The sequence below is a fragment of the Cupressus sempervirens genome, chromosome 11, assembly GCF_028749045.1.
Source record: "Cupressus sempervirens isolate cs-2001-9-10 chromosome 11, ASM2874904v1, whole genome shotgun sequence".
Lineage (NCBI taxonomy): Eukaryota > Viridiplantae > Streptophyta > Pinopsida > Cupressales > Cupressaceae > Cupressus > Cupressus sempervirens.
The window spans coordinates 335,556,770-335,700,948 of NC_143128.1; the positions used below are offsets into that span (position 1 = coordinate 335,556,770).

At 35.0% G+C, this 144,179-nt stretch overlaps 1 protein-coding gene across 1 annotated transcript; it reads right to left on the reverse strand.

The window, feature by feature from the left end:
- Positions 1–36,746: 36,746 nt before the first annotated feature.
- LOC149529453 (DDT domain-containing protein PTM-like) lies at positions 36,747–76,362 on the reverse strand. The gene is made up of 9 exons (XM_089810992.1): positions 74,806–76,362; positions 65,325–66,095; positions 63,171–64,392; positions 62,263–62,878; positions 62,037–62,161; positions 61,420–61,877; positions 55,970–55,998; positions 38,912–39,559; positions 36,747–38,583 (listed from the first exon to the last, which is right to left on the reverse strand). Exons 1-9 carry the CDS (start codon positions 76,206–76,208, stop codon positions 37,361–37,363), a joined length of 6,495 nt encoding a protein of 2,164 aa, XP_089667118.1. The 5' UTR covers positions 76,209–76,362; the 3' UTR covers positions 36,747–37,360.
- Between the last annotated feature and the right edge of the window lie 67,817 nt (positions 76,363–144,179).

A 144,179-nucleotide genomic window follows, 5' to 3' on the forward strand; every position in this document is an offset into this window, starting at 1 on the left:
TTAGCTTATTATTCTAGTATAGTATAAGTAATATTTTCTATTAGAATAGTGTAATATATTAATATATAATTATGATATATTTATTTATATAAATACTAGATATATTCCTTAAAAAAAATTGTTATAGTATACAGTATATTAGTAATAATATATATATAATTATATGTTTAGCCTATATAGATATGTTAACTAATATAAGGTTAATATGTGATTATATATATCTTAATATTATAACATATTAGTTATATAGAATCCTTACCATACTATTATTATGTAATAGGTAATCAATAATATAATTATCTATTATAATATCATAAATATATGATATAATATTAATCATAAACTTTTAAAAACTAAGAATATAAATATCCATATAATAATAATTAATATATGCTTATGATTCTAATAAGACTTATATATAAACTAATATAATTATTAGAATTATATTATAGTCATAATAGCATATGACTATTATTGCATACCATTCAATTAATATTAATAATATTAAGGATATATTATATTATTAGTTTAGATTAACGCATATAATAATACTAGATATAATATTTTATATGTCTACTATACCCTTTATAATATATTATATAACAATGCAAAATTAAGGCCATAGTGTATATAACTTATATATGTGATTGATAATATATTAATACTATATTATAATTATAGTATGAATATTATATAGCATCATATTATATCTCATTTATATATATTATATATTATTAATTATTTTATTAACTTGACATATCAATATATTGTTTGATAGATACCTAACATTATTATTATGCAACAATTCATCACTCCATTACAACAATTCATCACTCCAACCAACAATTCATCACTCCATTGTGATCAATCTTGTCGCTATGCAATCTTGCCACTCTTTTTGAATTTGAATTTTGAATTTTTAATGATGGTGAGCCCTAAGTCTCCAGATCCACCACCATGCCCAGACCTGTAACTCATGCTTGTGGTGTGCAGGGACTTGGAGGACTTGCAAGATGGTTGTGGTTCCACTAGGGTTAACGAGTTGACTTATGTTGACACTGTTGCTTTGGGTAGTGGAAGCCCTACTGGTTGTCCACTAGAGGGTGGCTAGAAGCTGGATGATAGATCATTGTTGGGGTGGAGGAATGTGCTTGTTGGCACCTCAACGGCTATTTTCCCAATGGAGAATCCCAAGATTACCCGTGGCTACGAGGGTCCTTTGATTTCCCTCCCTAATAGTGTGGTGGAAAATGTAACCTCAGGCCTCAAACTTTGTGTTGTTGGTAGATTTGTTGCATTTTGTCCCACTATTGAAATGGTATGTAAGTGGGTGAGTCAAAAATGGAAGGTCAAAGGGAGCGTAAGTGTTTTTGCTATGCCTAGTGGTCTCTTTTGTTTCAAATTTACCATTGAGGAAGATTTCAACTTCATTCTTTCTAGCTCTTGGTATTATGGGAAACACTATCTTGCCTAAACAAGATGGCATCCAGGCTTTGATCCTAGCGTGGAGTTGAAAAAACTTGCCCCAGTTTGGGTTAGGTTACCTAGACTTCCCCTAGAATTTTGGGATGAGAACATCTTAAGGTAGGTAGGGAATTCTTTTGGTCATTTTGTCACGGCTGATAAGTGACTATGCAAAAAACATGACTGGTTTAAGCAAGGTTCTATGTGAATGTAGCCCTGAATAGAGTTCTCCCCACTATAGTCATGTTGAGAACTAAATTGAGTGAAAAAATTTAGCCTATAGAATATGAGAATGTTGGCCTATTCTACCAAAGATGTGGGCGGTTTGGACACCTTATCGTGGATTATAAAGCCCAAATGCAAAAAGACAAACAAAAAGACGGCTCTCCAGGGATTGTTATTGAGTCCCTGGGTGAACCTTTAGAAATACTAGAAAAAATGGTGGAGACTCCTCCTAAGGCTACTCCCACTAAGCCTCCCACTCTAGAAAAAAGTTCGGACTCTTGGGGGGGGAGTAGTTTTGGAAGACAAGATGAACTTGGAGGAATACCCTTTCAGAAGGGATTTAGAAGAATTATTGTGCTCACCTAAGGAGGGGCCTATAGCTAGTGGATTATTGGAGGAGGGTGAAGTAGATGTGTCCCACTCATTCCCAAGATCCCCAACAACCCAGATAGGTGACAGCCACTAGGAAATTCTATCCACAGGCTGTGACATTATGGAAAAGTTTGTACCCCTTTGAGGTAGGTTAAAGCTTCCTCAGCAAAGATTGCGGAAAAAGTACTAGAAAGTATTGAGAAGGTGGAAATAGAGCTTATCCCTACCTCACCTTAGGAGGAGGATAATGGGGAATGGGAGGTCCAGAAGAAGAAGAGGAGGGGAGGGGGGAAAAATAGATGTTGGTACTTCTAGGACAGCAGGAAGACTATCTAGCAGAGCAACTAAGACAAAGCAAACAGCTAGGGATGTGGCCAGTGGTAAGCAACTTACACTAGAGATAGTTACTAGAGGTAAGAAATGAAATTCCTTTCTTGGAATTTAGGGGGTTAAACAATCCCCTGAAGTAATATGCTCTGAAACAATATATTTTTCAAGAAAAAGTTGATTGTGTCTTAATACAGGAGACTAAAATGTCTTGTGCTAGTTTTGATAAAATAGCTAGTTATATTTGGTTGGGGGCAAGGTATTTACATATGGATGTTGATGGAGCTTAGAGGGGTATTGCCACTATGTGGAATCTAAACTCTATGAAGGGTATTGAGGTCTAGAAGGAAAAAAAAATTATCATTACTAATTTCCAGTCTAGTAGCCAAAGTTGGGGGTTGATCAATATCTATGCCTCTAATAGCAGACTTGGGAGGAAGGATACGTATGATAAACTGGATGGGATTGAAAAAACTATAAAGGGTGAGCAATTGATGTGTATAGGAGACTTTAATACCCCCCTTTACCATTCAGAGAAGCTAGGTGGTAACAGAGAATGCCTAAAAATTTTGCAAGATCTCAATGACTTCATGAATAGGTTGGACTTTATGGATGTGGAGTTGAGAGGAAACCTGTATACTTGGACTAATAATAGGAAAGGAGAGGACCTTATTCAGGTTAAGTTGGATAGATTATTGGTGTCAGGGAACTAGAATAGATTGGGAAACTCCCACCTTGAGAACCTCACTAGAACTATTTTAGACCACTCCCCTATATTATTCCATTGGGAGGATGATTTTAAGGGTGGACAAAAATCTTTTAGATATGAAATTATGTGGCAATCTCATCCAAAATTCAAAGAGAGAGTTCAGGATTGGTGGAATATAAGGATAGATGGTACCATGATGTATAGACTTACTCAAAAATTGGATAATATTATGAGGAATGTCAAGGTCTGGGCTAAGACTTCATTTGGTGACTTATTCAAAGTTATAGGTGAAGTGGAGGAAAATCTCAAAAAACTCCAAGGAGAAATTACAAAAGGGATCAACCCGAAAAGTGCAACTCAGGAAGAGGAGGAGTATAGAAAAAAGTGGAAGGATATCCTACTGAGGGAGGAAATTTTTTGGAAACAAAGATCAAGAATTCAATGGCTTAAGGAAGGGGATAAGAACACTACTTTCTTTCAGAAGTCAACCTCAAACCATAAAAGAAGAAACACAATCAATAGGCTAAATGATGAAGGAGGAAGGGTCTTAAAAGAGCAGGAGGAGATGGGAAGACATGTGGTGGAACACTTTAGTAAAGCTTTTGTTAAAGACAACTTTGTAGGGAACCCGATTATTAGAAGAAGCTTGATTAATTCAGTCCCACAAATTCTTGGTGTGGAGGAGAATAACCAGATACTTGGCAATATCACTGAGGAGGAGGTGAAAAGTGTAGTATTTTCTATGAAAGCTTATAAGGCTCAGGGTCAGGATGGATTTCCTCTAACATTTTTCAAGCATTTCTGGGAGGTTGTTAAATCGAAATTGATTTGGGCCACTAGGGATTTTTTCAGAACATGAAAGATGCTAAGGAGCATCAACTAAACCCTTATTGTTTTAGTTCCTAAAATCCCTACTCCTTTGAGCTTGCTTGACTTTAGACCAATAAGCTTATGTAATACTATTTATAAGATCTTTGCCAAAGTATTGTTGAATAGAATTAAGCCTTTCTTGGAAAAAATTATTGGTAGCCCTCAGAAAGGATTTGTCCTAGGAAGATAGATATTGGATGCAGCTATAACCACACATGAGGTTATTCATTCTATGGAGAAAAATAGAAAATTGGGGATGGCATTTAAATTGGATATTTCCAATGCTTATGATAAGGTCAATTGGGACTTCCTTTAGGATGTATTGGAAAGAGTGGGATTTTATAATAAGATTATAAACTTGATCATGATGATGGTTGGCTCAATGCAATATTCTGTCCTACTTAATGGTTCCCCCCGGGGCAACTTTGCTATAGAGAAAGGGTTAAGATAGGGTGATCCACTTTCCCCTTACCTCTTTATAATGATCGTTGAAGTCTTAGGGAGGTTATTCTATGAATTAGCGAGTACGGGTTGTGTCAAAGGGGTTAAACCTACTACTACTATTGAAATTGAGGTCATTCAGTAGTTTCTTGATGACACTTTCCTATTTGGAGAATCTTCAATAATGGAGGTAGAAGCTTGGAAGATGATATTACATAATTATGAAGAAATTTCAGGTTAGCAAGTGAATTACCACAAGAGTAAGATTTATTTCTTTAATATTGAAGCCTCATTACAAAGGAGGATAAGAAAAATTCTAGAATGCCAATCTGCTAGCCTCTCTGATACTTATCTTGGATTACCACTTACTGCTAAGGAAGTGACTAATGACTTCTGGAATACAATAGTGGAGAGAATTTAGAGGAAGCTTGTAGGGTGGAAAGGGAAGATATTAAGCAATGCTAGAAAATTACAACTGCTCTTTGCTACTCTTTAGGGAATCCCTATTCACTTCTTATCCATTTTCAAAATTAATCAAATTATGGCAGAGAAAATTGAGAGAATACAAACAAATTTCCTTTGGTCAGGGATAGAGGAGAAAAATAAATTGAGCTTAGTTAATTGGGAGGAGGTGTGTAAACCAAAGAGTAAGGAGAGGTTGGGTGTAAGAAGGCTTCAAGACCTTAACAAAGCTCTCCTTACGAAAGTTGGTTGGAGACTGGATGAAGAGAATACGGATTGGGGCAATATCATGAAAGCTAAATATCTATCTAATACCTCCTTTAAGTGGAATCTATTTAGTAATGACCTTCCAGGAGGTTCAAAAATCGAGTAGAATATTCTTTAAAATAGAAGTTTATTAAGAGAAGGTTTGAGGTGGATTTTGGGGAATGGGTTTAATATCAAATTTTGGGAAGACAGGTGGATGGGTGGGAAATCGTTGGTCTTCAATAAATTTAGAAGATTAATGGAATTTCTTAAAGAAGATGTTAGGGGGGAAAGTTGGAGACTATATTGATCAGGGGAGGAGGTGGAAGAAGCTTTATAAGGAAGATTACTCCCAAGAGGATATTCTTCTCCTTAAGGAATTGGAAGAGTTGATAAAGGAACAAAGACTCCCCTTACTACCTCAGGAGGACACTACAACTTGGGACTTAACTCCAAGTGGTAACTTCACTATCAAATCAGCATACACATTCATGTTTATTAAGGACCCCTACCCAACATTGTGGCATAAGGTATGGATTACTAACCTTATTCCTAAAATTAATTTCTTTTGGTGGACGGCTCAACATGGTAAAATCTTAACTTTGGACAACTTGAAAAGAAGGGGTTTTTATATAACAAATCATTGTTGTCATTGTAAAGAAAAGGAAGAAAGTATCTCCCACCTCTTCTTAACATGCCAGTATGCTTTAGGGATTTGGACTAAGGTCTAGGAAAGATTTGGCTTGGATTGGGTTATGAAAAATAATCTGGGATAGTTTGTGGAGAATTGGTGTTGTCCCTTTTATCACCCTAGATTAGTTTTTATATGGAAAATTGTTCGACCATATGTTGGTTGGCACATATGGAAAGAAAGAAATAACAGATTATTTAGGGAGGAGAGTAAACTGGAGGAAGTGGTTTTTGGAATTATGGACAAATTGTTGAAGGAAAATTTAAGAGTGGCTAAATGTAAAATGCCAAAGGAGGAACCAGTTAGACATGAAGGCTTAGTTGCTAAAAGATGGGGTTGTCATGAGGATTTTTTCCTCTTTGATAACTCAAAAATGACAATGAGACAATAGATGAGATGGAGACCCCCCACCCTATCGTAGTATAAACCAAACTTCAATGGTGCTATTAAAGGAGGTTTAGGAGCGGTGGGAGGAGTGTTGCGAGATAGGAATGGTGACGTGTTGTTGGTGTATGCAGGAAAGGTGGGAAATGGAAGCAATAACTTGACTGAGGCCATGGTGTTGTTAAGGGGCCTTCAACTGACAAGAGAAATGAAAATTAAGGAGCTAACCATTGAGGGGGACTCCAAGTTAATCATTGACTTGGTTAATGGAGTGGCTAGACCAGGATGGAACATTCAAAACACCATTATAGACATCAAGCAAGTCTTGAATGGAATGGAAAGTGTCCACCTGCAACACATCTATAGGGAAGGTAATAAGGTGGTAGACATGGTGGCTACCATGTGGTTTAATGTTATGGCAATCACATGCTGGAGGAATTGGGTTGATCTCAATGAAGATATCAAGTTGTTGATAATCAAGGAAAGAGACGAGAATAATATATGATAATGACTATAAATTTTAAAAGTAGGGCCAAATTTGGCAACATGGTGATAATGTTTGCTAAATTTAACGATGGCTTCTTGGAAATAAAAGGAAGACGTGACCATACAAATGGTAATCAAAGTGATTATGAATTAAGAGAGATGTCATTTCACAATTATGGTAACCCATTGTGAGTTTCAAATTACTTCCCAATTGGAAGTATGAAAGATATCATTAATCAAGCTGTCAAAAAATGTTGAGGTGCGAAAGTTATGATTTTATACATTCACAAATCCCATAATTATCTCGCATGGGATTTTGGAGCTTTTCAAGCATAGGTCTGAAAATTTTATTTGCTTGTTGTTAAAGGGTTTAAGGTGGAGAATATTGCAGAGAGATTGTAATTGAGAAAGTTCAGATGCGTATTACTGAAGAAATAGAGCCAGAAATTGGTGAAATAGAGATGGATGGGGACTTCAATAGGCTAGAACTCACAAAAATGGAGAATTTTAAAGATAGGATGGCCACCTAGGTTCTTCTGAAGGAAGGGGATTTTTTTCCCTACATGCAGTCAATGGCGGGGTATGATGAGAACTGTGCGCTCCAGTTTGTTAATGGATGGAATGAAAGAAAGGTCACCATTAATGGAATCACCTTCCAAGTCACTGAGGGAGTGATTGCCATGGTGACTGGCCTCTCAATTAAAGGGAAAAAATGGAGAAAGTTAACAAAAATTTTTGATGAGGCCAGTATGAATAGCTTCTTTGCAGAAGATGAGGAGCCGATTCATTACAAAGGAGGGTTTAAAAGAGACAAGTTGCCCGCCCCATGGGATGATGTGTGCCTAGTCCTTATGAGATATTTGACATTGGAGGGAAATTTCAGTGTCTACTATTACTATCATTTCCCTTTGTTAAATCATTTTAGGAATAGGGATTTCTTTTCTATCCCTTTTTATCTTTTGCATTCTCTTGAGGATATGTTTGTTGATGTTTGCAAAAAAAGGAGTAAAGGTTTAAATTTTACCATAATTCATCAACATTTAATCTTCTACCTCTATCAATTTCACCTCACCTTGTGCCTCCCTAGGGTGGTGGTGGTGGATAACCAATGCCATCGCAAGAATTCACCACCAAGCTCAAGTATCGGCACTAAAATTCACACTCCCCAACCCTCCCCTAGTAGGGAAAACAAGCAAAAGAAAAAATCTAATATAACAGTGGAACAAAAGGGAAACAAGAAGATAAAAATTGAAAAACCAGTTGAGGTTGATGGAGAGGATTCGGAGGAGGAGACAAGGGGTAAGGCTAGGAGGAGATCTGGTAGGCTTGCACAATCTCAGGCTAGGTGAAAATAGAAATCAATCAGAGATCCGACTGAGGAGGTTGAGGAAGATAGTTCTAAAAATAATAATGAAGGAAGGGAGGAGGAAGATATTTCCAACTCCAAGAAGGATGATGGAAAGGAGGAGGGAGAGAAAATTTTTAATTCGAGGGATAATTCGATTGATAATACTCAGACCCAAGCGTCTGCTAGTAATGTTGTGAATACAAAGATCACCCATGTGTCTGCCAGTTTTTCCCTCAAACTCATTACCTTTTGTGAAGAGATCAGCAAGATGGTCACCTCCCCCATAACTATTTCCTCCCCATTTAAGGATAATTCTAATTTTTCCTCTAACCCAAGGGTTTTGCAGGATGATATCCAAGTATAGAAAGCCAAGGAGGAAGCACTAAAGGTGGAAGCGGAGACTAAGGAAGGGACTAAGGTGCTGCAAGACCGGTATGCTAATCTGGAAAGGAGGGTTAAAACTTTTGAGGAAGGTTTTTTTACCTTCTCCAAATTTGGCCTCAAGGTCACACATGTTGTGGCTACCACCCTCCAGTTGCTGGCATAGGAAAAGGAGGACATGGGTATGGATATGGAGGACCACAAGTTGCTCTTCAAGTTTCTTGCTGATGACTGGGCCCGGAACTTGCTGGATGTGAAAGGGAAGGGGAAAAAAAATAATTATGTTTCTTAGTTTACTGGGATCCTTGGATCCAAGACTTTTTATGTCTTACTGTTGGTTAAGGTTTTGCTGGTATACAGCTGTTACTAAGACTCGGGTTGGCCTATTATGCTAATTTTGGTTATGTTGAACTTTTGTAGTTTGCTAGCTATCTCTATTTGGTTTTAGCTTAGTTTCTCTTAAACTCTGTTGGTTTTTTGCAAACATTTGGAACTATGTTAATGTTTAGTTAGTATTTTGTCTGCTGGTGGTTTTTGATGGTAATGTGCAGGTTACCAGCTTTTTTCTTGTATGGACCGACCCCCTTGTTTTGGTCACTTTTAATTTCAAAAACATTATTATATATGCTCCAATTTTAATATTAAGATTAATATAAGTATCGTTATCACTATATAGATATTTAAAATAATATAAGTGTTGTAAAAAATACGATAATTATTAGACATAGTTTAGAATATTTGAAACTTAATTATATAGGTATAGTCAATATAATACATAATAATTATATATTGTATTGATTTATAATTTATAAATACTTAACCTTCATAAACTATTAGCATAGTAGATATTAAATTTAGGAGTATACAAATATATTATAATATTTATAAATATTATTACTAATTGACCATATGAAGAGTGTCATATAATATACTATATACAAAGATATATAACCTATGTACTCCTAGTATTCTAACTATATGTTAACACTAACATTATATCTTACATCTTTTTCTCATCAAAATCACCTTGACATCCACATGTTATAGTTCAATCCACTTTCTCAACCCTCCTATGTGCTTTAAGTGATGAGGAATACTATTTTTTTGAGTTACAATGGGTTTAATACACATCAGTTGGCCCATCTACTACAAATTTAGTTTGATATATCCATCTACAAAAGAAACTAACTTCTTTTCCTTGGGAAGTAAAGTCAAATCCTAATTGTTGTTTTGAATCAACGAAACATATTCATCATCTATAGACATATCTCACTCAAGTATACCAGATTCCTCTCTTTAAATGTCACAGGATCACAATCTGAAGCAAAGATGGCTTGTGGCTCCGCTAAAAATCTGCACTATCATTTGTTGAATCCTATACCCCAATATCTACCCCTTGTAGAGTATGATGTATAGGTGATGAAAATAATACACCACTAAAACAATCCCAAAACTATACAAAGATGTGACATTATCATTATCATTGTTAAAGGAAGTAGAGATAGAACTGTGTTGTGAATCATTAGTACTATAATCAAGATATGAAGAGTTAATATCAAGTTGAGTACTGTCAAGTATAGTTTCAAGAGGTGTTTCTTAAAACTTAACCTTTCTTTCAATAAAATAAACTCATGTGTGGTAATGTGCAGTAGATGATAGCCTTTTACACCATATGGATATCCAATGGAGATGTAAAGTTGGGATTGTGGATCCATAGTCTTGCATTGTTCTTTTAGAATGTGTGCCATAGTTGGAGACCCAAAGAATTTAAAATTCTCAATTGTGGGTTTCCATCCTTCCCAAGTTTTAAAAGGAGAAATGTCCTTCAAGGCTTTATGAGGATCTCAATTGTGAATGTAACATGTGCAATTGATTTTTTCAAGTCAATATGATGGTGTGACATCCTTAGAATGAACCATACAATTTTCCATTTGTTTTAATATGTTGAGAAAAACTATTTTATATGTATAGGGAATATGGAACTATTTTTTGTATATTCATCCCCTATTCTATGCAAAACTTGTCAAAACAATTTTTGATATACTCTCATCCATTGTTTGTTATAAGAACTTTGATGCCTTTTCCTAATTGTTTCTCAACTAGAGCTTTAAAGTCTTGAAAAGATTCAAATACATGTGATTTTTTCTTAAGGAAGTAGACCCATGTGAATCTTAAGAAATCAACAATGGAAGTAAGAACATATCAAGGATCTGTAAAAGATGGATGGGGAAAAGACTCTGTAACATCACTATGAACAAGTTCTAGGACTTTTTTTTTCCTCCATGCTTTTTCTTTAATGAATTTTTCTTCTAGATATTTTCTAAGTTCACAACCTTCACAAAGTCCTTTAGAAATCATAACCTTTGGTAAGATCTTAACCATTTTTTGTTGACATAGTTATTCAAGTTAACTATAGTTAAGGTGGCCAAACCACTCATGCCATAGTTTACTAACATCATCTGAATGAGTTAGTAGTTCCTTTGGAGAAAATATTTGGAAAAGTTTGAGAAGGTATACAATTTGTATTTATGATGATACTTCCCTATTACTACCAATTTGTTTCTTTGCCCATATTTTATATGATCGTCGATCTTTAGTGGCACACTTAGTGATGTTCTTGGAACATGTCAGAACCTAAATATGGGTTTGTAAGCCTCCAAAAATATCATGTCATATGTTCCTCATGATTTGCAACCGGGCCTATCTTGTTGTAATATACTCCTATTCTTTGGGAATATTCTTGATCGTGAAGCTAACTTGTGTGGCATGATGCCTATATATTATAATTGTTGTATCTCTAGAGGAAAAGGGATTAATTGATTAATAATAAAATATTGTCTATATTAAGAATTGAAAGCAAGAAACAATTTATGTGCCTAGCATGTGAGAAGGAAAATTGTCAAAAATATGTAGATCTGTGTATATGTAATGACGATTGATCTTTGTTGGTTCTCCCTAGATTGTTGTTTCTATTGTGTTTACTCTTTCTCCATGATTGGACTTAATCTCCTTGAGGTCTCTCTGTTAGAATATATAGTCTACCACTATTATTGAGAGTAGGGGTGAATCAGCTATCCAACTCTTATTACAATTATCAACCTTATTAATCCTTAACCATATGAGCAACATTATCAGTAACCAAAACAAGATACTCGTGCACAATAACACTAGATATGTTAACTAGGGATGCCCTTGACTAGAGGAAAAACCTCGATGGGGATGGTACCCACAAAATAATGTACTAATATAAATATTCCTTATTAAAGGATGGACCCTATTAGGAATCTATGGGAAAAAATTAGTACATATCAGTCCTTTTTATGAGGCTTTGAATCACTGTTAGGAGATCCCAACCCTATTAGGAGTTGTAGAAGGTAGATGGACCCACTATCCAAATAGCTTTAGGGCAAGTCCAGTGAACCCACTAGCTAAATGATCACTGTATTATTACTTGCAGAATAATAGAATTAAATTTTACTTCTCCTTCCTCTTCCTCTATCCTCTCAACTAAAATTCTTCTCCTCTAATCTTGATGCCAGATCACCAACTTCATATCCAATAATCCCTTGGATTGGTTACTCACATTTAGCAAACACTCTGCTCTTGTTTGCACTTCTTTAATCACTTCCACACACAATTTCACATCTTAACCAAGGAAAATATTTTCCTTTATACCATGTCCTCAAAATGACTCCTTGAGTTAGCCTTGAAGCTTTCCCAATTAATTATAATAGGACCACATTAAGATAATTAAATATTTCACAACTACACAACACTATTGGCTCATAATCTTTACAACTTCTCACATGTACAACTCCAGACATTGCACAACTATTGATATCATAATCAGACTATCCTCTGTCACTTTCTAACCTTGCATAACCTAATTCTATCTCTACTAGGAGATAAAATTAATTCATCAAGCACAATCTTTTAGGTACTTTGTTCTATACTACTCTCTATAAATCTCTCATATCTTTTGCATGACTTCAAGTTACTTCACATGAACTTACCCTCATCATCAAGACATAGTGTAAAATATTTTCTTAACCATGCTTCACCTTAAAATCAATTCTCTCTTCATATGACCATGATCTATATCTACTACTCTAATAGTCTTCATAGAAACTATACTATGTTGTCATCAATGACAAACACAATCATGAATGCAGTATGTCAATCATACCACATGCTTACCAATGCTTAGCATACTCCCCCAAAGGAATACCATTAGCATTCATGCTAACAATCTCCCCCTTTGGCATTGATGAAAACATAGATGAAAAGCATTTAAGTTCCAAGAGTACCAATAAACACTCTATTGTTATTGGTGTTGCTCTCATCTTTTCAAATCCTCTTCATCAATCAAATCTATAATCCTTTAGAACACTTTTATGTTTTACATCTTTAAATATTGGCATCAGTTTCTCACACACAAAATAGCTCTCAGCTTCTCCCCCATTCAATGTTACTTCTCATTGCCATAATAGATCTCAATCTCTTCCCTATACATAAATATGTACTTATCTTCCCCTTTGGCATTAATAACTCTTCATGATGTATATCTCCCTGATATTCCTTCTTGTTTACATGAATCTTTCTAAATTTCCCTGATAAAGATATGCTCATCTCTCCCATTAGGAATTCTTTTATACACCTCCCTCATTGGTATATATAGGGATGTTTTTCATGTACACATCTCCCCCAATGACATCAATTACAAAGGCCTCATAATGTCAATCATCTGCTCCAAATACACTATTCAAGACCAATTACCAAGAGTCTTGAATGACTCAACTCATTTAAAATACTCCCCCATACAGGAAGCATCAACATTCAGTCCAGTCAAAAAATAGTATTATGTACCATTGGATTGATGTGATCTCTACATCATCTATTCTAAAGTAGGCAGGATCATAACCCCAAGCATGCCTCTCAAGTAATCAAATGTATCTTTAGGAAAGGGATTCATAAATATATCTACAATCTAATCTTTAGTAGTAACATACTCTAATCTGATCTCTTTCTCAGCAACCTTCTCTCTCAAGAGATGATACTTAATAGATATATGCTTAGTCTTAGAATGAAATACTAGATTCTTAAACATACTTAGTGTACTTGTGTCATCACAATATATGATAACAAGTTTTGAAAATTCTATCTCAATATCCTTCAGCATCTGTTTCATCCACATGACTTGATTACAATTTTTTGTTGCTGCTACATACTTTGCTTCATCTGTACTCTGTGAAATATAATCTTGTTTTTTGCTTAGCCAAGAAAGTAGCCTTCCTCCTAAGACAATGCTCCACCATTGGTGCTTTTTTTGTCATCCATATTGCTTACCCAATCTACATCAGTATAAGAACATAAAGTGAAATCACTTGATCTTTAATACCATATCCCATCATCAGATGTTTGCTTCAAATATTTGAATATCCTCTTTATTGTTGCATAATGATACTCCTTAGGATCAGTTTGAAATCTAGCTACAATCCCAATTGCATTTGTTATATCTGGTCTAGTGTGAGTCAGATATTACAAACCTCCAACCATTGACATGTACTTCTTTTGCTCAACTGTAGGTGTCTCATCTTTGCTAGATAACTTGTGACCAATTATCATTGGTGTACCAACAGGCTTACAACTTTCCAAGCCAAATATTTTCAACAAGTCTTTCAAATACTTAGCTTTTGATATGAAAATTTTGTCATTGTTTTGCACAATCTACAAACCTAGAAAGAACTTTAGCTTTCCTATCATACTCATTTCAAATGCACTCTTTGTTTCTTTAGAAAACTTGTCACTTTCTTCATCATTGCCTCCAAATATTATGTCATTAACAAATATCACTATTATTAGCAAACCATTCTCAATTTCTTTCAAATACAAGTTACTATCTGACATAATTTTAGCAAATCCAAGTTTTGTCAAGTAATTGTCCAATCTTGCATACCCGATTTTAGGTGCTTTCTTTAGACCATATAGAGATTTCTTCAATTTTCATACCATATTCTTATCTTTTTTCAAAGGAAATCCTTTAGGTTATTCAAAGTATACCTCTTCTTCAAGTTCTCCATTTAGAAAGGCTGATTTGACATCCATCTGATACACTTTGAACTTCTTATTTGTTGCATAAGCAAAAAACATTCTCATTGCTTCCATTCTAGCTATAGGGGCATATGTTTCCTCATAATCTATTCCTTCTTGTTGTGAATAACCTTTGCATACTAGTATAGCTTTGTTTCTCACAACTTCACCTTGTTCACTCATGTTGTTTCTAAAAATCCATTTAGTTCCTATAGCATTCTTGTCCTTAGGCCATGGAACCAATTCTCATCTCTCATTCTTCACAATTTGATCTAGTTCTTCCTTTATTGTTTGAATCATATGATCATCTTTGCATGCCTCATCTGCACTCTTAGGTTTACGTTGAGAAATTAGACATAATTCCTCATTCACTCTATTTCTTGGCATTACTCCTTTGTCTTTACTTCCAATTATCTATTATGTAGGGTGATTCTTCATCAAGTTCTTGTTAGGTATAGGAGTTTCTATCTCAACTCTTATCTCTTCTCTTGATTCATATCTTTATTCACCTCTTTGCTCAAAAATTTGCACATCATTTTACAATTCATTATTAGTCTCAAAGAACACTCCTACATTTTCTCTAAAAATTCTAGGATTTTCTTCTTCATCATCACAATTGTAATCCATCATCCTTTCTTTAACTCCAAAATTTTTATCAACTTTTATATTTACACACTCAAAAATTATCTTATATCTATGATTAGAACATGTGTAAGCTTTTATTGTCAATCAATAACCAAGGAACGTTCCTTCTTCACTTCTTGGATCAAACTTACCATCATCATCATCTCTCTTTGTGTAACATTTTCTTCCAAAAATTCTGAAATATTTTACTAAGGGTGTATGACCAAACCATAATTCATAAGGAATCTTATTTGTATCTCTTCTAATCCATACTTTGTTCATGGTGTATGTTGTTATATTGACTGCCTCTCTCCAAAATGTCTTGGATACATCATTCTCAAACATAATTTCTCTTGTTGCCTCCAATAATGATTTGTTTCTCCTTTCTACTATCTCATTCTACTTAGGGGTCTTTGGTGATGATAATTGTCTCTTAATCCCACTTTTTTTACAAAACATGTTAAACTCTCTAGAAGTAAACTCTCCACCTCTATCTGATCTCAAACATTTAATCTTAACACCAAATTCATTCTCAACTCTACTCTTAAATATCTTGAACTTCTCAAATGCTTCAGATTTCTCTTTAAGAAATTCTACCCACATCATTCTAGTGAAATCATCAACAAAAATCATAAAGTACCTTTCTCCATAGAATCATCTTATCCTGTTAGGGCCACTCAAATTTGTATGAACAATCTCCATCTTCTCTATGGTAGTAAACTTCTTGCTAGGAAATGATACCTTCTTCTGCTTAGCCATGATACACTCTTTACAAACAACATTAGTAGGCTTGATGATCTTAGGTAAATATCTTACAGCAAATATAGTACTAGCCTTTACAATATTATCAAAATCTATATGACAAAACCTTCTATGCCATAACCAATTGTTATCCACTTTTGAAACCAAATATGTCATCTCAGTAGGATTCAATTGAAACACATTACCTCTAGATCTTGTAACTATTCCAATCAGCTTACAATCCTTATCTTTGATAATACATGTCTTCTCTATGAATCGCAACTGATAGCCTTTATCCATCAATTTTCCAACACTCAACAAGTTATGCTTTAAACCATCAACAAAGTAAACATCATCGATGTTAGTCTTTCCATCAAGAGTAATAGATTCTATCCCTGTGATGTGATAGGTCACATTGTTACCAACTCTAACAATACCTCCATCATGATTTCTAAATTTAACAAATGTGTTCGTATCACTAGTCATATGATGTGAACATCCATTGTCTATTATCCAATCAAATTTTTTTTCAACTTGGGAAACTAGAGCCTTCTCTTCTTTGATTTCTTTATCAAGTTCATCTTCTTTTATGGCTATAAATCCTATCTCATCATCACTTTCGCTTTGAATTCTTTCCTTAGATTCATCATCTTCATTTGCATACAAACAATCTCTAGGTCTTCTAGGCTTTAAAAAATTCTTATACTTTTTCTCTCTTTTAGGACACTTATATGAATAATGACCAAATTCATTGCAAGTCCAACATTTAAATATCATCTTACCATCAATTTCTCTTCTTACAATTAGGGCTATACCTTCTTCAATCTTTTTGTCTTCTTCAGATCTGGTTCTATTGTTGCTAGCAAAATCTCCATGGGTGCTTGCACTTCTGGATAAGCATGGACAAACACTTAAAGCACTAAAAAAATTCTCCACTCTTGTCAATTCTCTAGACTATTTCAAACTTTCTTTTGTTGCTTCCAACCTTCTAAACAAACTTTTTGTGGTAAACTTCTCAATATAGGGTATCAGTAGTTCAATCATCTATGCTACTTGCTTGAATGGTGGTTTCAATTTTTTCAAAATATTCCAAATAATCTCATCTTCTTCCTTGGATCTACCACGTGATTTGATTCCTACAACAATATCAAGTATCCTACCAACATAGCTTCTCAAAAATCCATCTTCTAACATTTTTGTATCTTGAAACAAGCATATCCAATTCTATAATCTTACTCTTTTAGTATGTTTATGTCCTTCAAAAGTAGATTCTAAAGATTTCCAAATATTATGGTATGTTTCTAGTGACTTTACCTAATTGAATACATTTTTAGGAAGAGGTATCAATAGGGCTTATCTAGATTGCATACTACACATAAATAGATCTCTCTCTACTTCACTGCATTCCTCAAGCTTGTGTTCTTCCACAATAGTTTTGTTATCCTTTGTCAAAATCCAATAACCTGGACCCATACATAGCATATGAGTCTTCATCTTTTCTTTCCAGTTGTCATAGATAATCCCATCAAATTTAGGACTATCCTTTTTGAAGTGACTCGTCATCGATCTCCCAAAGCTATTAAGATTTCTCTTCAAGGACCTAAAGCTCTAATACCAATTATTAGAATATATAGTCCACCAATATAACTGAGAGGGGGGAGGTGAATTAGTTATCCAACTATTATTACAATTATAAACCTTATCAATCCTTAATCATATGAGCAATATAATCAGTAACCAAAACAAGATACTCATACACAATAACACTAGATATGTTAACTTTGGAAACCCTTGATTAGAGGGAAAACCCCGGTGGGGATGGTACCCACAAAATGATGTACTAATATAAATATCCCATGTTAGAGGATGGACCCTATTACGAGTCTATGAAATACATTCAATATATATTAGTCTCTGTAAGGAGATTTTGAATCCCTATTAGGAGATCCCAACCATGTTAGGACTTGTAGAAGGCATATGGAGCCACTATCCAAATAGATTCAAGGGTAAGACAATGAACCCACTATCCAAATGATCTCTGTATTATTCCTTGTAGAATAATAGAATTGAACTATACTTCTTCTTCCTCTTCCTCTATCCTATCAACCAGACTTCCTCTTCTAATCTCAATACCAGATCACCAACTTCACATCCAATAATCCCTTGGATCACTTGCTCATATTTACCAAACACTATGCTTTTGTTTGCACTTATTTAATCACTTCCACACATAATTTCACATTTTAACCAATGAAAATACTTTCCTCTATACCATCTACTAGAAATGATTCCTTGAGTCAGCCTCGAAGCTTTCCCAATTAATTATAATAGGACCATGTTAAGATAATTAAATATCTCACAACTACACAACACTATCGGCTCACAATATTTGCAACTTCTCACACGTGTGACTCCATACTTTACACACTTGCTGACATCATAATCAGATTATCCTCTATCACTATCTAACCTCACATAACCTTATTCTATCTTTTTTAGGAGATAAAATTCATTCATCAAGAACTTCTTTTTAGGTACTCTATCTCTATACTTCTCTCTATAAATCTTGCATATCTTCTGCATGACTTTGACTTACTTCACGCGCACTTAATCTTGTCATTGGGACACAATGTAGAACATCTCCTTAATTGTGCTTCATCTAAACATCAATTCACTATCTATACAACCACAATATTTGTCTTCTAGTCTTCACAGAAACCATGCTATGTTGTCATCAGTGATAAACATAGTCACGAATGCAACATCTCAATCATGTCGCATGTTCACCAATGCTTATGATACTCCCTTAAAATAATATCATCACCATTTATGCTAACATTCTCTAGTCAAGGACTATGTCTAGTGTATCAAAGTGAGGTTTGTGCTCCTTGTGAACTTTTGTGATGAATCTAAAGTTGTAAAACCCTAATTAATTTGGTTGTTGGGTGGAATTTATTTTATCTAAATTATAAGTATAAAGGTATCCAAGGATGGTTCAAGGAAGGAGATATACAAATGCAGCAATAATGGATATGTTAAGACGGATATTGTCTGAACTTCAAGTAGTAGAGATTTTCTGAAGAAGAGGAAGATTGATTAATGATGTAAGGTATGAGGAAGATGAGGAAGTTGTTCTAGGTAATGATGAACCTGTATTGGAACAAAAAGATGAAAGAATTCAAATAGGAATAGTCTTGACAATAGACTTGTCTCTCAAGGTATTAGGGATTTTTCTCTTTCTAGGTTCTTCTCCAACTACTTCTTGGCTTTTTGGAGAGGAGGACTATTACATCTCAATACTTCTTACCTTTTTGTGATGTTTCCCAATTAGAAAATTCATGACTTCCTTTCTCACAATGCCTCCAAATCTATGTAGTGATGTTGAAAGAATGTGGAGGCTCCTTCATAGGACTCAAGGGAATATATTTAGCTCCTTAAACTATTTTCTTGGCATTCTTCTCTTACTGATTTCACAAAATGGCTCCAAATGGCTTCTAGGCCTTTTAGGTCTCTAATCAAGCCTCCAAATCCAATTTTGGGCCCCTCATTCACAAAAATCCCTAACAACCCCACAAAAAAATGGGCTTTCAAGACAGCATGTTTAGTATTCCTTGAGATTCATGAGGTCTTAGTGTTTAATATGGCTTGCAAATACCTAAACCCCAATATGAGGGTTTCAAGGGATTATTATCTTTCAAATACCATGCCTAAGCTTTGGCTTCTAAAACCTCATTGAATGGATTGGTAAAACCTTGTTCTTAAACATGGGCATTCTTAATTCATCCCTAGAATACATACAAGAACAAAAATCAAATTTCTCGATCACCCCTGCAAGTATTTCACCTTGTCACTATGATAAAACCTAGCCAAGTAATCACCAAACTCACCTAGGGCTTGTCACCAAAAATAGAAAACTACATCATTTCACCTCCTACCAAAAATGAAATAAAGTACAGAGGGTCTATTGTAAATTTTTTTAGCACTCCCCTCAAGATTTGTGACAAGGGATTAATCACCTCCTATGTACTATAAGTTGAGTAATTGTATCGAGCATTAACAGATTGGTCTTTTGGTGCAACGGCACCCCACTCTAACAAGTGGTATCAAAGCTTGGTCACAGGTTTGAATCCTCAGACCCTTGGGTAACACTGAGGAGGAGATTGTAATAAAAAATTTCAGCACTCCCCTCAAGATTTGTGACAAGGTTTTAACCGCCTCTTATGTACTATAAGTTGAGTGGTTGTATCGAGCATTGATAGATCGGTCTTTTGGTGCAACGGAAACCCCACTCTAACAGGGTCTACTATCAATTCCCACAAGGCCATGAAATTTTAGCCATAGAATTTGATTCTAGACCCCATTCTTCTGAGTGAGCCTGGTTTGGGCCAAAGACTGGTAAGTTAAGAAGAACTTGTATTTGTCTTATTTGTGCTAACTAAACACTTCCTAATCTATGCACAAAGTTAAAAGAACATTCGAACTACATATTGGAATAAAAATAACTCACAACCTAATGCATTGGAAAGAAAATGTCACTAATACACAAATGTAAAGTCAAAATTGATTAAGGTTCATTTAATTTCTTTTCAAAATACTAACATCTAGCCCTTCTAACCAGTTTGTATAGGATTAAGTAGGCCTCTTAAAAATTCCTCAGCAAACTTTTGGGTGTGGGTAACCAACTGGACCCATATCTCACGAAATTGCAATTCTTACTTAAAAAGATGTCAAAGTTGCAACTTGACAACTTTTGACAATCTTTGCAATTTCACCCAATGCATCACACCAGAGTGTAGAAGATTTTTCAAATGACTTCTATTTGAAGTTATTTGTACCTCCCCCATGTCATTTTACCACCCTTTACCCCTGGTTTGACTTCTAGGGTCAATTTGACCAACATGTCAATTTTTGCTTCTATGGTGCAATTTGAGCATTCTATTACAACATTTTGCATCTTGCTTTGCACACATGTCATATATGATTTAACTCACCACATGGGTTTCACCTAAACTCTTATTACACACACATACCATAATTAGGGCTTATACAACCAAAATTATCAAGGACTATGTTAAGTCCTAGGTGCTCCTACACTAATTTCTAAGAGCCTTAACTAGAGTACATTCTAGACCACATTTCAATTCATTGGATTGTGTTGGAAACTTAGAATATGATGAGTTTCTTGATTGGAATACTGAGATAGAAAAGTATGAAAGTACAAATAAAGATAAAAAGGTTAATATTGCTAGTACTAACTTGAAAGGACATCCATCTTTATGATGGGAATATTTTAAAATTGATAGACAAAAGATAGGAAAATAAAAGATCAAATCTTCAAATAAGATGGTGAACTAGCTGAAAGGATATTTATTGTCTAGAGATTATCAGGCTAATTTGTTGAGGAAAATGCAGAATTTGAGGAATCTTTTGCAAAGGAGTGTACCAAATAATTCTATAGGATGGATATCATATCTAGACATATGAATGATGAGATGGAAATATTTTCAAGGTCCCTTAATGGATTGAGAACATCAGTCTTGTTGAGATGGAAAGTCAAGTGACATGAAGCTTATTAGTTTTCCTTAAAAGTTGAAAAGAAACTAAACAAGATATAAAAACCTAGCAAAAGAGGAAGATGATGAAGATTTCAAAGGGTAGAACATTTACCATAGGAGGCAGACCTTATTTAGATCTAGATAAACATAAATTTGAATAGAAAGAGGATAATTCATACTAAAGAAGAGGATGAAGTTACCGTAGAGATAAGGGTTAAAAAAAGAACATAGAAATTTGTACAAAGGCACTTATTTTAAGTGTGGAGAAGAGGGACATGGATAATTTGAATGTATAAATGGAAATTCAAATAGAAGATAGTTAGAAACAATAGAAATGCACATATGGAAAAGGAATCATCTAATTCCTTGAACCAACCAGAAGTTGGAGAAAACTTGATGATGAGAAGAGCATCGTGCAACGAAGAACCTAATCAAGAAATGGTCCCAAGAAAAAAAATTATTCAAAACCAAAAGTAAAGTTGTAGGAAAATGTTGCAAATTCATCAGTAATAGTATAAGTTTAGATAATTTGGCATGTAAAGAGTTAGTTTCCAAGTTGAAATTACCAAGGATGAAGCATCTGAAGCTATATCATATTTCCTAGATAAGGCATGACCATAAGGTACTAGCAAGTGTTGTGAAATTCAAAATTGAATCTTATCATGATGAAGTTCTTTGTGATAATATGTCAAAGTATTGTTGTCATATCGTGTTAGGTTCATGCCTTGGTAGTATGATAGACAATCTAAATGTGGTAGTAGATTAAATAGGTATAGTATAGTGGAAATGGGATTAAACAAGTATGCTTATCTTTGTTAGAAGTACCTGAGAATGAGAATTGTACTATAGTAAGAATTTTTTTAGTTGAAGGTTGAAAATTATTGGATGGTATAAAGAATGAGAGTATGTGTTATGCTTTGATTCCAAAGAAACTTCATATGACTACAATAGAAAGACATCCTAAGGAGATAACTAAGTTATTGACAGAGTTTGAGGATATCATTATATATAATATTCCTAGTGGATTACTACCAATTAGGAGTATCAGTCTAGTATGGATCTAATTTTGAGAGAAACATTACCAAACAAAGCACCACACCTAATGGCATCAGAAGACAATCAAGAATTGAATAGACAGTAACACTAGTTGTTGAGGAAGGGTTTGAGTAGAGAAATCTTAATTCCCTGGCAGTATCTAAAATATTGGAACCTAAGAAGGGTGGATGATGTAAAATATGTATTAAATCCAGAGCTTTTAATAATATCACATTAAGGTGAAGGTTTCATTTTCCTAGAATGGTTGACATGATGGATTCATCTCCTTGAAGCCTCTCTGATTTGGTGTTGTATGAGTGGAGCAAAGTATTTTACCAAGATAGATTTAAAGAGTGTTTATCATCATATCATAAATAGAGGATATGAATGGAAGAATTCATTTAAGACTAATAAAGGTTTGTATGAATGGTTTTTTATGCCTTATGGTTTAATTAACATCCCTAGGAATTTTATGAGGTTGAATGAGTTTTTGACGAAATTCTTGGGTAAATTTTTTATTGTATACTTGAGTGATATTTTGATTTTTAGTAAAATTAAAGAGGAACATTTGATTCATGAGACAAGTATTGTAGAGATTGAAGGAAAAAACTTCCTTGACCAATATCAAGAAATGTTATTTCATGAGGGAAGAGACGGTGCACTTAGGATTTGTAATTTCAGTTGAAGGTTTGAAGATGAATCATGAAAAGGTTAAAAATTATTTTAGAATGGCCTACAGTAGATAATGATGGAGAAGTTATATTATTTCATGGATTGGCTACCAAAAATTTACTATAGATTTTAGTTCAATTTGTAATCCTATGACAAAGACTATGAGGGGTGGTCAAAAGTATTTTAGATGGACACATGGAGCTAACTAGAGTTTTAAATTGTTGAAGTAGAAAGTAGTTGAACAACTAGGTTTGGCCTTACCAAACATCAATATGGTATTTCAAGTGGATTGTGATGCGAGTAAAAATGAAATTGGAGATATATTTTGTTTTTTATTAAGGAAAACAGGTTTTGGAGGGTACCTGAAACCTTTTTAAAATCAAAATATTTTCAATTAATCCCAAACAAAAGATACAATAGCCCAAAGTTGAAACAGGTCACCAACCAAAGTAAGGTGACTAGGGTGGCCTCACAAATTAACATAGTACACTTCTACCACTAAAACAGGTTTTGAAACGGGTGCCTGAAACCCCATGGTCACAAAAGAAATAGACATTAATTCCTAAAGCATGACAAATTAAAAAAAAACAACCAAAAAGGGATAGCCTCAAAAGAAAAAGCAAGCAACAGGTTTTGAAAGGACCTGAAACCTAATACAAAAACCAAGCCTCAAGATTTACATTTTGGTCTCGTCTTTTGAGAACATAAAGACATATCAAACGAGGGATTGGAGGGATTGACTTTTTTTCCTTTTATTGTTGTCTGTCCATCCTCCATCTTCCCAGCAACCTTCTACCACTCAAGGTCATCAACTCTGCAACCAACCGCCAACACCCTCACAGAAGGAGAAGAAACAACAACCCCACACAATTTCTAGACCACAGCAACATCGTCCTGAGATAGAGCCACAAGAGGGGCAACAAATGAATCAACAATTACAGCAGCCGAAGAAGGGACTACTGCAACATTCTTGGTCATTTTCATAGGGACATTATTTGAAATATCAGAGACAACAACAAAATCCTTCACCAAAGAAATATATTCCTAAGAAGAGCCATCCAAACCATCCACAACAAAGGAAAATTTTTGAACCATGTAGTGATGTATTTAGTTAAGAAGGTAGACTTGTCACATTTTACGGTGAGAAGCTAAATGATACTAAGAATAGAAATTTGGTTTATGATCAATAATTCTATCCCATAGTTCAAGCTTTTAAGAAATGGAGACCTTACTTGTTACTAAAGGAATTTGTGTTATACATTAATCATAAAGAATTGCAGTATTTGAGTAGTGCATGAAAGTTGGATCAAATACATATGACATGAGTTGAGTTCTTGTAGAGTCATACCTTTTTATTGAAGCACTAAAGTGGACAATCAAAGAGAGTATTTGAAGGATTGAGTAGAAAAATAAATTTGTTGATAGAAATGAGGATAGAAGTTATTGGATTTGATGAAATGAAGACTTTATCTGAGACAAATATTGATTTAACAGATGTGTAGAAAGACTGTGAGAAACCAATAGAAGTTGACCAAAGTAAATAGTTTTATTATTTTATTCAAGATGATATGTTGTTTAGAGAATTTCAACTGTAAAAACCTAGAGGATCAGTGAGGGGTAATTTGGTTTAACGAGAAACATAATATAGGACTTGTTGAACACTTTGGTATTGACAATATGGTAAGCTAGGTAAGTGAAAGATATTTTGAGCTAAAGATTCATAAGGATGTCAGGGAATTCATTCATAAATATAGAATTTGTCAAATTGTTAAGATTAGTAGTCATAATGTATACACCATTTTCCATACTTGGTAGATATTAGCATGGATTTCATTATGGGATTATTGAAGATACAAAGAGGCAATGATTCTATATTTTTGATGGTGAATAGAGTTTCCAAAATGTCACATTTCATTCCTTGTAAGAAGACATTAGATGCATGGCATGTAGAAGTGGATTTCATTATGGGATTATTGAAGATACAAGGAGGCAATGATTCTATATTTGTGATGGTGAATAGAGTTTCCAAAATGTCACATTTCATTCCTTTTAAGAAGACATCAAATGTAGTGCATGTAGAAGACTTATTCATTAAGGAAGTTGTGATATTGCATGGTTTATCAAAATGTACAATTTTAGATAGAGATAGTATGGTTATTAGTTTACTTTTGGAGGACACTTTGGAGGAAGTTAAATATTGATTTGAAGTTTAGTTCCACTTTTCATCGACAAGCCAGTGGACAAACAGAGGTCATAAAAGGTGTATACTAAGGAAAGTATATTAATAAAAATATAGATCAATTACTCAGTTTGATCATAAATTAAAGATAAATCATGAAAGAAACTATCAAATTAAGCTCTGAAGAACATCCCATGTCTCTCTAACTTGGAAGTCTAAAATGTTCTCATTTTTATGAAGCATTATTGGTAACAATCCTTGAAATGAGAATGCTTGATTGAGCTAATTCATGATTTCCATTAAAAAAAAACTAGGCTTTAGCTATGATGAACAATGAAAATTTTACTAAAATATCAAATGGAGACTAAACTTGACTACAACTTGCCTATAGTAATGATGCAATAGATAGTGGATGAATTGTACTAAAATGACCTCCCTATTTATACAAAATTCCAACGGTATGGAGTAGAGTTGTGTTGAATTATATTAACCTTGGTTGACTCACCTTTATTTAAATGTTTCAAATAGAGAGGCAGTGTGATGAATTGAGTGATTAAAATTGTAAAAACATAGTGAACAGTTGAGATCATAAAGATTTGAGTGATCCATGTAAGCCCTTTCCTCAATTACCATCGGTTGATCCAATTTTGTCCTGTGTGGTGGGTGAGGAAAATTAGGATTTATTTAATTGATTTAATTTAACAAATGTACCCATGAAATAGGTTGGAATAAGATCAAATGTTTTAAGTGAGCTATGTAATTAAATAAAATTATTTACATAATTACTTAATTATTTTGATTTGTTTTAATCTCTTTGTTTATTAATTAATAAATTTGATTTTCACTCACAATGCTTTGATATTTAATTGGTTTGATCATTTTTATTGAATTTATGTTTCTTTAATCCTCTTGATTTGATATTGCCAGTTTTAAGGTGTCTACAACAAGAGTTTAGGTAATTTTTTGAGGAGTTTGATTGGAGATAAACCTAGAAATTGGTATTTAGTTTTGGCACAAGTAGATTTTGCATATAATAGTTTGGTTAGTAGGAGTACAGGGATGAAACCTTTTGAGGTAGTTACTAGTATGAGTTCTAAGGGTATTCCAAAGTTGAGAGATCTTAAATTAGATGATAAAAGAAGTGTCAAAGAAGAGGAATTTGCAAAATTACATGAAGGCTTTATGTGAGGAAGTTAAACATCATTTGGAGGTCGTGAATTACAGGTATAAGAACAAGGATTATAGAACTTGGAGAAATAAGGATTTCATGGTAGGATATGAAGTTATGGTTCACTTGAAGAAAGGGAGATCGCCAAAGGGAACTAAAAAATTGAAGATGGAGAAGTTTTAACCTTGTAAGAATCTGAGGAAATTTGATTTTAAGAATGCATATGAAGTTGAGTAACTGACGAATATGCATATTTCACCTATATTCAACATTGCAAATTTCTATGAGTATCATGAGGTTGAAGGTAGTTTGGATGAAAATTCAAATATAAATTAGAATAATCCTATGAAGAAATTAGAAAACATTGAAAATTCATTGACGAGTTGAGTTGAAAGGAATACAAGAGGAAAGGAATATATGGAGTACATGATCAAGTGGAAATACATACCACTGGAAGAATATTTATAGATTTCTCAGATTGAATTGGATCTTCTAGATTCTTCTCAAATATCAAAGTGAGAGACTTGATTTCTTATCAATTCCAAGTGTCTAAAGCGAGAGAATACCAGATTCAAAGCAATCATACATCAAACAAAGTATTATGTGTTCACTTTTCATGTTTTTCTGATTTTCTAATATGGCTGATCATTTAAGTTATCCTTTGTTTGATTGGTTTGGCACTTGTAATGTCCAGAGTATGATATGGACCTAGTTTGGTTCTTATTCCTAGGTCCACAACTCTTCAAGTTATTTTTTCATCAAGTTATGATTCATATTCTCTCGTGTAGCATGTTCTTGCAAGTTTCATGTATTCTGGTGATTTTTGATCTTACAAATTAAATCTATAGCCATGGATCTTGGGTGGCACATTCAATGATTTTCTTGGACCATGTGAGGACCTAAATCTGGGACCACAACCTTCAAACATTTTATGTCATGTGTTCCTTATGGTTTGGGATGAGGCCTATCTCATTGTAACACATTTCCTATTCTTAGGGAATGTTCTTAATCTTGAGGCCGACCTACATTTCGTGATGCTTATTTATTGTAATTGTTGTATCTCTAGAGGAAACAGGGATTGTTCAACTAAGAATAAAATATTATTTGTCTTAAGAATTGGATATAATATCTTTGATCAAAGATTGTAAGCAAGCAAACATGTATGCACATGGGACGTAAGAAGGCCACTTGTTGAACCTATGCACATTTGTTTATCTATTAATGAAGGTTGATCTTGCTTGGTTATCCCTACATTCTTGTTGTTTCTATTGTGTTACTATTTTTACATGATCGCACTCATTTCAGCTTTTTCACAAGTCTTTTTGATGTCCAATTTAAGATCATAGTAGGTTCCTTTGTTTTTGAGGATTGAGTGGATGGCTTCATGTGCTATTACCCCATCAAAGATTGACCTTCCCAGAACAATTCTTTTTTCCTTTTCTCATATTATTCTTGGTAAAATGATCTTGAGTTTAGTATCCAAACCTTGGCCAAAATTTAATAAATGGTATTGCATACTAAAATTGGTCTAAATTCATTTAACATTATGGCCTTCTTTTAAAGAACTAGATCAATAAATATATTGTTAGTTTCTCTCAAAAATATGCCTTCATTCCCAATTGCCTCTAACACTTATGTTAGTTTTTTCCTCGCAATATGTCAAAATTTTAGGAAAAAAAGGCAACTAGAAATCTATCTAGACCTAGTGTCATGTCTATATAAAGTTGAATAGATATTTTGTCACTTGATATTCATTCATCTTGACATTAATAGTGTATTTTAATCTCTCTTTTTTAATCTTTGGTATTCCTTCTAACATTGATCTCAGAGCTTCTTATTCTAACCCTTTCACATTATTCGGGATATCTTTGAAAAAAAAAAAAGATTTTTTTTTTTAAGGTCCTCTACTAGATCATCATTTCATCATTTAATTTTGAATGTTTCTAATGCTCCTTCTTTTCTTTGTGTTGATATAAGAATTTTGTGTTCCTATTTCCTCCCTCTAACCACACTTCCCTAAAATTGTTTCCACAAAAATTCTTCTTATGTTAATACTTCCTCATATTCCTTTAAAAGTCATTTATTTTCTCTCTAATGAGTCAATTTGAATCTATTTCACTTTGTATAACTTCTTCAATAGTCTCTCTTATATCGTCATCAATTATATTTTTCGAAGCAAGGATATTTTTATATTCTTCTCCTTTCCATTTAACTAGATTTTTCTTGGAGAGTTTTACCTTGTAAATAAAAGAAAATAGTTTAGAACCTTCAAACTTGGCTTTTAACCACCACTTAGATATTCGATTCAAAAAAAGTCATGCTTTAGCCACATATTTTCAAATTTAAAGGGACAAAATAGTGGTCTATTTTCTTCCAAAACCTTAAGAAAAATAGGAAAATTGTCTGAACTAGAGATTGGCGTAATGTAGGATTTTAAATTGAATGGGAATTGTTCAAGATTACCCTTAAAGAAGAACTTTTCCAACTTCTCGACTATCTAGATAAATCCCAACCTTCTGTTGTTCCACATGAAAACACCATTTTGCATTTCTACTTTTAGAAGATTATTAAAATTGACCTAGTTTCTAAAGTCCGCTTGTGTTTGCATTTCTTTTCGAACACCCCTCTTTTATGAAAGATGAATGATTGCATGTAAGTCCTCTTTGAGAATGATTACTTCATCTTTGAATTTTTGGAGAAAATGAGCCATCTCGTTCCATAGTTCCGTCTTTTTTAGGCACAAGTTCATAGATGTTTATAACTCTGACTTCTACATTAATGTTATAACTTGTAATGAAACCACATTACCAATTCTCACTCTCTCCCAAATTATAATTAATTATATTTTAATTCCAAGTGATAGTTATTCCTCTTGAATCCCTGACTACCTCAACTGCCTCCTCTCCTCAATATCCAAGTTTTTCCTTAAATATTACTCATTGTTATGATTGTAATTGTGTCTCCTGTAATAAGAATTATTTTCTTCAACTAAAAGAATACAACATTTTATAATACGCTACTTGTTAGGGGAACTCAGGTCCCTAACATTCCACAATATCATCTTCATTTTCCCTTAGCAAGAAACTTTCCCACCCCTGGAGGCTTCTCAATACAATATCTTCCTAAGCTTCAAAGCAAATTTTCTCCCTTTCTTTCTCGTTGAATTCTACAACTTTTTATACAATTATTATTGAATCTATTTGACACAAGCTTAAAATATTTTGGCTATGTTTGAACAAGCACTCTTTTTCTCTATTAGGAATATTATCGATTTCCACTCTTGACTCAACTTTCTATACCAATTATTTTGTATCTAATTTATGTATAAGAGACTTTTTCCTTCCACTATTTCTTCTTGATCTTGCCTATGTTGCTCATTTAGACAATAAGGGGCAAAAGCTACCTCTAGATCCATCGGAATTGCATTCCCCACTTCCTCCAAATGAGCTTGATTTTTATTAGTTTCAATAGATTTCTCTAATCTTTTGCTAAAAGGGGTGATGTCATCTATGATAATCTCTTATGTTAAACCCCCTTCTTCCAACATGTTATTTTCCCAATTCTTTCTCAATTATTATATTATTTTATCTTGCTTGATTCACATGTTCCTTCCTCTTTGTCTTATGTTTTTGCCTTATATGAATATTTAATCAAAAGGATGTATGCAAAAATAGCTCCAGAAGCATTGTTGTGACTTATAATGTTAGTTATAAGATAAGATAAGATAAATTTATTAATGTCCAACAAGAGACCAACGAGGGTCTAAGGGACTAGAAACGGTACAAAGGGTAAGCACCAGTAGGGGGAGCACCAAACGGTGTCTGCAAAAAGAACATGAAAGAAAAACAACAAAAGAACCAAAAAAAGGAATAATGATAGCTAAGAACTCCTCATAGGCGAGAAGTAGTCCAGAATGGAAAGGTGGACATTAGGGCAATCAAGTACTCTGGAAGGTCACCTCTCAGGTCTACTAGAGGGACATTGCTGAGTGTAATCTTTGCAAGGTCTCATAGATCTTGTGTGAACCAAGATAGTGCAGAGAGGTCGCTTCGATCCTCGGGCGGGAACTGTAGGACTGAAGAAAGAGGTGATGAGTTGCATAGGAGTCGATGTCGAAAAAAGTTGGAGTTATATAGTGTGCTCGCAAAGCTGCATGGTCTCCTGAAGGTAGAGTGCAAGACAGTGTTGGTCAATACATCTGAAGAATGAGGGAAGAGACCAACACTCTTTGAACAAATAGTAGAATCTCCCTCGGATCTCATAGTAAATGGGACAATGAAAAGTAAAGTAAGACTCAGTCTCAACCTCCCCGAGGTGACAAAGCCAACAGATCCTATCCTCCCTACCAATCTGGTGATTAGTTTGAATACATAGTCGGTGAGATCCCACCCTAAAAGACCCCAAGGAGATGTGAAGAGTGTGAGTCCAACGATGAGTGAGGTACCAGGGATGTAAGATGATTATGTCCTGGATATTAAGAAAGTGCTCAGCATAGAAGGCCATGCACAGACGAAGCCCACCTGGGGGATTCCTCCAGGTCGAGATAACATATTGTCTATAGATGTCAAGTCTAACATGCTCATTCAACTTTCGTTGAGGTGGAAGAAGATGGGCTGGAGCGTCTAGAGAAAACTGGAAGGGGGGAAGATGATCCAAACTAATACCAATCAAGCTCATGAAAGCAGGGACCTAAGTGTACCAACAACGAGACCTATAACTACAATTTGAACCTGCAACCTTCATAGAGGAACAGTAAACCAAGTAGGAATATCTGTGGTGATCATCGAAGGAATCAGCAAAGCTCTAGAGTTGGTGAAGAAGCCAAACTAAATCAAAGATGGTCCCCAATCCTAAAGGGTGAGCACCACACTCAACCAGAATGATGTTGTGTGTTGTCAACCGGTGACATCTGATAATGTGCCGAGGAAAAGAGTCTGGACTCTCTCAACAGAGGCCTAGTCAGACTCCAAGAGGGAGGGGCCCCAAATAGTAGAACCATAGAGGACAATCGAATTTACCAAGGAGTCAAGAAGAGACATCTTAGTTGTGGTGTCTTGGAAGTCGTGTTGAAAGCATTATCGCTCAAGAATAGCGAGGGATTTGAGCCTCTTGTTGACTCTAGGTCGCATGGATGGTCTCAGGCTGAATTGAGGTCCATAAAACTTAACCCCCAAGTAAGTATATGAAGATGCAATCTCGATCTTGATACCCTGGAAGTAAAAATGGTGATGTGATGTCCGAAAATAATTGAAGACCATAACCTGAGTCTTGCCCAAATTTACAACTAGCTCACGTGAGTCACAAAAAGAGGCCAACCCATCAAGGAGCCATGGAAGACCATCAAGAGAAGATGCTAGAAGAATCACATCATCAGCAAATAGGAGAATAGAGATCAATACCTAATGTAAATAACAGCCATTGCCAGGAAGCGAGCAATCACGGAGAAATGCCTCAAGCTCATCGATCTAGATGCCAAAGTGAGTGGGGGAGAGAGGACAGCCCTATTTCACCCTAATAGTGCTCTGGATTGGATTAGAGAAGCCCTGTGGAGTCCTAAATCTACCCACAACGCACTTGTATAACCTCATAATAGTTTTAAGAAGAATCTCTAAGATCCTGATGTCCCTAAGAAGTTGAAAGAGAGCTGCTCGAGGAACAGAGTCGAAGGCTTTGTGGAAGACAACAAAACAGCAATAAACTTTCACCGAGTGGTGTCGAGCCTCCTCAATGATGGCCCGTAAAGTCAAAATGTGATCAGTGGTTTGAAAATCTATACAAAACCCAACTTGACCTCTAGCCCAACAATGTCACTGATCAAGCTCACTAGACAGGATACCGTTCAGCATAGTCGCATAGAGTTTGGCGAAGGTATGCCCAACCATGATGGTCTTGTAGTTCCCAGGGTCAAAGACTGGCTCAAATTTATGGATCAGATAGATAATGTGTCATGACCAAGAGTCGGGGAAGTTGACACAAACCACTCGATTAAAAAGTACTGTGAGAAAAAGACCTAAGATAGAGATACCCAACTTGAAGAATTCAACTTGAAATCCTTCCTCATCTAGAGTTTTGGTATTGTTCATAACTTTAACTGCCTCACTAATGTGGGAAAAGGAGAAGAGGTGACAATGGGTGGGGGGGAGGATGAGATGGAGAGGGTGTTGGCTAAGAATATCATAGAGGGTGGAGGTGTGGAAGAGTTATAATCTATTCCATATCCCACCTTATAATATGATAATCAAACTATTTTATTCTTACCAAATATTCATATTCTAGAATAGAGAAAAACACATTAAAGATCATGAGAACTTCGTTCAAGGATAAATATTCCACCATAAAAATTCTCTTGTTCTAATCATCCAATCATCAAATAGAAGATATGTGGTGTTCCAAAGGAACTAGCCTACAATTCCAACCACCTTATATCATAGCTCACATAGTACCAATTTCCAAATTTTAATTTATTTTTCATCTTAAGATAATGTCGTTGAAGGGGAGAGCACATGTTTGACACTTGTAGTGGACAAAGCCTAGATGTAAGACCTAACATGCATAACATAAGACCTCTAGGCATTAGATATAAGCCCTTCAAGCATATTATTATAAAACAATCTTTTTAATTCTTTTACATATAATAAACATTGTAATGAACTTGGAAGATGCTATAGTTTGAGCTTCAAAAATACTTAATAAGGTGTCAAATTTAAGCACATTATAAATTATGGCAAGGTGACTTTCATGTACTTTGAAATACATAATCCTTATTTTGGCAAATATTTGATGTGTAATGTAGTAAAGAAAACTTACATTAGCGAGGTGCTTCATTTTTTTTTTCATTTTTTAAATTGACAAGTGATGCCCCGTATTTTCATTATAGAACAATAATAATACATAACCTTATTAGGAGTTATTCCATTAAACGTTTATATCTCTAATACAAGGTTATAAAACCTTTATGTTTTTGTAAGCATATCTTGTTTAAAATAATTGTTCTTTAATAAATATATTATTTTTATTTTGTACGTGCAACCCATACTCCAGGTATTTTACATTAAGTCTATTATCTTTCAAGAGGCTCTCTCTCGCTAAGCGCAAACTAGAATATGAATATTATTTCTAACACTAAGCATAGAAATATTATTGGCCATGTGAAAGTTATAAAACATATCTCTACGTTTGCTCTGTAATTTTATATAGATAATTCTTTAAGTATTTTAATTATTAAAATGATGCTTCTAGAGTTTAGACTAATAAAGCTTTTTCTTAAGAATATATTGTGTAATGTATTTCATTTGTGTAACTTAAAGAAATAATTGATATTGCAACAAAAAGATAATTAACTTGAATTAAAGCTTTATCATCACTAAAAAATCTATTGTAAAAAATAACAGAATTCATAAATTTTATAACTACAAGAATTAGATATAGCATCCCCTCTAAATTGCAATGTGCTTGGTAAACTTTTTAATGTGTCTAACGATGTTGACATGACACATCCTCTCGTGTTATATGAATTGGGAAAAACCTAGACCTCATACTTACCATAAGAAGCTCTTGCCAATTGAGCCAAGCCCCCAACCCATCCTCTAACAAGTTCTCTATCATGAAATTCTAATTTTCCTCATCAGTTCAAATTACTAATTTAGCTTTTCAATTAACCCTTAATCTTTAATCAAATCTTGACCACTCATGAATCATAGGTCAATGAGTTTGACACAATATGACTTGATGTGAAAAAATATCTCCTACTGATCATCACTATGATTTTTATTTTATTTTTAAATCTCTTCATTTTTATCATGTATTTTCGAAACAAATTAACTCTTCTCAATTAAATCATCAAATGTTATCATTATGCTAATACTAAGAACATCCACATGCCATCAAAGTTTAATAAATTGTTTTTGATTAAGAAAAACAAGTTTTAAAGGGTGCTTGAAACCCTGTACAAATCTTAAGATTTTCAATAAGCATAAATGCAAAAGTACAGCAGACAAAAGAGGGACCAGTCACCCTCCAAACAAAGGGTAACCACTATGACAAAAAAGCCTATCACCAGCCAAAACCAAACATCCAACTAGGAGGCAAAAATCTAAACTGAAAGATCAGCCTTCAAAAAACCAGTCACTACAAGGGAGCTCACGATTTGTCCTTTGATTTAAAACCTCCCTTGCACGACCGGAGATTCATTTCTAAAGGAGGAGCAGAGGGCTTAGATTTCTTTTTTTTTACCGTAGTCCAACCATCCTCCACCTTTGTTGCCTCAGCAATCCAATCCCCAAAAGAAACTAAACAGTGGAAACCAGGGGAAGCAGAAGCAACAACATTCTCCCTAGAAGAGCCCGTAGACAACTGGCCCCCAACAGGACCAGGAAGAGCATTTGATACAGGAGCAGGGGCAGGAGAGGGAACAGGGTCCAGACCAGAATTCTGGACTTCCTCCACAACCAGTGGCATTGAATATTCGTTAGCAAGGGGAGAGTCGTCCGCACGGGGGAGTCATCCACATGTTCCAAGGGCACATCCATGGACTTAAGCACCATATAGTGCTCAGAAGAGGCACCTAACCACCAGGAAGGTGGTCGCCTTGATTTGGTCTTCACAACAGCACAACGAGCAGCAATGTGACCTGTCATATGACATTTTCTACAACGAAAAGGATACCCTCGTAATCCAACATTTGGATTCAAGAGCCCCGCAAGGAGTCCAAACAAATCCTCTCTGGAAGGCCCTTTGAGACATCCATCTCTACAAAAATTCGTGCACACGTCAAATGGAGAACATAATAAGTGTCTGAATCCACATATAAAAAATCACTGATAGCATCCCCAATAGTTTCCAAAACAGAATCTAGTCATAGATGCATTGGGAGATTCGAAAGCCGAACCCAGATAGGAACCCTGTTAAAGGATTCTATAAGCGGATCAAAATCCACGTGCCACAGTTTGGCCATAAGTGGATATATGTCCTGCCATGAAAAACTGTTATCACACATAATAGTCTTCCTATCTTTAGCACTTTCAAACTTTACTATGAAGAATCCTTTAGCATTCGGAAAGATGTTGACACCATGGTCTAAAATTGGTTCCCAATGCTTGGGGATCCAAGCATGGAGATCAGCAAGAGAGGGCCAAAAACCCCGAAAACGAAAAATAGCAGCAAAAGAAGAGAACTATTCTGTTGTATTGAAAATATCATCAACTATTTCTTGGTCCAAAAAAACCCTTATAGGATTTGAAAAACTTACAAGGGAAACTTCATGGGGACGAGAAGGCCCAGATAAAAGACTGGCATGAAGGACATTACCATGCAGACCAACTTCAAAGGCAGCCACGTCAGCAAAAGTCCTACCCCCAAAAGACACAGGAGAGGCCAACCCAAGAGACCCTACAATGCCTGGAAGAGCAACTGAAGGAAGAGGGGCGAAAGGAGGAGAATGAGCGCCGACAGGAAATGCAAGCGGACAAACCGCCCGCCCCCTAATGAATCCGCAACATGCTCAGGGGCTCGCACAGCAGCAAAAACGAAAAGATTTTGAAATTTGGTTGGAGCGCGCCCAAACACAAATGGGCAGAGGAGCAGAGACGGGAGCCATAAGATGCAAAGAATAGAGTTTAACAAATTGAACAATATGCTCAAATGAAAGGTTCAATTATAATAGAATTTTGTAGTTTTTTCTTTATTTTGCAATCATTTTCTTTATACAAATAATTACTTCACATAATTTGCATGCTTTGAAATTTATCTTCAGATTATGTTTTATCATTTCATATATTATTTTATCCTATCCTCGAAGTCCTTGCCTCGTACAAATGCACGCAATCGATGGAATTTACATGCTTATACGCTTCCGTCTTTATTTTATTACCATTACATATGTTAGTTTCCCCTCCTTTCGTTTTCTTCAATTAATTGAAGGGGGCATCTATTATCACCAACAATTAAAGGCCATACATTGTCACCAATATTCCCTCGCATCATTTTTTTCTTCTTTTTCTTCTTTTTCTTCTTTTTCTTTGTTTCTTTCTTCGGTTTTTTTGTCAAATCTGCTTACTTGAAGTTTAAAGTTGAACTATCAATATCAATGGTGAAGTAGTGCACTAATTATTATACTATTGAATAATTTGTTTTTGTATAATTCTTACATTTCTTTGTATGTGCGTGCATCTCCAAACGCATCTAAAATCCATAAAAAAAACTCATCACTATTACCATCAACTACTTAGATTAAACCGTCTATTATGCACTCTATACAAGACCCGTGCATTACAACCAGTAAGTTTTTAAGGTTCCTTCCCATTCCATACACTAAGCAAAGAGAATACATGGGGTATTAATAGAAGATGGAGAACAATATCTCCATTGATTTAAAAATAGTGCAGATCTTCCAATTAAATGGCTCTTTAGACATTAGTCGATAGACTTGTTCAGAACAATAAACTCTGAGCCAAAGTATCTGAAAAAAATTCAACTGCCAAGTTAAAAGAATCATAAGGTACATTTGGGTATATGTTTACATGTCTATTAAGATAGCCTTCAACTTCAGTAATTCAAGTGAGATTCGCATACTGAAAACTTGGGAATTGAGCAGGCACTCAGTTCTTTTAGCTCCACTTAAATGGTTCCAAGTTGAGAAAGGACAGCCAGTGTGCAAAATTTCCACTTGCACAAAATAAGAAGATTTCACTCTAGAGGGCCGTGTTACATCCAAAGGCCCATTACAATGGTCTATTATTATTCAGATGTAGAATTCCCATTGAATAGAAAATCATAGAAACCTGACATTTGTTAGCCCATTCTGTAGTAGGCAACTTCTTGAGCTCGTGTTCTTCTAACATAAATTTGAAGGCCTTAACACAATAATGTCTGGATCCAAGGATGCCATGCTGGTTATCCTTGTACAAAACCAGCCTCACAGCGACTACAAAGCCATCCACTTTCACTACAAAGGCCTGTTGGTGCTAGTTTATAGCAATGGAAATGAATTGCAGTACCACACATGCGACACTGAAGATCCAGAGGTACCTCTTTTAAGTCACAATTTGGACATTTCTCCATTTTATTTTCATCTAAATTTATCTCAGTTCCTTTGTTGCATGGTTGACTTCCAAAACTATCCAGTTCAAATGTGTTTGCAAGATGGCTCTGAACCTTTTCTGAACTATTTTGTGAAATAGTAGCCCTTGATGAAACATTAGGTCCATCTACTAGTCCATGTGGCTGAGACCCATTTACAGCATCAGCGGGAAGTAAATTAGCAGACCAGTTAAGGACACCATCTTGTGAAAGATCAAAAAGATTTTCTATTTTATCATCATCAGATGCCAACAATTCCATGTATGAAAGCATGGATTGGGTATGGAATCCAGAAAAACTCTGAACGACGCCATTGTTCTGTAATTCGGATCTTATCTGTGCTGTTCTTGACTTGTCTTCTATCCTGTTTTGCAGGAAGTTTGTCGCATCATCCTGCAGATAATATTTAAAAGAAGAGTTGGCATCATTCTTCTCCATTTCTGATCCCATAAACATTTCTCTCAACTTTTCTCCACCACTTTGTGAACAGTTGGTAACTTTCTCCTGAAGGTAATCATTAATAGAAGAGTCAATAACACCACTCATCAACTCAGATCCCATAGATGTCTCTCCTAGATCATCTTCCTTCCTAATTTGTGAGCAATTCGTCAATTGTTCCTGCAGGTAATCTTTAATAAAAGAGGCACAATTTCTTTTGGGAGTTGTAGGCTCATGGGCGACAGGAAAAGGTATTGAATTAAGAATGTGTTCTGCACCAGAAAGTGGCACATATTCGAACTCATATTCCATTTTTATCCCTGCATGCACATCCCTGCTAACCAACATAACATGAGGCTCCTCGTTGGAAACAATTCCCTGTCTGCTATAGAAAACATTTGAAGGCTTCCAGTTTTCAGCTGCATACAGCATTTCTCCATTATCTGGTTTCATCTTCATGTCAAGTATCTTACCCTCCAGGTTTTTCTTATCATAAGGACATGCAGGTCTAGTCCTCTTGCGACATTTGTGACACTTGAAAGAAATCAAGTCAACAACATTCTCCATAGTAAGCCCAAAGGCATCTCCATGAAACCATTCTGCAAACAAATGTCTCAAGATATTGTAAAAAAAAATGTATTACAGAACTGGCATTTTCTATGAAATTTTAATAACTGTGCACATCCTACATATATTTTAATTAGAGCAATCTTCTTAATATCAGTTAAATGGTTAAATCATGAGCCATGTATGTTTCAGCATGTTCATTACTTTTACATACAGGATGTCCACAGAAGCTTCTTGCTATATCATAGCACATGCTTTGTATTATGCAAAATAAACTGAAAAGCAACTAACATGAAGAACTGAGAAAGGCAAAATTTGATAATGGGAAAACATTAATAAGTTGATCAATTTGCATCATACCAGTACAAGATTCGCATCCAACATATATAAGCTGAGAATTATAGGCCTCGCAGCAGAGATAACACAAAGGCTTTTTAGAGACATCCATACTACTCTGACATGGAAGTAGAAGTTTGGTCTGCCTGAATTCCTTTCCTAAATCGTTAGTTCTCTTTTTCTTCCACAAAAGGCCATCCAAACGAACAGCTCCTCTGACTTTGCGGGCCAGAGATTTTGTCATACTGTTAAGCTTCTGTTCTGCAAGATTTTCACTGTGAGATTGACGCTTCTTGTATTTCTTTCGTTTTTTCTCTGGTAAAGATATTGCATTTTCCACTGGATCTTGTACAAGCATGGAGCTTTTGTGACTTGACACATCAAACTTCTCTGAATGCACATTAAGTGTTCTAGTATCCAAATTAACAGTTCCTTCAGTTTTATTAAGAGACTGATGACTTTTGTATTTCTTCCGCTTTGCACCTGGAGAAGACTTTCCAATCTTCACTATATCTTTTGCAATCTTCGAACGTTTGTGAACTGAAACAGCATTCTTCTCTAAATGTGTGTTAGAATCCCCCTTGTGATGCTTAATATTATAGCATTCATAGCAGGTCAACTTGCACTCCAATGAATCCAAGATTGGTATTGCACACTTGCGATGAAAAGAACCTGAAAAATACAAAGAGCAGTGAAAACATGCAAGGGAAAACAGATTTTTTCAGAACGGTTGAGAACTTGAGAGAAATAAGGCTTACTATTAGGTGTTTCTGAACATTATGTCACAGTGTCTGAACTGGTTAAAAGAAAAGACCGAGCTTACAAAATAAATCAATAAAAGATATCTCATAGAGCTTATGTTATATATTATATTGCATTATATTAAATTTCAAAGACTATATCTGTAATATGTTTCAAACATAGAGGAAGCATCTACAATATGTTTCAAAAACACAGTTGTTAAATAACTTGCCTCACCTGCCCAGAAATGTACATCAACATCCTGAATACAAGTTACAATACTCCCAGCTAAAGCAAAGACAGCATGCCTAGTTGTATCCATATCGAAGCCCATATTTCAGCCATATCCAATATGTCTGAATACTCTCCAAAACGTCTCCCGCCAAGTTTCACATTGTCATCCAACAGTTACATTTCAAGGACAGGTGGGAAACATCCCTACCTCGTCCCCCAATTTGAAAAAACAAAAAGAATGTTGCAGGTAATTGTCCTTTTCTTTTGCAAAATACCTAGGTAGGGCAGGGATCAGACTGTTGACGTTTGTCACTTTTTTTAACACACAAATTTGATTCAAAAAGGGGGATTAGCCCACATGGACCCCCCACACCCCTTTAAACCAACCATAAGTCTAAAACAGTTCCAATAACAAGTGAAACAAACAACATGCTCAGTTTGACATTTTCCAAGTTGTGCATTGAGAAGAGTGGATAACAACAATAGGAAGAAGCCAAGAGAGCATAAGATTTATGTTATTGAAGGTAAATTTATTATCCATTCATCATTTGCTCAAACTCCTGAAAATATTTATTTATTTTTTCCTTTTTTTGTGAAGCTCTACACTCAGATGGATTTTTTGTTTATTTTTCTACTGTATTTGAAAATTGCAGCTGTGTTTTAAATTTTCAACAAAAATACAATGAACAGCAGTGAGGGTAGTGACAGTGAAGAAACTCAAATTCCAGAAAGAAGCCGTATGAATACCTGAAGGAGTTATTTTGCAGTGTGAGTGCTGCCAGACTGTGACTTCACAAAAAAAGGTTTTAACATCCTTCTGAACTCCCCAGAAACTATACAAAAAAGGCCAATTAATCGATGAAAAAAACTCTGTTACAATTTGCAACACACACGAACAAAGACAGAAAACAAATTCAGGGTGTAGTAGACTATGGATAAGTTAATTGTGCTAAAAGGACTGTAGAGGCAACTGCACAAGTTTATTCTAATCTGTTGTACATAAGTGGACTAGGCGTAAAAGGTTGTGAGAAAAAACTCTAGCTCAGAAGGACCCAGCTGACTAGGTAGCACATTGAGGAAGGAAGGAAAAACTTACAAGAAACTTCTAAAAGAGACCATGCAGTCTACTGTCATAATTTGTTGCATACCAAAGGCATAGTTGTTTGGAGTCAACAAAAAAAAGTTCTGCTAGAGGGAAACAATGGAATTGATAGTGGGGTCATTTATTGCACAATCAGGAAAGGTGGCTGATCCTTCAATGCAGCCTAGTGTATCCTAATTCATTGCATATACCTGAACTATAGTTGTTGGGAGTCAAAGGGAGAGAACCAAATGAATTGTTATTGGGGTCATTTATTGCATAATCAGGAAAGGTGACTGAGTCCAATTCCCAATTGTATTAAAATCTAATAAAATCCTAATTGTTTATTAACATTACACTAAGTTGCACAGGTACCTCCCCCCCCCCCTCCGGACCACGAACTGGTTCGAACCGGTTCGAACTTGGTTCGACCTGGGTTCGTTTTTTGCAGGCCTGGTTCGATCTGGTTCGAACCCTGGGAGAACCACATATAAAATTTTGAACCAAGGTCGAACCTGCGGCTACGGACGTCAACTTGACTGATTTATTTGCAATTTTCAATAATTTTTTGACGTCCATGTTACCTAAGAAGGTGTTATTAATTGGTTTTGTGCCCTCTCATTGTCATCTGATGTTTCTAAAATATAAATATATATCAGCCAAGGAACAAGAGAATTGTTTGACATTGTATGATCTATTGCTGTGGCATCAAGTTTCATATGTAGCATTAATGATTAATGATCGCCATAATAAGAAATGAACCAACAAAGTAGAGCTAATAAAGTCTGAATCGTGTCAGCGTGATTTGTAACACTCTCACAAGTAAAATCAGACAGCAGACTTAAACAAGTAAATGCAATACAACAGAACCTCACTTTTCACCTAGACTGCTAATAGTTTCCAAATACAGGAAATAGAATGTTAATCCTGTTCATGGTAAGTTTGTAACAGACTAGATCTGAAATGATAGATGCAAAATCAGTACTCCATAATCTCCAATGTTTATAATGTTATTATCATAATGTAAACAAATTTCTTTATCTTTTTCACTAATGGCTCTCAGAATGGTCAGTGTTCAGAACAATATGTCCTACTTTTTATCAACTACTGACATGCCTCTGCCGAGACCAGTCCATTATCACAAGTTGTTCCTGATTTCTGATAATTCCACCATCTTGATTTGAGTACAAATAATTTATATTGAATCATAAACTCTTTGTGAACGCATCTCAAATTTTTCAATTCAAGCACCTAATAAACTGAAATTACATCTTTAATACAACATCAATAATCCCTTTGAAAGGAGTGTAACCCTTTATCTATTTTGAGGTTATTTTGCCTTGAAGGAGAGGACATATTGTTTATGCTGTTTCAAAGTTTTTGTTGTTCAAATGTGTTTATGCTACTATGCTACATTCTAATTCTAACTCATGCTTCGTGTATATGTATATATATATATATATATATATATATATATATGTTTTTGTACTAATGAACCCAAACGAACCCAAACCCCTTTCCAAAATTTTGTCGAACCAACGAACCGGTTCTCGAACCGCGAACTTGGAACCGAACTCGAACTGGCAACTTAGACATTACATATTATGACTGTAAAGTTATACATAAAAAATAAAACATGGTAACTTTCAATTATAGATAAAATAAAAATAAATGCATGCAATAATAAAAAAATAATTAAAAACCAATGAATTGATAAATTTTAACTCTAGCTCAGAAGGTCCCAGCTGACTAGGTAGCACATTGACAAAGGAAAAACTTATAAGAAAATTCCAAAAGAGACCATGCCGCCTAGTGTCATAATTCATCGCATACCGAAACCCTAATTTACCGATTTTGGTTCTGATGCTGATGCGGGTGCGGGGTGCTGATGCGTGGATGCGCAGATTTTTTTTTGGAGGGATTGTGGATGCATTTAAGTGCGTCCATAGATAAGTGTATATATTTTTTAGAAATATATATATTAATACATATATATATGTCAAGTTGTCAACTATAATTTATGTACGCAATGAAATACAAGAAATATTAAATATACAAAAATAAACCATTCATTGAATCATTATCATAATCAAATTGAAATAACAGTAATGTCTAATTAGTAAATTACTCAAGTTCAAGATCTGAATGCAATTTGAATTACAAAATCAAAACATAGTTCATGGTTCAATCACAATGTTGATCAATCGAGAGTCGAAGCTCAAGATTCACAAATCACATTCAGTCATTCAAATCATAAGGATTCTCCAAAAAATCCACATTCTCATCATCTCCTCCTTCTACAACACTTGCAAGTTCATTTGAACCATGCATGGTTCCAATTGTGCTAGATGTACGTGATATGATGTTATCAACATCATCATCTGTCATCACAGTAAGATCTTGAAGTGTTGCATCCAAGTTTGTAGATTCAGGGGCTACATCCCAAACCTTGGTTGACCCTTCCTTGTATCCATCCTCCTTATGTTACAAAAGACGCAAGTTGGTATGTATATAAACCAAGTCCTCAGCGTTCTTTGAGCCCAACCGGTTGTGCTTCATTGAATGGATATAGAAGTATATACTCCAATTCTGTTCAGCAGAAGAACTTGTAACCTAAATAATGTTTATAAAAATTTAAAATTAAACATAAAAATGAAAAGCAAATTAGAGAATGTTAAACACTAAAGTGTAGAATACAATTGCTAAATAAATAAATGAATGAAAACTTAATTGTGAGAGGATCTTGATTGCAGGAGGTTGTAGATGCTTGAATGGTTGACCATACATGTACCACCATGTGATAGCTCCCATGTCATTTTGGTCCTTTATGGAGTAAGTTTTGATCCTAAAGCAAATAAGCCAAATTCTTGCCTCACCTTTTTGTGCATTTCATCATCTGGGAAGAGTCTTACAAATGCAATGTACACCCAGTAGCAACTACTTCATCCACATATGGTGCAATTCTATCTGGCATAGCAAGTATTTCCTGGCTATAATACCTTGGAGATAAGGCATATGCAAGGAGGTACAATGGAGTAGTCATCCTCTCCCAACGATGATGAATGATATCCTCCACCTTTTTGCACAAGGCTTCACATTCTATGGGGTTAGTCTCATGTGCTTGTATGGAAAGCTTTACCTGTTCTACAAGGTCACCAGGAGTCGGGGAGACTTGGAGGTCTCCAGTACCGGTACGACAATTTTTCAAGAATAGGAGACGGGGTACTTGAAGAAAGCAATTTTTTTTTAATAGTTAAAAGAGTCTAATACTAAATACAAAATATAATACTGTAAACTAAAAAATTGAAGTAAATAATAATAGTAATGTCACATTAATATAGAGTCAAATATTTCAAAACTCACATTATCACATTACTATATCTCATAGTGATACTTGTTTTCTGAATATTGCATATGATCGTCATCATATTAGATTGATATCGCTGAGATTATCATTACATATTCAAATTTAAAATTCAAAAACGAATAGTTTGATGCTAAATTGCAGATATGCAAACAAAAATGAACAAACTTAGTACAATAAACAAACCAAAAGTCTATCTAGTACTAGTATGTTGATGGTACTATCATCTACTCCACAAGGTTGTGATCATCCATCTCAAGGTCTTCAACTATCACACTCTCAAAATGATTTAAATTATCATTGATCTTAATTTTTTCATCAAAAAAATTAAAATGAGGGCTAAAATACATAAAATAATTCTATATTAATAATATCAAGTTTCCACAATCCATTGTTAATGATGATGTTGCTTCTGGATTCGATTGTGTAAGTTTTTGTTAAAAAACTTACACAATCGAATCCAGAAGCAACATCATCATTAATTCTATATTTTATATTTTACATTTATTTTTTATCAGGAGACTTTAGGGAGACTTCACATTCTGAATTAGGAGATTGGGAGACGTCAAGAGACTTTGTCATGAAGTCTCCAAACCTTTTTGAGGTCTCTAGAGACACGAAAAGTCTTTGAGACGTGTCTCCATCTCCGCAATGTGTCTTTTAGGGGGGAAATGGGTCTCTAGGTAACCATGCTTTTCTACCATGGTGTCCATGCCATCGTACACATCCCCTAAGCAAGATGCATCTATATCAACAAAGTGTAGCATAGTCATGATAGGCTCGGTGAAACCCAATACAAATTGCACACGAGCCCACCAATGCTCAACCAAGATCATACCCCTGACCTTCAAGGCTCTCTTTGAATTTGAAGCCTTCCATATAGCCCATTGGTTACAAATAATCATTGGGCCCAATGTTGATTGCACCTTCAGGAGTTGTTTCAGAACAACGATATGAGATGCAAATCTAGTCTCGACAACCTATAAGCAAGTTGACAATATGACATCAAATATAAAACGAAGTTATAAACAAGAAATTTGATATTGAACATGAATATAAAACTTATTCTAAATAAATAAATAAATGGAACTAAGTAATTACAATTTTAAATCTACCTTCAACAACTCCAACTTGGAGAATGATCTAAATATAGATTGTGAGATGTGGTAGTTTGTCACAAACATTTGTATCTCCTCTCCCTCTTAGTATATTTGCTTCACCCAATCTATTTGGGTGCCAATTTGTTGCATAACCAAGTTGAATGGACAGGCTTTCATAATGATCTGGTATTGGTGAATCCGAACGGTGACATTGTTGAGCAATGCACTTGTGAGCTGCAACCCGGGTGCGCTGGGCATAAGTGAAACAACTGCCCATAGAATAGTAGGGGCCCATCCACTAGGTGTTGATCGAGATGAGGATCCATATCCACCCGCAAGAGGGGCAACGCTGGGAGTGGTGGAAGCGGGGAACAACCAGTGTGAGAGGCGGGGGTAGAGAGAGTGTACAGTGCATGGTGTCCAAAAAATATGGTCGTACCGAGACTCAACCAAAACACCTACACCCCTACAATTCGTGGCATTATTTGTGACCACCTGGACCACATTCTCACTACCCGCCATCTCTATTGCCTCAATGAGAATTCTAGAAATGAATTGTGAATGCTTAACTTCTCCTTCACAATCAATAGCCCTCAAAAATATTGCCCCCTTGGGGAACATTGCAATCACATTTATCAATGGTCGGTATTTTGCGTCTTTCCATCCATCAGAGGCAATAGTTATGCCAGAAGTTTTCCAAGATCTCCTAATTGGTTGAAGAGCTTTGTCTATAGAAATTTTTTCTTTTTGCAAAAGAGTAGTACGCACCTTTTCATACCCAGGGCTAATGTAATCAGCTAGTGCTCTAAGGATGGCTACAAACATTTCCTTCCAATATGGCGATCTTACCAAATTGGAAGGAAGACCATTGGCATAAAGGCAACATGCAATTGCTTCATCAGCAATCTCTCTTGCCTCCATTTTGAATGCTTGATCCAACGGACCTCTTTTGCGGGTAATAACTTCTACTTCATCATCCTCCTCTCCCACTTCCAAGAATGGATGTTTGGAAGATGCAACATGATCGGTGGGCACATTCACTTTGCTCTTTGTAGATGAAGGTTTGTAAAAACTTGTTTTTTATTTGCTCACTAAACTATCAACAGCCTCTTGTTCTTTTATGAGTCTGGCTAACTGTGCATCGCTCAACCTTTTTCCATCTTTACTTCCCTTGCACAATGATATTCCTTTACCAGTAGGGCCCATAAATGAGCTTTGACCCGAGAATATGAGTTGTTGAATGGTTTACAATGACATATATTGCATCTCCAAACGTATGACCCAACTCTAGAAACCTATGATGATCTTGTGGTGTGTCCATAATGGAGATGCCACATCAATATTGAAGTTATCACTTAGTTCTTGCCCTGCTACTGAACTTTGACTATCAGTAGTGACCATTCTTGCACAATACAAACTATGAATCTAATAAGAAAATATAAAAAATTAACTTAGAAATGTTTTTAAAAAGTTAAAACTATGAACAAGAAAGTTTGAAACATACAAGTGCAAATATATAATACAAAAATACTAAAAATAGATGGCTACACATATTCCTTCATTTCTTTACAAAAAAAAAAGAAAAATCTTGAAAATTTTCTTCTAAAATTTGAAAAATTCATGAAGATCTAAAAAAATCACTAAAAAATACATGAAATCGATCAAATGCTTACCTTAGATGCTTAATTGTCCTTTGTGGAAGCTCAATAGACACCCTACCAATGATCCTCTTCAAAACTAATGACCTTGCTCTCAGAATGCCACAATGGAGACCAAATGAGAAGAGAGCCCAACTGCAAACAAAATGGGAAGAATGGGCAATGAATGGCCTATTTTAGGGCCATTTTAGGGTTGTGAGGCAAATAGGAGGAAAGAAAAACAATTAAAAAACATTTAAAACACATGTTCTTTGTCACTTAAGTGACTGTTGGCTGAAAACAACCGGATGCTCAAAGGACGCACTCGAATGCTCTTTGGATGCTCTCCGGAGCACCCCGCACACATCCGCAGGAGAAGATAGTGCTTCCTGATAGCACCCACCATGCATCCTACTGCATCTGTGCACCAATCCGCATTTGCATCCCCCTCCAGGCTACATGAATCAATAACTTAGCTGAAACCATAGATGTTGGGAGTCAACGAAAGAAAGTTCTTCTACTAAAGGGAAACAGTGGAATTCATACTGGGGTCATTTATTGCACAATCATGAAAGGAGGTTGAGTCTTCACTTATATATATATATAACTTTTAATTAAAAATATAATATAATAAAAACTTACATTATTAAAAAATTAATCAAAAACCTATAATTTAATAAATTTTAAAAACATAATAACATTGAAATTGCTTAAATGTTGTACAACTAGAGTCCCTAATTAGGTTAACGAAATAGTTATCTTATTTCGAGGTAATGAAATCCTAATGTAGTAGCCAATAACAAAAGCAGAATATGCCATAAAATGAATCTTCAATGGTATATTAGAGATGAACAAAGATTTATGGCCTTGACTCTCTTTCAAATGGTGCATCTAGCTGAAAATAAAGTTGTGGGGCTATCATCAAAAGATATCCAACATTTAGATATAATCTCATGATAACAAATAATGGCCTTCTGAATGTCAAGTCACATGACATTCACCAAGTACTCTGAGAAACCATATTAAGAGTAATGACCTCCTAAATGTTAGGATGCATGAAATTCACCAAGTACTCTGAGTAATGGCCTCCTGAACATCAAGATGCATGACATTCACCAAATACTCAAAATGTTCATAAGGTCTGTATACATGTATCCTCAATAATACTTACCATATGAACATTCATGGTCTATTTAAGGAACTTAATCCACCATGCAATATATAATCTATCATGATTTGCTTAGACATCATAAGATATCCATCATAATAGAAGATTAAGTTATTGTAAGTTCGTCACCTTCTAATAACTTCAACAAATACAAGTGATAATCATTTGGAAGTCGTCATTTCCTCATGATGTACATAGGGGGCAGGCCCATTAAATCATGCAGTCACACATGGATTTTCAGGCCCCCTCTGAATATGAATCTTCTGAGATCCTCATCTAATATTACCTCTGATGAAGTGTCAAACTTCCTCTGAATTTGATATCATCTTCTTTTTCCTGTAAGAACATCCTCGGAGAAAAAGGAAAAGATCAAGGCAAATAGCTCTTATAGTATGTATAGAAATACATATAAGAGATTAACTACAAGAAGTAAATAAAGGTAGTTCTCAAGATATAATAATCAAGAAACATTTATCTCATTATTTGGAGCAAATATTCAATGACATCCTTCACAATCTGAGACCTTTCTACATGTATGTGAAAGTCTTATTTGTAGTTTCTTCTAGTATCTGCTCACTACTTTTGTCCAACGATAGTTTCTTCTAGTATCTGCTCACTTCCTGTGTCCAAAGGTTCCTCTAATTAGGCTCCCTCTTGATATAAAAGGATACTCATAATCTCAATCATCAAAGATATTTGTTTCACTGAGTCAAGAAAGATAGATAGAATGAGTGAAGGATCCTCCTTGAGTGACAGGTTGCATTGTTACAAATATCTAAACTGGTCAACCTCTCGATCTATCAACCCATGAGGAGACTTATAAACTCCAGCATTAGAACAGTCCACTTTATAAAATATTTAGTCAACATTCTAACTTCCCAAATAATATTCTGGGAAGAAAATATTAACCAAGTCAAATTTAACTAATAACGACCAATACTAGCTAAAGTAGATATAAACTTCAAAAAGCCAAACTATAAATTGGGCCCCGAAAAAATACAGTGTAACATAGGGACACGTGCCCCCACCAAAACAGGGTCGCACTTGAGACAGGGGGCATCGTCTCGACATATCGGGCAGGGCCACTCAAAATGCCACCTCCAAAGATCTTTGTGTCCCCTGTGGGTATGAGGGGACGCAATCACGTCCCCTTTAAGTACAGGGGGACGTCTACCGCAGCAACAAGATGGGGGACACTCTTTCCTTTGTTGTTGTTCAATGTTCATTGTTTGTCATTTGATCATGAATCATGATGTTCCAGTTCTAAACTTTGATGCAATGTTCAATGTTTAAGTTTTTAACATCTTTATATCTTATATTGTAGTACATCTTTTCATAACTAGCATTTTAAGTACCATATGTATAGTATATACAGCCCTGCTCCCCCTGCCACCCCCCCTCCCCCGGTCCCCCAATCATCCCCCTATACTAAAGGGCGGTGTAACTATGCACAAATATTACTTCCAAGATCTTGACATCTTCCAAATGACAAAAGTGAGGGCAACAGCAAGTCCAACAAAAATCAATATTTGTAATATGCTTTCTTTGCCATTATCCACTTCTTCGGACAACTGTCTTCTCCATTTGGCAGCTCCAGCTTTTGGCATTCATTAAGGCTTTGTGCAAGATGTCCTCATTAACAGCTACTTCAACTGCAATGGCCCTTTTTTGCGTGAGAAACTTGACCGTCTCTGTAGCCCAATTGATTGAGGAATAATAATTCTATCATCAACAACCCAAATTCATCTCCATAGTTTTATTTTGAAGCAATCAATCTCTAATGACCATGATACACTAGATTGTGGCATCAATTTTCTCAAGACTGGGCTTTACTCTAACAACATTGTCAAAGATAAAATTGTGAATCCTTATGGGTGTCCCAACTGTGATGTCACAAGCTTGGGAAAGATTGACAACTGCCTGGTATTTCTTAGAGTGCGAGCTTAGCAAAAAGCACTTCAACCAGCAGCACTGTCCCTACCATCATGAACAACCTTACTCCTACTTCCACTATGCTCTTCTTCCCAAATCCAAAATTGCTAAGTGGCTCCGTTGTCTGCCTCTGATACTTTAACGTGTTGGAGTCATTTATGTTGGACGTCGCGATTCCCTCATCATCGGTGAACATTTCAACATTTATGTTGCGTCAACTTTGTAAGATCTATTCACCCAAGCTCTTTTTTTGGAGTATATGGAAAGCTAGGAATCATCAAAATCTTCAAGGAGAAATTGATTCCAAGCTTTGGCCACAGCCTTTAACATTCTATTCTCCTCTGGGACTCAGACTGTCACAACCCCAAGGGTCAAAATAAAGTTGAAAATAATAATATCTAGTTCCCCTAATATCCGGGACAGAAGTGACAGCCTCTATTTTCTTGAAGTCTTGGAATCCAGTCAGGGAATTGCTGGAGTTGGTGGCAGTCTCCTGTTTAATGGTAACTTAATCCTCAATTCTGCTGCTGGTTTGGGAGCTGCTTTAAAATATGCTGCAGAAGCCCAGGTGTTGAAACACAATTTGCAACTTGCAGTGGAAAAAGAAATATTACAGCTCTTAGTTTAAGGGGACTCTCAACTGCTAATCAATGCTGTTGAACTGTCCCATCATAAAAGTCTCTGCAGCACAGAGTTACATTTATAGACAATCTCAACAATGATTTAAACTTTAGTTCCATCATATCCTAACAGCAAAACACAGCATCGTTGATAATCTAATGAACCAGAGTGCTTCTGGCTGATACACCCAGCAACTGGCAAGTTTGGTACTTATCTTTCAAAGAAACCCACCATGGACTTGGGCAATCCTATTTAATTGATCTTGAAAATTAACTTTTCCCAAAACTTCAAAAATACAACAAAAGAAATTGATTGCAAACCTCAAACTTTTACACAAAAACCAAACCAGAGTTCCTGATAAAATTAAATATTAGAAACCTACAACTAATATCAAATTTGTCCCCCCACATTTCATGACTTCAAACAATAGATTATTCACATTGTGAGCCTTATGGTGTGCCCTAATGTTGTGGGATCATCAACCAAGCACAACTACAAAAATTGTGGCCTGGCCATGACTATGTCTATCATACCCACATTGACAGCTAACTTTACGATGCCCTACTACCTATTTCCTAAGCAAGCTCTGTTTAAACTCATGAAAGATGGCCACAAACTCTTAGTTTTTCCAACTACAAATTCAAAAGCTCTCATGATTTTCTATAATGTACTTATATGTCCTTTCTTCTCCTTGCAACCGAAGAACTTGCATGATCTCCAAACCTCACAGCCAGCGATTTCCAGGAGACCATCATGCTCTATAACTTTGTTTGTGACAAAATGACTAATAAATGTGTTGCAAGACCTTGCTATAGGTCATGTTTTTTAAGGATTTTCTCCACCCAACCAGTGCAATTTTGGCAAAAATAATCATTGCGCCTTTTGACGTCCTCTTTGATTAACCACCATATATTTGGTGGTATGCCTAAGTCTCCTCAACACAATCCTACTCTCATACCAATGATAGTACAACTGAAGAAAAAAGATTGAAAGATCATTGAAAAATATAAATTCAGAAAATTATTGTCACGGCTCCTTTACAATAACCTGATTCACACCCTACAACAAGTAACCTGTTAAGCTTCCTCAAAACAATTTTTCATACAAATGTTAATAAAACCAAAGAAATAAAGAGATAAATCAGCAAAATCATCATGGAGAGCATTGCTATATATAGATTCAAAAACATATTGTAGAATCACCTCATTAAAGAGTCAAAACCAGCTTACTATAACCTTATTAACAACCAATACAACTAACCCATTACCTATTACATACAAATGAAAGCATACAGGTCATTATATCATTACCCGAATAGAATTCTTGCTGCTCCAAATAACTTCTCCAGAATCAAGGCAATTAACATATTCTACAGTGCAATCATCAATCTCATCCACCAAATCGAAGTCACTGTGTCCAACTAATGTTGTCAGTGCTTCCCACATAAAGCATACCAATGCCAAATCAATGTGTACCTCTTATGTATTTAAGAATATACTTCTGCTTGCCAATCTCACCCATGAAGATCCTGCAGGAACCAAAAGACAAGGCCAGCTAAGTCTTATACCCCACTATCACATTCCCTCTGGACCCCCTTGGTTCTTTCGCATTGCCATCGATGCGAGACCAACCACCATATTGACACAGTGCACAAGATTTGTCAGCTGTGCAGCATCAGAAAGGTTGAATCAGAGAAGTACTTCATATTACAAAATCAAAGGGAGGCCCTATTGCCTCTTTAGCGAGGGATGGTCGGACTCCACCTTCTTCAGATATATGAGCCCAAAGCGCCTTGCCCTTTATCTTCAAGAAGCCATTAGGTTTTGAGAACACACACTCCAGCACTGGTATCATGCAATGTCTCAACCCTGTTAGCTCATTACTTCCTTCATTACAGGGCTTCACTCAACATGCAGCACCAACCATCAACTTGGTCCCACCCTTGAACTAGATAGTGAAGCCCAAGACGAGCTCCTATCTAGAGCGGCCTTCCTCTTTCAGGATTGCTCTGAAGCAGCCCATGGCTCTGACTGGTCCTATTGCTTATCCTTCTATTTTGAGGTTTTTCACGATTCTTCAAAATCCTTAGCGGTGCTCGGGAGGGTTTTATTTTGGACCCCTCTCTTTGTTTTTGTTTCGGTTCTTACTGCTTTCTTCAAGCACCCTTTGGTGTCCCGGCTGTGCGCTGGCCCCTTTTGTTGTTCTTGGCAGTCCTTCTAACCCCTTCTGCGGTCTCTTAATGGAAATGAATATATTTATCTTATCTTTCAATCTGTACAAGGAGCTATGTTGTATTTCAACGGAAGTAAATTAAAATGGGCATTTCAGTTTCAGGCATCCACAGAGACATTTGAATTGGTTCTGGCTTCATTTTGTAGTTTCCAACCATCCTTTTTCCAAATGGGCCCATAGATCAGTTGTGTAAACTTGTCTCATTGGCAAATGACCTCCTCCTATGCATATCTTATTATTTTGAAGATACAAAGAATGGTTTGTCAAATATTTATGCAATAAGGAGGAACCACGAAATTGGCATGTTAACAAGAAAAACTATTGACTAATTCTTTGCATGCATTTGGAAGCTGGTGATTTGCATAAAAAGCATTTTGAGGTTTCTTGCTTTCCTTTAGATTTCTTTTTTTATACTAACAGGTCTTTTACGACTGCATTTATTATGAAGATTGATTTTGGAGATAGGTACAAGACTTGGTGTTGAGCTCAATATGGATAGTTGTCCACGAAGCTTTAGAGTATATGATCAAGAATGATACCCTGTTGCAATCATCAGATAATGATAGAGCTCAATTGTAGCTCTTAGGGATTGTCGTCAGATAATTCAAGACTCTATGATTTGAAAGTTGGGTACTAAGAGCTTAAGAACAAAGCTCAAAGCTACATCTTTACAAAAATCAAGAGACAACTTGATGGAACCTTGCTTGGTTCAGGATTTTTTTCTTCAAGAGAAGACCTCAAAAAATGTATATTCATATTATGTAATCAGCATTTTTGTTGTGTATAGCTTGAGGATGCAATCTGCAAATTTTTGTTATGTACAGTTGTGCGTGTGTGTGTTTGGTGAGGGGTTGAACTTATATTTTCAATGGTACATTTGTAGAAACAATGTAATAGAGGGGGGTAAATGTTGGCATAACATGTCTATTGCACTATTTATTACGCAATAATGATGTGCAATTTTGTTTCCGTACCTATGGCAACAACTTCACATAATTTAAAACGTATTGATCAAAAGCTATGAATCGATTAAGTCTTCACCAATAAATCATCAGGAATATATATTACTAAGGCAAAAGCTCTTTCTATAAGAGCTTGTAAACCTTGATAATCACTATGAAGAAGCACAACATCAAATTTGAAGCTTCCTTACCTATTATGAATCGTTGAAAGGTGATCTAGACTTAGAAAGAAATACCTACCAGAGATATCATTGTAGTAAAAAGTTACTTGAGAAACTACCTAAAAATCTCGTTACCTTAACTATGCAGTAACACTTGCATACACAAAGAATATAAAGAGAGGAAAAGGATGACAACTCGTATCCAACTAGGCCAGGAATCCGATGGTCCATATGCCCTTGTTTTTAGTTTTGAACCATATATGACAACTTAAAAATTTGTATTGATAGACATGCTATATTTTTGTAAAACCGTATATATGGCACTTAAGTTATTAATACTAGGAGAATTTATTATAGGTACATGCAATATACTATTCTAATCTATAGTATTAATATTCTTTATTTTTATAATAATTAATATAGAAATACAAAATGGTTTAGATTATTATGAAAAAATAAGGTACAAATGTTTCTGGCTTTTATCTTCTTATATGAATTTAATAACTCAGTTAATTTAGTTCTTAAATTGTTTTTATTAAGATCATCTTAAATATGAATTTAGAAACTTGTCATGAACATTTATTATTAATAATTATTAATTGGTTATGGTTTTAACTGTTTCATATTTTATAGCTCAATTTCAATTAAATTAAATTAAATAATTCTTTCTTTTATATAAGATAATCATATGATTTTATTTGTAGCATGTTTTAAACTTATAATTTCTAGTAAAACAAAATTAGTCGATTTCTATTATAGATAATAATATATTTTCAAGAAGATTAATTGCAATTTTGCATTACTTTATTAAAATTTAAAATATGTTTTTCAAATTCAATATGTATAATTGATAATTTTATATATATATATATATATATATATATAGTTTTAATAAAATAAGTCATAAATGAATTGTTTCTGCAATTAAAAAAAATCTTAAAACACTAAATTAAGGCACTAACTTGACCAATTTGTCATAAAAAAATTGTATGACAGGTTGGAGCGACTGATATTCCAATCCAACTAATCAATTTTCCAAATGAGAAAAAAACTCAAAGAGCAATCTTAAACAAAGCTAAGTGTAAAATAGGAAACAAAGCAGTCTTAAATTAGAAAAGCTAAAATACTAAGAGATCAAATACTGATCATCCATGCAGTGCTTGGATTCATTTTTGTCTGACCAATGAAAAGGTGAAAGTAAGAGCCTATATCAAAGGTGTTTCAATTAATACTCCAGAGTATGACATGAAGCCTGACAACAGGTGTTTGGCTTTTAACAGATTGCCAACTTCTAAGACAAGATTTCTGGATTAACCCTCTTACAAAATGGTGAGCACTGGATCCTACAATGTAATCTAACAATTCCTAATCATTTAACTTCCATCTCTAATTTCAGACTGTCTTCTGGATATCATCTCTAAGTGTGAGTTAACACATTAAATTGCAACCAGATTTAATTTTATCATCATGAGTTGACACTACAAGATCTGTCTTCATGAAATTCATTTAAAAAACCCTAGGAATACAATACCTCATCCCCAAAATCTAATACCCTAATCTAAGTCACTTCCTTGTCTTAACCATTTCCACAAGTTATTGTTCAAATACAAGAACCCAGTACCATATCTGACGCTGACTTGAGATCAAGAACTGTATAAGACTTGTATTGTGTTCAAGTAATTATCTCCTCCAGTTAATGCACTAAAAAAAACTATGCCATGATTTTGTCTTTCATATTAAATTTTATGGAAACAAAAAAAATCATTCAAAACATAAAACCCATATATTATATACAAAATCACATTCCATTCAAGAGAAAGTATTATAGAAATATATAAGGAGGTCTCACCCTCACAAATTTGGCATCGAACTGCTTTCCTGCAAAATATTCAAGAATAACATATAAGAAGATGTGGAAAAGGGTTTGAATATATATTGATGAATGAATAACAAAAAAAATGATAACAGAACTAATTGAAATTTAAAGGTTGTCAAATGCAACATCAAGGAAGACAGTTAATTGGGAAATGTTCCCTTGTTCCTGATCAGACAATCTTAATTAGCAAAATGCTAAAATTCTAAAAGGCAAAAACAGCACAAATAAAATATCATATCATCCTAAATTTCTAATAGATAAAACACAGAATAATGTCACACCAAAAAACCTATGTTCCCCCGAGTTTCTGGGATGGAGACAGCAGGGGACAGCGGGACGGGTTTCCAAGACGGCAATTTTTTTGCCGATTCTGGGGATGGGGAGGGATGGCAAATGGGGACAGCTATATAACAATAGGAAAAATTAAAATATATAGTGAAATTTAAAATCTTTATATGAAAACATGAATAAAGCATGTACTTGTACGTAATAGAACCTTAAAATATAAGAATCAACAGAATTCATATGCCAAATTTGTGTTACTTTGAGAGTCAGTCTAATTTGTTCTAGTTGTCCCTACATGTCCCCAAATCTCCGAGACGTTTCTGGGACATGGACAGCTATTTACCGGGGACCTCCGAGACGTTTCTGGGACAGGGACAGCTGAAAATTTACTGGGAACATGTCCCCGGGTAACACTCCCAAAAACAATTCCTTGCTGCACTTATTTCAACAATGAACTTTGTGAATCACAAATCAAGATATAAGTCCATTATCCTGTATATGGTGTTCCAAAAAGTTTTGGAACACAAGACCATGATAATCGGTTTCAGGGATATAAGATCTTTCTCAAATTGTAGGGACAGTAGTGTGAATAATATATTATAATAATGTGTTGATAAAATTAATTATAGAAAATAGTAAAAAAAATTGCAATTTGTCATTAATAATCAGGGTGGAAACTACCCTGCCCCTCCTTGGGCACACACATCCACGCATCTGTATCCATATTCGCATCGGGTACGAATACAAAATGGCATGGATACACATCAGATTCCCTACTAACATGCCAAAAAATCCTTATTTTTCTAACTTTGCCAAATACTATATGATTTTTAAAAAATTTGAAAAATATCATCCTTAATAGAAAAACACTTCAATCATGCAACTTTTTTTTGTTGGTATAAACAAAAAACTACACCAAATGACGAAGACAAATGAAATGTTTTCTATGTTTGCAACCCATTTTTTGTATATTGCAATTACATGTCTATATTGCTTTTGAAGTAATGAAAATATCCTTTAAGAACGTAGAAATTGTGTGAAATGTGTATTTGTTTTTTATGAATATCATATCCATATTGGCAAGGTCGCACGGGGACGGGGGTACTTGGGGTACCAATACGGGTAAGGGTACATCTATTTTTCATAATAGGGGATGGGGATATTTGGGAATGTCAAACTTTTTTTTTAATTATACTTTTATATTTATAGAAAATCTGAAATTATGAGTCATGACAATAGTTTTTCAAAACAAAAAGTGATAAAGTTCACAAATGTAATGTATTATTTTCAGTTTCAGATTTGCTATATGTTTGTAATAATAATATATGATAAATGTTTAGATGCATAACAGAGAAGACTTTAAATATGAACAAGAAGATCATAAATCACAACGCAATGACATATTGCAAATGATAAGCTTCTGACTTGAGCAGTAATAAAGTTTATTGTTAATCAATATTGTATCAAAGTTTCAAACTGATTAGATATTGAATTTGGCTTGATAAACAACAAGCTTATATGCAAACAAAAAACTGAAAGAAAAAAATCAGAAATCTTAGTAAAGGTCCTTAGCTATGATGCTCTCCACTGAGTACCTGGTACTTGGGATACGTGTAACTGGTACATTGGATACATGTAATCGGTAGTTGGGTACTTGTGTACAAGTACCGGGGGTGTGGGTACAAGTACCCATGCAACTCTGCATATTGGGGGTTTTAAAAAATTGCCGTATTCATATCAAATACCATACTCATATCTGTACTCATGCAACTCTTTTAATAATAAATCAACATACATGTATCAACAATAAATTTAATGTATGAATATAAAATACATTAACTATAGATAAATCAGTTATAAATTAAGAGACAAACAGGTTATTAGAAAACAGCCTTTTCAATGAGCCCTCTTGCTGAATTTCTAGGCCTTAATTTTGACAGAACAGCAAAAGAAAATCTTGGTTTACTTGAGTGCAGCTATCATGTTGAGGAACTTGGAGGGCCTTTTGTGAGAGGCAGATCTCTTTCTCATGGTTGTAGAACAAATAATGAAGCACAGTAAAAAAACTGTTGAGGCTAGTCTTTCTATCACTTCATCCATGGCCGTTTAGGGGCTTACAAATATATATAATCCAAGTTGGAAAAATAGGTGTCTTCTAGATGATGATTTCAATTTGTGTATAAAGGCTCTGAGTTTTTCAACAATATTCTGTTCACTCGTTTTCTCAGGACTGCAACGTAGTGGCAAACTTCTTGCTAGTCTCAATCAAGCTCCCTTTTAGCCCTTTATAGAAATCAAGTGCAGCTATCATGTTGAGGAACTTGGAGGGCCTTTTGTGAGAGGCAGATCTCTTTCTCAAGGTTGTAGAACAAATAATGAAGCACAGTAAAAAAGCTGTTGAGGCTAGTCTTTCTATCACTTCATCTGTGGCGGTTTAGGGGCTTACAAATATATATTATCCAAGTTGGAAAAATAGGTGTCTTCTAGATGATAATTTGAATTTGTGTAAAGGCTCTGAGTTTTTCAACAATATTCTGTTCACTTGTTTTCTCAGGACTGCAACATAGTGGCAAATTTCTTGCCAGTCTCAATCAAGCTCCCTTTTAGCCCTTTATAGAAATCAATTAGGGTCCAGACCTGAGTTGGACAATATTTTACACGAATTCCCACCTTCATGTCCTTTATGAGGTTCTCTCCTCCTAGCCTCATAGCTATATGATTTCATGATCGTGGATATTTATTCCCCCTTGCTACTAGTGATGTTCCCAATAACATGACTAGACAAGAAGGGTTGCAGACTTAAGTTTTTTGGCACTCTCTTGGTTTACTTTGTGCTTTGTGTTTTTGCGATTGGAGTGAGTTTTGGGATGCCAGTTTGTTGACTTTATTGCATGCATAATGCCGTTTTCTTGGGAGCAATAGTTGATGGCCCACAGGTGTCACTCTGTCAAAACCATGAATCCCTATCTCAAGGGTAAGGTTTCCAACCGGTGCCTGAATTGTAACTCCCTATTCAGCATCTCTAAATGTGGTTAACTGCATTATTGGATTGCTTCACTATCGTGATACAAGAGCTGTGGGTTCTATGTCATAGATTCTTTCTTATTTCCAAGAAATTGTACTGTGGTGGTATTGTATTCTGAGATACAGAATCGAAAGTCACTAGACCCTTCTGTTGTCTTAATTTGGCTCATCTCGTGTTAATATAGAAGGCTGCAGGTGATGGGTGTGTTTGAAGTGTTGCTAGCAAATCACTGTTAGTAGTTTACAATAGGAGACTAAACTTTCCACATTTATCTGTGGATCATGTTGAAACACATGCTAGTCATCATACTTGAAATGTGTTAAAGGTTGCAGCACTTATGATTCGTCTTGCAGAGGATGCTTTTATTGAAAAACCAGGCAGCTTGAGGAAGTGATACAGAGATGAAGTTCCTGGCTCCAGATGGTGTTCAGTGTGGGTAGTATAGCTGAGAGAGTTGGCAGCTAGGTTATCACCATGGCACTTCTGATCCAATCTGGTCGATAATGGAATGATGCTTTGAGCAAGGCTTGTTAGGTCTCAGATGCCAGATCTCCTGTTTGGTTATTTAGGATTTTTTAATTTTTTTGATGCACAGTAATATTGTAGGGATGACTGACTTCACCGTAATCATTGATTTCCATTTTATTGCCTGGGAAAAAAGCCCCCTAAAGAACCCTCTCATATATATTTTTAAGATTTTTCTTTTCCAATAAAGACCAGGTGAGTGGCATAACATAAAGGTCGAGAGGAGTAACCATGTAACACTCGGCATGAGTGCTGAAGGTGAGAGCTGCATAGTTGAAATGATGGTAATATTTATTACTCTTTGAATTTATTTTCTTCTGTTTTGCTTCACTACTTCAAAGAAATAGTAATGGGGATCTAGAACGTTGCAAATATGAAAATATCTACTACAGAAAAATGAGCAATTTTTGAAAATGTGTTTGTGATCCTTTTTTAATTATTTTTTATTTAGGGGGGGTTGGGGGTGCTCCTAGGGATATCTGCTGGCCCTCTCAAGAACAACAAGGTGCCCTCAGATGCTTCCTGCAGAGGGGGTTGTCCCGGGGACAGCACCCTTCCAGAAACATGTGAAAGTCAAAATTAGTTAAAATTTGCATTGCAGTCAAATGCATTACTATGTAATATTCTCCTTCAAAAAATACCAACTTAGAAGGTAGAAAACTTATATCATTTAAAGACAGTAACCAAACACGATATTTCCTTTGTGTTCAAGAATATCAGAAAAGTTCTTGCAATATGGAATGCCTAGTTTTTATATTCAAAATAGTGTTAGTGCACTATGTGCATCCTCATCTTATAGCATATTTGCTTTTCCAAATCTCACTTAGTTTAAGAATTTTGTATAAGACTGGTGAGAACCTATGAAGTGCTTCAACCGACTTAAGAAGCAAAAAGCATAGAAGGTCAACACTACAACAACAAATTGTCTATTGAAATCATCATGGAGAGATTTATGAACCAACTGGTATCACTAAAGGCAAATCACCAAGCCAGACTATCATGATATCCACAGCCATTCCAATCTTGGCATTGCTTTATCTATTGTTTTTGTAGATGGATGGACTTTATGTTTATACTTGTTCATTTGATAGAAAAGCAATAAAGAAGATTTTGTTTCACTGAAAATTACGATCACAATTCAGAGAGTTCCTTAAATATTAAAAATTAAAAAGTGAATAAAGCGGGCAAGATAGTTTTAACCTTATGTGCGTCCATACAGCCCATCTCAAACTCTATCTGTGCTTATTTATAAGCCTTTATCAGGCACACAGAATAATTTAGAAAATGTTATTGACACTTTTCAGAACTTTACCAAATGTTTGTTTGGTCATACATCTATCTCATATCTACTACTGAACAAGGACTTAAAGTACACTCATCAGGGTTACAGTGAAAAGGAAATTATAAAGTGGGAATGGACTAAATATTATGTACAAGATAAGTAGATCCATTTTGCAGAACATCACTATGTGTTCGTTTGGTCATACACATATCTCATATCTATCAATGCGCAAGGATTTAAAGTACACTCATCACCATTGAAGTGAATAGGATATTATAAAGTAAGATTGAAATAAATATTATGTACCAGAGCAGTAGATCCATTTTGCAGTGACCACAGGAACATTTGTGACGACCTTCTGCTTTTTCCAAGAGGAAAGAAAATACATCTGAATTGGGAGTTCCGAACAGTCTAAAAGGAAACATGGGAAATTTATTCGAATCCTTTCTAGGGCGTCCACGCACTGGTTTCTTTCGAAACTCCTTGAGCAGAAATAAAGGCACAAACTTCTCACTAATCCAATATTTGTTATTTTCATTTTCATCATCCTTGTGCTTTACTCCATGTTTGACAATGTGGATGGGAATATTTTCCTGTTTCCCAAAATCCACTAAATACTTTATCACGCCCTTCTCTGAACTCTTGGCACAAATAGCTGCCGTCTTGTATCCACTAGTGCCTTTCTCTTCTCCACCTCTAAATTGTGAAAAATCCTCTAAGCTCACAATATCATTCCATCTGATACATGCATTAATAATCCTGACCTGTAAGACATCACATGATTTTTTATGATATCAATAGGCTGTTTATTTGAGATCAAAAACATAAGTGGGTTCACAATAGGCATAAAGACAATTATTAAATAAATGTATGCCTTAGTTAATGCCTAACTAGAACATCAAAGTTTGAAGCTGAATGCAAACCTGTAAAGCAAGCTGTGATAAATTTCTAGCCATTTCAACAGCAGCTCTCCACATGTAACGTTTGGGTCTTCTAGGTATTTCTGGATCCTCAGCATATATTATACCAGGTATTTTCCTCAATCCAGCTGTAATTTTAGAATATACACACATTTAGACAGTTAATGATCAAACTAGATATGAATAATCTAAGGCTAGTATCAATAAGAAGATAAAAACACATAGACACCTTGGCGTCCAGCTCTCCGTGCTACATTGTAAGGTAAGAAATTTTGGCAATATGCTCGACCTAAAAGTCTGCATCCTCTCCACCAATTTACCCCAAAGGAGTTGGCCTCCACTGAAGCAGGAATTGTTTTGTCAGCCAAAGAGTTCCTTCTAGGACGTCCTCGCTTTGGTGTCTGGCTAGATACACTTACACTTAGTTGACTAGTAGAGACCCCAGAAGTAGCATCATCCACAGCTTTAAACCAATTTACAAATTTCTTTCTAGGGCGTCCACGCTTGGGTGTTTGTGCAGCTACATTTGCATTAGCTTGGCTACCAGAAGCACCAGGAGTGTTTTTATCCACAGATTTACACCAATTCATGGGATTCTTTCTAGGGCGTCCTCGCTTTGGTGTGTGGACAGCTACACTTCCACTAACTTGACAAGCGGAGACCTCAGAAGTTGCGTCGTCAACAGTTTTACACATACTCATAAAGTTCCTTCTAGGGCGTCCTAGCTTTGGTGTTTGGCCAGCTACACTTGCAGTGATTTGACTGGTGGAGACACCAGAACTGGCATCATCCACAGATTTCCACCAATCTGCCGAAAGTGCAATGGGTTTAATATTCAACTCTAGCTGCCAAAAACAAAAGGAAAATGTAAATGAAAGACCTACAGGTGTCATACAACTTTCTGCCGAAAGTGCAATGGGTTTAATATTCAACTCTAGCTGCTAAAAACAAAAGGAAAATGTAAATGAAAGACCTACAGGTGTCATACAACTTTTGTGGTCAAGGATAATGCAAGTGTTTCAGAGAATGTGCTCAAATCATTTTAAGGAAAAGATTCACATAATTAATTTTACAAAGGCACAGTGCCATTGTTAGCATAGTCTTGAGTCAGAAAAAATTAATCTCATCTGTTCTTACTTCCAACAGAGAATGTTTGACATCTGCGATACTTGATGCCTGCTCAATATATTTACGCCAATATTTCCTGTACAATGGATTCTCCCATGGACCATCAAGAAGACCATATAATTGATCTTCCATATGTAGAATATAAGCAACAATATCTGAAAAATGACCATCTGCATTCTTTCTGGGATAAAAGTTGACCGCCCCTCCTAGGGCCCCTGCTACTGCATTCTCAGAAGCCATATGCAATATACAACCACTAAGATTGCGTTTAGAAGATTTGCAAAGAAGGCACCATCCGCATTTTTCTTTCTGAACTTCATCACATTTTTTGGTAAAACGTGGCCAGGAAAATTGTGCACCTGCCTTCAAAAATGCTTTCAATTGTTCTGCTATCTTCCTTTTTTCTCTCATTGCGGCCAATGGAGATCTTTTTGATGATCCCTGTACACTGTTTTCCTTATTTTCACCAACGTCAACTGCTAAATTTGCAGCAGCTGATGCAGCCACATCCCCTAAAATGTATTGATTTTCATAATCATTTAGTTGAAAAGCCACTTGTCTTTTAAGAGGGCTATTAACTAAAACCATTTCACTCGGTGCACGTGTGGTGCAAATCTCAGACTGTCTTGGTGGTTGTTTCACCTGGAAAATGGCATTGCCAGCATCTGCTTTAATTAGTTGTTGACCCTGAACTAACCCATTTTTTGTATACTCAACACTACAAGGAGCATTGGAACAAATAATTTGTTGCTCATGGTTTTCTTCTGAAACTTGTGCATCAACATTTAATGATGCCGTTTCCAAAGAACTTTCAGAACTTGCTATTAGAGCATCACCGTTACTTTGATACACATCCCTCATTTCTACATCCTCTTTGCCTCTTGCAACAAAATTCTCAACAGGTCTGCCAGTTACCAACAAATTATTCTTGAGGATAGCATTCTCCTGGGAAGGTACAGATGTAACTAAAGGAGCACTCTCCTGTTCCTGATGCACAAGAGAATGTGATATAGATATGATAGATGATTCAGAAGCGCACTTCTCAAACAACTTATCTGCTTTGTCAAGGGACGCTTTACCCCTTGTCCTATTTTTATCCCAGGATTGCACTATTGCACTACGTATAGTGTTGTACAATGGAGTTGATGAATCTAGTATATCCAGAACCTTCATAGAATCATCTTTGTTGTAATAATAGTAGGTAGTAACTGGATCTGTAGCAGAATCGGCCCTGCCATAATAGTAAATATATACAATTAGTCTTGTTCTGTAAATATGACCTGTCACTCCACTATAATGCTCTAGATTTTTCCATTGCTATTAGATAACACAAACAATAACACTGATATAATTTCTGCACCGCAATTCAAAATCAACTGCAAACATATTGTTGATATCATTATAGTAAATAAAGAATCCAAACTCAACTCTAAACTAACACAGAAATGTCTGCACATTCAAACTGAAACTAGGTATATATGTTAAACTCGTACAAGTTATTTACATGTCAAGTTTTGCATGCTCTACAGTATTGTTCCCATCCAAATCTTCCCTTGAAAGCCAAAAGATTCCAAAAACATGTGTAAAAATGATGTACTAAATGATGTACGAGAACCCAATAAAGTGAAACATATATAGCAGGCATTTCCAAAACATGTAGCAGGCATTTCCAAAACATCTATAGCAGGCAACTAGTTAAGAACTAAAACAGGAGTTTGAAACAACAAAGGCAAAGAATGCCATAATAACCTTACCAGATCAAAACGAGCATAAAAGCAGATCTGGCTTGGCTCAGCACAGATATGAAGAGCATATAGGATGAAAAAACAGGGAAAAAAAGGTCCACCCAAAAGGTAAGGGCAAAAAACAACAAATGATTAAATGTAACTTTCAGTCATGAAAAAGAAAACAAGACCTTAATAATGGGACTTACGCAAAAACTTTCATCTTAACCAAGTAAAGAGCATGAATAGCATGCCAAAATGCATTTTAGTTCATTCAAAAGTGAAAACTTGATACATTTTGGACTACTGTACATACTACATCATGAGATGCAACCAATCTAAGATAAATTCAAAGTTCCAAAGTTTCAACAAAAGAAGGCCAATATAACCATTTCATTGTGTTGCTTCACACTCAGAGTTATTGGAACTTTAAACTTACGCTAGTAGGTAACCACAAATAGAGAAATATATTCGTCCATGTGGATCGATTCCCAAAAACTCAGCTCCTTGCAAGCCCTTTAATACTGCAAATCCTCTGGGGGCTTTTTTCACTAAACACTCTGGGCAATACCAATCTCCATCAGGTAAAGCATCTTTTGAGACCCCAACACACCTAGAATGGTATGCAGCAGGACAACCGTCGCAACATATCAAAACCCCATCCATCCTGCAGAGACAGCATTCATCACTGTTCAAATTTTCTACATCATTTTCCTCAGATCTTGCTGTTTCATAGTGTTTATTCTGGATGTGACCTGAATTACCCTGAGATTTTACCATGCTCATTGCATAGCTTGTATTAACACCTGTTCTTGGATTTGATATTGAGCTTTCCTGATCATCTGTTAAAATACAATCTAATACTGCACTCTCTTTAGAACAATGTTTGAGTATTCTCCTCCTCCCCCTCCTAGGCTTCTTTTCAACTAAACTACTTGAAGCATTAATCAAGTTATCCTCTCCATCAATCTCCACATCTCCTAGACGGGTACTAATCTCTGGCCTTATTTCTTCAGTTTCCATCACTTCATTACACAGAAATTCTAAAACTGTTAGCTTCATAGACACTGATGCAGCGTAGTACTCTCTATTGCAAAGCTTCAGGCAACCAAGTTTCTGGCCAGAAATTTTACTGAAACCTTGACATATTAGGTATTCAACCAAATAAACAGGCCATGTTATCCTGTCTAGGAAATTCCAATCTAAGTGCCTGCACAACAAGAACACATAAAAGTAAACTGTCAGTGTTTATTGATTATTTAAAATTGAAAATTGAAGCCTTAGATCATAGCAATCAAATTTTATCTTAAAGAGTACAGAGACCAGAAATAAGGCAAATCTTTCATCTCAAACTTTCTTTTGATTTCAAGATGGCAGGATCTTAGCCAAAATAGTCAAGGTCAAAAACAGTGCAAGAAAAAGTGTAGAAGTTAAGCAAACTGATAGGCTTACTCAGAGGCAAATGCCAGTATCAAATACGGCAAATTTTGAAGGACCTCCTCTATGAATAGAAACAGATATGGTAATTATTTATATATACATATGTTCAACCATTTATACCAAAGGACCCCCTAATATAAATACAAACGAATTTGGTAATTATAAAAATATACATATGTTCAACTATTTACACTTCTAAAAGTGTAGAACGCATAAATATGTTTATCTATGTGATTTTTGTTCTTATATCATTTAAAACTTTGTGCTTGTGTGTGTGTGTGTCTCTGTGTCTCTGTGAATAGATATTTGTCTATGTGGGTGATATGCAAGTATTTATACATCTAATGCAAGGTTGTATGAGGATTGGGGTACTTGGGTACATCAGGTACAAGTATTTTTCAACATAGGGAATGGGGTACTTGTTAGCATGAATGCTGATGGTATTCCTTTGGAGAAGTATCCTAAGCATTGCTAGAACAGTTGGAGAGATTGTTAGCATGATTGACATGTTGCATTCATGACTGTGTTTGTTATTGATGTCAACATAGTATTGTTTTCATGAAGACTTGCAAAGTAGCAAACAGAGAACAAGGTTGTACGGACTGTGTATTGATGATGATATCAAACAAAGTTGAGGATATGTTCTACATTGTGTCCTGCTGTCATGGACAAGTGTACGTGCAGAGAGTTGAAGACTTACGAGAGTTATTCAAGAGTTATAGAGGACAGTGTGAAGATAGAGTACCTAAGAAATAGTTTATGATGTTTGGATTGTATCTCTTAACAGGGATAGAATCGTGATAAGCTAAGTTAGACAGTGACAGCAGACAGTCTGATGATGATGTCAGTGAGTGCGTAAGGTTTGAGGTCGCATGTGTGAGAAGTTGTATTTACTGTGAACCAACAGTGTTTTGTAATTGTGAAAAGATGCAATGAATAATAATATCTTAATGAGGTCCTATTATAATTAATTGGAAAAGCCTCAAGGCGGACTTAGTATATTATTTTGAGTATATGGTATAAAGAAAGGTTATTTTCCTTGTGGTGAAGTGTGTAAGAGATGCGAGTAAGTTGGGTAAGTGCAAATTGTGCAAGTGGTATGCAAAGTTGGTAAATGCATGTAAGCGATCAAAGGGAACAAGGTGATGCGAATTTGAAGATCTGGTATTGAGATCTGATAAGGTATTTCGTGCCATCGGCACAATAAGAGGGCAGAGAGAGTTCGAGTTGCGGAGTTCAATTTCATTTCTATTATTCTGCAAGGAATATAATAGAGAGGCCAGTTGGACAGTGAGTTTGGTGGTCTTGCCCCTTAAGCCATTTGGACAGTGGGTCCATCTGCCTTCTACAACTCCTAACGAGGTTGGCACAACTCGTAACAAGTTTGGAATCTCCTAACACAGATTCAAAGTCTCCTAACAGGGACTAATATGTACTAATGATGATGTCAGTGAGTGCGTAAGGTTTGAGGTCACATGTGTGAGAAGTTGTATTTACTGTGAACCAACAATGTTTTGTAATTGCGAAAAGATGCAATGAATAATAATATCTTAATGAGGTCCTATTATAATTAATTGGAAAAGCCTCAAGGCTGACTTAGTATATTATTTTGAGTATATGGTATAAAGAAAGGTTATTTTCCTTGTGGTGAAGTGTGTAAGAGATGCGAGTAAGTTGTGTAAGTGCGAATTGTGCAAGTGGTATGCAAAGTTGGTAAATGCATGTAAGCGATCAAAGGGATCAAGGTGATGCAAATTTGAACATCTGGTATTGAGATCTGATAAGGTATTTCGTGCGATTGGCACAATAAGAGGACAGAGAGAGTTCGAGTTGGGGAGTTCAATTTCATTTCTATTATTCTGCAAGGAATAATAGAGAGGCCAGTTGGACAGTGAGTTTGGTGGTCTTGCCCCTTAAGCCATTTGGACAGTGGGTCCATCTGCCTTCTACAACTCCTAACGAGGTTGGCACAACTCATAACAAGTTTGGAATCTCCTAACACGGATTCAAAGTCTCCTAACAGGGACTAATATGTACTGAATGTGTATCATTGACTCCATCAAAGTCCATCCTCTTACAAGGAACTTTTATATTAGTACATCATTATGTGGGTACCATCCCCACCGAGGTTTTCTCTGTAATCAAGGGTTTCCCTAATTAACATATCTAATGTTATTGTGTATGTGTAACTTCTTATGGTTACTGATTATATTATTCACATGCTTAAGGTTTAACAAGGTTGATAAAAGTTATATTGATCTGATACCTAGTACTTGTCCCAATGGTGTGGGTCCAAGGACCCATGCAACTTAGTCTACAGCCATAGAATATTTTCTATTAAAGATAGTTCACAAAATACATCATGAAAACAAACTGCATATTACTAAAGTACAGATCAAAAGACTAAACTACAAGTAGTTCCATCATAGTTTATATAGCTATTACATATTACATCACATCAAAACATTTTAACAAACAGTTTTAAAGCATATTACAATAAAAGAGAGCTTTGATCATCCTTGATCCCATGACCCTGTGATGCTATTACTTCCTTCCAGTGTTCCACGGGGACATGTCCCTATGGTTTTGGGGTTGTACCCGTCCCGAGGACAAAGCGGAGATGCAACGATGGATTTTCGCCATCCCTAAGTCATCCCCTTTTGGCAAACTTGGAAACGTCCCCGAAACGGCCAAATTTTTTTGGCAGGAAACTTGGGGATGGGCAGCAATACTAGGGACAATTTTGTTGTCCGCTATCGGTCCCCAAAACTATTGATCGTCCCATTTTTTTGTAATATCCCCATTTTTAGCAAGTTCTTGCAGTTGACTAGGTCAGTTCACCATTGCGACCGTCGTGAGCTAACAGTAGGATTTGAGGGTCTCAATTGTGTGGTTATAGACTTTCCAACAACCTATGGTGTGTTTTAGCTCCGTTTGAGAGACTTACTATTTATAGTAAGTCAATATGTTGGTTTCGATGAGCTCAGTTGAGTTAGAGGAGTTGGAAGATGCTCTCAGTTTTTATTTCAGACTTCTAGTTTGGACTCCAAGAATCTTGGAGTGAGTGTTTATTTATAGTAAGTCACCCCGTCAAGTTCATTCATCGTCTTTCATCATCAGGATCACTTTGGTGTTGTCAAATTTTGATCATGATGCTTCTTCAGTTGTTTTCGCAAGACGGGTGAATTACTATTATTATTCATCTAAATAAGCTGAGGTTGCTATTTGTGTTGGTGTTGTTGGTTGGTCACCTCAATATCATAGCTCGTTGAAACCAAGACGAAAAGTTTTAAATCATGGGAACAAAAAACGGTGGCCTTACGTGTCAAAATTTGAAGTTGTGGAAAAGGTCATTTTCAGAGCCAAAAGCATTAATAAATTAGTTTATGATGGCACTTTATTATGTTTAATGTTGTGTGTGGGAAGCTTCTTAAGTGAAGTTCATTTGGGAAACTTTGTATGATTTGGAGATTATAAATATTAGCCCATTTGATAAGTAAAGCATCCGATTATTTATTTGTTTTTGTTGCCTGTGTGAGTTTTTGAGCTTCTCTGAATTCTGAACCCTTGCTGAGCTATAAGGGCCTATTTTCTGAGAAGTGCTAATGATACACAGCTGAGATATTGTGAATTAATTCTGTGTAGTGTTTAAGTCTGAATTGTGGAGTCTTCCTTCTGTTTCTAACTGTAGCTGGAAGGCATTATTGTGTGGGAATTCAATTGCATTTCAACCTATGAATTGGGAAGGGTTTTTGGTGAATATTGGTGTGAGGATAATTCTGGAAATTGGTAGGTTTCCTGCCTGTTGGTGTGATTCATTAACAACATTCGAGGTGAACGGTCAGCCTGTTATTTCCCAGCATTTGGCTCTCATTATTACAGTGTATCAGATTAGTGCAAATTTGGTGATTAATCTTTCCTCATAGCTGGGCGTCATTACAAATATCTTGGCAGCTGCATTGGGTGAGCAAAATCTGAAAGTCAGTGATATGTTTAGCTGCAAATTGGAATGCTATTGTCAGGTGTTTGTACCTGCCACCTATGTCCGCCTTGGTGTCATTACTTCTGCTCTGTAAACACCTATAGCAGGCGACATTATCTAAGTTCAGCTAACGTGGGTATTAATGTGAGCAAAATTGTAGTTAAATTCCTTTCCAAAACGTGAGCTAATTGGAGCAGAAAATTGTTTGCAAAGAAGTTTGACCCATCTAAGGCAGTCAATTAATCTTGCTGCAAATTGGATTTGTCAAGCAACATACATGTTAATTACTTCTTTGTATTCTCAACAATTATTATTGATATTTCCATAATTACATGTTTGATTATCAGTTTCAAAATTGGGCTTGTTCAGTATCAATAAACTCTTATTTTAGTATTGTTTCCACTTATATCTCATATGCAAAAAACACCCAAAACAAACAAACATTATATACAGTAACAACAAAGATGCTTGCCAAGTGTTTGACAAAATGTCAAACCATTGAAATGTGAAAGAAATTGATGCTTGATTTAGCTATAACCAGACAGAGTTATTACATTTTTCCAGTCAATCTGGTAAAGGCAAAACAGCCCCACAAAATCATTTTTTTTAAATCTTCTTTTGTCCGTGCGGGCCCCTAGTTGTCTTAAAGACATAATAAAAATATGCAAACCATATTTGGTCCATTAAAACACTAAAACACTAACTCTTCAACTCATTTTTAGATTTAACATACTTGCTAAGAGGAAAAAAATAAACATAGAGCAGCAGCAGCAGTGAGGAAAATTTGCATTTAGTATTTACTAACTATTTTCATGCATGATACTTGGAGCCTTTAGGCATTGATTTTGCTATATATGTATGTGATATTGTTATAATGGAAGTACTTAATATTTGCAATTTGATAATATTTCATGTATTGATTTGTCTATGGTGAATGGTTTATCAATGTTATGATACGCATATTTGAATTTAGTTTCTATATATTAAAAAGTCCCCTATGTTTTTAATTGTCGTCCCCTAAGATCCCATAACCTAAATTTTGGCTTTGCCCTATATCTGTACTGGAAACACATCCCCGTCCCCTAAAACATCCCCGTCCCGGAAACTCCGTGGAGCATAGCTTCCTTCAGCTTGATCAGCTTCATATGTACCCAAGGGTGGTACAATATCCGGAGCAGCTTGACTTTCCCAATTAGGAGTATCTTTCCGTTTAGGCATACTGTTTTTTGCATCTATGTCAGCTCTGGTAATGTTTCCATCCCTCGGCACCTGTTCCAAGGCTTGGAGTTCATCTTTATCTGACATATACATATATGCATTAATGGGCAGATCTAACATCAAAATATTAATTACTTTAATATTATTTTCTTTTTTACATTTTATCTTATAATATTTATTTGTTCTATCATATTGTTGTATTCAATTGTCTTTTTGTGTGTGCCCAGATGTGTTTGTGAGTCTCCGACGTGTATGCACAGATAGCATCTTATTTTTAAGCAATTTTTGAAGGTGTTTTCATCACGTTAAACCAGATACAGCACTGGATGGTCCACTATTGTATCCAAACATATCAGATAGACCTCAAATATGGAATCATATATGGATATATATGTGTCTGGAAAACCCATGTCATATCCATTGTTGCATAGATGGCAACAAAGCTACCTAATATTACGTAACCTGCTCAAATCGGGAAGCAGAGATAATATAATTAAGATTGTGGAAACAGATGTCAATATTCACTAAACCGTGTGAATAGGTGACATTATGTATACTAGTCAGAAAGATGAAAGCGCAACAAATAAATGGAGAGAAATATTATTAATGACTACAGGTAACCTAAACAGAGAGATGAAATCACAACAAATAAATGGAGAGAAATAATATCAATGACCGCAGGTAACCTAAACAGAGAGATGAAATCACAACACATAGATGGAGAGAAATAATATTAATGACCACAGGTAACCTAAAGTAGGTCATTAGAACTTAAGAACACATCAATGTACAACAGAAAGATCTAGGAAGCGAAAAAAGCTAGAGGCTCAAAAAGGGGAGGAGACATAAACAAAAGTAAAATACAGATGGGACCACTAACAAAGTGGGCTGCAAAGAGAAAAACCGAATACTAGACATTCAATAGCCCTCTTGATGTAAATAATCTCTGATCAATTTGAACTTTGGTGGATAAAATAAATTAAATAATGGCAATAGATCAAAAATCTAGTACAGTAGTCTATTGAGACAGTATAGTTTTGATCCAGTTCAGATCATGTAACAAGATGTCAATATGTGCTCAATCTTCTGATTTAGCAACCTAGGAAACTTCAGCATGGAAGATGAAAGACCACAAAACACAGAGTATAACTTATGTTTAAGAGTCACTGGCAAGTACCTGATTTTGTAAATCTACAAAGGCCATGTTCCTTAGAAAGCTAAGCTAATAAAAATTCAAGAGCATAAACAATATTGACATATGGCAAGCAGTTGTTTGAAAGCAAATTAGTGCTAATGCAGTTTTGATAGTCAATTGATATTTGAAGCTTAAAACTTGTAATTAAATACAGAAATGATTTAAAGTAATTCACAAGTTTGGAAAATCCAAAGAATTTGCTTGATTTAGTCTCATTGTTAATCATTTTATTATAATGATAATAAAATTGTGACTTGAACAGCACATCTCTAGATTTCAAAGCTCAAGTGCTGAAGAGTGTTAAAAAATTCCAGAGCAAGAATTCACAACACACAGGAAACTAATAAGCCACGAGAGGAGGAAGATGCAATCTTTCCTGGAGAGATGACTGAAATTGCCAGTACAGTATCGATTATAGTCAGTGCCTCTCTAGATTTCAAAGCTCAAGTGCTGAAGAGTGTTAAAAAATTCTAAAGCAAGAATTCACAGCACACAGGAAACTAATAAGCCACGAGAGGAGGAAGATGCAATCTTTCCTGGAGAGATGACTGAAATTGCCAGTACAGTATCGATTATAGTCAGTGCTTATTTCTCAAGCAGTTTTATAAATTATCCAAAAGTTTTTATGTTTTATTTTTTGAAGCAGCACATAAGAAAGTTTTGATTCCAAAGCCAGTGATACCAATAGGATCTAGTGAAGTTGGCACCCCTTCCTCCAGTTCATACCTCAGATGCTTCTACTACTGTTTCATTTTTATTGTATATTGTTGAACAAAAAGTACAAAAAGCTTTAAAATCCAAACATGGTTAATGCCGGGTATCCCAAAGTTAAGATGAAATATTCAAAAAAAATCATGAAAGGACAAACTGGAGGGGATTTAAGTTGGCAAACTCTCATTATTACCACCAAGAATAATCTGTGAACAGGAATAAAGTAATATGATTTTATTTCTGGCCAAAGCATGTCATTTATTAGTCTAACACCATGGTTGATACTGCAAACATCAAACAAAGCTTTGAACTGAAAACCTAAACAGCAGAATCCGTTTCTTCAGAGATTTGTGCCTTTGAAGAGAAAAGTCATGTTCTTGGGTCAGGCATATTTCATGTCAGAAAACATGGAGCAATTTGAATTTAACACGGGTATAGACTAACATACCACATTCTGCACTTAAAATAAGAACTGTAAGGACTATAGAAACAACAGCGTGAAATAATTTAATAAAATAATCTCAAAGAAATTTCCACCTAATTCATTCAGTGACCCGGTAGTTTAATCTGTGGAATATACATTCTCAATTTCTCACAGCCCAAGTAGACGGTTCTCATCAAACCATCTGGAAAACGAGAGTTTGCAATACCATTGTCTATAAAGCACGCAAACTGCCTCATTTACCATAATTATTAACTAATTAATAAACTGTTATATTCATTGTAGTTCAGTTTTAAATTGGATAATTTCTTTAATTGATTAATAACTATAATAAATGGTACATTTGGCAATTCCCTTCATGAGAACCTGGAAACAGAAGCACGTGGGTGACATTAACTTTCCAATGCTAGCACATTTAACTTAATGAATTGGGAGGCTTGCATACAGGGATTTCTAAGTAGCTGGAACAACTAAATGGTATTTTTACGAGGGAGGGAGGCCTATTTTGAAACAAAGCCACAAATGTATGAAATGCGAACCACCATTCATGAAACAAAGCCACAAATGTAGAATGTTGGGACTATGATATGTGGGTACTGTAGCTGGACAACGCCTACTTGCAAAAATGTGGGTGTTTGCCAGACAAAAATAGAATGCTGGGAAGGAAAAATGTGAACACTGCTCATGAAATGTGGGTAGGCATGCAACTGAAACTGAACACCGCCAACTAGCAAAAATGAGGGTGCTGACCAAAACACCAAACCAAAATGTCAAATTATTTCTTGTTCATTGACTCTCTGAAAACTTAGAAGTTGAATCACTCAGATGACAAGTTTACTCGACGTTATAGAAGCAAGCTTTCCCTGGCGCAATTTACCACATTTCACAACGAAGCATCGCTAAATTCTGAAAAATGCTTAACGAAAAAGTACCTGAGGCACCGGATGGCAGCAGCTGCGGCAGGGCCCTCGTCTGGGACAATAAATTCGAGATGCCGGCGCAATGTCTGCAGAAGTGCGAGGTGTACATGGTCCATAAGAGAATTAGCTTCTTCGCAATTCAACGCTCCAACAAAATCCTGCAGCCTAAACGGGCTCAAAAACAAGAGCTTACTAAAACTCCTCAATGTAGTATACACATAGAAGAGGCTGGGCACGGATTCCTCGGGCACAAGCAGATCCCCAGAGGACGCAGGCAGCGGGACTTTGTCATCCAAAGGCCGCCGATCACCAACACCACTAACCCTGGCTTCTTCAGCACCCTTGTCATTCCCTTCCCCACATTTCACCAAGGCCACGGCCGCCTGTCGAGAACTCCTCCGCAAAGGTCCCGCATTCAAACCCCTGCCCCTCCGCTTTCTCTGTTTCCGGGGCTGATCAGCTGGCTCCGTCAAAGCCAGTGGAAGGCTACTCTCAACTGGGTTATTTCTCCCCCGTTTCTTTTTCTTCCTGCCCCGACGCTTTCTCTCTTTCAGGGGTTGATCATCTGGTACCATCGAAGCCAATGGAGGGCTACACTCAACAGGGTTACTCTCATGTTTCGTTTTCTTCCTGCCCCTGGTTTTTTTCTGAATATCAGCTGGCACCATCAAAGCCAATGGAGGGCTACTCTCAACAGGATTACTCTCATTTTTCGTTTTCTTCCAGTACCTGATTTTTTCCTGAAGATCAGCTGGCAACATCGAAGCCAATATGGGGCTACTCTCATCAGGATCACTCTCATATTTCGTTTTCTTCCTGCCCCTGATTTTTTTCTGAAGATCAGCTGGCAACATCAAAGCCAATGGAGGGCTACTCTCAACGGAATTACTCTCATGCTTCGTTTTCTTCCTGCCCCTAGTTTTTTTCTCAAGATCAGCTGGCAGCATCAAAGCCAATGTAGGGCTACTCTGAACAGGATTTCTCTCCTGATTAGTTTTCTTCCTTCCCCGCCGTTTTCTCTCCTTCTGGGGCTGATCAGCTGGCACCATCAAAGCCAACGTAGGGCTTTGACTACTCTCCACAGGATTACTCTCTTGCTTCTTTTTCTTCCTACCCCGGACTTTTTTCTCAACAGGGTTAGTCTCCTGCTCCGTTTCCTTCCCGTCGCTGCTCTTTTCCCCAACAGTTTCCTCATCACTACGCTTTCGCTTTCTTCCTCGAGCCATTAGAACCCCTTTCACCTCCTCTAAATCCAGCTCCTCTGCATCCCCGTCCTCGTAGCGCACTCTATAAAACCCTCGGGCCGAATTAAAACTAACAATTTTGCCCATAAAGCGACCGAAACCCTTGAACTTCTTGTTCACCGTTCTGCCCACGAGATGTTTCCCAAATTCGAACCTGTGTTGATCTCCCATCTCTAAGCCTGGTTTCTCTGCCGCTTACCCTAACAGCTACACCTATTTTATATCGATTGGAGAAGTAGGAGTCGTCCTCTTCTTCCATGGTTGTTTGAGTGAGGTTATTTTTATGTCTTTTTTTTGTGTCAACGACAATGCCTGAGCAGCGTAGACAGGATTGTGGAAAGCAAAGCATAATAATTTATGTGTTATTAAACTGCTGTTAATAAATAATTCTATTCTTTTCCTTCCTTGGTGTGCTCTATTTTCCTTCTTTGTTTTTGTTTTTTGAAGAGTTACAGTGCAGTATTCCTTTTTTTCTCATGTAATTTGCATGGAATCCACGCTACCAAAATGAAATGCACCACTGTGGGAGGAGTTAAATACTTTGCTCAGTAGTTTGTTCCCACCAATGGAGAGGAAGAGTTCAATTAAAAATTGTAATTCTTACAACTATTTGAGTTGTTTGAGTAGTGTCATCACACTTCTATATGAGTTTTTATTTTAAAAGTTTTCTAGGTTGTTTGGTTTCTTAGATGTTGGAAAAAAATTGTTTGGAATTGTTTATGTGGATTTATTTTTCGTGCATAAATAAGGAACCACAGTTTATAATGGATTGAAAGTGTGAGAAAAGAGAAGTGTGGTTTCACAATGTGGGATACAAAAAAAATTATATAAATAAACTTATAAAAATATTTGTCAAGATTTCATAAATGTTCATTAAAAAAAGTTATTATTTTATTATTTAATCAAATATTATATGCTTTTGTGCAATCTGCTTTGATTGTTTTGAAGTTTTAAATATGTTGAGAATGAGTTTTTTATTTATTTACGCTTTTGATGTATGTGTGGATGAGTTTTTGGAAAGCTTTTGAAGATTTATATGAGTCGTCACAAAGAGTTAAACACTCTTTTCTAATTAATAAAATACAATGATAATTATATTATTACAATCAAATTCTTGAAGAAAGGTAAATGATGATATCAGACCCCTCATATCAATTGCATTTATAGGATGTATGGAATTGAACAAGGGGAGAAAATGTAAAAAATGTGAGATAGCATGTAATGTAGAAAGAGAGGATTGAGCAACGTGTATGCACAATGTAAGAATAAGGAAATCAGATGCAAATCCCTCTTTTGAAATAATGATAGTAATCAATCCAAAGGTTCCTTTAGGTTGTGGTTTAACCACTTTGAGGCTCAAATGAAAGATAAATGTAAATGTTCACGATGAGGCTTTTGCTCTGTTCATTTCGAAAGGGCTTGAACAAAGAATTTTAACAATAATAATTCATATTTTTCTATGATTTTTCAATGCATACAATTCCCACAAATGCAATTTAATAATATTTGATATGAATTCTATACTTAGCCAAGATTTCCCAAAAAAACTTCAAAATTGTGAGAGTAACAAGAAAATGTAAACAAATGCCTTGAAATCAAATTCTAACGAGCATTGATCATTAGAGATCAATTGTGTGATTTAAATATCAAAGAGATGAAAGACGCACAAAACACAAATCATAATTGCTCACAATTCATATTTAATTAATGCAATCATCAATGGAAGTTCATTGAGATTAAAGATTTCTCAAAATTCATCAAATCATGAAGCTACTCATATGTATGCACACACGAGACAAATTTCTCCCTTTAGCACAAATAGGAATAATCTATCCAAACATTCGTCATGCCAGAAAGATTTAACAATTATTTACACCAAACTACTAATTTGCAGAAGCTTTCACTAAAGAAAGACAATCAACTTGAAATTATGAAGAAAAAAAATTAGAATTATGTATAGATGGTAGATTCTCACACCATGAATGCAACACCAATTGTATTATGTTTCTATTTTTTTTATAAAAAAAAAATTGACCCTAATTACTATTGTCAATCAAGTTTGTACCTATAGCATGATGCAGTGTCAAGTTATCCTATTGGAACATGGAAACACTCTTAGGTTGTGGGTGAACCTACGATGAGAATGAATCTTGAAGTGAAGGGTCAATTTTCCCTAATGAATCAACTAAAACTAAACTTATGCGGGAAAAGGGATAAGAAATGGGTGATAAAATAAAATGAATACTTTAAACTGAAATGAGGTGATACACCTAGTGATTTATATGCATCTGTAATTAAATCAACACAAATTACCCACAACACCAATGATTCACGATACCCAAACAAGCATGCAATTACAAAAGTGATTCTATGCAATGACCTAGAATCTTTTGCTTTGAAAGGAAAACCTAGACTTTACCAATTTTTTGCAAAAAGAATAATGACACGTACAAAGACCTACAATTACAAGCATCAAGATTCAAACATGCAATAAGGAATTTATCTAAAGTACAAGAAAACGCAACATGAAAGCAATAAATCCACAATACTACAACAAGAATCAATGAGAAGGAACCATTGAATATGTATAATTGATATTAAAAAATCTATGCTAAAAAGTGCTTCCACAACCAAGCTCACAAGTTTGCAATATGCAAAAAAAAAAATGACCAAAAAAGAAGAGGCCTCAAAATCAGTTGAAAAATATAATAAATAGGGATCAAAAACCTAATTTGGATCTCAAAAATATGCATGGAAAATCAAGATCAAAACTACTCAAAATTATGGAGAAATCCAACAAATCTGCTCTCAAACCCAAGTCCAGCTAATAGCTCACTGAAATCAACCTCTATTTGCTCAAAATCATGCAAAAACCTCTAGCTGAAATATCAGAATCTAGCTAATAACATAGCATGTCAAGCTGCTCAAAAACATGTAAAATATGTAGAAAATAGTTTCCTCGAGTGATTTGCAACTATAAATGGCCTCAACTACCTCATGACTTACTAAAAAACAGAATAAAAAGGTCCATGAGTGCATGACAACAACAAAAAATTGCCTTCTCACTAGAAATGAACTCTAATGAGCTATAGTTCACTAAAAACAACCTCCTACTAGTAAAAAAATGAACTCTAAGTTTTAATAGAAGAATATCCTCTGTAAAAATATCACTCGCAATTTATCTTCCTTATCCTTGCATTTCTAAAAATAATCAATTTTCTAAGTGTTTTACAATTTTAACACTTATGAATGTTGACTTTAAAATAATATATGTGCAAGGCTTCATTCAATCATTATTTAATTAACACAATACTCAATATTTATTAAATAATAATATTATTAATTGATTAATATTAAATACAAGCACTATATGTGAATATATAAAATAATATAAAGTTCCCAGTTAAGGGCCACAGTTAATTTTTATGACTAAAACTAGTGAACTTCTAAAGTTCAAATATTGTTTTATTTTTAAATTAATTTTTAGTCACAAATTTCTATTTTTTTGATTGGTTGCTAGTAATTTTTGTTAGGATTAATAGGACAAAAATAACAATTACATGCAAATATATCCCATATCAAAAAAAAATAAAGCACATAGAAGAGAACACAACACACAAAGATTTAACATGGTTCACCCAATCCCTAGGCTACGTCCACCAAACAACGAGTCGAGTATTTTATTATCTAGTGGTTACAACCTTATTACAATCTGTAATCCCTTATAGCTCAATACCACTATAAGAAGCTATTATTACATCACACCTTATGAAATCCCTAACCCTGAACCATTTTATACAAGATCTTTGTTGATTACAAAATTAGGGTTAGAATAATTGCAACATGTTAGTCCGTGGGTAAATAGTTGATAAAATAGGCCCAAAAAAATCAATTGTATTAGGGTTGTTGTCCCCAAACCTTCACTCGGGGCCCAACCCCACCTGACCGCAAACCCCACCAAGGAATTATGGTGAGCATACAGTACTTCCCTTATCAGTCACCACAAATTAACAATTTAGATAGGGGTAAAATAATTTTTTGATTAAAAAATTAGTGAATTAAATCTGTAAAATGTTATACACTAGTAAAAAATAAAAATAAATGGCGAGAATTACAGAAGCAGCGAAAAATACAAACTACAGCAGTATTACCTAGACTCAAAAATCGTGCATTCTATAGAGGAAACCTCAATCAGCAACTCGTGGCAAATAAGTTCTGCCCTAACAAGGGCACTACTTCCACCCGGCTTCCATTAAAGCAACAATAAGATAGGCTAAAAGGAAAACATGTAATCCCCTGCATTTTGATTAGCAACATGTTTGCAGCATTAACCAAAGATAATCCAAAACTGAACACCTTTAGCGCCTTGGTTAAACAACATGAAGCCAGGGGTAGGAAGATCTCAATACTAAATAAAAATCCATGTGAAAATGGCAGTGGGTGACAAATTGTTCTATCAAATAGGAATCAAAGGAGCTCAACAAATCCAAAAAAGAGGTCGATGATAGAAGTAAACAAAAATAAGCAGAAACAGTTCTCCCAAAACAATGAATCTTCAATGGAAGAAGGGCAATAGGCAAAGCCAGTATCAATTACAACAAGAACTGATAAACATTGTAATCATGCAATATATAAACCTACTAAAATATCAACAGCTAACTGTTGACATTTAGTCAAGTTTGTTATTAATGACAACACTTATTCAAATTATGTATGGCTACCAAGCTTATTGAATAGTCTACAGTTTTTTCCATGCATTTCAGTAGCCACTGAACATTACAGTTCCTACCAAGTATTTTTGTGGTTACCAAGTGAATTCAGTCAACGTGAAGTCTAACAGTTCAACCCAAGCACTCCAATGGTTACCGAGCTAGCAGTTCATGTAAAGCGAAGTTAGTGTTAACCAAGCCATATGTGATGATTAGTGTTTATCGAGTGCAATAATGGTAAATAGGTAATTCAATTTATACCAAGTTACACAGTATCTACCGAGTCACCAGTGCAGATTAAGTTCAAGACTACATTGAAGTGATTAGTATGGATCGAGCTTCTACTTCTACCGAGTGCATGATGATGTTGAGTAATGACAGTGGATGTCGAGTATCAAAACTTCACAAAGTCAGTCTTTAGAACCTAAGTGTCTTCATTTGGGCTGACTTTGTAATATTGGTGTTAACTGGTATAATGGCCGACTTTGTAATTATGTAAATTGGATTGATATATATGTAATGTATTGTATCATATCCAAGTGTGTAAGTAATGTGAAATAGAAGCATGTGAATATGAATCAGTAGCAGACAAAGTATATTGTAAGGCCATATCAGAAAAGGAGCAACATAGACATATCCATCACAAAAGGTGATTAGTACTTCAAAGAATCTCTATCAGCAAATTAGTTGTAAGTCAAAGATCTACTATTTCATTCTAACAGGTGAATCGGTCCAAATCCTTTAACAAGGTAGACTTAACAATCTTTCTTAAATCTCTTAACAGAGTGCATACTTCATTATGTGTTTATAAAGCCTCTAACAAGGTGAACCTAGCAGTCCCAATTGCTCCTAATAGGGCAGATCATCAGAAGTGATCAATGTAAGCCTTAACTAGCCAACTTTATGCTGCAGTATTGAAGTTTTCTGGGTATCATCCCCACCGCAATTTTACTTTCTATTTGGAAGGTTTCTTGGTCACCAAATTATCAATATTCAAGTGTTATGAATGATTTATGTTTTTAGTTTCTCATGCATGCAATTAGATGAATAGATGATAATTGGTATATTGTTATAAAGTGCTAAATTTAATAAAGTTTTAGAGGTTACTGATTCACCTCTCCCCTCTCAATAACCTAGCATAGTCTTGAATATTTCCAACAATTGGTATCAGAGCTTTGTGGTTCTTAGGAGAAAGTTTAACAGCTTGAGCAAAGATCAAGAATATGGAGATATTCAAACTTAATAAGGCAATTGACAATGAAAAGTTGGATCTAGAAATTGCCATTGCACAACTCAAGAAAGCAAAGGAGCAACTTTCCCAATCCCTGAAAAGAAGGAAGAAACTTGTAAATCAAATGAATGATCATCAGTACATTGAAGAAAGAATTGAAGACTTTCTCCCTTGAAGTAGTTCAGATGAAGCAAATGATGCCATCAAAGAACTCCTAGAGAAGAATGGTTTCCTACAAGAAGAAGTAAGAAAGTTGAAAAGAGAACAAGAAATTCAATTAGTAAGGCTATGTGAAATCTTGGAATAGAGGAACAAGATGATAGAAGAAATGGATGGAAGAAACAATGAAATCCAGAACCAATCCCTTCAACATGTAGATCTTATGGATCAAATCTCCAATGCAAATGAGGAAATCATGAGCCAAAGACAATCAATGAAAGATTAAGAAATGGTCTAAATTTAGAAAGACAAATCAATGAAAGAATAAGAAATGAGCCGAGATTTGAAAAGCAAATCAGTGAAAGATTGAAAAATGACCTAAACATTGAAAAGAAAATCAATAAAAGAATGATGAAATCCCAAGCAGACATAAATTGATTAAATCAACTGAATGAGTAGAATCTCTATAGACAAAAAGGTAAAGTGGGAATTGGATACAAAGAAGAAGGTGAATCCTCTGAACAAGGTGCTCAAAGGAATCAAAGACTTACTTGCAATCATTGTGGTAAGATAGGTCATACATCAAATAAATGTTGGAGTAATGGTAAAGCAAAATTCAATGGTAAATGCTACAATTGCAATCAACATGGTCATAGGGCTAATGAATGCAAAGAGAAACCAAAATTTGAAGGCAAGTGTCACAAATGCAAGAAATAAGGTAACAAGGCATCTGAATGCAGAACTAAGTCATTCAATCCAGCAGAGCAAATTGTGAAAGCAATATTTGGTTGGGAGTACAACACTTGGTGCAGATGTCATTACTATGGAGAATATGGACACATTGGCATGAATTGTGTTAAACATCACACAAGGAAGAGAGATACCACCATAAGATGTTTCAATTGTACCGAACTTGGTCATCTAGCCAAGAATTGCATGAATACAGGTATAGTCGAAGATGAGAAGAAAGCAAAAGAAGATAACATTCTAAAGCGGACAATGCAGCAATGGATTCCTAAGTCTACCAAGCATGCTAGTTCAAGAAATGATGGTCATGTCACTCAAGAAATGGGTGACTCCACTATTTTCAACTAAGTTCTTAAGGAAGAACTAAAACTGTGTTGTCAATATCACATCCAAACAGTTCCAATTGAAAGGAAGCAAAGATCCAAATTAATATCTCAAATACAAAAGGATCATCAAGTGAGATTGGTATTAGTTATCACCGAGTTACCTTCTCTATCAAGTAAGGTCCGGTCATGGACTCTATTGAGCAAAGTCAAGAGTAACAAGAACATGTTTGACTACCGAGTTATGAAGCCTTTACCAAGCAATCGAAACAGATAGTGGATGACAAGCTATCGAGCATAATGTCAAGCACAATGTCATCACAGCTACCTTTGTACCAGGCATTAATGACAAAAGTTTTAATAAAAGGTAGGAAATCAAATTCATTTTCGCCAAGAATTCTAAGTGTTATTGCGAAGAAGCGAATTGCAAAGCGATCAAGTGACTTTGAGGGGAATTTGTAGCTAAATTCTTCAAAGTTTTTCATAGCTTACCAAGTAGCCATGGCATCAAGTAGTAGTAGCAAAGCAAGGAAAGGGTCAGAGATGTTGGTCCGAGGAGTAGAATGGAAAGCACCTGATTTCAAACTTGTGTCAGCAATTGTTGAAACTCTCGACCCAAATGGAGCGCAATCACAGATTCCTCTAAAGGTACTTCTCATTAATGACATCTAAACTCATTTTAAGTGTGCAATTCAGGAAATTAGAACCCTAGAAATGGATGATGCCCTATGTGAACTGTGTGTGAATGGGATTCTTAAACCTGAGCATAAACATTTGGAAGACAAGGGTTTAACCCAAATTCCCCACTTGCCCCAAAGTTTTCAAATAAAATGGATTAGATACATCTTGAGCTGAGTTCACAATGGTCATATATGGCTTGAGCAACTAGTCACGATCACCAAGAAGATGATTCATCATATCACCGACCTCCCCATGCTCACTAAAGCCAAAACCACCAAAACCCTAGGTCGAGTGGAGTTAGAAAAGAAAACCCTAGCTGAGTGGTACGATAGAGGTATGAAAATCAGTAGCGTAACTGATGTAGAACTAAAATTTGGCATAGATTTATAGTTCTAGCCATCTCAATAGTGTGTCATGTGAAGTTGTTGACTTGGCATACAAGGTTGTGAAGAACAACTTGTCATATGATCTTGCAGATTTGTTGTTGAAACAATTTAACAAAAACATGGAAAGTATTAGAACTTCCAAGAACAACCCTTGCAAATTTGCTTCTTTGTTGACATGTCTATTTTTCTATGTTCAGAATTTTTTCCCTTCAAAAGGCATGGTAGTATGGAGAAAAGATGTGCCAGTGTTATATCAAATTAATGAATATATTTCTGAAATGGGAAAGAATTTCATTAGCATAATGGATAACTATTTTGATGTCTTCAAGGAGAAAATGAATAACAGATTCAAGATACCCAAGAAATTGGTTGAAGATTACAAAGATTATGTTTGTTTCATGGTAGACTATGACAAAGTCTACATTTAGGTAGTAAAACCCAAAGTTTGTATGGGTAAAACCTCTTCCCTATGAGGTAAATATAGATGAAACCAAAGACATAGTTGAAGCCTTGATTAATGAACCTGTTGATACAAAGGCACCACACTTTGGAACATATGATGAGGCAAAGGCAAGAATAGAGCTTGAAATTAAGCTTCCATAGCCGGTTAGCTAAGGCAAGAGGAGGATAGTCAAACTAAAAACAAGCACACCTCTTATGTTGACTGAGGGTAAAGGAGAAGATGTTGAAGAAGTAGAGGATGAAGAGGAATTAGAAAAGGAAGAAGAACTAGTAAAGAAGAAAGGCAAGGTGATCATCACCAAGCCACCTAAGCCATCCACTACATTGTTCACAAGGAGGTCTAGGAAGAAAGGTAGTGAAATTATCTTTAGCAAACCTCCTCCCACCTTTCAAGAAAAATTGAAACAATTGGAAGAAGGTGCAGGTATAACCAACTTCAAATCCTTGAAGTATGAAACAAGATCAGAGGCATAAAAGGAACAGGTTGAAGAACTAGTGTTAACCAAAATGGGAAAATGGAAGTATTCACCAAATCAGATAGCCTCCCAAATCTCTAATGAATTATTAGAGAAAATAAAGCCAAGATGGGACTTTGCTATACAAACAACAAAAGATATCTATGCACAAACCTTGAGGCAATTGCTACCTAGCACGACAGATGCTGAGGTAAAAGAGTCCTTCAAGAAGAATGAAGATAAGATGACTCATTAGATTTAATACTTGTTTAATTTTGATCAAGGATTTAGAGCATGTGATTAAGAATGCCACGAGCATGTGGAAGAATGTTTATCACTTGCATAAACAAAGTGACTTCCTAGTAGAAGTTAAGGATGATAACAGTGATGAGGAAGAAGAAGAAACTTATACTGAGCCCACACATTTTGACAATGAGGAAGTTGAAGAAGATAAAGAGGAAGAAGCTACCAAGGAAGATAAAGAAGATGATGAGGAGACTGACCCTATGAAGATAGTAGTCATAGACATTGCCTCACTTCCTCGCTCTCCTAGTAAACCAGCAGCCATATCAAGCTCGGAGATAGCTTTAGCAAGTTTGATTGTGACCACAATAGATACATCAAAAGTCCAATCACTCTTCGCTCCCTCACAGCTCATCACATCACTGATAGAAGTGTCTACCACTTCATCTACCGAGCTACAACATCCCTCTTCTTCAGCCACCGAGTTAGCATCATTAGCAATTGATACATTATGTTCTATAATTTTGTGCTCTTCTGCAGTAAGTACTACAATTTTGGATTCTATAATTTTGACTACTACAGTTTTGGATACTTCTATAAGTACTTCAATTTTGGATTTAGTAATAATACTAGTTAGTATTCCATCTATTGGCACTGTACAAATTTTCACTACTAGTCCTACTATCTCAACTATTGTTTCCATTTCAGATTTAAAGGCATTAAGTACAAGGACAGTTGAACCCAAGGTAGTGAAAAGGAGATAGAGGAGGATATAGACCTAGATGAGGAGATAGAAATTCCCAAATGGGACTTTGATAATCTCACTACAGATCAAATGCATATAGCTGGTCAACTCCTCCAAAAGAAAGCAAAGCAGAAGAAATTGAGAGAGGAAAGAGATAGGGAATACAAAATTATTGATGATGCCAAGAACATTTTGTCTGATGCAATAGGTATTGAGATAGATTCTTCTCAACCTATTTTATTGCAATTAGAAGAGGTAGTCCAAAATTTTAATTAGGATGCCAGGGGTCAAGATAAATTAATTGACAAAGCAAAAAATAAATTTTATAATAAAGTGCTTGAACACATTGCTCAGCAAATAGCTATCCAACAAGTGGAGCTTTTCTCAATTATGACCAATCTTGAAATCTCTTGCACAAATGTAACATCACTTTTTAGAAAGTTGTGTGATGTTACCAAGTCCACAAAGGAGATAAAGAGAAAACTGACACAGATTGATAAAGATTTGAAGGCTAGTGCACAACAGTTGCAACTTGACTCTAGTTCAAGCTCTGCACATCATATGAAGATCAGATTCTTGTTAAATATGCAGGCAAAGTTGTTGAGAGAAGAAGCAAGGACTCACTCATCATTGATTGATATTCAGAATATGATCCTTCCCATCATGTGATACAATGAAGAAGCGTATTGTTTATTCAAAAACATTGATCCATGACAATAACTTCTCCATTGCAGACCACATGATACATCTATCTGCAGAAGTGCAAGTTGCTCTATATACGTGCAAAGTTTTGCAAGAGAATTGGGATAAAACTTTAGCACTTATTTTCAAGGTACATTTTGATTCTCTTTCTCATATTTGTGTCTCCATGTAAATAAGCTTTGAATAAATCTTTGGCATTATTGTCAAAAAGGGGGAGAGACATTAAATATGCTATATATGGAGAGAGATACTTGTTACATTATGTATATTGTATGGGGAAGAATCATGCAAAGGGAGAAAGTGTATATAGCAGAGAATTTGCAAATATAGTATATTGTATATACTTACAAAGACAAATTTTGAAAAATCCCAAAAATAGTATACCATACCGAGCTAATATCACATTGAGATGTATATAAGTTTTGGCTAATAAGTGTTTTTGTCACTAATGCCAAAGGGGGAGATTGTTGACATTCAGTCAAGTTTGTTATTAGTGACAACACTTATTTAGATTTTGTATGGCTACCAAGCTTATTGAATAGTCTAAAGTGTTTTCCATGCATTTCAGTAGCCATCAAGCATTACAGTTCCTACCGAGCATTTCAGTGGTTACCAAGTGAATTTAGTTAGTGTGAAGTTTAATAGTTCAAGCCGAGCACTCCAATGGTTACCGAGCTTTGCAGTTTCTACTGAGCTAGCAGTTCATGTAAAGTGAAGTTAGTGTTAACCAAGCCATACGTGATGATTAGTGTTTACTGAGTGCAGTCATGGTAAATAGTTAATTTAGTTTATACTGAGTTACACAGTATCTACTGAGTCACCAATGCAGACTGAGTTTAAGACTACATTGAGGTGATTAGTATGAATTGAGCTTCTACTTCTATCGAGTGCATGATGATGTTGAGTAATGACAATAGATGCCGAGTATTAGAACTTCACCAAGTTAGTCTTCAGAACCCGAGTGTCTTCATTTGGGCCGACTTTGTAATATTGGTGTTAACTTGTATATTGGCTAACTTTGTAATTATGTGAATTGGATTGATACATATTTAATGTATTGTATCATATCCAAGTGTGTAAGTAATGTGAAATAGAAGCATGTGAATATGAATCAGTAGTAGACAAAGTATATTGTAAGCCCATATCAGAAAAGGAGCAGCAGAGACATATCCATCACAAAAGATGATCAGTACTTCAAAGAATCTCTATTAGCAAATCAGTTATAAGTCAGAGATCTACTATTTCATTCTAATAGGTGAACTAGTCCAAATCCTTTAACAAGGTAGACTTAACAATCTTTCTTAAATCTCTTAACAGAGTGCATACTTCATTGTGTGTTTGTAAAACCTCTAACAAGGTGGACCTAGCAATCCTAATTGATCCTAACAGGGCAAATCATCAAAAGTGATCAATGTAAGCCTTAATCGGCCAACTTTATGCTGTAGTATTGAAGTTCTGTGGGTATCATCCCCACCGCAATTTTACTTTCTATTTGGAAGGTTTCTTAGTCACCAAATTATTGTGTTCAAGTGTTATGAATGACTTATGTTTTCAGTTTCTCATTCATGCAATTAGATCAATAGATGATAATTGGTATATTGCTATAAAGTGTTGAATTTAATAAAGTTTTAGAGGTTATTGATTCATCCCTCTCCTCTTAGTAACCTAGCATAGTCTTGAATATTTCCAACACTAACTGTATACCATTAGGGCATAAACAACAACAAGCAATCTTAGGAAAAGAAGTTAGGGTTTTTGAGCAAAATCAAAAATTTTATATACCACCAAATAAAAGGGAGAAAGGTATTTTATAAAATACAAAGTTGCCTATAAATAAAGAAATGTTTGAAACAAAGGGCATGAAGACAACCTCATTATTAGATAAGGTAAGGAAAACCAATTGTTATAATTTTTTTGATATATTAATCATTAGTGATAGGTACACAAAAGAAAAGTGGAAGGAATGTTTAGAGCTTGGAGTACATGTCTGCTAGAGTGGACCAAGTAAGCACTTATCAAATTTGATGACACAAGGAAGGATAGGGAAAACTAGGGCCAATGGCACACCCAGTTCTTTGAACCACCCTGCAGGAGTTAACACAATGGAAGCAAACACACAGAATAACAACCAAAGGAGGAAGAAGAGTAAAATACTTTTATTGATTTATAAAAATATCTTCATACATGCCCAACTGTAAGGCCTTCTGGGTTACGATCAGATACAAAATACATTCATACATAGAGATCAGCAGCAAATTCGCACTTTCCAATTATGTTCTGCAATCCCCTTTAAGACTGCCTCCAAACTCTTAACTACACTAACTCCTAGCCTAAACACTCTATTTATACTAGCAAAAATGGCAAACAGATCATTCTAGAACATGGAAAAGTCACAAGTTAGCTCTAAACAAATATTAAATTAAAATAAGCCTAACATTAAACACACAAGTCGGCTTGCATTAGCAATTAAAATTGATGTCCGAGAAAAATTGTGATATCTCCTAGCTCAGATTGAGTTAGAATTTGTGCTTCAACCTATGGGTAGATATCTAGGTCCTCTACAACCCCTTAAGTGTGCAAATTATAATTCATCAGAGAAAAGTGTGCACGGATTCTAAAAGTTGAGCACAGAAAACTATCGTGCAGAACTACCAGAATTTGATGTTCCAAGAGAATTGCTATAACTCCCAACTTGTAAGGAGTTAGAACTTGCACATTAGACCATAAATAGTACTATAGGCTCTCTTCAATTCCTAAAGTGTGCAACCCTTCATTCATTACGGAAAATTAGTTACATGGTTTGTAACAGGAACCCATAAACCAGAAAATGTAGTTTCAACATAACACAGTTTCAGCAACAGGATAAGAACTAAAAACATGTAGGATAGCAGTGCAACCTAGGATGCTCCTACATTAGACAACTAAGGTTGGAAGAAATGATTTTCCTGAATCATTGAGATGTCACAACTTGAGCAGAATCCAACTCAGATTGAGAAATCCATGAAGCATCTTCCATAGGTCTATTCTTCCACTTCACTAGATATTCATAATAATCTTTTCCCCTTGTGCTCTTACCAATTCTTTGATCCACTATCTGTTCAACTTCTTGAATTTGCTTCTTAGGATAGTCCTCTAATCAACAACTTCATCATCTAACTTGTGATACTTATACAAATCAGCAATATTGAATATAGGATATACATCCATGTTATCAGGTAACTCAACTTCATAAGCATTTCCACTAAAATTTCTTCAAGATCTTACAAGATCCAAACTTCTTTATTTTCAACTTACTGTATGTTCCAACTAGAAATCTTCTTTTATTTAAATGAACCATCACCAACTTGAAAATCATGATGTCTCCTAGACTGATCAACATTCTCCTTATACTTTTGATTACTTTGTTCTACCCTCGACTTCACTTCCTTATGCAAAGACTCCATAAAATCAACAAATTCTTCTCTTGCAACACTTCTCTTTTCTTCACCAGCAATATCTCTCAAATTGGATACTCTTCTAGCATTCATTCTAGTAACAATCTCAAAAGGTGTCTTCCCTGTACTCCTATTCACAGAATTATTATATGCAAATTCAACTTATGCCAATACTATCTCCCAATTACTTGGCTTATTCCCAACTAAACATCTTAGCAAGTTACCCAAGCTTCTATTCACAACCTTTGTTTGTCCATTTATTTGTGGATGTAATGTAGAACTAAACTTCAATTTGGTATCCATCTTCGTCCACAAAGTCTTCCAAAAATAACCAACAAACTTACTATCTCTGTTAGAAATAATACTTCTTGGTAATCCATGCAATCTCACAATCTCTTTAAAGAAAAGTTTAGCAACATGCTCAGCATTTGATGTCTTCTTACATAGTATGAAATGATACATCTTAGAAAATCTATCCACGACAACAAATATGGAATCATACCCCTTCACTGTCTTAGGTAATCCAAGAACAAAATCCATACTACTGTCACTCCAAGGTTTCTTGGGAACAGTGATAGGTGTATACAAACCAGTATTTTGACTCACTTCTTTTGCAACTTGACAAACCCCACAACTCTACAAATTTCTTAACATCCTTATACATTTGCAACCAATAATACTTCTCTTTCAGCAAACTCAATGTCTTATCAATTCCAAAATGTCCAGCCAATCCACCACTATGTTTTTCCTTAACCAGATTCAACCTCATAGAACTTCTAGGAATGCACAACTAGATACCTTTGAACAACATGCCTTCTTAAATGAAATACTTATCATACTTACTTATGTGATTGGTCAGATTTGGTGCTCTACACTCTCTCCATGCCTCAAAAAAATTAGGATCAACATCATACAACTCTTTCATTTCATCAAAACCAAGAACTTCAACCTTGATTTCAGTCAACAAAGAACGTCTTCTACTCAATGCATCAACATCTCTATTAGTAACTCCACTCTTGTGCTTAATGACAAATGTAAAATTTTGCAAATACTTAACCCACTTCATATGTCTCTGATTCAATTTATGTTGACTTCCCAAGTATTGCAAAGCTTTATGATCAGTATACAACACAAACTCCTTAGGAATCAAATAATGTCTCCACTTCTTCAAAGCTTGAACAATAGCATAAAACTCTTGATCATAAATAGAATATTTTCTTTTAGCATCATTCAACTTCTCACTAAAGAAACTAATAGACTTATGTTCTTGACTTAATACAGGTCTGATTGCATTACCACTTGCATCACATTCAACTTGAAATACTTTGTTGAAATCAGGCAATGTGAATACAAGTAATTCAACAACCTTTTGTTTCAAAGCCTCAAAACTCTTATCAACTCCATGTGTCCACTTGAATTCATTTTTATCTCCTCTCATTGTCTTAGTCATACCATTGCAAACAACACTGAAATTCTTTATAATCTTTCTGTAAAAACTAGCCAAACCATGAAATGATCTTACCTCACCCATATTCTCAGGTGTAGACCACTCCAAAATTACTTTAACCTACTTAGGATCCATCTTCAATCCATCAGTTGAAATCACAAATTCCAAATACATAATCTCCTCTTGCATAAGAGAACAATTTTTCAGATTAATCAACAACTTTTCCTCCTTCAACCTTTGCAATACTTGTCTAATATGCTCTAAATGTTCTTCCTTAGTCTTACTGAATATTAGAATATCATCCAAATAAACAATCACAAATTTACCCAAGAACCTTTTCAGAACTTCATTCATCAACCTCATGAAAGTACTAGGTGCATTAGTCAAACCAAAAGGCATAACCAACCATTCATACAAACCATCTTTTGTCTTGAAAGTAGTCTTCCATTCATCACCTTCTCTGATTTTGATTTGATGATAGCCCTCTTAAAATCAATCTTGGTAAAATACTTTTCTCCACTCAAACAATCCATTATGTCATCCATCCTCGGCATAGGGAACCTATAATTCATTGTGATCTTATTAATAGCTATGGAATCAGTACACATTCTCCATTCTCCATTCTTTTTAGGTGCTAATACAATAGGTACAACACATGGACTCAAAATTTCTTTGATCAAACCTTTCTGCAACAACTCATGCACTTGTCTATTAAGTTCTTCATTCTCTGTAGGTGTCAATCTATATGGTGCTTTGTTTGGCAAACTAGCTCTAGGAATCAAATCCATACAATGACTTATACTTCTTATTGGAGGTAAACCATTAGGAATATCATCAACAACAATATCTTTATATTCATTCAACAATTCTGCAATTTCTTCTGTCACTTTGTCATTACCAACTTCTACTACTTGGTCATTACTACCAACACTCAGTCCTCTAGGAACTATAGCAAAACAAACTTGATTCTTCTTTACTTCCTTTTCAAATTGCTTTCCATTAACCATGCAAACTTTTATTGCAGTACAATTGACTTCATCTAGAGTTTCAATCAAATGCAGCAATGTTTGTTTCTTCCCATTTACCCTTAGAGTATATTGATTCAATCTTCCATCATGCACAATATATCTATCATATTGCCAAGGTCTACCCAACAAAATATGACAATAATCCATAGGCATAATATCACACAAACCTTCATCAAACCAATTTTGAACTTTACAATGCATTTCTCACTTACCAATATCTTTCTCATCTTTGATCTATGAAACATGATAAGGTTTGGGATGTCTTAGCCTCTACAATTGCAACTTTGTAACTAGCTCTTCTGATACCAAATTTGTAGAACTTCCACTATCAATGATTACCTTGCAGCATTTTCTAGCCATCTTACATCTAGTTTTGAAAAGACTTCTTCTAAGGATAGGCTCCTCATCACTTCCCTTATTACATAAGGTTTTTCTCACCATCAGATTTTCTCTAGCCTCAAGTCCACTTGGTGAACTCTCAATGTCTTCTTGAATCATGACATTTCTATTATTCTGCCCACTTTCATAAGATCTACATTCAAAGGATCTATTCCCTTCTTTACCACATCTGAAACAATTACCACAAAAACTACCTCTAGGATAAGAATTACCTCTTCCTCGGTAAGATCTAGTACCTCCTTGGTACAAGCTACCACCATTCCACTTAGTCTTGTCTTTGCCATCATTCTTCCATTCAAATTTGCCTTTATCTTGCACAAAATTATCAGATCTGCCACCTTCACCATAAGATCTACCTCTGCCTCTCTGAAATCTACCACCTCTACCTCTTTGTCTTTGTTCATGCTTCTTTGTGAAGATCTCCTTAGCTTTCAAGGCATATTGATATGCTTATTCCACACTTTCCAACTTCACAAAACTTATTTCATCTTGAATTCCAAATCTCAATTTATTTATGTACCTTGCAATTTTCTCAATATCATCATCCACATGTCCATATCTAATGTCCAATCTATAGAATTCCTTGGTATACTCTTTCACAGTCATTTCTTTTTGCTTCAATTTTTGCATCTTTCTCAACAAGCTAACTTGGTATTTACCATATTTGGCCAAGTTCTGATCTTCTCCTTTCCTCTCCTTTGTCTATAAGTTTGCAAATGCTCCCACCATAATGAAGCATGACCTTTCTATTATCAAGAGTGTTTTCATACTCAAAGAATTTCTCCATATCTAAGATCCAATCCAACATAGCATTGGTATCCAATTTTCCATCATAAGGAACAACTTCTACAACAAGCTTTGAATTTTCCATAGACAACACTCACAATAATCTTTCCTCATCTTGATCTTCTTCAAGTTCTAGATTATGGTTTGGTGGTGTTGCTTCATCATCACTTACATCATCAAGATGCACTCCTCTCCTCTAGGATGTCTCTACAACATCTAATCTGGCTACAATTTGTCTCAATTGATCCAATATAACATTATCAACATTTTCTCTACCACGAACCATCTTTACAAATCAAGTTCCTGCAAGATCATAACCATGTGCAAGTTATAGGTCAAATCCACAGATCTGCCACCCTACAACCAAATTTGAAATAGGGTTCTACACAATCCAATCTCCATAAGGATGAACCTCAAGCTTTGATACCACCTAATGCAAGGAAGGATAGGGAAAACTTGGGCCAATGGCACATCTAGCTCTCTAAACCACCCTGTAAGAGTTAACACAATGGAAGCAAACACAAAAAAAAAACAACCAAAGGAGGAAGAAGAGTAAAATACTTTTATTAATTCATCAAAATATCTTCATACATGCCCATCTATAAGGCCTTTTGGGTTATACCCAGATACAAAATATATTCATATACAAAGATCACCAACAAATTTGCACTTTCTAGTTCTGCTCTACAATCCCCTTCAAAACTGCCTCCAAACTCTTAACTACCCTAGCTCCTAGCCTAAATACTCTATTTATACTAGCCAAAATGGATTATAGATCATTCTAGAACATGGAGAAGCCAAAATTTAGCTCTCAAAAAATATTAAATGAAAATAAACCTAACATTAAATGCACAAGTCAGCCTACATAAGCAATTAACCATCTTGAAATCAATGTCTGAGAAAAATCGTGATATCTCCTAGCTTCGATTGAGTTAGAACTTGCACTTTGAAATATACGTAGATATCTAGGTCCTTTACAACCCCTTAAGTGTGCAAACTCTAATTCATCAAGGAAAAGTGTGCATCCATTCTGAAAGTTGAGCACATAAAACTGTTGTGCAAAACTACCAGAAATCTATGTTCCAGGAGAATTGCCATAACTCCCAACCTATAAGGAGTTAGAACTTGTGCCTTGTAACATAGATAGTACTCTAGTCTCTCTTTAATCCCTAAAGTGTGAAACCCTTCATTCATTATGGAAAATTAGTTACATGGTCTGCAACAAGCACGTAGAAACCAAAAAATGCAGTTTTAGGAAAACATAGTTTCAGCAACAGGATAAGAATTGAAAACATGCAGGATAATAGTGCAACCCAGGATGCTCCTACATCATTTGATAAAAAAACTAGAGAGGATTTTCAAACAACAAGTAATTATTTGCAATTCCTCAAAGTCATCAATTTATCTACATTGCAAAACTAGAGAAATTAGGAATAAAATAGTTTCAATATCAAATTGTTATTATAAAGGACTTGTAGTCAAATTTCAAACTTGGGTGCATAACTGGAATGAGGAAAAAGAGAATTTGATACCTACTTGGTATGAATGTAGAAATCTTCTAGTAGAAAGTAAAAATTTAAATACTTTAATCATAATAGGTAAATCAATCGGTGAACTTATAGGTATAGACTCATGAGGAACCAAATCAAAAGACATTGGGGAATTTTTTTTATAACAAATAGATCCATTTATGAGCTTGAATTTGTGAAATCTAAAGGGTAAATTAAAGGCATTATTAAACCAAATCTAAAGATTGGTCATAATATCTCAAATATAGAGGAATCTTTTAGTAACATTAGCATAAAGGAGAAGAAGGAACAAAAGACTAAGGTAACTAATAAGGTCAAGAATAAGAAGGTAGAAGAATCAGCAGAAAGAAAAAAGTATAGAGTAGAGTACACAAAAATTAAGTACAACTACAGTAAGGAAGAGTATAGATCAAAGACAATAAGAATGCTTAGAAGTACCATAAAAGAGAACTAAAGGAATATATAAGGAAATGACAATAGTAACAGCTCTAAAAGAATGCAAAATTTGTTATAGGGAGAATCTCATCTTGAAACAAATAGAAGGAAGCATTAAAGAGTGGTATAAAATGACTCAAGAGATCAAGCTACTATAGGCAGATATTGAAGATCATACCATGTTAGGGGAACAATTTCACCAAGAACATGAATTAAGAGAGCAACAAATAGATCACATAAAAGAGGAGGAGAGTAACAATACAAAGATATAAATTGGGATCAATAGGGACAATAATATGGAAAATGGATCAGATGTAGGCAGACCAAAGGAAAACAACAGTAAATTTTTTTAGGATGGAGAAATTATGGTGAATAATGAAGATATGAATCAGCAAGTAAACTTGGCAATGGAAAACATAAAAAAGGAAATTATAAAGCTAGTAAAGTGTGTAGAAGACTAGGAAGAAGAATATATAGTTCCAGTTGTAGATTTAGAATAATGGAGTAATATAATGATCATGAAGAAAGCAAAGAAGAAAAGTTACAAATTTTGGCAGATACCAATAGGTGGAAAAGATATCTTTGGTATAAAATCTCTAGAGGATATAGATAAAACAAAAAAATATTTGGTTCCTCTAGAAGTAGAAGCTTTTCTAAAGGACCATGAAGAGAACATTAAGGTAGAAAACAACATAGAGACAAAACAAATTAGTGAGTCACAAAATTGGGAATAATTCAGTGTACCAATAGAAACACCAAAGTCATAGGAAAATGAAAGCTTAGAAAATGATATAGATAAAGATGAAGAAGAAAATGAAACAATAGAATAGATTATAAAAGATTTAATAGATGAGGAAGCAGATAAGGAAGAAACTACAAAAGAAAACAATAACCAAATAAGTATAGATAATTTGGGTAGTTCAATCAATCAAGAAGGATTTAGAACTCCAAAATATGGCAAATCTAAAGTGAAAAAGAGGAGGAAAATCACTAAAGGAGTTAAGAGAAGTAGATGAAGAAGCTAAAGAGCAAAAGAAGATATTTGAGGTTCTTAAATTAGGGAAGGGGAAGAGCCTTCCTGAAGAACAATGAGGATCATTACATGGAATACTAGGGGCCTGAATGCTCCTAGTAAACAAGGAATGTTAAAATGTAACCTCTATTTGAGTTAGACATAATTATTATACAATAAACTAAGCTCAACAAAGAAGAAGGGGAGAAACTAAGGAAAATACTAGGTAGATGGAATGTAGAAATGAAGGAAGTAGCTAGAGCATCATGAGGAATGGGAATCATTTGGAACACTAGAGTAGTTAATATCAAAATTATAGTATCAAATAATAACTAGATGGGGAGTGAGGTATCAAGCAATAAGTATAATCTCTAGCTCATTTTCATTCATGTTTATGGACCAATACAGACTACATAAAAGCTAAAAGTTTGGGATGAAATAACAACAATCATGAAGTTAAATCCTAAGACAAACATGGTTATATGAGGTGACTTCAATGCCATTCTGGACCTCAAAGAGAAATTCAAACGTTCACATACTCTATCAAGAGTCATAATAGAATTCAGAGAATGGGTCAGAGCTAATAAATTGTTAGAAATACCTACCAACAATGGAGTATTCACATGGAATAACCGAAGAAAAGACTTCAGTTATATTGTAGAAAAATTTGACAGATTCTTTTTCAAAGGAGAATTAGCAGAATTGGATTTCTCAATCACAACCTCCATACAACCAGTGAGATCAAATCATTATCTATTTAAACTTTAATTAACAAAACCAAAAAAACCCAATAGGAATCCCTTTAAATATGAAAAAATGTGGTTCTTAGATAAAACATTCATGGAAAACATTAAAAAATGGTGGGATGAAGGCATGTTTATAGGATCAAAGATGTATTATTTTGTATCAAAACTTAAAATGCTTAAAGAAAACATACAAAAGTGGAACAAAACACATTTCAATAATATATTCCAAGATAAACTAAATAATGAAGAAGATCTCAAAAAACTAAATAATGAAATTATAAAAAATGGTATGGATAATGAAAAACTCAATAAAGAAAAACAACTACTAGTCAAACAAGAGGACATTCTAGCAAAAGAAGAAGCCTTATAGAGACAAAAATCGAGGGAAAAATGGCTAGTAGAATGAGGTGGAAACACAAAATTCTTTCATAATAGTACCATACATAATAGAGCTCTTAAAACTATTACTTAGATTAAAGATAATAATGGTAGTATTATTGATAATCCAACAGAAATAGCTTAAACCCTTGTTGCATACTATGAGAATCTATTAAACAACTACGACTCATCCAACTAAACCAAGCAAGAAATTATGTTACAAAACATACCAAAAGTAATCACTAATAATGACAATTTGAAACTCAACAAACCTTTTATAGAAGAAGAAATCAAAATAGCCCTCTTCAATCTTAGTTCATATAAATCTCTAAGGCCTGATGGTTTCCAAGCTTTTTTCTTTCAAAAATGTTGGGAAATCTTAGGAGAAGAATTATGGAAAGCAATTGAGGTAGCCATAAATGGGGGATCAATTTTGACTGAAATTAATCATACTTTCCTAGCATTAATACCCAAAAAACTTGTGGCTTTATTACCTTTAGACTTTCATCCCATAGCATTATGTAATACAATATATAAAATTTAATCCAAAGCAATAGCAAATAGGATTAAAACCTTACTCCCAAGGATTATCTCAGAAGAACAAGCTGGGTTTGTATCAAGTAGATCAATCCTTGATGGAATATCCATCATACAGGAAACTATACATTCAACAGTTAAAAATTAAGAATCATTTATGTTTATGAAGTTAGATATACAAAAAGCTTATGATGTAGTAGACTGGAGGTTTTTATGTAAATGCCTAGAAAAGTTTGGATTCCCTAGACAATGGATAAATGTAATCTTTAACTACATATCTACTCCAAAAATCTCTCTACTTATTAATGGTACTCCTGAAGGATTCTTCGAGATTTCAAGGGGTATCTGACAAGGAGACCCCTTATCACCTTTTCTTTTTATAATAATGACAGAAGCATTTGGTAGAGCAATTCAAAAGGCACAAGGTGAAGGCTTAATTAAAGGCATTACTGTAACAAAGAATGTACCAAACACTACCCATCAATAGTTTGCTGATGATACCATATTTCTAGGAATCAGTACCAAGGAAGAAACCATAGCTTTTAAATAAATTATATTGGATTATACAGTAGTATCGGGACAAAAGGTGAATGCAGAAAAATCAAAAAATTATTTTTAAACACCCCAAGGGACATGGAAGAATACATATGCAATCAAATCGGATGCAAAAGGAGTAACTTTCCATGTAAATACTTCAAAAAAGTAGTTAGGAACAAAAAAGGATAGGACAACATCCTAGAAAGACTCAAAAAACAAACAAAGTCTTGGAAAGGAAAGTGGTTGGCTAAAGTAGGGAGAGTTGTTGGTCTCAGATTGGTTTTGACAATTGAGTGTCAACACACTTAAGAAATTTTCTAAGTTAATGCCGAGTATAATATAGATGCCATGTTATAATATGTGTCGAGTAACTTAGATGCTAAGTAGATAGACAGTGCCAAGAAAGTTTCAATTGTCGAGTGACTAATAGATGCCAAGTCAGTATATGTGCCAAGTAAACTATAGGTGTCGAGCAAGACAAAATTTCTATAGGTGCCAAGCAAGATAGAATTTATATATGTGCTGAGCATCAGTAATTAGTAAGTGCCAAGTAACAGGGAATCAACATAAGAGTTTGTGCTCTCACAAAGTAAGATTTAAACCATTGTTGAGTGGACATATGATGAATCTCTAAGGATTAAAAGAGAAGATCAAATCTTTTTGATTCCCTATGAAATCAACATGCAACCAATCAGAAAAATGGAAATAATTGAGCAGGAAAGATGGATAAATCTCAATCGTAGATTCATACCTAACCCTAAGTCATGAAACCTTTTTAAGGAGGTCAAAACCCCATAATTCAGTAGTGTATGGGAGTGCTTGAGAGAGTATGTGAGAAGAGAATGCATGCAAGTAGAGAATAGTAGTGAAGTTTGAAGGAAGTGAAAGGGGTGTAAAACACTTAAAAGAAGGATAACATTGTAGTATCAGTTAGTAGAATAATGAATCAAGATCACAACAGTTTCATACCAAATCAGTGAGGATTAGAATGGACTGAACATTGATCTGAAATCAACAATTGAAGATTGTAAGTTATCAGGTTAACACATTCTACTATACTTTCTAGCCATTGTATTAGGAGAATGAAAATCCTATGAAGATAGGTTGGTTTAACAACCATTTTGTAAATCCTTTAACAGGGTGACATTCCAAGTGAATGTTTGTAAATCCTTTAGATAGGTTCACCATTAACAGGATGTTAGAGCCTTTAACAGGGCAAGCCTCTCACAGGGTAGACCATTACTGATGGTCAAACTTTGTAACCTTGACAAGTTACATATTGCTGCAGTGATAAGTTGTGGGTGTCATCCCCACTCTAGTTTTACCTTCTCATTTTGGAGGGTTTTTGGGTGATCAAATATTGTCTTGTCTATTTTCATGCATGCCTTTATTTTCATGTTAATTAGAAATGTTTCATGCATGTATTGATTTCAGTTTTATAGCTTAAAGTTTGGTACTTCTGATCCACCCCCTCCCCCCCCCTCAGAAGTATTCTTTCCACTTGTAAATTCCAACAATTGGTATCAGAGCCAAATTCTTACAAGGAGAAGCCTTATAGCTTGAAGAAAGGATCTAGAAATGGAGGTCTACAAGCTTGAGAAAATTATAGAGAATCAGGAGATTGAAATACATCTCATTTTACATTCTCTAGAAGAAGCTAGGGAAGAATTGAGGAAATCCCTAAAGAGAAGAAAAGAAATTGCCATAGCTGAAAATGATACACAATACAAGGAGATTGACACCACAAAAGTGTTTGCCAATGGAGATTCTAAGAAGTTTGATGTAGCAATTGTAGAACTAATGGAGAAGAATAGAGCTCAAGTAGAAGAGATCAGAACCCTCAAGATTGAGCAAGAATCACAAGCCATGATACTTTGTGAAGTGATTGAGTAGAAGAAGAGAGCTATTGAAGATAAAGCTATGATAGAAGATGACAAGTGAAACCTTGCCAACAAACTAGAGGAAAAGTCAATTGAGCTTGCAAGAGTTTCCAACATGCAGATAGACACCCTAAGCCAAATGATGAATGCCCATCATGACCTGAATGTCAAGGACATTTAGATCTCCACACTAAAGATGCAGAATGAACAACTACAAAATGACTTGAGAAGAGAGCAAGAAATTACAAAAAGCTTCAACAAACCTAATGAAGCCATTACGTACTTTCAATAGCTACTAGAATCACCAAGATCTAGTAATTACACTTCAGGATTGGGACACACCATCACTGAAAAAGGAGAGTCATCAAAGACTGTAGAAGAAAGAAGTGACAAAGGTAAGAACACAATACCCACTTGTGATTTTTGTGGTAAAAAGGGACATATCTCTAATGTGTGCAAGAGTAAGAATGCCAATCTACATGACAAACCTAAAAACACGGGTCACTATCACAAATGCAATAAGCAAGGTCATCAGGCACACGATTGCAAAACTACAATCATCAGGACACCTAGATTTGAAGGACACTGCTACAATTGCAAGAAGTATGGACATAGAGCCTTTGAATTTAGATCCAAGCCTATATGGACACCAAATCAACCAGCAAAGTCAAATAGTCATGGACATCGCCACAATTGGGACTACAACACTAGGCAGAGCTATCACTACTATCAAGAATATGGACACATTCCTGAGAACTACATAAGAACACACTTTAGTGGCAATTACAATAGGTGGTTGAGTCAAATCACTTGTTTCAACTGCCTAAAGATAGGACACATCAGCAAGTATTGTCCAACAAGATCAAGGGCACCCAACTCTGAGTTCAACAAAGGAAAAGGAAAAGTTGATGTTGAACACGTCAGAGGAGAAATGAATAGAACATGGAAAAGAAAAGATGGAAGTAGCACATCCAATGGAGGGATCACTTCACCTAAAATGTGAAGTGGTCACACTTCATCCAACTAAACAAAAAGGTGTGTAGGACTTATATTCAAAAACTTTATCATACATCAGTTCCAAGACAAGTCAAAACTGCAAAAGATATAAATAGCATGAATAAAGATGTAAGCTTATCCTCAAAAATTTATCTTTAGTTGCCAAGTGAAATCATAGTATGTGTTGACTTGTTAGAAAAAACTAGTGGAAGTTGAGTGATTAGTTGCTGCAGAGTAAAACTGTGCTAGTAGATGTTGAGTAAGAATAAATCCTTCAGTTGCTGAGTAAAGGGAAACTCTAGTGGATTTCAAGTAAAATAGAATCAAATAAGGAGTCAAGTGGACAACTATATATGCACTAAGCATTAAATGCTATGAAATGAAAGGTATAAGGTTGAGTTTTCGATCATTTTTCATCATCACGAACACAGAACAAGAGCAAGTAGAGCACATAAATGATTTACAAGCAGAGATTGACACTTTTGCAAATATTCCAACCAAGATTCAACATCATTTCATCAATTCAAGGTATTTACACTAGTGCCAAGATACGTAGTTATGCCATTTTTATATTTTGAAACCCTAGTTTTTAGAAATGGCATCTAGCTTTAGGAAACCCCAAGACAAGGAACTATTTGAGGTTTAGTTGGTTAGTAATGAAGTAAAACAACCTGACTTTAGACCAATTCCTAAAGTTTCTTATAAGAACAACCTTGTCGGTGCTTTATCCGTTATTCCACCTAAAGTTGTGATGGTGCAAGATGTTAGAAGGTGCTATAATTGTAAGATAGGTGCAATTGGTGACATGGAGATTCGACAAGCATATGATAAACTTTGTGAGAACAAGGTACTAAAGGAATAATTTCAATTTGTTGGAAGGAAGGGCTTAACCCATGCCCTAGATTTCCCTACAATATTTAAAATAGAATGGATAAGAATTATACTAAGTAGAATCCATGATGGATGCCTATGGTTGGAAGATGGACCCATTAAACTATCTAAAAGAATTATACATAGAGTAACCGAGTATCCAACCCTAGAATGGCCAAAGACCCTAAGGAGTGATTCTAAAGAAGCCATAGAGAAGAACACTGGGGCAAAGTGGAACAAGAGAGGAATGACAATTGACACAATCAAAGATCCTCTTGTAGAATTTGATGTTAGGGTCATATCCCACAAATTCTACCAGTCAAGCAGACTGAACAGTGTACCTTGTATTGCAGTTGACATTGGATACAAAATTGTCAAGAAGGATCATACATATGATCTAACTGAACTGCAATTACAATAGATTATGGAGAACTTGGGAGCCATAAGAAGGTCCAAGGGTGCCCAATGCAAATTTGGATTAATTTTGATATGTATATTTTTTAATGTTTAGAATGAATTTCCTTCATTTGGCAAGATAGGTTGGAAGACAAATAGGTCAATAGTAGTACATGCTAATGAATACATAGAATAGATGGGGGCAAATTTTGAAACTATAATGACCAGTTACTTTGAAGACTTCAAGAAGTCTACAAAACACAGACTCAGGATATCTATCTCTCTTATTGAACAACATATTAATGACATTTGTTTTTTAGTGGAAATTTATTATACATATATTCAAGCTGCAGTGCCAAGAGTCAGATGGCTAAGGCCACTCGGTTATGAAATCAATATTGATGAAGCTTCAACATCAATAATAGCTTTAATTGTAGAGGAAATAGATAAAAGTGCTAAAACCTTTGGCACTTATGATGTTGTTAGATCCAAGGTGGACATGGAACTGAAAACAACTTCAATTTTGAAAAAGAAAGATAGATTGGTGAAGAAGCTAAAGGCTAGATTTGGAGAAGGGACAACAGAAGCAAAAGAAGAAGAAGATGAAGAAGAAGAATAATAGGGCTAGGAGCCACTTTCATTGACCAAAGGCATGGGAGAAGATGCAAAAGAGGTAGAAGGTGTTGAGGAGGAAGAGCAAGCCAAGTAAGCACCTACCAAGCCTGAGCCAAAGAAGAGAAAAGCTCAGAAATAGCCTGTAGCTTAGCCCAAAGGCAAGAAGATAGCTAAGCCAAGCCCATCAAAGGCTACCACAAGAGCAAGTACAAGAGCTACAATAAAGAAGGCTAAGGATCAGGAAAACAAGAAGGTTAATGAATAGGAAGGTCCAGCCAAGAAGAAGATGAGAAGAAAATATGTTGCCCCTCCTAAATCAGATGAAGAAAGAACAGAGTCTCAGGACACAAGCCAATTTTGAGTGCTAAGTCACACCAGCAAGTCTGATTTGGAAAATATATGTGATAACATTATAGATAATACAAACTTATCTGGATTAAAAGGCATTGATTTTAATAAGTTGACTAGAGAAGAACAAAACATAGTTGAAGAGTCAGTCTACACTATGATGGCCAAGTTCAAGAACACTCCACTTGAACTTGATAATTCAATGCCTAAGGAGTTATATTCAATTGTAGAAAATAAATGACATTATTGCCTCAATATGGAAAAAGAAATAAGAGAGTCAACATTGGCTCGAGTAATGCCTGAACTTACTAAAGGGAAAATTAGCAAGGCAAATAACAAGCATGGGAGAAAATTTGCACTCAAGTATAAAGCCTTTAGTATTCTACATAATAAAATTGAAGATGTTGTTAAGAAGTCCACTCAAATGTGGAAGTTAATTTATGGCCTCACAACTGTCAAAGAAGGAGAGGTAGATCCCTTTGAGGGAAGAAATAATAAAGAGGAAGGGGACAATGATAAGGAGGAAGAAGGTGAAAAAGAAAAGGAAGATGATAAAGTGGAGAAAGAAACACAAAAGGATGATATGGCAACTGTTGAACAACAACAAACATAATAGAGTGTGCAAGACACACAATTGCCACCACCAAGTCCTCCACATGTCACTCCCACACCTATAGATACAATAACTACACAAGATGTTCCTAACAATTTTAGTCAGAACATAAATCCACTAACTATAGAGGATCTTAAAAGAATCCTTTAGCAGACTACCCTACATGCACAACTATGTACAAATCCAGTCTTGGTGAGTGTGGAAGAACTACAAAAGGTTGTAGCTAACTTCACAATGGATAAGGTGAATCCACAAGAACCACCTTCTCATATCCCAATAGCTACAAGTGGACAACCCCAAGAGAAAATTGCACAAGACACATCAGCTAAGGTTGACTCCACAGTACTAGTCACTACAACTGCCGAGGAGCCAGTAAAGGATCAAACAGGATAGATGGATACCTTTGTCTCTATAGCACAAGAATAAGGTGCACCCCAAAGATTACTATAACTGACAAAGAAAGATCTAAAGAGGGCAAGGAAATTCCTAAGGAGAAGGAGTAAGAGGCAATACAAACATTGATAAATTTGCCTACAATAGGGACTCCAACTGGAACATCTCAAAAGTTGAGCACTGAAGCAATACCACTTCAAATTTCACAACTAGGCTCGAGCTTTACAAAGGTTGCAAGGGTACTTTATTATGGAGACCCTAATCTAGATGAAGAAATAGTCATTCCTAATTATGACTGTGCAATCATGAACATTGCATAGATAAATGAAGTGCAAGAGGCATTGGAAAAGAAAAAGAAATAGGAGATACTCATAAATGAGTATAAACAAAGGCAAGCATTAATTAAGATAAAAGACATCTTTCTAGATGTATTTGGCTTGTAGGTACCTAATGAAACTAAGCCCATTATGTAGCAACTATCTAGTATAGTGGACCAAGTACATAATGAAGACCTTGATACAAATGCAAAATTGCTAGAATGGTCTAAAAAGAAGTTTCAAACAAAGGTGAATGAAAGAATATCAAGTGAAATAGCACTTTCACAAGTTGAGCTAGCCAAGAAGATTGAAAAGGTAAAGGTAGTACTTGAGAATATATTCTCATTTTACTCAAAATTGTGTGACCCATCAATTTTCACACAAGAAACCATCCAAGGAATAATGAGCTTAGAGAGGAACCTAAAGATATCTACTATGCAACTACCTAAAGATCAAGCTCAGAGTTAGAAGCATTTTCAAACTATGCTTCACACTCAGAAGGAACTAGCTATGTTAATAGCAAATGAGGCAAATACAAAGGCCAAATTGATACAGATTCAATCTACAATAACCCCACACATGGAAATTTTGTAGAAAGAGCTGGCCTATGTTGAAAATGTGTTAAAGAAAGATCCCAATCTTTCTACATTGGAAGGCCTAGTTTACCTTGAAGGAGAGATATCCATCTAACTTAAATCATTGGAAATTGCATTAGAAAACTAGGATGCTACTCTGAGGATAGTAATGGAGGTAAATAAATCCTTTTTGGCTAACTATTCAGTTAATGTATAGACCCCTTTGACATAAGTATCAAAAAGGGGGAGATAAATTTTGAGGGGGAGAAATAGAAAAGCCAAAAGGAAACAATAACTGTAAGGGAAGATGTGTGAAAGGGGGAGTTAGTACAAAGTAGATAGAGAAAGAATGACAAGGCAAGAGAATCAGAATCAGCATGAGCCAAATCCAACATGAGAAGTTTTGGATACAACAAAAGCACATCAACTCAAGGGGAGTGATAAATTTTGAAGTATAAACTCCTAAAAAAATTTGAATTTTTTTTGAAGTTTTGTATATATGCCAAACATAATGTATATTATACTCAAAGAAGATTAGATTCATCATGTATAGTTAAGTTTTTTTTACACTCATGTCAAAGGGGAAGATTGTTGGTCTTAGATTGGTTTTGATAATTGAGTGTCAACACACTTAAGAAATTTTTTAAGTTGATGTCAAGTATAATATAGATGCCAAGTTATAATATGTGTTGAGTAACTTAGATGCTGAGTAGATAGATAGTGTTGGGCAAGTTTCAACTTCCAAGTGACTAATAGATGTCGAGTTAGTATATGTGCCAAGCAAGAAAAAATTTCTAAATGTGTCGAGCATCAGTAATTAGTAAGTTTCGAGTAACACAGAATCAATGTAAGAGTCTGTGCTTTCACAAACTAAATTGTAAACTATTTTTGAGTCGACATATGATGAATCTCGAAGGATTAAAAGATAAAATTGAAACTTTTTGATTCCCTATGAAATCAGCATGCAACCAATCAGAAAAATGGAAAGAATTGAGTGGGAAAGATGTATGAATCTCAATCGTAGATTCATACCTAACCCTAAGTCATGAAACCTTTTTAAGGAGGTCAAAACCCCACAATTCAGTAATGTATAGGAATGCTTGAGAGAGTATGTGAGAAGAGAATGCATGTAAGGAGAGAACAATAGTGAAGTTTGAAGGAAGTGAAAGGGGTGTAAAAGACTTAGAAGAAGGACAACATTGCAGTATCAGTTAACAGAACAATGAATCAAGATCACAATAGTTTCATACCAAATCAGTGAGGATCAGAATGGATTGAACATCAATCTAAAATCAGCAATTGAAGATTGTAAGTTATTAGGTCAACACATTCTACTATACTTTCTAGCCATTGTATTAGGAGAATGAAAATCCTATGAAGATAGGTTGGTTTAACAACCATTTGTAAATCTTTTAATAGGGTGACATTCCAAGTGAATGTTTGTAAATCCTTTAGACAGGTTCACCATTAACAGGGTGTTGGAGCCTTTAATAGGGTAGGCCTCTCATAGGGCATACCATTGTTGATGGTCAAACTTTGTAACTTTGACAAGTTACATATTGCTACAGTGATAAGTTGTGGGTGTCATCCCCACCCCAGTATCACCTTCTCATTTTGTAGGGTTTCTAGGTGATCAAATATTGTGTTGTTTATTTTCATGCATGCCTTTATTTTCATGTTAATTAGAAATGTTTCAAGCATGTATTGATTTCAGTTTTATAGCTTAAAGTTTGGTACTTCTGATTCACTTCTTCCCACATGTAAATTCCAACAAGAGTAACAAAAATTAAATCTGTTATGTTAGTTATTCCCACTTACCCTTTTTCATGTCTTCCTCTACCTACTACTGTTAATAAAAAGTTGGAAGGGAAACTTATAATTTTTTTCTGGAGTGGAATAGAAGAGAAAAAAAAAACAAGCACTAATAAAATGGGATAAGATATACCAACCAAATAATCAAGGAGGTTTGGGTATAAAAAAATCTTAGCTCGTAAAATGAGGCATTAGGAGAAAAACTAGTATGGCATTTATACAAGGAAAAAGATAAGAAATGGGAAAAAATATCTAAATCCACTAGACCCTTCCTCTCTTTTTAGAATCAGAAATCCACCAGGATGTTCAAAAAATTGGAATTTTACGATGAAGTGTAGGCCTCTGGTTAGCAAATATCTAACTTGGGATTTAGGTAGAGGAGATGAGGCATTATTTTGGGAAGATTCATGGGATGATTAGCCTCTGATCATTAACTCAGGAATATCTAGAAACAACATTAATGACTTAACCTATGGGGACCCAAGGTTTCAGATGCCAAAACCTTAGTAAGGATTGATGAGACATAGACTTGGGCATGGAAATCTTTGGATAATGTAAATATACTGATAATAAATAAAAATATACTAAAAAATATCCTCAAGGGAAGACTCAGTGATCCATAATAATCAAGAAGATAGACTCATATGGGGAGCATCTCAAGATGGAATATACAAAGTTAAGCTAGGATACAATCTTATAATTAACTCGCAAAGGTGGGATAACATTGTTGTCCCCCCTAGATTTATGTTGGGATTCGGCTTCCCTACCTAAGGTAGGTATCTTCCTCTAGGATGCAATCCAAAATAGGATTCTAACGGGTAACATATTCACTAAAATGGGATTTGAAGGATGGTCTAGATGCAGTTTATGCAAAAATAACTCCAAAAATATGGAGTATATTTTATTTGAGCCCTCCTTTGCTCAAGAATGTTGGTATTGGGTTAAGAATACACTAAATTGGACATCTCCTCTCCCCTAGGATATTCAGGAGCTTCTTAGGGGGTGGCCTATTAAGAATAGGACTAACATCTATGATAAATTATGGAATCTCACAACAACAATCATTATGTGGGAACTATGGAAGGAAAGAAATAAATGAATATTTAAAAATATAGATTTTAGCAAGACATCATTTCTTAACAAAGTTGAGGCAACCATCACAAAAGTTATGCATTTCCATCTAAGGAATACACCTAAATTCGAAGGGACATTCTCAGAATGGGATGAGAATATGAGGAAAAATTGGCTACATTTGATTAATTCCGCCCCTTAATTTATCAAAAAAAGGATACTATAGCTAGAAAAGAATGCAAATTGATAGCACCTCCATAGGGTGGAAGAAACTAAATTTTGATGGAGCATCTAGAGGGAATCTTGGGAAAGCAAGACTAGGATGAATAGTGAAATCAGAAAATAGAGTTTGGCTATTAAAATGAGCTAAACCATTAGGCATTGTAACTAATAACATAGTTGAACTAGAAGCATTAAAAGAAGGCTTAAAATTAAGTATAAAGATTAAGATTACAAAATTAATCATTGAAGGAGACTCACAAATTATCTTAAATGTAGTTAGAAAGAGATAGACACTGAATTGGATTTTAAATGCTAAACTGGAAAGTGTACTAAGCCTTATAGATCAATTTGAGGAGATTAGAATTCAACATATTTATCATGAAGATAATATAGATGTTGATAAGTTGGAAAATTATGGAGTGAAGGGAGAAGACTTTATACACATAGTAGGTTAGAATTAAATTAAGACAGTTTAAATACTTAGGCTTAGAGTAAAGGACAATTTAGAGGATCAATTTCACATCATTATAAGAAGTAATTATAAGAAATACATCCATAGTGAGAAGCTCTATTTATATTCATGATGTAATTAGGAAATAATCATTAAATATTAGTTTTAATCTTTTTAGTGTCCTTTAATTATTTACTTCTTACATGTGAACTGAGATTAGTCAATGCTTAACACCCTGAGCGTCACCATCTGTTATTTAAGGCACGACTATCTAAAACTAATCATGACTCTTCTTACTTTGAAATCCCTATAGTTACTTTGTTAACATGGAGTCTTCAATTTTTCTCTTTCACACTCTAGAAGTGAGGACAATGACATTTAGAGGGTTTGTGAAATAGGAGAGGTGGAATAGGATCCTAAACCCAGTAGATGATGTTACTAGGTTTGCTATCACTTGGGCTATTAGGGAGAGGGCATTTAATTACGATTATACCTGGCAAACCAAAGACTCTGTCGTAGGCTCATTTATAGGCTGCCTGGCTAGGGCTAATGTTGAGAAAGGGGAAATAGCTAGGTTATGCTGTAACGTCTTTGACATCACCTGGTTAGTGGGTTTGGAAAATGCAGTCATGAGCATGGATGAGAAATTATGTATCCAGCTCCATGAGGTCGACATGGCATATGAACCAGAAGAGCTTCAACTTGTCAATTTCGGTAGGATTCATTAGACATAATATAAAATTCTTTAATGCATGGCCAAAAATGGAGACTAGTATTAATTTCATGTTGAGATGGAGAGGAGTTCATGAAGACCCTAACAAGGACTAGCTGATCAAATTTCTTCAAGTGTTTGAAGCCTATGTCAAGTCGAATATCAATCTTGATGATCTAGGTAGATTGGAATTTACACGGTCAAATTTTATCAAGTCTAGTAGAGAGCTTACAATTTATGTGTCCCCCTAGGGTAAACATCAAATGATATGGACAAAGCTAAGGACATAGTCATGGTTTGTTGGAAGAAAGAGGAGGAGGCTCAATGTTAAAAAAGCCTTGTGGTGGCCTAGGTTTTTGCTTGCTATGTTTATGCCATTCCTTTTAGGTTCAAGTTTAATTTTATCAGATTAGTAGTATAAAATTAGCTATGGCCCTAAGAGAGGTCCTTTTTGGCATTTCCTTTCATTTCCTCACCTGGATACAACCTCTGTTGTATTTGGGCTCCTTATAAGTATAGCTAATATAGTATAAGGATATATGGTTAGTATAAAGGTATCCTGAATCTAGCATGGATGGAATTACATATTCTGGCATTTTGGGTATGAGCTAGAATCCTGTGAGTAGAGATAATACAAATGGTTTAATGAACATATGGTATATAAATGTATTAATGGTTTTATTAATGTAAAAATGGTTTAGTTATTATGGAAGAGCATTGACCTGCGTTCTATGGTTTTTTCTTAGCAATTAATCATAAAGGAGGCCAAGTTAGAGTAACAAGATGCTCTGTAGTTATGAGGAATTTATATATAAATTTGGGGTTGTTTACTTGTCTTTCAAATGTAGACCAGAGATTAATGTTTTATCCTTCCCCTTCATCTCTCTAGTTTGAGTTTGCACTTTATTTTGAATTAAGCAAAGTAGTCATCAATTTGGCTATATGAATAATTTCTAGTTGGGAAATAGTATTTTTTGACTGTTTAGTATTTCTCCTTTCATACTCACATTATATGATAAGTAGCAAATGGTATAATGAGTATCTTAGCCTTATAATTTAGATAATTTTACTAAGATGGTTCTTCAGTTAAGCTTAGCAGGGATTATAAATACCAAATACATCCTAAATATAAAACAGTTAAAAGTATAACATAAAAATCTTCTAATAAATCTCATAATAGCTTAGGATACTTATTACTTTTAATGTTCAATACACTTATGATAAATGCCTAGCATGTGATAAAGTGAATGTTTGGAATTTAATTGTTAATTCTCAATGCTTTAACTTTGAATATGTATTTTGAGGTGTGGTTAACTCAAACTAGGAATGAATTAGAATCACTTCTTAAGAACTTTGTTATGAAGAGTTTAATCGTTTGTTGTTTGGTATTTATCCTTTCCTCCATTCCCCTTTTCACATGGATTTTGGTATCTAATCCACTTTTGGAAGATAGTTGTTTTTTGTCATGCAGATGCTTGGTAGAGCTTTTCATCATGGTTGGACTACCAATGCACTTTGTTGGAACCCTGCCTTCTCTATCTCTTAGTTTTCCTAGAACTTTCTTTGTAATAAAAGTGCTTTAACATCATGTATAATCAAGATTATTAGAGCTTGATACTATTGGAACAATTGATTGGTTGTGTATTGTCTTTGATGTTACACAAGATGTCATATCATTACCAATCAGTGTATGCCAAGCTCACTCGAGCATTGAAGTCAGTTTCCTATGTTTATCGAGCATTCTAGAGTTTGCCTAGTTTAGAAGACAGTGTCGACCGAGTTCACTTGGGTGACAAAGTAAAGTTTGTAGAAGTTGAGTGTTAACTAAGCTCACTCAGTTAATGAAGGAAATATTGGATGGAACTAGTGTTAACTGAGCTCACTCGGTTACCAAAGGAACTTTATGAATATGCAGTGTTAATCAAGTTCACTTGGTTAACATAGGAAAATCGCTTTGAGCTAGTATCTACTGAGCAAGGTCAGCTAATGAAGGATTTTCTTGTTTCAACATTTAGAGTTTAATTGAATTGTTTGTTGGTTCTAGCTGACTAAGAAAATGAATATTAATTATTCTAAGTTGTATTCAAGATGACTTGACAATGTGTAAGATATAAATATAAGGTCAAGTTGAGGATTGAATGTGTGGAAAATAATTGAAGATTTGACTATGCTTAGAGGAAGTGAATTAGAAGGATAAGTAGAATATCCTCGTTGAGATGCAAAGATACATTCGATCAGGAAGGATCAAGTATCAGATCAAGTATACAAGCCAGAATTGAGATCTATAATCAACAATTTAGTTGCATCAAAAATTAGGTCATCTCATTGTTACTCTCTAATTATTGTAGTAGTGATCTAAATCTCTTAAAAAAGTTGGCTTAACAACTATTTGGAAATCCTCTAACAAGGTGGCATTTCTATTGAATTGTCTAAAGACCTCTAACAAGGCCACTCCTAATAGGGTGATTAAATCCTCTAACAAGATCACACCTAACAGTGTATTTTGTAACCTTTAACAAGGTTGGCTCCTAACAGGGCTCACTTTAGAAGAGTGAAAATCAGTAACTAGTTACAATTGGTGGTTTTTCCTAATTGGGTTTCCACGTTAAAATCTTGTGTTCATGCTATTTCTTTTATGTGTTTACAACTAAGTTAAAGTAACATAGTCATAGATAATATCTTAAGATTTTCATGTTAAGCATTTTCCAACTTATTTAAGTGTTTATTGAGTTACAGTATTTGTTAGTGTAAACCGAGTGCCTATGTATTTGTCGAGTTGCAATAGAGTTTAGTTTACATAGAGTTTTGATTTGTATTGACATCTAAGGGATATGGGATTTATTTTTGTGGTAACTTATTCACCCCTCCCCTCTTAGTTACTCCTCTTATATTTCTAACAATTGGTAATAGAGCTTTTGGTGCTCGTAGAGAAGGTTTCAAGGACCAAAGCTAAAGAGCATGATGTCTCACAGAAGAGAGATTCCCAAACTTAACCAAGACAACTTTGTAGCATGGCAAGGACTTATGAGGTTACATTTGGCAACTATTAGTGATTCAGGACATAAATATCTTGATAGTGAATACAAGACTCCTATTGGAACATTATTAGCTGAAGATATTGTTGAAAAGAAAAATTATAACATCATGATGATTGACATTGCTTCTGCTCTTAATTATGCTAAATTTTTTGAAGTCAAAAGTTGCCCTATAGCTTATGATATGTGGATCAAACTAAAAGCCATCTATGGAGGAGATGATAATGTAAGGAGAGCTAAAGTTGAATGTCTTAGAGGACAATTTGATTAGATGAAGATGAGAGAAGATGAAAGCATTGCAAAATATGTTTAGCAAATTAAAGCAAGTGTGAGCGCAATCAAAGCATCTAGAGGAGATATTGATGACAAAACAATTGTAAGCAAGGTACTCAAAACCCTTCTTCCTATCTATCCAATTAGAGTGTTTGCTATTCAAGAAATGATATGTGATCCAAATAGCAATATAAATTTGGATGCTCTAGTTGGAAGATTAACAACTTTTGAGTTGGATAACTATGATAAATATGTCCCTAGTTCAAAAAGTATTGAGTTTGCATTTGGCGCCAAGCTTTCACTCAAGAAAAACAGTAAGAAATCAAAAGCCAATCAATTAGAAAGTGAAGAAGAATAAGAAAGTTTAGATAGTGATCTTGAAGTATTAAAGCCCTACTTTGAAGGAAATATTCCAAAGATAGAGGAAAGTAAAAAGGTAAGATTCTTCTAATCTATTTTTCTTGTGAAGAAGTTGGTCACATTGTTGCAAGGTACCTAAACAGAGAAGATAAGGATGAAATGAAAAGCAATAAGTTCGAAGGCAAAAAGGAATTCAAAAACTACAAGGACTAAGGTAAGAAATATTTTTTTATGGCTAAAGACTTTGATAACAGTGAAGATGAAATGGTATATATGGTTGTAAAAGACGAATCTAATGATGAAGGAGATAAAATGGCACTTATCTCTCATGTTAGCAAAAATGGTACATGGATTATTAATAGTGGTTGCTCACATCATATAACTGGTGATAAATCAAAATTTGAACACATGAAATATTATGGTGGTGGTAGTGTGAGATTTGGAGAAAATGAACCTTGTTGCACAAAGGGAAAAGGTTATATCTCATTAACCAATGAACTTAGATGTGACATTGCTTATTGGGTTGAAGGACTAAAGCATAATCTACTGGGTGTGACATAGTTGAATAACATTGGATTCAAGGTGGAATTCATGAATGGAAAGTTCAAACAGTTGGATGGAAAAGGAAATCTGGTTGGATCTAGCAAATAAACAAAAGGTAATCTATTCTATCTAGATCTCAGTGAAAGTTCATGTTTTATTGCTCAAGTAGAATAAAGTTGGTTATGGCACAAAAGATTATGTCATGTAAACTTTAATAATATGGTCAAGATAAGAAAAAATAGAAGAGTGAGAGGTATTCCTAGCTTGAGGCAACTTGATATGGGTCTATGCAAAAATTGTCAAAATGGTAAGATGGGAAAAACTAGTTTCGAAAGCAAGAACTATCATTCTAAATAAGTCTTAGAGCTTGTTCAAACAAACTCATGTGGACCTATTGGAATAGAGAGTTACATTGGAGATAAGTTTTTCATTCTTTTTGTTGATGATTATTCTAGAATGATGACTATATTGTATCTAAAAGAAAAATTTGAAGCTTTTAAAAAATTTAAATGGTATCTGGCAAGAGTAGAAAAAGAAACTAGAAAGAAGCTAAAATGTTTGAAATGAAATAGTGGTGGTGAATTCATTTCCAATGAGTTCAATGAATTCAACATTGAAAAAGGAATTAAGAAATAGGTATTAGCACTTGGTACACCTCAGCATAATGGTATAACTAAAAGAAGGAATGGATCCATCATGGATTGTGCAAAAATAATGATGATAGAAAAGAATGTTGCAATCAAATACTAGAAGGAAGCAATCAATACTATAGTGCATACCTTGAATAGAGTATAATTGAAGAAAGACTCAAATCAAACTCCTTATGAACTATGGTATGGCTACAAACCTAATGTAAGTTACTTGAAAGTATTTGGTAGCAAATGTTATATCTTAAGAGAATCTAGGAAAGGTAAATTTGATGTCAAAGGTGATGAAGACATGTTCCTAGGATACTCTTGCAGAAGTAAAGCATATAAATGTTTGAATATGTCTACTTATATAATCATAGAAAGTGCACATGTGAGAATTGATGAGTTTGTAGAAAAGAGTGAAGAAGAGAGCAACAAAGAACTTGAGGATTATAGAAGATTTATTTACTATGAACCTGATACTTTGCCAAATCTATTTATAAGTTAGGAGGCCTCACCTTCCGAGTCTCCAAAATCTCCAAAAGCTATTGAGTTACAATTAGTGCAACTTGAGTCATAGTTTGAAGGAACCAAGTCGTAGTCAAAAGCTACTGAGCTATTGCTAGAGCAAACTGAGTCTGATGGACCTGATTTGTAAGGAAACTTAGGTGCAGAAACAGCTTCCTACACTAATCTCTTAAGAGAAGTATGGTGCAAATCCTATTAAAATCTTTTACACTTACAGATTCAATATCATGTAAACAATAATATTTCAACAAACCAAGCATAAAGAAAATAGATAGAGAAAGAAACACATAACACAAAGATTTTTTGGTGGGGAAAAACCTTTCGGTAAAACAACCCCAACCCTCCAGAACCTGCACAATGTATTATCTTCAACACAAGGTTATAATACACTTGCAATGCAAGTTCAACAGCGACAACAGAAGACTCCAGTAGCAACTCACAGTACCAACAATACACTTTCTTGCATACCACCTCTTCGCAACCCTAAAAACACTTATAACATGCGCTTCACTTTAGGGCTACTCCCAAAGGTAGCTGTATTAGGGTTTTACCATTCTTTGAGAAAATAGGAACCCTAAAAAAATTTATCAGTTGCCACATGTCTTCACCTATCATTGAATCTTCCTGACATAGCTCTTACATGTCATAGGAATCCATCATAACTGTTTTAGCGATGATCTCCTTATACACAATTCAAGTTGGTGACACATCAACATTATTTGCAAGTAATACATTTTACAAAACAAATAATAAGAATAGGAATTATCCAAGGTTGAGACACCTTATTCCTAACATGATTCATAGACAGTGGGACCCAAGCTTAATGCAAAAGATCATGAAGAAGTCAGTGAAACAAACTCCAAATCTAAAGTACCTATGTTAGCAAGATATGTTAGAAGACACCATGTACCTAATTAGATCTATTGGTGTTTTTACACTATTAAGAAACACAATACTTAATACCAAGTTAATAAAGATCACAAAAACCTAAGGATTAGCTATTTCCCATAAACAACTATATGTGCTTTAGATCTGGATCTAACTTAAAACAAAATCATGAAAGATTTTCTACTCTTTTGGCTCTACAAAACCAAGGTGTGTGCACCTAAGGGATGAAAGATTTACAATTTGATACTACATACATATTTCACTCATTCCATGACATTTTTACAACAATACACATCCCTAACAATAGATTGGTCACAATTCTTCTTAGATCTACATGTAATTTTGGGCAATAGCAGCTAACTAAGATTTAGAAATTAAATGTAAACAAGTGCTGACCAAGTTTGACATTCTTCAAACATTAAAGTAAAATTGATTTTGAGTTTAAGCTTGATGCTTATTCATGGTTTCTTCATATGCAGACTGAACTAATTGATCAATGCCTCATCCATTGAGATTCAGAGTCTATCTAATTTCTAGACCTAATTGACTATATTACAATCAATGTTATCAACAATTCTCATTGAAACTCATTCTTACACATATCCTCTCTACTACCATGGAGATACTATCTTATTCACTAAAGAATTTGCCTAATTCATTGAATTAAAGCAATAGTGAAAATGATATACAACTTAGCGTAATTGCTATCAATTGAACAAGATTTGCTCAAGCAATTTCAAGATAACCAAGTAATAAAAATGGAGACAAGATTTAGGAAGAAAAGATATGGGGACATATCATCTTTGTATTAATTTCCTTTGAAAACTGTATAACAATTGTAATAGAACTCAAAATGACTCAAGATAAGACATCAATATCCTATAACATCAATGTATTCTTAGATACTGGCAAAGAAAATACATCATAAAGTTTACATCAAGACTGGACTGAACAAAGCATAGTAAAACTAAAATTATGCAAATGACTCGAACCCCTTCTCTAGCTCTAAAATCTCACTTATATAGTGTGAGATGCAACAAGGTTTAGGCTTAGAGAGCACTAACAACTGTCCTTAAGACAAAGATATTTACATTGTTACTGTCACAAGAAAGACAATTTTTTTTGCAACATAAAAACTTTATATTTAAATATTGTTTTGGTGGACCAACTTTTGTTACACTTTAAAATGTTGCAAATTTCATGATTGGCTTTGTTGCTATTGTAACTCCTCAGAAGATGTAGCCAATAAGTTTGTTTGTGATGTATCTAGCTTTAATTTCTATAGACTTACTTCAACTCAAGGCTCTCCATTTACATCATCATGTACTATTAAAACAATAGTGATTTATGATTCCTCAGTTGCCATATCATCAGTTGGAACTATTGTACTTATCACTGAGGTTGGTTGTTCTATTTTGTCTTCTTCTGTTGATGTATCAATTGTTTGATTATCTTCTTGGTCCATATCATCTTTTGTTTCCATTTTCTTTGAATATACAAAGTCCTCCATCCATTTGTTGAAAATTGTGTCATCGGGCCAATCAAAACTCAAGACCTCATGCTGTTTCTTAATCACAAAGTCTCCTATTTTATTTATCTCACAAATTTCTTCTCTAATGGAATTATAAAATAACTACACTTTAACAAATTCTTCATTTGTCATTGCCCATAACAAATGTCCCTTCTCATTTATGACTTCATTTATTCTTTGGCATAATAAATCATCTAATTCTTTCCCCCACTCTTCCTTTCTTTTTATCTTATCAATCTTTTTAAGTGCTTGGGGAAAAAGTTCAAATTTCTCACCTAAATATCTAGAAAGGAAAATCATTGTTCTTTTTTGAATTGCAACCTTCTTCTCATCAAACTCAAATAGATTATTAATTATATCAAAAGTTTTTTCTATCTATTCACAAGATAGACTAATAACTAAGATACACAAAAGGGTGATATCTTTATCTCTTCCACCCCATTTTTTCATAATAGGCTTCAAAGTATCTTCACCACTTCTTATTTCATTCCACATGTCTAAGATTTTCACCAATTGCTCATAAAATGCTGGCCAATCAATCTTATCTACTAGATATAAGATTGTTTTTCTGAGTTTATCTTCATACTGATCATTTAGCTCAACATATAAGGCCCACAACTTATTCTTTTCTTCCTAATACTCCTCAGCAATATAGAATTATGGCCTTTGTGGAGCATCAGATAGCTCTACAATTGGAGTTGACTTAAATGGATCAATTGGGGGGTGAGGATAGACAATTCTAGGCATGCTGGAGTCTCCCACTTTTCTCTTTCCTAATTGCTTGTCCATTTGGCATACTTGAGTCTCCAACTGATGTATCCTATTCCCTCTCTCTTCATATGCCTTTAGTATTTCTTGAAACTTGTCATTCAACTCTAAAAATTAATTTTTTTCCTTTCCATCAACTACCACCCCTAAGTCCATCATCTCCCTAGTCATTTTATTCACCTTCTCACTATCCACTTCATCTGACCTACACACAATGATACTGCCTGTATGCTTGAAGCACTTGAGATTTCTTGTATTATGGTTTTATCTCTTTTTTCAATAGACCAAATCACCAATGCTTGGTGATCATTGCTGTACTTTATTCCTCTATGTGCTTGCAAAATTTCCTCCTCAGTTTTATACTGAATATCCTTTTCTTTCCTAACAGAATAAAAAATCGGCATTAGCTATGTCCCATTCAGGTAATATCAAAATTCCTGATTCTTTCAATAATTACCTTCCCCCTTTAGGGGTCAATTGTGCAAATTCCTCCATGAAATTGGTCTTAACCTCTTCCTCAATCTCAGAGTCCAATTTATTTGGTTGCTCTACTTTGATTGATTTTCACTTAGCCTCAATATTGCTGATATTCCTTCTCCACAAAAATTGTGCAAAGGCTCTAAAATTTACAAAGTTTTCATCATTGATAAATTTTTGAGAGGCCTATGCAATTATAGGGTCTATCTCCCTACCTTTATAGTCTGCAACAGTAAGGTTAGAAGATGGCACATGAGGCTCTTTAGATACTACTCCTTCAATATTAGCAGTGGTAATTACAATGTCTCCTTCCCCTTCAATTTGCCTTAGTTGTTCTCTCAGAAATGCTTCATCATCTATTCTAAGTGAAGTCTAGGATGGTGAATACTCTCCTATATGAGAAGATGATCCTTGTTCCAACCTCTTTTTCTTGGGGGCATTTGTATGAGGTGGGCTTTCTGATCTTGGCCTCTTATATAGAGGAACATATTGTATATTCTGAGCCAACATATCCAACCTTTCTTTGCAATGTATATGACCTAGAGTTACAACCATCTTGCTAGCTAATCTCCTCTCCACCTTAGTAGCCTTGTCTAGATATGCTTTTGTTATAACCTCTTTCTTTTCATTTAATGTTTGCATGATCCCAACAAAGTTGTTCATTAACACATCTATTTTCATTCTCCAATGTTTTTTATCTGACAAGGGATCATATTTTGGCTCAAAAGAATTTATAAAGTCTAAGACTTTGCAAAGAGAACTTATTTTTTATTATATCCTTGGGAAAATATACAATTTGTGTCTGAACCTTAGCCTTACTCGTTTCCCTGAGGAGGTCATAGAATCCTTCTGAATCAACAAAACGAGCATGCGACTGGGCCATCTGATATTTATCTAGAAATTTCCCCAAGTTTCTCCATCCCTTCTTAAAAAACACAAAATCATGAATTACAGTGACTACTGGAAAGAAAGTGCTTTTGGATCTTCCTAACAAATCCATCTCATCCATTGATCCATGACACCTAAAATTGGGCACATCTTTTAATTAGGGCTTTTCACTGATTTAGCAAGGGTTTTAAGGTTAAAATCATTTTTTTTTTTTGGAGAATTGAGAATAAATCAATCAATTTTGATTTAAATAAAAAATTCAAATTAATCAACTATTTGAACCCATTTGGAATTTACACATGAAATTCAATTTTAAAGAAATCAAAATGGGCATTTATCCTCAAAAATCAATTTTATATTCAAATATTTCCACAATCATATTTTAATCCAAATGGACCCAAGATAATAATTTAATATTTGAAGTGGGATTCTCCATTATGAATATTTTATTCAAAGTGGATCTCAAGGATATTATTATTTTATTCAAAATGGACACAAAATAATAATTTAATATTTAAAGTGGATTCTCCATAATGAATATTTTTATTCAAAATGGGTTCATGGATATTTTTATTTTATTGTTTAACCTTTACCCTTGGTAAAAACCAAAATTAACCCCAATCCCTTTGAAAAATCTATAAATAGAAGGCATTTTTAGAGCAAAATCATCAAGTTTTTAGGTATTGGTATTATAGTTCATTGTTGAGAGAAGCATATGCATTATTATTATCATTGTTATCATTACCATTTTTTGGATCTTTATTTGTAAAGCAATCTCATATCTATGCTTTGTTATTGTAGTTCATAGTTTTATTTGCATGTTCGTGTTAGTTTGTATATTCATGCTAGTGTTGCATCATTTCATGTTAGTTATACAATATCCCATTCTAGAATGTCACTAAGATGCCTGATCTAAGAGAAAATTAGCCATCGTAATTATGGAGAGATGAGATGTTCTTGAGTTGGGAGAGTTGTTTCATATATATTTGCTACATATTCTTTAGATTAACTCACTCTCACACATTCAAATTAAAGTCTCATGAATACACAATTTTCCATTGTGTACATATTGGTGCCCACTGTGGGGCCCGAAAGCCTCATGGTTTTCTTTGTTTTGTTTAAAATCATTTATTTTGTAGGTTTGATTCATTGTTGGCTTGGAGGCACTTCAAGAAGAAACTACAAGAAGCTTCAAAATTGCAAAAAAATAATAAAAAAATCATCAAATATGATTGTGAAAGGCCTTGTGTTTCATTTTGTTGTTCATAGTTCTTTTATGTTCTTTTGTTGTTTATAGTTTTTTTTAAAAAAAAAATTTGATTTTTTTTTGCATGTTTGTTTCTTTGCAGGCTTAAAGGCATGTCATAAGAAGATTGAACGCCTATGAAATACACTCAAAGATGCTTCAAAAATGAAAACAAATAGCAGAAACTCCCATTTCTCGGCTATTTTCGCACACCTATAATTTTCTATAGTGTTTTTGTTTCTATTTTTCACACATTTGTTCCTTCTAAGCATTTTCATAGTGCATATGTTATTTCATGTAGCAGATATGTTTAGTTTTGTAGCGTATTTGATTACGTTCTTTGTTTTTGAAATTTGACTTCTGATATGGTCATTGCTACAATGTGTTTGAATAAGTTGAATGTTTCTCGAAGCTGGCTAATATTCGTGATTGCTAGTTAGTTGCAAGTTGCAGGAAAGTGGGTTCTAAGCTCCTATATTTAAAATATATCATTTTATTTAACTTCTTATACTTAAGATATATTTAGAATATATATGACAATTTATTTGAGATATGTTCTAGCCCTCCTGGAGTTAAGATAATGATTCTACAAATTTTCAGGCTTTCAAAATTTTAGACTTAGCCAAATTTCAGGAGAATCAAGATTTCAGACTTAATCAGATTTCGGATGAACATGAGATGAAAAGGCATAAAAAAACTCTGGAGACAAAGCATAAAGATCCTTAAAAATGCACCTAGATTTTGATATCTAGGAACAAGGTAAACCTGGACCCTTTGTATTGCTTAGATTATGGCTTCTCAAAGTTTAAAACTTAGTTTAATTAGGAGCCCATTTATCTTTCTTAGAGTAAGGGCTTGTAAATTGAACTTATGTTTGGCATGTTTTGGAAAGACGATGTAGCAAGGATATGCTCTTACCCTTTTAGGGTGATCAAATTCCCCAACCTGCTTTGGATTTCCACTTTTCTCATTTTAGTAGGTAGTTACATAGCTGTAGTAAGGCCTACCTCCTGAGAATTCACCTTAATGAGGCCAATGAGAGGGAAAGCCTTTGACTTGCATTCATAATGGGATACAAGGCAATAATGTTCAAACTAAAACCTTGTAGTCTCTAGCCTTTTTAGAGCCATTGTTAGGAAGTCACTTTTGGTTTTAGGCTTATGACTATTTTATTCCTTCATGTTTTCCAAATTGTTGAGTCTGAATGTGTTATTTTTTAGTCAAAAGAACATTTAAAAATGATAAACTTTAGACAAAATTGGATAAAATCATTAATGACAATATATTTGGATGAAACAACACATTTGCATTGTTAAAACATTGCATAAATCCTTTCAAATGACACATACATTTCTTAGAACAACACTTCCGAAACTAAAAACAACATAAATGGAACTTAAAATGGCAATTGGATTATTTTTGAAATGCAATCTACAAATTCTATAGTGCATCTATAGGAAACTTGCAAACAAAGGCTATTTGCATATCAAATTTTAAGAAAGAAAGAGCACTTTTGGATATCCTTTTTCTTGATCTACATTTTGCAAATTGAGAGAATTCAAATGATCATAATTCCTTCAAACTTAAGCAAGATGTTTCTTTTCGTTATCCTTTTGGTTATAAACAACCAAGTTTTTAAGTCCAACCAAACAAACATCATTGAGCTGCTTTGTGGTTAATTATTAGGATATTGAAATCCTTTCTTCACCAACTTCAAAGAGCTTATTATGATTTATACTATTTGAGTGGCTTCCCATCTTGTTTAAAATTTCCATTAATGTTTGATCCAAGATTTTCTTCATTTTGCAACATGAAAATATTTTTATAAGGGTATACTCATCGCTCATGTCACCAAGGAAATCTGTTAGTATCCCAAAAATAAGAACAAACAAACCTTTTTCCTTGTGAATAGAAGGGTCAAGAACAATTGCTATATGAACAAATGCAAGACTATCAAGATGAATTGCAACTCCAAAATCTTTACAATCATCAACTACCGCTAATCCAAAAATTGAAGTTAGTTCCTCATCAATGCTTGTTAATCCAATATATGTGAGTCCAAAACCTGTGATAAACTAATCCAACCAAACCAAACAAATTGGAAACCAAACCAACCAAACCAAACAAATTGAGCAATCAAATCAAGAAAGATAGTCACCAAAAAGAATGACTTCTCAATTTCCACTAGGGAGTGAAGATTACTACAACAAAAAAATTGATGAATTTCAACAAAATCTTAAATTGATTGATATTGTGAAAAAATTGATAGAGTTAAATAAAGAGTGATCTCTTATATATTGTTGAAAAGGGGGCCAAATTTCCTCAAAATTTTGATATGAGCCATATGCAAAAAGACCATGATGACTCACCTCTAGAAGTTGTCACTCAAAGGCTAGAAGCCATGGAATTTGGACTTCATAGATTGCATCAAGAAAAGGTAGAACCACCAAAGTTTAGTCTAGTTTTGATAAGAAAATTGTTTTTGAGTCATTCTCTCCAAATGTGGAAATTCCAAAATACGATAAGTATCATTGCACATCTAACCCCTGTGATCACTTAAGACAATTCTATATGACAAGTATGGAATTCATCCATGATACCACCTATCTCATGCGGTTGTTTTTGAGAAGCCTAGGAGGGCAAGCCACGAAATGGTTTTCAAAGCTTCCCTCAAACATTCACTCTTTTGACCAATTGTCTTTGTTGTTTGTCACACACTATGCTTACACCATAGATAAGGAAGTTACCATGATTGATCTTTGTAACACAAAACAATTATTTGGTGAGGACTTTCAACATTTCCTCCAAAGATGGCAATGCATTTTTGCCAAATATAATTGAGACATCCCAGAAGATGAAAAGATTGCCATATTTATAAACAACCTCACAAAACCCATGATATATTGATTGCAACTACAATGCCCTCAAGACTTTGAGAAAATACTGTGAAAGTAGAGGGCAACCTTGCTCGAAAATGATAGTCTTAGGGTATCCAAAGATGGTAAAGGTTTTTAAAGGTTTTTCGAAGGATGCTTCTAGTTCCAATAATTTCGCAAATACCTCTAGTAATAAACAAAAGACTTCATGGAAAAATTCTAATAAAAATCTTGTTAATGATGGAGTTGTAGATGCTGACAATGTCAGGCAATAGAGCCATCACTAGCCAGACTCATCATCTCCCAACACCAATGGAGTTAGTACTTCCTCTTCTAAAAATAATCAACAACAAAGTACTAATCTATGACCATTCTATACTCACACAAATTAACAAGTGGTATACACTCAAGTCCCACCACCAACCAGTTATGTCAAACAACCACCAAAAGCTTATACCCCAATTGGAAAAACTTACAAAAATACCCTAAAGACACTTTTGGTGGATGAACTCATTGTATTACCTAAGTCCAGGCCATATGAATCCATAGTCAAGCTGAGTTGGTGGAGTGAGAAAAACTATTGTGCATATCACTGAAATCAGGGGCATATCACAAATAATTGCTACGCTCTTAAGGATGCCATCCAAAAATTGATTAATGACAAGGTCATTGAGGTTAATGACCTTTAAACAAATGAAGACCATACTCCCTTTAAGAATCCATTCATGAATCATGAGAAAGGTGGGCCATTGCGAACCAATCCAAACAAAAATACTTCTGAAAAGGTTAACTATATGCAACATTATGACCAAACAATCAACATGATTTCAAGCATTGATGATGTAGTAAATGTTATAACTGTTAATGAACAATACAAGAAACAACCATTAAATGTTATCACTAGAGGTCAAGCCTCTAAAGTAGTATTTCTAGAGGCAACCACCAATCAAGAACAACCAACAAGTAGCTCTACTATGATGAAATACAACTTGATTAATCAATTGCTCAAAACTCTTGCACATATCTCAATTTTCAAATTGTTACAGATATCCCTAGAACATAAAGACCTTTTAACCAAGACTCTAGTCCCCAAAAATTTGGATGTTATTGAAATTTCCCTTTACTGATTTTATATGAAATTTCAAGCCTCAAATCAGATCTTTAAAATCAAGCAACCAATATTTCAAAAATCCACCAATTTCTCAATAAACCCCAAATCGGGTATGCCAGAAATAGTGCCAAAAGCTTCACAGCTTCACCTATTATTAATAAATCTGAAAGTGGAAATTTTTACAGAAATTTGAGCAGAATAACAGCCTATAAAATGATATTTCCAGATCTTTATAACATGCACACAATAGCTCCTAAACGGAGGACAAAAACAATGCTCATCAGGCTCCCGAAAATAGCACAAAATAGCCCGGAATCACCACAAAAACTTAATAATCTATCACAGAAGTATAATCATATCCAAATACATATATTCAGATCTATTTTAACATTTAAAAGTATTATATAAAACAGCAACCCAAACTGATATGAAATACTCAACCGAAAACACCAAACTCTTACAAAAACACACCCGAAAAACCACAAATCTGCACTGTTCAGTACAAAGGCAAACTCTGCATGAGTATGCACATGGAATGGCTTCAAAATCCTATCCTTAGCCTTCTTGGAAACCTGAAAACTCCCATTCTTGGGTCTCCTTCTCCACAAGTTTGGCAGCCTCTGAAGAATAACAAAGAAAATGAGCAAAAATCAAGTTCTAGAATTAGCCCAAAATGCCTCCAAACCCCTTAAAAGAGGGCATAACCCTAACTCAAGTCCAAGAGGGGTTAATAAAATATATTTTAATAATAATTTTCATTTATTAGTCCATTAGCTTCCAAAGATTATCCCCTTTTTCCGAAACTTCACCTTTTTGGGCCTGCCTGCCTTAACAAAGATTATTATTTTTAATTATTTGAAAAGGGGACATGACAAGTCCTCCCCTTCCAAATATTTCTTGTCCTCAAGAAATGGATGAAAAATAGACCAATCAATCCACTTGGATCCCGAATGTAGTCATGAACTATACTATTGTCAATTAACACAGGCTCCTGCAATATCCTCTGCAATATAACCAAGAGGAATCCATAATCAAACTGACAATTACTACTCAACCAAACTCCAAAGTCACAACTTCCACAGTTAGAAACCCAAGAGACACAAACTCTTAGAACATCAAAACTCAAGTAAAGTGGAGAAATCAAATTGCCAACATAGTAAATACCATCAACGCATCCCACTGGCCTATACAAAATGTACAATCCAACTCTGCAACAATGGTGAACGCTCCCAAATGAAACTATACCAAGTATGGAGAATCCACACACTGTACAACTCCTGTAGTCAAGACAACTCTACAGATCACCGACCACTGTCTCATAACCATAACTCCGATGCACCCTTGATGGTGAAAAGCCATCACAAGATAAACAACAAGAAATGGAACCCAAACCAAGTTTGTCTGCCATCAACTCCTTAGCACAAGGATCAAATGCTAACTGATGTACATACCTTGCAATATAATGTTGATAAAAAAAACCAACCTCAGTCAACATCTCACCATGAACAAGTGATACAACCCACTGTGACTGATCACCAACTAAGTCAGGAGATGTCATAGCCAAAGGAATAGAATCAATAACAACACCCGCTGAAGCATCACTCCAAAACTCCTGCTCTAAGTCATGTATTATCAAGCTATCAATTGCAGGATCTATTGCCATGTCGTGCCCATCACAACTCTCATCCCGAGGCATCAAACTATCCCATAACTGATGATAAGCACTAGGAACCAAAGTACATCTCTGTATCATCATCTCATCAACATGGTCATCAAAGGTGAATTGATGAGCATACCTCACAATGTAATGTCGATAGAATGTGCCAATCTTAGTCAGTGGCTCAGACTGCAATCCAGATGTAACTAACTGCAATTGATCACTAATCAAGTTGGAACTGACTACTACCTCTAAAGACATCGCCAAGGGAGTAGTATTACTAGCAAGAACCATGCCAACTATTGGCTCACCAACATCACACATGGTCTTTGATACAACATCTCTAGTCTTCATGCCATTAGTGCTAGAGGTCACCACCATGTCAGGCATAACACAACAATCTGCTACAGCACCCAACTCAACTGAACCTGACTCTAGTGGGGATGAACCCGATATGCCAATGTTAGTATCAAGGATGGATGCATCCCCATCTCCACTATCTTTGACAATCTCAACCATGGACATCCTCAGATCATCAGACACCACAGCTTGTGATTGTACAGAATCTAGTAAATACTGTAGTTGCTCTAACTCCATGGTCACCTTAGCCAAATGAAACTGTGACTCCTTGAAAGCCAACTGTGTACTCTCAAGAATCTCAAAAGTCACCTCAAGCTGCTCAGTAAGCTCACTCACCTCATCTTCCTTGGTCAACAATGCATCATATGTTGTACTACCCCAATCCATAAGATAATCTTTGTCGGCTACCAACTACATATAATCTTGTCTCAGAATCTGGATAACCTCCCATAAAGAGTGGAACTCTGTCAAGGAAAGATAACTGCCTCCCTGCTCATCACTAGTAGGAGAACCCCATCCATAAACTGCTAACAATTGACGAGCAGCATCGAAATGTTGGCAAGCAATAGCAATGTCTTGCTCACTAACTCTCAACTGATTAGACACATGATGGCACTGGCTTGACTGTTTCCTACAAACCTCCTCTGATGCACTGTTTAAAGGAGTATCCTCAAAGTTACTAGTCTCTAGAGTATTACCATCCATATCCTGTGAATCAACTCTAAATCTCATATCAACATATGGAGTATCAAAAACTATAGCACTGCTATCCAACTCCTTTGTACCCAAGGAAACTAAGTCTTCAAAACTGCCCACTAGATGTCATCAATGCCAATATGATCTTGGGACTCATCTGTACACACTGCCAAATATGAAAGATCATCAACACATTCCAACAAGTATGGTCAACTGGATATATGAACCAAGCCCAACACTGGTGTATAAAAACTAATACCAACATCGAACAAGCTGCTAGCACAAGAAAAGAAAACACCGTGCAATCTGCTAATCAAATCCATGATAGTACCCAAACAAACACTGCTACCAAAAAGTGTTAAAGATCTCTAGTCAACTGAATCCCAAATGCCAATATAACAATCTCAAGTCCATAACTGTAAACTAGAATCAGTTGGTAACTCAAGCAAAATCCTCACTTGAGTAATATGACCAATACCAACTAACTTGACATACCTGTCATGATGAGATAATGAAGTCACAATACTGTCTTTGTTCACTTTCAGCTGGCTGGACAAATCGTGTAAAGTACTACCAGCCTTAACCTCATGTGATGAAGCATCTAACTGTGCCTGGTACTCTTTCTCAACAAAGTCATGAATGCTCAATGTCTGCTCATCTCTACCAGGTATCTCACCATCATGCACAACAACATCCTCATAATCATCATCTGAACCCACTACGCTGTAGTCACTACCTGTTGTATCTATACCATCCTGAATACCTATGATATCACCCTTTAATGACCTGTATACAATTGTCTTAATTTGAGTATCAAGTTGACCATTACTATCAATCTGCGTAATATACTTTCTCACTACCTTCTATGGCGGAGTAGAATCCGAGACCTCCACCTGGCTATAAGTTAGTTTCTCAAACTCCTCATGCAAGTTCTTGGTAATTGTGTCACCTGCCCTGTGAGAAAATCTGCCAAATAGAAATCTGGTCAACTTATCCACCTTAGCTGGGTCGGACAACATGTCATTCATCATACGGTGGTGCTCAACCAACTGTTCAAACATGTCATGGCTTATTTTCCTAAGTTTATCTCGAATGTCTAAATAACCATCCTTCTTACTATTCTGACTCTAGATATCAATTGTCCAAGATTGTGTCCTCTGAGACTCTGTACTATACCTGTCCATTCTGGATAAAGTAGAGTGTAACCCCAATAGGTTATAACTTCTTCAAACACCAAGAACTAACATGAAAATGATTAGAAGTAGCATGCAACCATAGATTTTGACATGCAGCTAATTAGAAGCAACATGCAACCACCAAATTCACCAAGAACTAACATGCAAATGATTAGAAGTAGCATGCAACCATAGATTTTGACATGCAGTTGATTAGAAGCAACATGCAGCCACCAAATTCACCAAGAACTAACATGAAAATTATTAGAAGTAGCATGCAACCATAAATTTTTACATGCATCTAATTAGAAGCAACATGCAACCATAAATTATGACATGCAAGATTTGGGTAGTTCTCAAAACTGACATGCAAACTTCTACAAACCCTCAGGCTGGCAAGATCATAGCTCTGATACCACTAAAATTTTCCTTTATACTAATTTTATATGAAATTTCAAGCCTCAAATCAGATCTTTAAAGTCAAGCAACCAATATTTTAAAAATCCACCAATTTGATCAATGAGATTTCCACAATCCATGCATAAGAGTTCTGGTTTCTGGGTTAGATTGTGTGCAGTTTTTTAATCATCAACGTTTCGGATCATACTACATGATCCATCATCAGGATGCCAGAGAACAAGAAGAACAAAAAATGATAAGATGCAGATGTAGCAAACTCCTAAAAAAGGGCACAGGAGAGAGGGAGGGGGGGGGGGGGGGTAGCTAGGTTGAGAGTACCAAGGGTGACAAGAATAAAACAATAATAATAATAAAAATGAAAAAGAAAGAGAAGAAAATTAAGGGAATAAGGAGCCAACGGTGAAAAAATAAATATAAAGGGGGGGGGGTGGTAAATACAACCGGAGAAAGCTAGAAAAATAAAGATAAAAAATTAAAATTAAAAATTAAAAATTAAAAATTAACATAAAAAATTATTATAAATAAATAAATGAATAAATGAATAAATAAAAGTCAAATAAAAATAAAAATTAAAAAATTAAAAAATTAAAAAATTAACATGAAAAATTGTAAATAAATAAATGAATAAATAAATAAATAAAAGTAAAAAATTAAATCAAATAAAAAATAAAAATGTTATAAAACTGAAACTGCTCCCTAGAAATAGCAATTATAACAATAAGGGAATAAATCTGCGAGAGAAACCGAGCCAAACAAGACAATAATGTTTGGCTCGGTTTCTCTCGCAGATTTATTCCCTTATTGTTATAATTGCTATTTCTAGGGAGCAGTTTCAGTTTTATAACATTTTTATTTTTTATTTGATTTAATTTTTGACTTTTATTTATTTATTTATTCATTTATTTATTTACAATTTTTCATGTTAATTTTTTAATTTTTTAATTTTTTAATTTTTATTTTTATTTGACTTTTATTTATTCATTTATTCATTTATTTATTTATAATAATTTTTTATGTTAATTTTTAATTTTTAATTTTTAATTTTAATTTTTTATCTTTATTTTTCTAGCTTTCTCCGGTTGTATTTACCCCCCCCCCCCTTTATATTTATTTTTTCACCGTTGGCTCCTTATTCCCTTAATTTTCTTCTCTTTCTTTTTCGTTATTATTATTATTATTGTTTTATTCTTGTCACCCTTGGTACTCTCAACCTAGCTACCCCCCCCCCCCCCCCCCCCCTCCCTCTCTCCTGTGCCCTTTTTTAGGAGTTTGCTACATCTGCATCTTATCATTTTTTGTTCTTCTTGTTCTCTGGCATCCTGATGATGGATCATGTAGTATGATCCGAAACGTTGATGATTAAAAAACTGCACACAATCTAACCCAGAAACCAGAACTCTAATCCACCAATTTCTCAATAAACCCCAAATCGGGTATGCCAGAAATAGTGCCAAAAGCTTCACAGCTTCACCTATTATTAATAAATCTGAAAGTGGAAATTTTTACAGAAATTTGAGCAGAATAATAACATATAAAATGATATTTCCAGATTTTTATAACATGCACACAATAGCTCCTAAACAGAGGACAAAAACAATACTCATCGGGCTCCCGAAAATAGCACAAAATAGCCCGGAATCACCACAAAAACTTAATAATCTATCACAGAAGTATAATCATATCCAAATACATATATTAAGCTCTATTTTAACATTTAAAAGTCTTATATACAGCAGAAACCCAAACTGATATGAAATACTCAACCAAAAACACCAAACTCTTACAAAAACACACCCGGAAAACCACAAATCTGCATTGTTCAGCACAAAGGCAAACTCTGCATGAGCATGCACATGGAATGGTTTCAAAATCCCATCCTTAGCCTTCCTATAAACCTTCAAACTCCCATTCTTGGGTCTCCTTCTCCACAGGTTTGGCAGCCTCTGAAGAATAACAAAGAAAATGAGCAAAAATCAAGTTCTGGAATCAGCCCAAAATGCCTCCAAACCCCTTAAAAGAGGGCATAACCCTAACTCACGTCCAAGAGGGGTTAATAAAACATATTTTAATAATAATTTTCATTTATTAGTCCATTAGCTTCCAAATATTATCCCCTTTTTCCGAAACTTCACCTTTTTGGGCCTGCCTGCCTTAGCAAAGATTATTATTTTTAATTATTTGAAAAGGGGACATGATAGTTACTCATTTCCAAAACATGGTTAGTAATATTTTTGCACCTCATTGTATAACCTTTTCTGTAGAAGATGATATGTCCTTCGCACAACCCCATAATTTTTCCCTCCATATAGAAGTCTTTATCCATAGAAATCACGTCAAAAGAGCAATGATTGATGGAGATGCAGGTTTGAACATCTATAGTTTGAGTCTTGTGAAGGCATTAGGGTACTCAAAAGATGCTATGGATCCACAAAAATAGATAACAGTCAAGGCATATGATGGGCAATAAAGATCTTCCAAAGGAATGGTCATTTTACCTATACAGGTTGGCCTTATTACTAAGGAAACTGTTTGCCAGGTACTTGACCTAAAGCTTGCCTACAATATTCTACTGGACAAACCATGGATACAAGATATGCAAGCTATTTCATCCACATTTCACTAATGTTTGAAATTTCCATACCTAGGGGAAGAAATAACTATACTAGGGGATCAGAACTATACACAGTACGTCAACTTTTTTGTCCCTCACAATAGGGAAGATAATGCTTGAAACATAGACCAAAATAAGGTACCACCTTCTACATCAAATTCAGGTTCATCTTTGGTTCTTTGCAACAAAGACAATGTCTCCATCAATGTAGATCCTAATAAAGGAACTAGTCCTAGTTTACAAGGGCAAGAAAACAATCACCTGACCACTACAACTATGGGAAAAGAGAAGGTTGATTGTTCTTCTAATTCAACTCCATTGTCTCTATCTCAATCTATGAAAAAATAACCACATTATGCCAAGATGGACAAGGCAATAAAAATCTGTGAAAGAAATTGCTAAATTCAACACAAAGGAGTGGGAGAATACTTAGTTTCTCTATTTGACTTGCCTATATCTCCTGAATCACATGGCAAGCTGTCTCTGACTAATCTCCCTTGAATGCGCAATCAACACTTTGTTATGGGAGAGGCTTCATCAATTATCCCACCCATAGATAGCTCGACACCAGTTATGTTAGAAGAAGAAAACTAGAGAATTCAAATTGTTGATATTTCACCACATCTTTTTGGTAAAGGTTTGGACATAATGAAAAAAATGGGATACTCTAGGACAGGTCCCATAGGAAATGGTTAAGGCATGGTGGAACCTCTACAAGCAAATTTTAGGTCTAACAAGCTTAAAGCAAGGGTGGGTTATTTAGAACATTAGTCTAAGAGATTACTAGTTTATACCAAACCACAACATAATTGTGACCACACATACCCAAAGACATTTTATGTGAACAAGTATGGGTCCCTAAGGACATAACGGTCATTCCAAAATCTACAAAAAAATTAGAAGCTACAAGTCCCTCACTTTCAAACCTCAATATCATAGAGGAGCCTTTCTTAAATACTCATGATAGAGAAAATGAAGATAATACTTCAACAATCAATGATTATGCTTTATGGGAGTTTGAATCCTTATCTGAAGAATCTACTCATGATAAGAATGCATTTCCATCCATGTCTCTTGTTCCCAAAACATGAGTGGATAAGAGTCTTCATGTGATGGGAATGATAACCCGATTCCAGACTTTCCATTGTATCAAGAGAACTCAAAAATTATCTTGGAGCAGTTCATTGAACTTATGCAAGTAGACCCAAACCTGGAGATCACTTTGTTTATAGAAATGTCAAAAGCCTTTGTAGATCCAAGATTGAACCAATGTAGTTAGATCTAGTATATCATCCAAATAATCAACGGCTTCCTGGTCTGGCACCATCTAAGAGGAGACATGATGATTACAAATTTCCTTTTCAAGCTCTATTTCCACACATGTTACCCCAAGAAATTCAAGATGAATATAGTGAGTGGTTTCATGACCCTAGTTCTCTAGCTCATCTAGATGAAACCCACATTATTGACTCAAGCGATACAATGAGTGACCCATCAAATCAAGTCATGTCTTTCACCTAAGTTGATTTAGACTATCATTTCAAATTTTTGGCCTTAATCCATCCCAAGCTCATCAATTGAGATACAACCACACCTCATCACCTTCTTACCTTTAACATCGACCATGATATAAACATATACATAAATGCTATTAAATCATCTTCGAAGCTTGAATCCAATGTTAGATTGACAAGAAAGGAATGTATCAATGGTCTCAATCATCAAAAATTAAGAGAAAGATCTAGTAATCCAAGTCACCATGTGTTTGGGTTAGATGAAATAAAATAAAATAAAAGATGACGTATTTGATGGTGAAAACCCAATTGTGGCACTTAATGATGGGACCACTGATACATTGCCTCACAATTTTGAGGAAAGATATCCAATTTTAATTGAGTCAATGGAGAAGGCCAACATTGGAATTGCTAAAGACCTCAAATTTATCCATGTTGTAATCTCTCTAACATCTTTTGAAAGAGCAGTTTTCATGGATTTTTTTACAGAAAGACAAATAAATTTTACTTGGTCATATTCTAACATGCTAGGTTTGGACCCCAAATTGATTCTAAATTATCTCAACATTGACTCTGGAGCAAAACTTGTGAAGCAAAAATTGAGAAAAATGCATCCTCACATTGCATTACTAGTCAAGGCAGAACTAGAGAAACTTCTTCAAATAGGGTTCATAAGACCTTTAGCCTATGCCTCCTCGATATCAAGTATTGTTCCAATGTCAAGGAAGGATGGTAGCATATGGATTTGCATTTATTTTAGAGATTTAAACAAGGCATGCCCCAAAGATGATCTCCCATTACCACACATTAATACTATTGTAGACTTGACAACAGGTCATTCTATGTTTTCCTTAATGGATAGATTCTTTGGTTACAATCAGATCCGCATAGCTGCTAAAGACCAAGAAAAGACAACATTCACTTGTGCTAGGGGAAAATTTTGTTGGAATTTTATGCCTTTCAGTTGGAAAAATATAGGAGCCACTTATCAAAGAGTAATGCCTACTATTTTCCATGACATGATCCACAAGGTAATGGAGGACTATGTGGATGATATTTTAGTTAAGTCACACACTAGAGAAGAACACCTTTCTATTTTGGATAAGGTCTTTACATGGTTAGAGGCCTTCAAGGTTAGACACAATCCATGAAAGTGTGCCTTTGGGGTCCAGTCTGGGAGACTATTGGGTTTTGTTGTCTCTGCCAAAGGGATAGAGGTTGATCTAGAAAAGGTAAAAGCTAATGTAGAAATGAAGCCTCCCAAAAATATCAACCAAATAAGATCTTTACAAGGAAGACTTCAATTAATCTGAAGATTTATCTCTCAATTAGCTGAAAAATGTAACCCTTTTACCCCTCTTTTGTACAAAAGTGTAGTCTTTTAATGGGATGAATAGTGTGATATGATCTTCAATTTTCTCAAACAATACTTGCTAAATCTGCCAATTTTGATGCCATCTATTCCAAAAAATTTCTTATTTCTCTATGTTTCAATAATTGACCAATCATTTGGGGTACTATTAGCACAGGAAGACCACTAAGGAAAAGAAAAGGCAATCTACTATATTAGTGGGACCCTAATTGGTTATGAGCTAAACTACACCTTCATTGAGAAAGCATGCCTTGTAGTAGTTTTTGCTTCCCAAAAACTATGTCATTATCTCTTATCACACAAAGTCAAACTCATTGCTAAAATAGACCCATTGAAATATCTTCTAAGAAAAGCAACATCAATTGGGAGGTTGGAAAAATAGGTTATGATCCTAAGTGAGTTTGATATTGAATATATAGATAGGAAAGCCATCAAAGGGTAGGTTATTGTAGACCAATTAGTAGAGTCACCTTTAGATGGATTTCATTCTATAGAGTTAGACTTCCCAGATGCACATGTTCTCCAGCTAGAACCAATCACTTGGAAACTATACTTTGATGACTCTTATACACATCACGAATCAGGGGCTAGAATTTTGTTCATTACCCCTCAAGGAGTCACCATACCAAAATCCTACAAGCTTTTATTTCTGTGCACCAACGATGTGGCTGAGTATGAAGCTCTAGTTATTGGCATCAAGTTAGCATTGGAGTGGAAATTACAAATAATAGACATCTATGGGGACTCTCAGCTAGTCAAAAACTAAGTTAATGATGTCTATCAAACAAAGGATGATAAATTGCTACAATATAAACAACTGGTGGATGCACTCAAAGGATGTTTTACTACCATTATATTTGAGTAGATTCCTAGAGAGAAAAATAAAGTGGTAGATGTTATGGCTACCTTGGCTTCTTTACTTCAATTACTAAAAATTAACATTTTGAATTCTTGGTAGAGGAGTTTGTTCAACCTGCATTTTCCTTGCCTAAATCTCACATTATTTGCCTTCTTGAACCCCTTGAATCATCTTGGTATGAACCTATTTATTCCTACCTCAAAGATAACCTTTTTCCCAACCACAAGTCCCGAAATCAAAAGAGAAATTTCATAAGACAAGCCTCTCGTTATACCCTCATAGCCGAGACATTTTGTCACAAGGGTTCTTGATGGAACTTTGTTTAGGTGTCTACAGAACAAAGAGTCAAAAACTGCTTTAAGAGATGAGAAGGTTTGTGGGTCACATTCCAATGGTTTGTCTCTAGCCAAGAAAATACTTAGGATGGCGTATTCTTGGACAACTATGGAAAAATATTCTATCGAATTTGTGAGGATTTGTAAGAAATACCAAATACATGGCAACTTAATTCATGCACCAACTCAGGAACTTCATCCATTGTTAACACCTTGGCCTTTTTATTAATAGGGTTTCAATCTGATTAGGATGATATATCCCCACTCTTCTAGTGGTCATAAGTGGATAATTACAACAACATAGTATTTTACCAAGTGGGTAGAGGTAGTCCCACTCACGCATGCTACAGAAAAACAAATTTATTTGTTCATCCTCAATCATATCATTTGTAGGTTTGGTGTACCCCATGCTATCTTGACAAACAATGCCCTTTATTTCAAGAACCAAAATTTTGATGAATTATGTGATAAATTCCATATTATTCACCATTCATCCTCCATTATTTTCCTAAAGGAAATGGCTAGGAAGAGGCCACCAATAAGAACATAATCAACATCCTAAAAATAATTGTTGATAACTCAGGTAGAGATTGGCATATTCAATTGAATCCTACACCATGGGCTTATCACACAAGTGTGATGACTCCTACAGGGGAAACACCATTTTCCTTGATTTATGGGAGTGAAGCAGTTTTGCCACTAGAGGTCGAAATTCCCTCCCTTAGGGTCACCCTACATGATGTGATGATAGATGAAGACTACAGGATAGACTGCCTTGAACAACTAGAACTTCTAGAGGAATACCAAAATATGGCTTATGAGCATCTCAAAGTCTATTAGAACAGGTTGTCTAGACACTATAACAAGAGGGTCAAAGCATGTGTCTTCCAAGTTGGTGATTTAGTTCTAAGAGAAAATCCATAAAATCAAGTTGTGAGAGAAAAGAAAGGAAAATGGGAACCCAATTAGATAGGTCCCTATGTCATCAGTGAATCCTTTGGGACTAGAACCTACAAGTTTGCCAATTGCGATGGCATGGAACCACATGAATCTCTCAATAGCATCCATTTGAAACATTTTATATGCTTAGTACTATTATTCTATTGTGTAGCTGAAATAGATCTTAAAAACACAAAAAAAACTAAAAAAAACTTTAAAAAAATGGTACAAAAGAAGTGAGAAATGCCACCTTTGGTTTGAAAAGGAATGAGAGATAGCACCTTTGGACTTCCCTAAACAACTAAAGTTCTTCAATGCTGAAAAATGATCAAGACAACCATAGGCTTACCTACCATAGTCAAGTTAATTTTACACATACCCAATTGAGAAAAACTTGTGGGTTATAGTTTAGTAGTTCCTTAGCATCCAACATAGTTTACAGTAGCATAGACAGTCAATAACAAAACAACAAAGCGGAAAGCAACAAATTGGGAGAAACATGGAGTCAAATTATGCATTGAGATACCTTAGACATGAATTGCAAGAAAATCAATGCACATCTCAGCTATCTGCCATGACCAATGATTTTCACTATCTATTTTAGCTCTTATTTAATCTATTTGATATTCTGAAGATCTTTTTGCCTTCATCATCTCCAGTATAGCTCCCTGAGCTCGCTCTTAGCCCTTTTAGGCCACTTTGGTCTCCTTGACTCTTTAGGTGCCTCCACAGAGTCCTAGTTATCTCCAAAGTGAAACAAATCTCACTCACATGCTCATCTCACTCCCACCAGTTGAAAAATTGTTTAAAATTATAAAAATATTCAAAAATCGTCAAAAACATTCAAAAATTATCAAAAATTATCAAAAACATTGAAAAATTATCAAAAAAATTCAAAAATTGTTAAAATTTATCAAAAACATTAAAAAATTGTCAAAAATTATCAAAAACATCCAAAAATTGTCAAAATTGCCAAAAACATTCAAAAGGGGTAATAATTGCCAAGAATAGCCAAAAATACCAAAAAATTAACAACAACCCAAAATTTTAGTCAAACATGGCTCAGTTCAACTCAAATAAACTATTTTACTATGCATAAATTATTGATGTTTTTTTCAAACCAATGATCCATTTATTTCATGTTGAATTGGTGTCCATCTATAATTGCTGCTCCTTCGGGATAGGTTTGCATACGTTGACCAGTTTTATATGAAATCAATGGTGAGGCCCACTATATTGAAAAATATTTAAATATTTATGGCATGTTTTATGGCTCCATTACCTCTGGAAAAATCATAAAGAGTGCCTCAACGACATTAAGAAGCAACATAGTTATGTCCTAAAACATCTCGTTGGGCTTTGGAAAATCTGGCAAAACGCGAATAGCGCAAGAGGCCCTGACAAAATCCCCTCTTCTTTCCTCTTGTCAAGAACAACAATTACCAATGGATTATTAGTCTTATTTATGTTGTAGTGGCCATGATTGATCTAAACCCCTACAACAAATATATCAATGCTATCTCAAAAGACTAAATATTGATCAAACTCTTTCATCATCCCCTCATGGGGGCACAGAATAAGCAAGCATAAGTGTGAGAGCTTGCCACCCCCCTTGCACTTTTTTAGGCCCAGACGCCTTTTTAGGCCCCTCAAGTGCCTTTTTAGGCCCAAACACCTTTTTCAGGACCCTCAAGCACCTTTTTAAGTCCAATCACCTTTTTTAGGCCCCAAGCACCTTTTTAAGGCCACTCTAACACCTTTTATAGACCCAATTGCCTTTTTTAGGCCTCCAACACCTTTTTAGGCTATCAAGTGCCTTTTTTAAGGCCCAAACATCTTTTTAGGCCCTCAAGTACATTTTTGGGACCCACATGCCATTTTAGGCCTCAAACACCTTTTTAGGCCCTCAAGTGCCCTTTTAAGCCCAAAGTGCTTTTTTGGCCTACAAAGCCTTTTTAGGCCTAGACACCTTTTTAGGATAAAATGCTTTTCTAGACTCCTCAAAGCACCTTTTTTAAGGCCCAAGTGCCTTTTGGTAGCCTCTAGCACCCTTTTTTAGGCCCCCCATGTGATTTTTGACTATTCGATGCCCTCTTCCAACATATAAGGCTCCCGTCTCGATGCACTCCTAGAGAATAGTTCTCACTATGGTCCTCACTTGTCTTCAAAGACTATCAGTATATACATAATTTCTCAATCAAGTTCAGCCAGCCTTTCATGAGTTAGCACTTCCTACTTTTACCACCTCACTTACTCATGCTCCCCAATTGTTGCACAAGTTCATACTCATCTTTTAGGGAGCACTCACTATTAATTACACATAAGAGATGATTCCTTTTTCCTTTTATATTTACTAGAAAATTCCAAAAAAATTCACATATTTTTCAAAAATTCCAAAAGCATTCATATATTTTTCAAAAATTCCAAAAGCATTCAAATATTTTTCAAAAATTCCCAAAACATTTAATTTTTTTTTCCAAAAATCACAAAAAAATCCACATATGCCATGAGACCACCACAATCAACTTGGAAAAATACTTCCTACCACATGATACAAAAAATCACAACATTAGTGCAATGCTTTTCAATGTCCTCCTCGTGGAGGTGGGACATTTGGATTTTTAGTTGGGGGTATTCCTGTTTATGCAGTCCCAGATGATGAAGCTCTTGGTGTCAATCTTGCACCTTCCCAGATTGTGTCCATTGGAATTGGGATATGGCTACATGTCAAAAAAGTATTCATCTATGTCATAAACATCCTATTCAAGAAGGATATTCCTCTCCTATGCTTTGGGGGGACTGCCTGATGGTACAATCCCATGTAGTATGCTACCTCTCATGCCAACTTCTTTGACTTCTCCCTGACTTTATTCATATCTGCTTGTAATTTCACTACCCCAGGCAGTGTTGTCACCTATTGAGCAATGTCTCATTTTTCCTTATATGTATTCACAATCATTTTCTAGGACTCCCTCTCATGCTTTACTTCATGCATCTGATTCATGAAGTGGATGATCCTTGTATTGGCAACATTTAATTGATTTTGTGATCGATATGCTATGGCATTAGTCTTTGCCATAGTTTCTCTTAATGATTCCACTTGAGCTTGTAATAACACCATCTCATTGCAAATTTGTTTCGCTAATGCCTGATTTATTGCTAGAGATGCCTCTGCAGTCTCTGCTCGTGCTTTTTCTACTAGCAGTGTTGCTTCCACTTACTTCGCTTCCTCCCATGCTCCAACTTCCTGAGCTCTCTCAAAAAAAACTTGAAAGAACTTTGCATCTTTCTTTGTGTTATTAGCTTGCTTCATCTCAGCCTCTAATGCTTTCTTTGGCTCCACTTCCATTACCACATTTGCATCATGAACTGGTTGCAAGACAATACTAGGTTGCGCTTCTCTAAAAGAATGAAATGAAGACACGACAAAACCCCTCACCTTCTCTACAGATAAGTCAATCATTTCCCCAAGTATGTTCTTTCCACACTAATATGGTGATGCAACTGGCTTCACCATAGGTCCTTGATCTATAACTGGGATAGCCTCTTCCATAGGTGTTTGATATTATGGCTAGCTATCTATAAAGTAGACACACACATTGCTATCTTCTAGTTGTACTTGTCACCTAGAGATCTAGTCTCCTTTGCTATCTCATCTTGCCTCGCAATTTTCATCGCACTTTCAAATAACATCTATAGCAGGTTAGATCCTCCTCCTTTTCTTCTATTTTCTCTTGGGTTGCATCACCTTGGCTTACCTCTTCCATTTCTCGCTTGCATTAATGCACAATTCAATGGGAGGATGCTCCACTTACTTCTTGGTGATTACGTTTCGCTCTACTTTCTGCCCACTACGCTATCCCTATCATTGTCCAACCATCCTCCCTTCTTGCCTCTTTTAACTTAGATATTTTTTGTAATTGCTCCTGTGAGTCTGCCATTGCTATTTTCAAACAAATAATTATTTTTTCAAGCTTCTCTTGCATTTGTTAATCACTCCAATGCACTATGAGATCAATGGATCCTCACCTATTTATGGCAAAAAAACTCAATACCTTCTATTATACGCTACTGACTTATTGAGAGTAGTTGAGATGTCCACCATCTTTTTCACAAATGACATGCAATAATGCCACTCTACTTGATTTTTACACATCTCGTGACATATCACAATCGCACAACAACTAACCTTGTATTGCCACTTAAGAATACAATGCCTTTTGATAGCTACACGGCAATACTAATTCTTCCAAAAGATGCTTCCCATCTGTGCTCCTACCTACCATCCACACATGATAACACCAAATACACTTTAACGAACACTCTGAATGCAACACCTTTTGTGAGCTATCGTACATTAAGTCAAATCCAATGTGCATCCACAAACATAAATACCTACACTATTTTTATCACAACTTTTATTCTTCCAAGTGGGGACCACATTCCCATTTTACTGTACAAATTATTGTATATCACACTTGCTTCACACACAACCACAACTAAAAAGGATTGAAAAATGCTTCTTTTCTCTTATGCCATGATTTCTAGTGATTCGATGATGTCCGAGACTAGAGACACCAAGATGAAATCAAGGGTCTTTTCTTTGCTTTCTATTTGTAGTGTTTGTTAAATACTACAACAATTTTGTAATTTATTGTCAATATTGTACATAATGTGAATAGTTTTCTTTCTTGTACATAGTTTTCTTTTTGTTTGCTCGAAATGATAAAGTATTCATATTGCCATGGTTGAACTAGTGATAATTGTATTATATCATGTTTTTAGTGCTCAATAATGATAATTAAAAGGAATCTCTTCACAAAAAGTGACAATTAGTTGCATTTCATAACTTAGGTTTGTGCTTTTCATGTTGCCTAGGTTTGCATTTCATTCCTTTAGTTCTCGTTTTGCCTCATCCAAAAGTTATTTTCAAAGGTTTGGTATAAAGTTTGAGGTTTACCCTCTATTCATGACCCCAAGGACACTTGATATCAAAAAAACTATCTTGCTCAATAGTAACATCATTAGTCTACCAATGTGTCCAATTAAAGTCCCTTGTCCCTGATTCATCATCAAATCTGATGGTGTATCCATGCTCAATCAGAACAATCTATCCATTGTCATCATTGGATCCTATCACTAGTGGAACCAAAACAATTGATGTTTGATCTGTAAATTCTTACTCATTAAAGTCACCCATGCTTTCATCTTCTAATCACATACCTCATATTATTGGTGCCACCTAATTCATTGGAATTCTCTCCTATTTCTACCACACCAATCTCTGAACCATTACATCCATCCCATCTCTTTGCATTTGATAAAGCATTGCCTTCTCTCTAGTTTCATTGATGAAACCATTGTTTGAACTAGATTCATCCAAATCAGCCACATCATATTTGATCTTTGCTATGTGTAATATCTGCACTAGAGGACCTACATTTTCCTCCACGGGCTTGTTTACTAAAATTTCCAAATAATTGCATTAGTTTTTTATTACAAGTGATTATCCTACATCAATCTAAGTCAACCACATTTAGCTATCCAGCTATTGGTTATATCATGAACCAGTTATTTGTCCGACTCTATATCTTGAGACAAGACATGTTCATTTTCCCAACTCTAAATCCTAAGATGAGAATATTTCATCTATTTGACCTATTTGATTGATCTTTCATATCACTTGGTGATTAAACTATTATGTTATTTTAGGTTTTTGTGTGATCCAGTTCTTCAACGCACCCACTCTTATCATGTTCTACAATCTTTTCATCATCATTTTTTAGAAATACAATTGGATTTTTCCAATTTCATTTCTAAGGGGGCAACATATCAATATCAATCATCATCATCTAAGTTTCTCTTCCAAGTTCTTCAACCATTCAATCCATTCTACTCTAGCCAATCAAATCAAGGTATCCAAGTTTTTATTATTATTATTATTATTTTTTTCTAGATCATCAAACATTAGATTTTTCAACTTGGATCAAAACCAAAATGATTCAAGAGAATTCTTTGAACCAATATGCTACACATATTAGTTCAAAGAGGGGCATTTGTAGACACCTAAAATTGGGCACATCTTTTAATCAAGGCTTTTCACCAAATTAACAAGGGTTTTAAGGTTAAAATTTTATGTATTTTGGAGAATTGAGGATAAATCAATCAAATTTGAATTAAATCAAAAGTTCAAATTAATCAACTATTTGAACTCATTTGAAATTTACACATGAAATTCAATTTTAAATAAATTAAAATGGTCATTTATCCTCAAAAATCAATTTTTTATTCAAATATCTCCACAATCATATTTTAATCCAAATGGACCCAAAATAACAATTTAATATTTGAAGTGGGATTCTCCATTATGAATATTTTATTCAAAGTGGATCTCATAGATATTATTATTTTATTCAAAATGGACCCAAAATAATAATTTAATATTTGAAGTGGATTCTCCATAATGAATATTTTATTCAAAATGGGTTCATGGATATTTTTATTTTGTTATTTAACCTTTACCCTTGGTAAAAACCAAAATTAACCCCAATCCCTTCGAAACATCTATAAATACAAGGCATTTCTAGAGAAAAATCATCAAGTTTTTAGGTATTGGTATTATAGTTCATTGTTGAGAGAAGCATATGCATTATTATTATCATTGTTATC

What these genes read in the sequence shown, in the direction of transcription:
- LOC149529453 (XM_089810992.1), bottom strand. Translation starts at nt 76,208, where the DNA reads ATGGGAGATCAACACAGGTTCGAATTTGGGAAACATCTCGTGGGCAGA. An exon ending in GCTGCCATCCGGTGCCTCAG is followed by an intron (nt 66,096 to 74,805) that starts GTACTTTTTCGT and finishes CTTGTTGTGCAG; the next exon opens with GCACTTAGATTGGAATTTCC. An exon ending in AAAATGGATCTACTGCTCTG is followed by an intron (nt 55,999 to 61,419) that starts GTACATAATATT and finishes AATATTTTGCAG; the next exon opens with GAAAGCAGTTCGATGCCAAA.